Genomic DNA, 141,714 nt, shown 5'->3' on the forward strand with positions numbered 1-141,714 from the left:
TTACAGGGTCTACCCATGAACAGACTACAAACACTTCTAAGATCGTTGAGCAAAACCTCAACATTGATTTGGAGCACACGGGGGAACTGCTAAACTTCCCAACTATTTCTGTCATCGGTTCTAGGTAGAAGTGAGATGCAAAACAAGAAATATAAATCACACGCTCTTCAGAATGAGGCCGATCCTCAGTCACTGCACGATCTTCCGCTCTTACCGCAAGTTTAGAATACTAATAAATTAAGATCCCAAGGGCAATTTTCAAAAACCCGCTCTATTAAAGCATTTATAATCCTTACTTTTAAGAAAAAGCAGACATGGCATGGGACACGTGAAATCAGTTGCCTTGGCCTTGTAAGTCGTGAATGAGCTGGTGCGAGCGCGAAGCGCTTGAGCGTAGCGTGAGCCCTCGCGCGCTCTTGCGCGCCCTTAGTCTAGCTCTTCTATCACTCCCAGGTTCACTTTTTAACCTTAGCTTGAAAAGACTAATCTCGCTACACAATACCTTCAACAGCTCGGGAGAAATAAACACCACACATAACCGAATTAAAATTTCTTTTGACTTTATTAAAAACCAGTAACAGAGTTGGAAGCCGCTAATTGGGTCTTTATATGTCAAGGAAAAAGAACTACCCAGTGAGATATTTCGAACTCTTTTAGTGAAGCAATCTGATTTCAACAGTCAACACTGTAGATGTATTTATTGTTGGTAGAATGAGCTTCATCCCTAACTTAGTCAAAGAAAGAACGAGATCAAATAGAAGAGAAAAGAAGAGAATAGAAGTCAGAACCTGACTGAGAATAAAACAGGAATCCCATTTAGACCGCCATCCAAATATGGAATTCGACGCCATATTAGGAAGCGAGGTTTCTTGTGCATGTTCCGGGAAGCGTGGTAACCTCGAGGAGTGTGATTTATTTTCTCCGCTTTTCTGTTGTTTTCTTCGCGTTTTAAAAGTCGGGCGACGTTCAGCAGTTACGAAAACCAAGCATCAACGTAACTCGTCCGACTTTAAAGTCTCTCACGGCGAAAACTCCGACGTTTCGAGTGGTAAACGTGGCGTGTACCTGCATTGAAACCGGACGATCATGGAAACCGCAGATAGTGACCTAACCGGAGAAAAACAAAGCGAAGGACGGTAAGTTGTTCCCTGTTACGAGCCATTTTGTCCCGCTAATGAATGATAAAATTCTAAAAATGGACTTAATCGTTGACAGTGAATTGCTACTTTTGAAATTTTGTTGTAAATGGTAGCTTATATCGGATCATGTCTCATTTAATACGAACGGACAGTCGGTCTCATTACTATTTCATAGCCAGTAACAAAATCCTACCGCGCAAAACTGGAATGAAATATTAATCTTTTTAATTTTATAGTCTACAGACTTTTCAGCACTGCAGTTCTTTAAGGGGCTCATGCTTCCTAGGTTTATAGGAAAAAAAATTATATTGTGATGTTTAGTCAAAAAATCAAATATTCGCGTATCGGAATTCGTTTAATTTTTGAACATTTTGTTAACTCACTGTACGTAGTGAACTTCTGACTCATGAGAATTACTGTAATACTGCAAAGAAATTTATTCTTTTAACTTCAAAAGATGATTCCATATTTTTACTATTTTTAAACCAGGTGTAATCAGTTGATAGACATCTATACGATCAGCAAAATCGATATTAATCGATATCTTCACCCCAAACATAAATCAAACTATGCCCTAATGTTAAAATCACTTTCAAATAGTCATGTATCACTATTTGCAGGTGGAATTCCTGTTTTATGACAACAAAAAACACCGAAAACTTCTTCTTTTGCATGCATTTTCCCTTGTCGCAATTTTATAGGTAGCCAAAGTGATTACTACTTGACAGTAGTAATTTTAAAAGTACAGTGGAAGCTCTCTAACAGAAACTCCTGTAAGCGGACAGCTCCACGTACGGCCGCTTTCACAAAATTCTGTTTTAACTCCCACTCCTATACAAACTCCGTATTTATTCATTTCCGTAAATGGCCGCGGATACTTTGAGGGCTTATGATTTGGACTTTTCCTTTGTTTGCTCAGGTAAGCAGACACCAGATAAAAAATCCCATGTAAATAGCATACTATTGATGTTACTACTGCAATTAGAATCTGTTTACGGCATATTACAGCAGTTATCTGTGTGCAGTTTTCGTCATTATCAAAAACAAAAAAAAATATTTGAAACAGTGGTAGTTTTTCACCCCCAATGTAAATTGCTAGCTGGAAAGCTCCCGTAAGTAGCCATATACATGCACACCTTACAACTCTAGTGGCTGCTTACCAGAACCATTCTCGCAAGTGGCCAGCTCCAGTTACGGACACCTTTTTCATGTCCCGAAGGCGTCTGCTTACGAGAGCTTCTGCTTTATTGTAAAATAACGAATTGTTTCCGATACCAGTTGATAACAACCGCTAACAATCGATAACACTGCAGTTGTGCAGAATGTTCTGTTCTTTTTGCTGATGATGATCTACTAGTTTGAGCTTGTAGTCAAACCTACACTGACAGCCATCTCTTTACAATAACTAGGATTTCTTTACTTAGTTGGGGTTGATCCATAGTTGAAGGGGTACATTTAAAGAGACTCTAAGTGACATCTGATAGACTTCAAGATTCTCCCAGCAAATTGTTTTTCAATTCCCTCCATGGAAGAAAAGGAGAATTTGACATGAGATCAAGTGTAACTGAAGGTTCCACACTCCCATACTTTTTATTGAAATCTCTTTAGAGATGCCACTTCTCTACAACAGCCAGCTAATTCTGCCCCTCAGCAGCTTGCAAAGAAAGTCTTGCCCAATAACCAGAGGCTGATGGATTTTAGAAGTCAGACTAGTGGAATCTGTTCTCAGGAAACTGTTTAACGAAATTCAAATTATAGAAATACTGATAAGAGATGAAATTTCTTGGGGCTAGTGAGAATGATTGTTGAGCTAGTATGTCATAGTTACAGTTTGCCCAAAGGGTAAGCAGGAAAATTGCTTTGTTTTGCACCCTGCTTAGTGGTCATTGTATAGTCGGACTAAGCTTTATTTTGTTTGCGGAAAACATGCTTCCAGTAGACAGTTAGTTTTAAAAAGGCTTAGATTTGGATCCTCTGTGGTCCTGTTTTAATTTAATTTTTTTTGTCACTTTTTTGGTTTGAATACAGACTAAGGTCTTGTTTACCAGAACTGATAAGTTCAAGTATTGTTCGTTGTATGTGTTATTGTTACGTAACTAATATGCTGACCATTTCTATGGCAGGTCATCAGTTCAAGAGAGATCATCAGGTAATTATTCCTTCCACTTTATCAGTGTTTAATGACACAATTTATAATAAGAACTAAATACATGTATATCTTGTGGGAGGCGTGGTGGCCTCATGGTTAGTGCGCTCGTCTCCGGATCGAGCGGTCCGGGTTCGAGCCCTGGCTGGGGACATTGTGTTGTGTTCTTGGGAAAGACACTTTACTCTCACAGTGCCTCTCTCCACCCAGGTGTATAAATGGGTACCGGCGAACTTAATGCTGGGGGGTAACCCTGCGATGGAGTAGCATCCCATCCAGGGGGGAGTAGAAATACTCCTAGTCGCTTCATGCTACAGAAACCAGGATAAGCTCCGGCCTGATTGGCCACTTGGCTCGCATGCCAGACTTTACCTTTACCTTACTTGTACATCTTAGCAAATTGTTTTGCCTACCTGTATGAACATGATTTTACATAAACGTAGCCTCTTGTTACCAATTTGAATAAAACAACTTCTTATTTATTATAAAGGTCAGTTGTACTACTTTTGTTTCTTCTGTATTGTGAATTGGAATGGTTGAGAAAAAGGTGTTTAGAGTTTACCCTAGAAGTGGGTTGCAAACTAAGGTGAACTAGCTTCTAGCAGGCAGTAAAATTAGTCAGTCTCTTATCTCTTATTGAAAACCACAGAGTGAAATTTCTTTGGTTATTCATAGCGGTACAAGAACAGGCATAAATCTCCCCACAGTTCAGATAATTGATAAGGGCATGGATGTACATACAGTGATTAAAGGGATAGATGATTAAATGATTATCTCTTGCAGCTGAGAACAGTCCATCTGCTAGTCCAAATAAACCTGACCCGAGGCCTGAGCAGAGAAAGGTAAAAGAGAATCACATAAGTTGAGTACAATCAATCAATTGAGCCTCTTGTAAGCATAGGTGTGGTACAGCCATGAGCACTGCTCAGCCGGATGAAGGCATACATCCATGAGGCCAGAAAAGGTGTCCTGTTCAGAGTTTTCTGCTAATTGGAGGTTAAAATTTTATGTAATGTTGAGGAGGACATGTATGTGGCTGGGACCATAACAAGACATGATGCTGAAAATGACCTCTTATGAGAAGTGCCCCTCTGTATGGAGCCCTCAAGTATCCTTTCTTATTTATTAGACTAAAGATGCAAAATTCTATGAGCTGATAAATGTAGTTTGCAAGGGACAAAACACTTGTTGTTAGCATGTTGATTTTTTATTTCTTTGATTGCTTTTCTTTTGAAGACGTTATTTACAAAAGGAAAGAAACGGAAAAAGCCTGACAAGGATTTGAATGCACCTAAAGCCCCTCTCACGGGATATGTGAGATTTCTGAATGAACACCGCGAAAAAGTGCGAGCTGAAAATCAAGATCTTCCATTTCATGAGGTCACCAAAATCCTTGGAAATATGTGGAGCCAGCTACCATCTCAGCAAAAGCAGGTACTGATAGCAGCTATAGCCAACAGTTTTTAATAATTTTTAATATTATCAAAAGGACTCTACTACATTATACTTGCTAACTTGTTCTGACACTGTAAAATAGGGTCAATTTTTGTCTTCATAGTACCCAAATTTCCAAGTACAGTCTATGTACAGTATTAATTCAAAATTGTCTCTAAGATTGATAGAAGTCAGAATTTTGATCCTGACTATGCTTGTTATAAATGTACACAATGTACACTGTATGTATTTTTTTTATTGCAAAATGAGTTCAGGTATGGATAGCCCATTCAAAGCTGTATTATTGAATTGAAGTACATGGTAACAGATTATTATTAATATCTATATTGCTTTGAGGTCCTTTTATCTTATAAACAAAAACTCTCCTACTTTTTATCGATGCAGGGTTATCTTGAAGAAGCAGAAAAAGATAAAGAACGATACATGAAAGAGCTGGAACAGTATCAACAGACTGATGCTTACAAGAACTTTGTGGCCAGACAAAAGGCAATGAAAAAAGGTGAAGCTAATAATACAGTGGTGAATTGTTCTATCATAATAGACTGCAGTGGTAGATCAGAGGGTGTCCTAGCTCTGTTATAAGTAAGTTTGTTTTAGCAAGAAACTGATTTTTTTGTTATGTGTTTGAGGACCTACACCCTGAATAGCTGTCTCTGGTGGCTTTGCATCAGTGTAAAATGTGAATTGATTTTCTGTTGAACCATAGATTTTACCATACGCTTTAAAATTTAATTTGTGTATTTGAATTTTAGCGATTGCATTTTGGATTGTTGGTCGCTGACATTGTTTTGGTTTGTTCTAGGTGATGGAGAGGGTGTCAATGGTACAGAGGTAAATACATGTAAATATATTTTACACAGCAACGACAACAACATTAATTTAGGCCCAGTTCAGGCGCCGAACTTTTCATGAGCCGAACTTAATTCGAATTTGGACCAACCCAAATTATCAAAAGTACACCTGTTGATTCAGACGTCGAACTTAATTTGCCGAACTTTATTTAGTTTAAACCAAAACACATCGAAATGTCAGCGATTTTCAGGCAAAGTAAAAACTGCTTGTAAAATACGTTATAATAAGTTATGCATTAGGTTCGGCTCATGAAAAGTTCGACGTCTGAATCAAAGCCGTTCCAAAGCCGAAATTCCTGGCTGAGCTAGGCGGGAAGAACGGCTGGGCCATTCCAAATTCAAATAGCCGTTCTTAACTGATTCAGACGCCGAACTTTTCATGTACTTAATTCAATATATTTGGTTCGGCTCATGAAAAGTTCGGCGTCTGAACTGGGCCTTATTTTATTTGTTCCTCTTGACAAAAAGGATAAGAAAAATTGCAGTATCTGTTGACACTATTATTATGCACTTATTATAGGATTAAGATGAAAAGTTCATTGCTGTTATTTTAATTGGTTAATCAGCCTTGCTTTAATCAAACTGAGAAGAATTCACTTGGAGTCCATGACAAGCAATAATATTGTCTACATGTATATGTAGGCCTGAGTCAACTTGGTGTCATTGTATTGTTTTCCATTAGGGTGGAAATGATGACTTGTTTTGCAGTGCATGTAACTTGTACTTTAACTCGCCTCACAACAAACGTGAACACATGTCTGGGAAGAAGCACTTCGCAGTCATTTCCTCACAGATGGACAGATCGGAGAAACACATTGAAAAAACAAATGGTAAAGATGTACCAGAACCGAAAAAAGTGGAAGAGTCTTCTGAGTCACAATCACTCCAGGTTCCTTTGGATGGTGATATTCCAATTTTCACAGAAGAGTTCTTAAACTACAATAAAGGTAATTATGTCGTGACTTGCTTAACAAACATGAACTAGAAGAGACTGCAAAACGTTCACTCACGTGATGTTTCTTTTGGCTATTAATTATTTGGGAAAACTGCATGGTTGTTTGTTAATGGCAGGACAATCTGTTGGTAATCGGCTGAAATTTCATAAGCGATCATTGGACCCAACCAAATGTGAACAAAACAAGACCCTTACAAACTAATTGAGAGAATAAGCACAGCATTGTACTGTGTTTTAGAACACAACAAAAACATACACAGTGTATCAGAAAAGGTTCATCAACATCACCATCTTTATTCACTTGTTAATGGATTATAGTTTTTTTTTTGCAATTCAATTTTATTTACAGGATTTACACTCACACTACTTACAGCACCTCTGTTTATACTTACAAATATACTTGCACTATACTTACTTAAAACTTACACTACTTATACTTACACTACTTCCAATACATTTATTACAATACAATAACACTAATTAATATATAGCATGTTTACTTACAATGCTTTTTTTTTATTGTTTCTACATTAATTGTTCAAACCCTTACTAAAAAACAAGGAAAATTACTTTTTTTGTCCCTTACACTGCTTACAACACTATATATTCTACTTACATAGGTACTTACACTATACTTACTTTAATGGATTATAGTTGCATCATGAGTCCAGTAGTGTTATTACTTTTATTTGTCAATTGTTTGAACATTTTCCATAATCGATTATTGCATTGCTTAAGGTTTTCGATCAGTAATCTATTATAATTGATGATTGGCACACCACTATTGTTAACTGTGGTCTAAGGTTAGCCAGGTTTAAAGCTCGAAACACCACTCAAGCAATTTTGTTGAAAAGTGTTGGCTCAGTTAAATAATTTGCAATAATTGCGTGTTGTTCAAAATGAACCAATCATCAGTGTCATAAAGCAGGGCTGTCATTAAGGGCCGTAACCCATAACACTTGTTACAGCTTAGTATGCTTGATTTTCCCTTTATTCTACGGGTGAAATTGCCTGTTGCGAAAAGAATTCATCCACAAAGTAACAAGTTTGCTACAGGTATGGAGAACAAGGGTACAGGCGACTCAAAACTTAATGACAGCCCTGATAAAGTACGTGTAGAAAATGATTTCAGATCCACTTGAGGCAAAGCTAGAGGCTAGAAAATAACAATCAGTGTACCATTGCCACAGTTTGTGTCTTACATTCATGACTATTGAATCAGTATCTTCTTAAACCTTCTTCAGGGTCTTTAACTCTGTATTCCAATTTTATTTCAGCTCGTGAAAATGAACTGAGGAAGCTGAGGAAAGTGAACACAGAGTTTGAGGAACAGAATGCCATTCTTAGCAAGCACATAGAAAATATGAAGAAAGGTATTGACAAACTGGAAGGAGAAAGGAAAGAACAACAGAGTGAAATTAATGCTCTACAAAGACACCTGGCCAAGTTGCGGCAAGTCATCTCCCGTAGCTTTATTGATATTCAAATTCCAGGAGAAACAGATCCAATAACCTTGGAATCAGTAGATTCATTTGTAGCAAAACTGCAGCAATACATTCAAGAAAATAGTAAAGAAAACTTGGAGTTAACATCTAAAATAAAAGACATCATCGCCTCCCTGGACTACCCGAAGTAAGTGAAAAGTTGTTATTATTAGAGAGCATTAGTATGAAGCTTTCTGAGATAGGAAACAGAAGCTGGTAGAGTGTAACCACAGCTTTTAGTGAACCTATTATATCATTGAATGATCCTTGTAGATTTAGAGATATTGACAGAAGTTTCTAAAGTGCATAATAAAACCAACATTCATGTACATTGTACCTGGTTTTAAAGGAGACAATTTTTTCTCTGTCAGTTGTTTTGAACATCCTCTCAGATACCATGCCTGTGACTGGTTATTAAGGATTGATTATTTCCTCTTCTACCACAGCGTCCATTGTCAATTGCAGCAATGGAATTGGATCTGAAAGGGTTAAACTTGTAATGGACATGTGGGGAAAAGTCCCTGCACTCCCAGAATAACTTTCACAACTTCTTTTAGTAATTTTTGTAAGGTGAAAAAAAATCAGATTGATCAAAATGTTTGTTCTCCATACTGATTGCATTACTTTTCTATAGAATGATGTTAGCTGTGAGAATTAGTTGCTTTATCAGGATTACCTCAAGAGTAATCAATATTGACACCCTCGAGGTCGAAAGGCTTTGAATAAAGCTAGCAAGTGTATAATGCCTCCTTGCTTTTGTGTTTTTGTCATTCATGAGTAAAAGGTCTATAAGAAGCAGTATGACCAATGCCAATATTTTGTTTATTTTCAGTTGCTTAAAAGAGCTGAACAGCTGATGGTGCTGTGCTGTGTACATACCACACTTACATTATCTGCAGTTACTTGCTTGGTTCACTTTTTTCCAATAATATTGTTGTGCAAGTGAAGAGTAGCTTCAGTATGCTAAGAAATGTTATACATATCGTCTTGCGATGTGGGATGGGAGTTCTACTATTTACAAATCATCTCACTCGTGAAACTTGTGAAACAGAAACCAAGAGCCAGTTACAAAGCTTACTTCTCAGTTGTTTTTTGTGTAGGAAGTTTTGTTTGGAGAGTTTTTTCCCGGGAGATGAATTTAGCTGGAGAGAATGAACATTGTCAACTATTTTTATCATTAGTGTACATGTTCTAGGTCACACAGTTTTATTTTGTTGAACAATACACAAGTGACGAGAAGTCAACTGAATGGAAGCCATCATCACCACTCAGATAATGTGCAGTAAAGGCATCCACGGTTGAATCTCAATTGATACACTTGATTGACCCTCAATTAAGACTCGATTGACATCGTGATCAACATTTGATCAAAATCTCGATCTCGGTAGTGGTTGAGGGTGTTGATCGACACTCAACCATGGATGCCTTTAGTATACCTGATTCTAGTGTCCTTACAAAAAAGTGGTTATTGTTCTAGTTAGAGTTGGTAATGATTTATTATGTCGTTTACTCAAAGGATAATCTCCTGTGCATGTTGACAGAGCTCTTTAGAAACTGAATTAGTTTTTCACTGCAAATGTACATTTTCACAAATAAAAATGTTAGGAAAAATTTGTATGAGAATTTATTGCAAGTGAAAAAGAAATGTTTGTAAAAATGTCAAAGCTAATTGGTTTTGTATGATGAAAGTTCTTGTCAAAATATTTGCATTGTATTGAGTTTGTAAATACTTAGTTATTGAGGAATTACCTGTACTATCTTTAGAGACATTCTATTAATTTTCATAATGGTAACAATAATTGTGCTATTTGAAACATTGTATCTATTTATTGGTTGTGGTCTCCAGTTTTCTAGAAAAGAATGCAGAATTTGCAGTATTGATAGTTGCAGAGTTTCATATATTTTTTTCTCCTTGCTCTTTATCTAGTAGAAAAGCAGTTGAGACACTTGAAAAATTATACTTAGCGATATTTTATCCCCATATTCTATTTCAAATGCCTCTCATGGTAAATCTCTACTACCCTCAGCCTCCCAATTCAATGGTGTTCGGGGGAGAGGAAAAATGATTTTTCCGAAGACGCATGAAAAAATAATTTTACGTTGAAGTGTCTCAACATCTCTGCCGCCCATGGTAGGACCGAAATCTCTGGCTCAGATCGAGATCGCTCGCTGTCACTCCTTGAAAATCCGGCATTCTGGAGTTATATTTTGCAATTGGTTTGTTGCCATGACTGGCACCCAGCCACTGTCTGTCCCAGCAGTCGTTTCCCTGTCCAAGAACGAGGCTTGTCTCGAGCCCCAAACTTTACGTACACGGGCATTCTTTGAAAATCAATCGCTCTATTGCTATTGGCTCCATTTTGAGACACTGAATACATTTTGTTGTCACTTCCAAGTCATATTGAAGCAGTTCCTTTTTATGGCGCTAAGATGTCCATTCTATGTAAATGTTTTGAATGTCACTTTCCCTATGGTTGCAATATTTGGAAGGGGGCGCTTTCTGAAATAAAGGCACTTCTTAAATGAAATTGCACTCATTGGAAGGAGTGTATTAAAACGAATCATTGCAATAATACTCAGTACGGTCGCGGCTCAAACTTAAGGTCGGCACACACGAAGAGACTAATCCCTTCGATGCGATTACTCCCTGCAACTAGTCCCCTGAAGAGTTTACACGAAGGGTCCGAAGGGACTGGACGCGGGAACTTGTCCCACGAACAGTTCACACGAAGCGTTTTGAGGAACAAGTCGCAGGGACTTGTCCCAAAAATTCAAACTAGTTTGAATTCGTGGGGTCGTCCGGGTTCGAGCCCTGGCCGGGGACATTGTGTTGTGTTCTTGGGCAAGACACTTTACTCTCACAGTGCCTCTCGCCACCCAGGTGTATAAATGGGTACCGGCGAACTTAATGCTGGGGGTAACCCTGCGATGGAGTAGCATCCCTTCACGATACCACTCCACAGCATTATCTGTCAAGAAGTATATCTGCCGAAGAGGTTTACGACAGCAAGGTACCCTCCTAAGTAGAGAAATAAATGATGATCAATCCAAGGGGTGCAGATGTGCTTTGACTATCCTAAGCCCTTTTAAGTTATTTCTAGATCACTTCCGGTTTCGGAAATCCCAGAAGGGCCCAGGAATAGAAACCCTCACGGCACTGTCCAGACTGGGTACCACGTCTGAAAATATCTCGAGAAAGATGTAACCATGGGAATAAGGCCTATATGGGGTATTAACTCTCTTCCCCTTTATCCTCGGGTTATTAATAATGGTAATAGGACTGAGTGGAGTCCAATTCGGTCTGTAATCATACGAGTGATTAACAAAATCGGACGACCGCGGAGCGGGAGTCCGATTTGTTAATCACGAGTATGATTACAGACTGAATTGAACCACACGATGTCCTGATACCAATTAATCAAAACTATGACAAAATTCGAGAAACGAACAAACCATCGATTGATCGCTGAAAGATTAAACGTCGCTATAAATGCTGAAAAACACAACAGTTTACTCAACAAAGTGCACCACAACAGCACGCGCAAAATGACAGCTACTGTCCAATTACAAGAATGACACGTACACTGTCCAATTGATGCTCAAATCGGGCTGCTGATAGCCAATCACGTTCGAGAATTTTGCTATACTTTTGATTAAGATAATAATAAACTAAACAATAGCCTCCATTGGGCGCGAAAAACTAGTGCTAGGATTATCTGTTCAGACAAGCGAACAGTTTTCAAGCTCGAGGAAAACTGTGAACAGATAATGTCGTAACATATTTTTAAAGTCAAATGGGGGCTATTATTTTTATTATCCTTCAAATAATTTTTCGCAGCAGGCGGGAAATATCCAGTCACGTTTGGACAAATCGCGTGCAAGCGAATTTACCCCGGGTCCCTGGCGAGAGTCTGGCACCGTAGAAGCGAGGCTGTTGGCAGAAAAATGGCCGCCAAGACGTCCCGGGAACGTCTTTTCTGACCTGATGGCAAATTCAACTTGCTTATTAACGTGCAGTGGCAAGCAGTTAAGTATAGTAAAAAGAGCAAGTTGACATGAATGCTCTGAGCTCAGAGGACGGCGATGCCAGCGAAAGAGAGCTTCTTGTAGACGACATTCAACGGATTCGTGAGGTTCTTCATATTTCAGCTGGACGTTCCAATAAACTTTCCTCTGACGAAGAAGACGGAGAAGGCTCCGAAGAAGAGGACGAGGAAGATGATGAACAAGGGGAAAATGAAGAGAGCAGCCTGATAGGTGTGTTATGGATGGTTCTTTGAAAAGCGAACAACACTAATGGGCTGTACATGTGACAGCTGTGGACAAAAACATGACACCTCGGAGAATTCCTCCCTCCACCATGCAGACCAAGCCCAAGAACTTAACTTCTATTTGGAACGTTTATTGTGGTCTTAAAACCCGAAAACTGGTGAAATGTTTCAATTTAAGTCCTTTTTACCCTTGTGCCTGTCAGATATCAATTTATAGATTGGCAGACCGGGCCAAATAAATAAACGATAGTCTCCATTTGGCGCGAAAACAGAGAAGCGAGAAGTTCTGAGAAGCGAACAGTTCTCTCCGATAGTGAAGCTTGAGAAAAGATGTAAGCTTCAAGGAACAGATAACGTCCAAGGAAAAATATGGGAGTGTATTTTTAAAGTCAAATGGAGGGCTACATGTATTTTGTTTATTATCTCTCAAATGTTTTTGCAAGGCGAAAATTGTGAAATATCACTCAGGTATTCCTCAGTTTAGGCTGGGGCATATTCAGTCATGTCACGCATTAAGATTTATCAGATGCAAGTGAAAGTATTTGATGGATTATAACCAACAATGTATCAGTGTTAACAAGAAGTCCGTATTAGCGGGAGTTGTTTCCATACAAGGGTGTACAGGGGTATACAAGGGTTTGCAGGCCTTCATTGGTTAGCATTATTATGGGATGTCTGGATGACTATATGGCTGGAAGACTATATGGTAGCCTATCATGAATTATTTAACAATTAGACCCGTAGCCCTTGCGGGCTACGGGTCAATAGCCCATGAGGCGAAGCCGAATGGGCAATTGACCCGTGGCCCTTGAGGGCGAAGGGTCTAATTGTTTTAGTATCACCCAACTAGTCGGACAGAAAAGGTAATAATAAAGTTAGCAAATGCAAGTTGAAGAAATATTTATTTGGGAATAAAACGAAAGAAAGCGTCACGCTCGATGGCACCAATTTCGCTACTCGATGACTATTACTAATAGTCCCCTAGTAGCGTAGCCAATCAAAATGCAGGATTTGCATTAGTCCACTAGTTGGGTGATGCTAAATACCAATAGTGGGGTGTCCACAAGGAGAGAGTTGACTCTATACTGATCTATGCAACTTGACCCTGTGTATGGATAATATATTTTAACTTTTATTTCCTTCATATTTCTTTCCATAGGTGTGATTTCCAAAAACTTACAAGACCAGAATGTAGATTATGTTTCACCTCTTGTAAGTATTAGAAATACAAATATGCTAGTAACAATGTGCTTTTACTGATGGGCACCTATAGAACCATGTTTAAAGTGGCTTACTACAGTTTTGATGGATTATTACAGCCCAACTTCTAACTCTTTTAAAAAATGTTCCAAGATGTTTTTCCTTTCTAAATTTACTGTTTACTTAAGTCTTTTACCATTCTATAAGCAACTTGAACAATTAAATGTCAACAAATGGCCAAAATGAACGACCGAGTACCTGAGGAGAGACTGGGCACTAGTAGGTTAAATCATGTTTTTCTCAGAATCTACCTGTATGACTCCACCTCAAAATTTCAGGAATAAGAAATTGGTTCTGATTTAACTTTCATGCAAAGTAAGATAAAAATCTGCAAGACAGATTTTTTCGCAAACTCAGAAAATATGAAATAAAAAATAGCTCAAAATCTGTCGTACAGATTTTTTTAAAAATTTGGCTCGAAACGCGATTCAACCCTACAAATTGATTGTGAAAATTTCATCATGAGTTGTACAGTAGCTTTTCGAGCAATCCTCAATCAAAAACTGGCTTTTACAACCTTGGACGAGAATTGAATTGCGCATGCCCTTTATTTAAGCGCACGCTCATCTGGCGCAATGTACCGCGTGCGAGAAAGCAAGAGTAATTTAGAGCTCTTTTACCGGTTGTTTATCGAGTTTTTTTTGTCATATTTTTTTGGCGCTAGTCTTAAACATGTCTTTGAACAAAGTTTGAAGCTATTGCCACGTATACTCAAGTGATTTAACACCTTTCAAGTGCTGAAGTGGTTTTCGTTTCTTCTTGGGGTTGCTTGTGTCATTTGTGCACTAGCATTTAATACTGACATTTGGCAAGCAATCATAGCGCGTGCTATTAGTGTCCAAAAAAACTGTAGTAAGCCGCCTTAAATTAAATGTCTATTCATGGATCAACGTTCATTTGCTGGAGATTTTTCTATATGAGATAGGGAAAGCCTGCTTTCACAAGAATATTTTACAACATTATATATTAGTGGAGTTAGCCTAAGGGGGCTGGCTATCTGAAATAACTAGAGAGTTGAGAAGGGCAGGCAGCTACAGGTAGGTCTACAGATGTATTTTAATACATCTGTATTAAATCTGTATTATTTCATCTGCATCTTTCATCTTTCCATTCCTTTGACGAACCATGATCCGAGAGATCTTGGATTGACCTGTTGGGTAAAGAAACGCAAAATCCGTTTTCGGATTCTTTCGGATTTAAGAATCCAATCTTGGATAATTTTCTTAAAGAAACGCACCTTAAGTGTTTACCTACTTACTTACTTTCTAAATAAGTACTTTACTAGAACATTTGGTAATGCTATAGAGTAGGAGGAATGTAGAGCAAATAAAAGCTAATGTAAGTGCTCCTAGAATCTTTTGCACAAAATATGCTGGCAAAAGCACTCAACAGGCACGAATGACACTCAAAGGCAAACTGCATGTTCTCACACAGCTGGCATGCAAAACATGTGAGCCCTGCAAAACCAGTGTTTCCACCAGAGCGTGCCATTGTGGGAGTCCCACGCTGCAATCGGAGATGGCCTCCAGAAAAACGAGAAAAGGGCAAATTTATCCCTTTCCTTTTACAAGACTTCGGGCTTAACACAGGCATAGTATTTTAAAAGCCATTATGCAGGGCTCGAAATTGCAACCGCCAATGCAACTAACATTTCATCCTTGGCGACTACATTTCTCTGTGTTGACGATCAATAACGACTATTTTGTCACACATTATGTCGTTCTAGAAAATCATATTGGAAGATCTTTGCTTCTAAAGCACTCAACATAAGAAAAGAAGTCAATCCATCCTTTTGCTTTGCTGCAGTAATGATTATTGGAAAACTTCCAAATGGCTGACCGTGTATGAAATTACCCTATAATGGATTGTAAACCCTATGTCATGTATGCCTAATGATTGTTCTCTCAGTATGCACGGATCCTTCATACCAGTATCTGATTCAAAAGAAACTTTATTGAGTAGAAACACTTCAAAAAGAACTTATTAAATTTTATCATAGATCCTAGATAAACTGCTTTATTTTCCCTGGTACCCTGATGCATTTTTCCCTTCTGTAGCTTTCAATTTACTGGCCCCTTTCCTAAAAAATTGGCCCCTAAAAAAGGTCTTCGGGGGTCACTTTGGCCCTCAACTAAAATTATCTGGCTGAAACACTGAAAACCCTGTATGAGATCCCACCAACTATGATCTCCCTGAGAGACCGCTGGCCAGCATTGGCTCGACTCAAACTTTGCCTAAATTACATTTAGGCCCATGAAATTCATATCAAATTTATAGTTAATCTCTAATACAATGTGGACTTAATTTAATTTCATCTGTTTGTTTCCTAAAACAGCCAAGCAAAATAACAAGCCCAGAGCACGTATTTAAAAATGAAAATGTCAGGGAGCAATCATCAATAAGTGGAGGACAAGAAACTCTCTCTATTCCTGATGACAACCGTGTACCAGTTTCTGCTAGCCTTTTCCAAGGTCAGCTATTAATCGAAAATAATTTATCACCATCACAAAGCACTGGAAATGTTTCATCTGATGAGTACATCTTGACTGAATTACAACCACGGAATTTTCAACCTCCCACATGTGTTCCCTCTTTAAGCCAAGGGAAGTACCCACAAAATGGAAGTTGGTTTGTGGAGTTGAATGAATTGAATGGTCAGAATGACATTGATCAGCAAGAAGGGGAAGACAGCATTTTTCACGATGGTGAGGAAGAGATTGACAGTGTCTTGGAGATGCACAGTGAAATTCAACAATGCTTGAGTTTGAATAGAGATTACCAGGTAATCATATTTTTTTGCATGTTGTCAACAGGTACCTTTGCCCGATTTATGCTGAAATTGTTTTCTGATCATAGAAATAATTACGTTTTTGCTTGGAATAAAACTAAGTGGCAAAGCTAGGGAGTTATAAACATATGAACCTAAAAAGGAAAATAATGTTGTAATTTATTGCCCAAGTGATACTTTTGCAAAAGATTGCAAATTGTTCTGACATTGCTCAGGAAATCCCTTACCATTTTGCTCTTAACAATGGACCTTGCAAATCACAGAAGACATCACAGACACATAATGTAGTGTAGATGGTCAGCCTTTCACAGTATTGAAGCATGTGGACACTCTCTATTAAGTGGACACCAGGGAAGGTTCAAAGGGTGTCCAGTTAATATAGGTTTCATGGTATTTGTTATCCACTTCCATGTAAAATGGCAATCCTAACTAAAGAAAATCACCCTTAAGGGGAACTTTTGTTATGTCTACTTTTATTCTTGAAGACTTTCAAATCACCTTAATATTAAACATGACATTCTTTTACAGTTGGCAATACTAGATGAGCTTGAGAGAATTGAAATTGCTTTGGCAAAGAACAGGGAAAAACAGGTATTTTACTTTGGGAAATGTCTGCTCTCCTATACTGTGAGTTGAAGTCTGCATTATTTTGTCACTAATAGCCCATCAGTCCAGAACTTATCTCTGTTTTCTGTACCATGAAGCGACTAGGAGTATTTCTACTCCCCCGTGGATTGGAGGCTTGTCTAGTAACAGTTACCCCCCACATTAACTTTGTGGGCACCCATTTACATGTATGCACCTGGTTTGTGAAGCCACTGTAAGAGTAAAGCATCTCTCCCAAGAACGCAACACAGTCCACAGTCTGGGCTCGACCCAGATCGTTTGATCCTGAATTCAGTGCACTAACCATCAGGCTGCCTACCCTGTCCTTCATGATAGTCAACATCAGATATTGCTAAAATAGAACGCTTGTTGGAAATGGTAAAAACAAAACAACACAAAACAAAAACAAAAACAAATAAAAGAGTAATAAATTGTATTATCGTTTGTCTCACGATGTAGTCACTTGAGATGTAGATCGCGACATTTTGACTGCTTACTGCTAGTCTTCTTCAGGCAATAAGGTCGACTGATTGCACGGTATCATTTATATCACAAAGGTCGGCTGTGATTGGTGCATTTCGATCCTCCTATTGTTCCATTGTTCTGGTGAGTAGCTGTTCCCTCAATGGTCCACTGTTTTACTGTTCTGCCCAATCAAGAAACATAACACCAGGAGAACAGTGGAACAATAGGAGGATCAAAATGCACCAATCACAGCTGACCTTTGTGATATAAATGATACCGTGCGATCAGTTGACCTTATCGCCTGAAGAAGACTAGCAGTAGGCAGTCGAAACGTCGCGATCTACATCTCAAGTGACTACATCGTGAGACAAAAAATAATACACTTTATTATTGCATCTACCATGATGAATAACAACAACCTTTTCCTCGAAATAAAAGAGTTATCAAATAATGTTTTTTCTGAATTAAAATTTAGTATGGATTACATCAGATGAGGGCAAACAAAGATGAAGGAAAACCTGAACCTCACACATTAGCCAAGTTTGCCAATCCATATTTCAAAGACACAAGTTCAGTGGTAAGCTATGCAATCTATTTGTAGATGCATCTTATTGAAGGTGTATGCTATTTCCTTGCTGTCAATCTAAATTTGATTGAGAAAACTTGGGGATTTCTTTTTGGCCATACAGTGGAATCCCAATGTCTTCAAGCTCAATAACCTCTGGATAACTTGAACCAAAAATCATTTTCCTCCCCTCAGTTGAATACCGTAATTTTACCCCCTGATTTTTCGAACTACCTGATTTTTCAAAGCAATTTTCACTTCCGTTGGAGATTCAAGAATCTGTATATTCCACTGTAGTGAGCACAGGAGAACAAAATAAATTATTATAGTAGAAATTCTCAAGGGGTGGTAGAAGGGAAACATTTTTATCGAGCAACACAAAATGGCACACAAACTGCAAACATCTTTGCTTGTCAATCAAAAATGCACATTTTAAAGAGTTCTGGAGTCTGATTTCACTATATAATAACTCACTGAAGGCACCTTGGGAAAGGTATGCAAAAAATCGAACCAAAATCAAAACTTGGAATCAAAGAATTGTGAATCAAACTGAACAGTTGTAGTCGTAATTAATCAAGAATTCAATTAATCATTACACTGCTAGAAATCACCTCAGAGATGGTGTTCATATGATATGGTAGAAATTGAAGTGAAGACTGCATTTGTTGCTCAAGTTGTTTGATGAAGAACCTTGGTCTTATTGATGACATTTACAGGGACCTCCAGATAATGAGGACACCAAAATCAAGAGGCAGAGCTGTCATTTTGAAGGTTACCAAACTTCATCAAAATTCTGTAAGTGAACTTGGGACCCACTGGAGAAAAATATAAACTACAATCCTGTATTTAATATTCGTGTTCTGTATTTTAATAATAATTTGTGAAGTCCTTAATACCCCAACTCCCCTCCATCCCTGTCGGCCTAAATTTTGACAGCCATATCTTTCATCTATCTTTCCATTTTTTCTAACTTTTCAGTTCATGTCAATTTTGAGATAAAAGTTCTTCCTCTGGGATATCAAATTTGCTTTTAGAGGTCTTTCTCCCCAACAATGTTACAAGTAACATGTTCAATGCCTAGAGTATCTGTTTAACTTGCAGCATCTTACAGGAGTCTAGTCTTCAGTTTTTCAGCTGAACACAATTTTCACTAACAGAGTTTATCAGTGGCATGACAAAATGTAATCCAAGTTGCTGTCCCTCCCCTTGCTTTGTACAGGCCAGTATTGTATTGTATGCTATGGTATCATAGGGTATCTCAGTCAGGGGTAAAATCATTACTGCAGATGAACCCTGTTTTATGGTCAATATGGATGCTTTCTGGGGTTTCTTCACCCCCTATATAAACAGAATTCCATTATAACTAGTTCAGAGTTTGGCTTGTTCATGAATCAAGTCAATTGTATGTATTCTCTCAATTGGCAGGGAATCAAAAAGAAAGAAACAGCTTAGCCGAGGGAGTCAGGATGCAAAATTTGGAAAACAAACTGTCTCCAGTTCTGCAGAGGTATGTTGACCAAATTTTGTTCTGTACCACCTCATTACCACCAGTCAAAAGGCCAGTCAAAATATTTTCATGGCCAAAGTGGATCTCTCAATTAACAGGATTTTACTTTACTTATAACTTAATGATCACTGTACTTAACTTAACAAGGACTCCTTATACAAAATTGGATACGAAAACTTAATATAAAGCCTATTTTGGTATTTGTTATGAATTTTTTGTGGCCTTTGTTGTCGCGAAGAGGTGGGAACTGGCCAATGCAGAGGTGAAAGATAATAAAGGACCTGTAGTCATTATAAAGGCTAGTTGGGACTTGGGTAGATTACAGCTAGGACTGCAATTAATTTCAGTGATTAAAAATATGGCAAGCTGTGTGATGATTTTCAATACATTAATTATGGTGTTTCTCATTGTTCCAAAAGCTTCGTGATCATTACAAGCAGCAGCTGTAGTTCACGCTTTCATTTTAAGGATGCTATGGGGAAAATTTCTGCACTCCTGTCTTGGGTGTAGAAATTTGACAATTGTTTCATGTTGTTTCTTTTTGATGCTCAATGTCTTATTACATCTCTTGCTGTTTTTTTTTTTGGCAGAATTCAAAAACTGGAGCTTAAGAAGGATAAAACTGAGAGTGAATCACAAGAACTTGAAGATCTGAAAGCAGAAAGTCTAAGAATCAAGTATGTTTTAATATTATTTTTTCTAATACGCACAAATGTCATGTTCTTTGATGGCTTACATACAACACAAGTGAAGTAAATACAGCAAGTGCCATCTGTTGAAACATTCATGCTGCCAAAAGTTACTTTTAAAGAGGGCAAGAGGTGACAAGCATTGAAGGATCAGTATACAAAGAAAACCAAGTTTCAGGTTTTCCTTTCTGGCAAGCTGTACCGGTAACAGTGTACTTAACCCCCAAATTCCTTCCCACTTGCCTCCCAAAATACTTCAAAAAACATCTCTTGTTGCGCAAGTGGAGGACAGAATTCACCAGCCAACTGCAAAATCAACCACCTAAAATCCCTGGGTTGGACACAAGTTTTCTGCAGTATGTGAGAATTGATAGAATCTGCTTGTTAAAGAAAACCATTGTTAACACCAATGAAACATTGAGCAAGTTTATAATAGTCAAAGTGTCAGAGTGTCAGATGGTGTGAGAGTCGGTGTTGAAATGGTTGGTGTTGAAGGGGAGCAGGGATGGCACACTGGTGAGAACGCTTGCCTCCCACCAATATGGTCTGGGTTCAAGGCTGGCCCTGTGCCATATGTGGGTTGAGTTTGTTGTTGGCTCTTGCCTTGCTCTGAGGGTTTTTCTTTGGGCTCTCTGGTTTGCCTCCCTCTGCAAAAACCATCATCTCCAAATTCCAATTTGACCAGGATAGAGGACTGACACAAGAAAACCAGCTAAGGCTGATGTGGCTTCCTGTCTAAATGCTGAAATTTATTTTTAATTATTTATTTAAGTGACCGTGATAGTTTGAACTTGTCATCTCTCATGAACTCTATTCATAATCTGTCCAATCCAACATTGAGCATTGCAAGGGATTAATTACTGTAGACACTAGCAAGATACATGTGGAAGGATGCCACAGTTTATAAGCTTCTGTTTTTCTTTTGTGTTCAATATTTTAGAAATTTACCTAAAGAGAAACTGGAACGTGACTTAGAAGCTATTGACTGGGACAGAATAAGCGGTACCTATGTAAGTGAAGCCACTCCTTGTATTAATATGTAGTTGTACCTTTTTTGATTCTCTTTTTGGCAAATAAGGCAAGTTTGGTCAAGCCATGGTTTGTATTTTGGCAAGAGGTGGTCATGCCAAAATACCCATAGCAGGACCAAACTCGCCCTATATGCTGCCAAGGCATACCAAAGAAAAGGTACGATTGTGTATTAGCCATACCCAGACTCGTCCAAACGACTGTGATATTGTATTTGTACCAGGTCAGTGACTTGATATTGCAGAATATCAGGGCAATAGACAAGGCGATTCTGATTGGCTAATTACAAACTTCTGGTGCAGTAAAATTAGAAATGTGTTCAGCTAATGGCTGAAACCTTTGCTACTTAGTAATTGAGGAGTGCATCACTAAGCCAGTAGTTAAAGAGCACTTGTCATGTATGGTATACATATGAGTGGTTTTAGCTAGTCACTCAATAATAATAATAATAATAACAGTAATAATAACAACAACAACAACAACAACAACAACAACAACAATGTCTTAATTGTAGTCTGCTCTTTTTAATTGACTAGCTGCAAAAACGTTCAGGTTTTCAATGCCGCTTGCAATGGTGTAACTTTGGCCACCCTGATGTCAACCGAAAACCATGGACTAAAGAGGAAGACAAGATGTTAATAAAGCTTGCCAAAGAGCCTGGGAATACCTGGGATGTCATCGCACAAAAACTTCAGGTACATGTATGACTCGGTCTACTACTAGTGTCAGTATCACCTGATGACTAGAGAAGTATCAGTGTGTTTGACTCTTAGGTCGTGTTCTGTTGGGATCAAACGCAACCGGTTTGGGTTGAAGTGGACCTACGTTTCTCAATGGCACACTTTTCCAACCGTTTTCAGTTGAAACGCGGTAACTCCTGGGAACATTCCTTACATGAGCCACAATCACGCGAATCTCGCAAATGCTTTTTCAACCGTTTCAACCTGGTTTGAGGCCGGTTGAAAAAGTTGATCAACCAAACCAACCGAAACCGGTTTTTCCCAATAGAACACGACCTTAGATTTAGGGATGTAGCTTTGTTATTGTCAACATCAATATTTTTTGTTGTTAGATATAATCAATGCACTTGCTTTCTTGTTTGTCTCCCCAGACCAAGCGCACTCCCATTCACTGTTATGAACGCTACCAGAGAAGCCTGAATAAAAATCTTTTAAAGAGGTGAAGAGACAGAACCAGTTTATTGTATCATTGTATCAAAGATGAGTTTTGATAATGAAGTAAATGCAGCAGAAGAAGATTAAGGACACGCCCTTGTAAGACACACCCTCACTAGATTTTGGGTGAATTTCCAGCAGAAAGGCAACTGGTTTTTTGACTGAACTTTTTCGTAAGAAAAGCATTTCTCAAGATGGTCAAACCAGGCAGGCAAGATTGTTTTCACAGCACTCTGTTATGAAGCAACCCAGCTGAAGAATGCAATGTCTATGATTATAGAATCTCATACCACTTACGGTAACTTAGTATAACATCAAATTAATTGAGCTCTCTTTGATGTGCTTTCAGCAAGTGGACCCCAGAAGACGATCAACAGCTGCTTCAAGTGGTGCAGATAGTTGGGCTCGGCAATTGGCCAAGAGGTATAAAAGTTTGTGGTATTTGTCACGTGCATTCCCTCTTTTAAACAGTCACATCTGAAGATCCTAGCAATTCATCGTATTGTGCAATGTTCACCCTGTATAAAATTGTAAGATTTGTGTGTTAATTTGCTTGTTGCAGTGAGCCTGTCAAGGGATTTCACAAAGACCCTTTGATCTGGAACCAGATCGTGCCCTCCTAAAAGTGGTGATATAAGGGATACCAATTCTAATACACTAGATAATTCCTTTTTTTGAAAATTCTCAGTGGCTAGTTTCTTGGAAGGCCGGCACGGAGATCAGTGCTTGCATCGCTACACACAGACACTGCAGATGGTGAAGAAAGGCAAATGGTACGAAGATGAGGATAAGGTATGATCTGACTGACCTGGTTTCCACAAAAAATTGACTCAGCCTGTAAATTGGCTGTTTCTCCTTTCCAAAGAATCAATAAGCAGGATATTTTGTGATTCAGCTGCAGATAAACTTGAATAATTGGGAGCTTAAGCAACGACTACGGCGACGCCGAGGACGACGCCTAGTCAAAAATGAATCTATATTTTATCAGCGAAATTTACGATTGTCTAAATCTGTTCAGTACGCCAATGGCTTTAAAACTGTGCTCGGGCTAAATATGCAGTGACGGCGTTCAATACCAAATGGAAATACGGGAATTCGCCGTCGTCGTTCGCGTTCCTCAGACTGCGCAGAACTTGGTCATTTCACGTTCTCATTTTGCAGAGGACGGCAAAGAAATGAAGAAAGATTTACGACGCACGTGCACAAGTGTTGTTTTGCTCATTAAAACTTTGTTTGGTGACGTTCACGTCGCCGTCGTCGTCGTGATTTGCTTAAGCTTCCTAATAACTCAAAATTGAGTCAATCAGTCCATCAGTTCGTCGGTCTGTCGGTCAGTTAGTCTGTCTGTCTGTCTGTCTGTTTGTCTATCTATCTGTCTCTGTCTGTTTCTCTGTCTGCAGCCTTATAAATGTCTCACTTCTTTAACAGTAAATGGATCTAGAACATTATTTCTTTGCACGTTTGGTTTTATCAGCTTCTTAAGAAAGCAGTTGACAAGTATGGAGCATGTAATTGGAACAGGCTGTCTGAGATGGTTCCTGGACGATCAGGACCTCAGTGTCGAGAAAGGTTAGTGACTCAAGTGTTACAGCCACAAAGTAAACAGGGCTGTTTGCAGGTTTGGTATCTAAGCAGCATTTTGTTGTCTCTTATTTTCTAAGCCATGGTGTTGTTAGTCTCCCCCCAGTGAATAACTTTAAAATAGTGTGCCTCCTACGCAGATTTCCTGTGGGCTCATCACACAATCTTCTCTCCCTCCACTAATTCATGAGAACAAAGAGAGCATCATCGTTGGAGTCTGCTTGAAAAAGAGTTCGTCAATTGAAGGACACTGCGTGACTTTAATTTTTTAGCCACCTTTTGGTCATTTACTAAATTCAAATGAAAACAAGAAAGCAGGCCAGACACGGTAAGGCATAATGAAAGACCACTTAAAGGAGGTCAGTCACGGTATTTTGACTTATCTTTGCCACGCACAAAATTACCTTTAAATTGAAGGAAACCTGGAAATAGTGGTTTACTAAGATAGAAGAACACTCTATAATAGAACCATAAACTAAGGAACAAGGATGGTTAAGGATAGAGAAGATAAACACGGATTACGAACGATGAACTTGAATAATTTAGGCTTGACTTTTCAAGATGCGCGAACCTTGACGTAGCTCCCATAACGTCTTGAGTTTGCCACTGATTATACGCCAGGTAGGTTGGAATAAACCACACTTTTTATTTATATTAACCGAATAATTTCGATCAGTTATCTCTTCAGTAGCCCCCCTACCAGTCCCTGCTCCAGCCTACTAAAAATATGACTACAAAGGAGGCAAGAACCCTTCAGGTTAGAATGTGGTTGTCTTGTTTGCTGTCTGAAATGCGATTTTCTTTGTTCTTTGTGTAGATGGGTTAATGCCTTGGATCCCAACATAAACAAAGGACCATGGACTAAAGAAGATGATCGGAAGTTGCTGGAATATGTTGAAAAATTTGGAAAAGGTGAGTTTGTGTATAAAGTTCGTTCAGTTTCTCTTTGCGTGGGAGCGTAAAGCAAATGCACTCTACTTTGTTCTTTAAATTAAGACATCTACGGGTCAACTTCACAACACTGCTTTGAGTCCGCAGGTAACAGGACATCCAAGCTAAGAGATTACTCCTGTATTTCTTTTTAATTTTTTTCTCACAGGAAACTGGTCTAAGATTGCTCGAGCTATGGGCGATCGAACTGATAATCAGTGTTGGCGCCGATGGATTGTACTCTGCAAGGATGACGTCAGTATCTTATTGAGATGATATTTCATGTAATTAGTACAAGCATCTGTTTTTATTTCAATTATTGTATGTGGTGGGGTCTCATTGCTGGCATAAACTGCCAGTGGACGAACTGAATTTCTTTCTTTTTGTGTGGAGTGCAGTGTACACAGATTATTAACTAAACGAAACAGTTGTGGAGTCTACTGTACGTATAAAGCCGATCTTCTCAAAATCTCCAGTTGTAACTCGGGTTTATAGGCACGGAACCTTCTAGATTCTCCCAAACTTGTTATCTATCGTCTCTGTGAGCTTCTACATGTATTTTTGTTCTCTGAAGAATAAAAAAGAGATAAACCGTCGAGCGAAGAAGTGCTTGTGAGAATGTGTGTTATATGGCTTCCACTAGTAATATTGCCGATCCTGAAGGCTATTATGTTTAATTTTTGCAGTTTTTATACTATCGTCAAAATACCCTGCGCAAGAAAAGAGAGCTGGTGGCCAACTTCACTGGAAGAAGGCAGGAAAGACCGTCACTTGAACCCGAGGTAAACCACAGAGTCAAGTCACGCTATTTTCGTTTTACTGCCCTGCAGCACCTTTCCCAAACTGTTCTATTTCATTTTGTAAACAAACCGTCATTGTCATGTTCCTATGATAATTATACTTTTTCCCTCCCTCCCTCCCTCCCTCCCTCCCTCTCTCCCTGCTTCTCTCCATCCCTCCCTCCCTCCCTCCCCAAACTATTCCTCTTTCTCTTATTTTTAAACTGCTCTTTTCTCTCCCCTCAAACTACCCCCTCTTCTCCCTATAAAATACCCCTGTTCCCACTCATGCTCGTTTTTCTCCGTCTCTTTCGCCTTCCCTAAACCAACCTTTTCCTCATAAACTAACCCCTTCCCCTTCTCTTCGTTATACTCCTTTAAACTCGTCTGTGCTAGCTGCCCTGTATACTGTACATTTTCAATCTCCCAACGTCTTCGTCACCTTGTCAGTGGCCCTTCACAATATACTCATTTTATGTTTACTCTTTGCAACACTTAACTATTCAATTCCAGGTTGTTCTGTAATAACACTCAAGTAAGCCCTTGTTAAGGTGGTTAGCAGTGTAGATCTAGCTCACACTTCCTCTCTCTTTTCAGGATCTGGACATTCCAGATATTCCAGTTGTGGTAAGCAAGAGTAATCATTTTATTCTCCCTAAACGGTGCGCGCATTTTTTTTTTTAGGGGTGTGGGGGCGGGGGGGGGGGGGGAGGTGGTCTCTTTTCCGGACATGACAGTGCGACGTGTAATATAAAGAGAACTCATTAGCATTGCATCTGTCACATCCATTTTCATAGTTGCGATGCAGTGCTTTTTCCTTTTCTTAATGTGGATAAGTGTTGCGTGACCAACTCTTTATTGACTGTGGCTTGTTTGTTTTCTTCTGTTTGTAGAGGAAACGCAAAGGCCCTGTTCCGCTTCCTATTGAAGAGTCCCGGGCGAGGCGACGAGCAACCAGGGCCAAATTCAGGGAGAAGAAACGAGCGGAGAAACGAGAGGCACAGAGGAGAGAAGCTGAAAAAAGACAGGCTGAGGAACAGTCCAACGAAACGGCTCCAAGTGAACAGCAAAGTACGGCGGGTGCTGAGGGTGAGGCTAAAGATGACGCGAATGATGGAGAGGAAGGCTCCTCCGAATCCAAGAAGAGCCCGCGCATCAGAAAAGCGGTTTGTTTCATTTGTTGTCTTTACTTTTAGTGTTGTTTAGGCCACGGAAGTGTGTTTTCGTGCTGCCTCTTGGCCAAACATTTTTGCGACTTTAGTTTTTGAAGTAAAGTTTCACCTGCTAATTCCTTTGTCTACTCTTCCTTTCGTCCTTCTATGTTAGTCTGTCGGTCTGTTCCCCCCTTTCCTCCTTCCCTCCCTCACCGTTTCGTTCGTTTCTTATAGTCATCCCTCTTTATCTATATTTCTTCATGTACCTAAGATTTCCTATAGTAAGCAAATACAAATGTTTCGTTGTATTCATACTTTGTGACGCTTGCCAACTCAGTAAAGATTATTGTTTTCTTGAACCTTTATGAAATTGTAATGTAGAGGATATTTAGAAAGAAAATAACGAGCATGGTGTAAAAAACAAGAAAACAATATACTCTTGGTACATAAAAACATGCAAAAGTAAGTGACTGGTTGGCTTGAGGGTGTAGTGAGTGATTAGAGATTTTCCTTGAACCACCCAATCTGCGAAATTAACATTTTAACAATTCCGTTCATGACCAAACGTAACAAGCATATACGAGGCCCTACGCGCAAATTTGGCAAAATAAACGGTTTCCTTCCTCTGAATTTGTCATTAGCGGGCCTCCCATTCTTCTACCGGTTATAACTCTCTACTCTCTGTGTTCTGACTCCTTGCAGGGCGGAAACAGGAACAGAATTCAGCAGCCTCATCACCGTGTTCTTATGAAAAACAAACAGCTCTCCAAACGGAAACGAGTCGCAGAAAAACGAGAAAAACGTCACACCGGAAGTTCGAGCGAAGAAAAGCAGGTCACAGTGACTGGCTCATTAGGGCCCTTCTCGCTTCTTCTACAGGTAAACAGAATGGGCATAAGTGATCACATGAGAGGATGGGATGACCGAGTAGAATTAACGATAAAAGTCAGGCATATGAAGACATTACTGACTTAAGCAGCTGTGAAATTAAAGCTCCCAGTTGGCTTGAGAGCTCAGTTGGTAGATCACTGCACCGGGTTCAAATCTCATACAAGCCTGAAAAACAGGCTTCAATTTCATAGCTTCTTAAGTTGTGTGTAAAACTGCGATGATCAATGTCTTCATATCTTTCTCCGCCGTTCGAATACATGATCTTTCAGATATTCCCTGGAAAAGTCAGGCTTGTTTTGAGAAATTTCAAGACTATGAGGAAAATTTGTTGTCCTCCCGATAGCGTTCAATGATGCTGGGAAGTTCCCGGTTGTGTACACGCGCAGGTGACTTCGGGTCTTTGAACATCTTGGGTCCCACTTTGAAATGTGTCATCTTGGAAAACTTGAGTTTTATTTTACCCTGACCAAATGAAAAACATTCAACCAACTGACCAACCAACCTTCCATGTAAACCAAAGTGACATTTTACGCTCGAGGACAATTTTCCTTCGTAACATAGTGTAACAGTTCGTTTTTTTTTCTTTTCACAGGCGTTCAGTATCGATATCCCCACGGTTCTTCAAGCCATTCAAACTACTTCCACAGCATCATCCACGTTCACTCCTTCCTCAGATGCAAATGGCGCTAGTAACGCTGGGAGCAGTCGAGGAGGAGAAGAGATTAGTTCAGGCGATCACAGCTCTCAGAGGAACCAGAGTGTCTGTTGTAATCCCGAGGCCCCCACGGAAACCGAGGCTGAAGTTCATGACGTCACTTGTAGTAGACAAACAGAACCACAGAACTGCGAGAAAGAGCAGTTAACTAGCGAGAATGAACTTGTTAAAGGAAAGGACGGTCATAGTGATAGACATCAAGCAGCTAAAAATATTGATGCGGAGCCAGCTGTTGACTCACAAGTCTTGAACGATGCGAGTAAGGGTGCCCCATCTAATGCGCACGCTCTTGTAAGCACGGACCGAGTTGAAGCTGGAAACGAATCAACAGCACAGACCCCAACAACAAGCCAGGCCATACGCAGGCGCGCACCAGCAATTCCTCCTCTTCCACCTTGCCTTACCACCCTAAAAACATTCAAATCTCTTCTTCAACTCCGTCCACATTTGCAGCGAATAGCCGCCATGTTGAACACATCACCTGCACACAGTACAGCGAACACTGTAGCTTATCAGCTGTCTTCTACAGCGGGCACAGCTGGTAGTCATAGAAACCAGATGTCACCAAATGTCACGTTTATTAATGAAAACGACGTTCACGTTAGTTTAAATGAGTCACGTCGTGGCGTTGTTGAATCGTCTAAGAACATTGATGCAGCATCCGGGAAAGACGCTGTAAACGAACCACATAATGAAACCTGTTTAGATGAGATAGTAGCCAACGATCACGTGGTTTCACGTGGACATGCACGTGATACAAAAGGAGGCGGTGAATCAGACGAACAGCTGCCTACATCTACAGGTGCTGTCACGGAGGGTAAGCTATCGACTGGTCACTCTCGATTGACTACAGAAGGTCCCCGCACACCAGCAGTTGATAAGATAGGTTCACAACAGATCCAAATTTCTGAACAAGCAGGCCAAGCAATATCGTCATGTAGAGCTTCTGATAGTGTACAAACTGATACTGTTCCTGTATCTACCATAGTAAGCAACGAACAAATTGACCGTTCACTTGTTCAGAACAGCACTCAAAAATCTCCTGCAACGGTTGCGCCAGGGAGTCTTTTAAACAACACTTCGTATCGAAATTCGTACGAGTACAAAATGCTCTCTTCGCGATTCAGCAGCCTATTCTTGTGGCCGGCTCTACTTTCTAAAATTCGGGTCAAGGGTTCTTCCCAAATTGGGCCTGTCTTTGCTGAAAGACATCCCCCGCCTAGTGGAGGCGGTGGCGATGGCACTGAAAACGCTACCACTCACAAGCGAAAACCTGCAGCATTACGTCAAACGGATGTCATTAGACGTAAGCGACCTGGTCTAGCTGCAGTGAGAATGGCTTCCTCAGCATCGCTTTCGACCCCAGGCCAGCAGATGTGCATAGTCGGGCAGGGTTCCGCTATAAGGAAGGAGACCCCAGCAAGGCAGCCTGATGACCCGTCGGTTGCTTTTGCAGCCTCTCAGTTGCTGTCATTACAAGAGACGTCAAGATCGTTGTCCATTCCTGCTGCGAGTACTAGTTCATGTAACACGCGTAGGAGCAAGAGAAAAGGAACTCCCGTGAAGCGAAGTCCCAATGAAACGCACAGCACTTGTGCATCTAAAAGAAGCAAGTTTATTAAAATTTCGGATTCTTCGCCTTCTTCCGAAGAGTCTTCGTATTCTGAGGATGATTCTCTTGATACTGAGTATTTACCTGTGAAATCAAAGTACAATACAGTGACAACAGGCGCTGCAATGAAAACTCGCCAATCTTTACAGAAAATTCAAAATTTAGATGTAAGGGATGCCAAGTTGCCTCCAGATATCCCAGCGACGCCTTCTACCTCAACAGACCAAGTTAGCAACGCCGATGAAATCCCGCTCACTCGAGTTGTGAACAGGGGCGATTCTACCGATGTATCCCAGCCTTCTTTGTTAGTTGTGCAAGAGGGTACTGATGTCAGACCAGCTCAAGACGAGGAAACCGCTGGCCAACAGTCAGGCGCAGCTGCTAATCAGGACTTATCAAAGAAAAGTCTACTTCACGAGAACAACTCGCCATCATGTTCATCCAAACGGAAAATTTGCAAACCCGACAAAAATCGCGGAGCTCGCTGGAGAGCCATGCTCCCGAACGTCGATTCTGAAGAAAGCGATGCGTAGTAAAACACGTAATCAGCTTGTTATTATTTAACGCTGACCATTAATTATTTAAATACCTTTTTTGGAGAAAAAGTTTGTCTCCGGAGGTCGATTTAGCTCGTGGGTTTCTCTACAGAGGATTTCACCTCCATGATACCATACTTGCCTGACAACTGTTGAAATCATTGCCCTTCCTTTTTGGTGTCCATATCATGTTTAATTAAGTTGGGGTCAGTGAAGATCTGCTTTGACAGTGATCGTAGTCGTATGTGCAATAGTAGAAGCTGTCTTGAATGTTGTAAGAGGCTGTACGCACTGTAAACTCATTACTGCGGATAAACGGTGCAGTCATTATAGGGTTCCAGATAAGTTTTAAAGGTTGGGTGCCAATAAGGAATTCCAACGGGTCAATTCCCAATGCACCCACCAAATCGCTATAATTTTTTTACTAATGTATCGGGTCATGTAGCTGATCTTGTCAGGTTCTTGACCTGAGATTCCTCACCTACCTGGAACACTGCAATGACTTGGGCTGTTGGTAAATTACGTTTTCTAAACCATTTCCTGCCTTTGTCTCGATTTTCCCTTCATTCCACTTGGTTTAAGTGCCAGTTAAGGCCGCGCCCACACCACGCCGGAGGAATTTAAAAACGGACTGAGGTTTCACGCTGAAAACGTGTCAAATGTTTTCTGTCCACACTACATCGGGGAAATTTGAAAACGCAACAATCAGCGGTCATTTTGGATTTGTGTTTGAGTAAAACCCGGGTAGGGAAGTATCGTGATTATCGTAACCTGCCGGAGGAATTTGAAAAGGGAGCTTTATTTCTCCGGTTAGGCCTACTGTCCACGCTCATCCGTCACGAAAACGGAGCTTTTCGAAAACGCTCTGGTTTAGCGCTCGAAGACAGGTGGAACGAACACTGGAGATATTTTTGTAAATCCAGCTGCAAGAATTTTTGCCATCGGTTTTGCCGTTTGTTTTGTTGGTAAAATGGGTTTGCTCAATTTGGTTTAGTTTTTGAAACTTGGTCATCAAGAGAAAGTTTCATCACGATTATGCGATGAACATGAAAATAATTTTTCCGGCAACCGTCCCAAAAGAGCATTCCCTTAATCTCTGGTCCACCTGTTAGAGTAAAATGTCATTTAAAACACGTGCAAAACACGTGGGCACGCGATAAACCGTTTAACTGACTAATTGACTGCAATTGACGTCACCCACAAAGCCAACCGTATAATCAAGGCAATTTTAAGTTTTATTTTTCTAAAGCTGGGTGTGCTTTTGTCCTCTTTCCAAAAGAAAACCACCAGTAATTCAGTTCATTGAGTGGCGCTCCCATTAGCTATATTACCTGCAAAGGTTGCGGTTTCCGCCACATTGATCTTTGAAGTTGCGTCAGGTAAAAAAAAAAAAAATCGTTCGTGTCGTTCTCTGTTCGCAAACGTTTCGTGCTTTCCTCCCAATTAGCATTAACTCTACGCTACACACCTGTCTAACAAGGAATTAATTACTAGCGAGACTCGATAAAAAGTTTTCTTGATTTCCCACCTGTCTCGTTTATTAGCTTGTTTTACAAATTGCGGCTATGCAAAAGAAATCGTCAAATTACGGCCTACGCAGATTATTCACTGAGGACTTTATATTTTCAACAAGAAACCTATTGCGTGAATTCAGCCGTTTAATTTTGGCACGTGCCCGATTATTGATACCTAACAAAGAGTATATATTGTTTAAAAGATGTATTTTCTAGACCGTAAAGAATGATGGTAGCACAACTTTACAAGATTAATTTTTTTTCTCTGTCGTAGTTGATCTTAAAAAAATAATTTCAACTTTTAACATTTATAATAAACTACCATTAATTTTTTGCTTGTTACATCTTCAATCTGCTGGGAGCTAGCATCGAATGTTAATAAAACTTTCAAACACTTCTGAGATCCGCAATAAAATTAAAATACTGGTGTGGAATTCAGCCAAAAATATAGTTTTTAATTTCCAAAGAAAAACGCCTACTTTTTAGCCCATATGATCGAAGAAGTCAAATCATAAAATGTAATCAAGGTTCCCATTTTGTTAAGTTGATTTATTTTTATTTTCTGTTTTAATGTTATCCATTGTGAGTATTGCGACATTATGTCTGGAGTTTTAATAAAGCGTTCGCTCGTTAAACACAATTCAGATAGGAAAATTACACATGTTGCACTTAGAATATTGTAAAATTGATAATTAATTGCACGTGTAGGAGTTTTTCATTAAGATCTAATTTAGGTCGAGGGAAATGTTTATCAAATATCAAAGAATACGAACACTAAACGACATACAATTAACTAGGAAGTCGTGTCATGTGTGGCACATTAAACCTGCAGGTCTGTAAAATCGTCAAGACATAAGAACACTGAAGATACGTGAATTTAATAAACAGTTGGTTTCGAGTTTGCTCTAAATCCATGGTTATTTCCATTCTTAGTTGAAACAGAAACGGTATTTTTTACGTTTCCCCCCCAAAAAGAAACCATCTTTAAGAACCTAGGGATTAAGAATTTTAAACAATATATTTGTCTTATTTTGTGCGCAAATCTGTCATCCCTTGATCGATTGAAGCCTTTTTGCACTTTTCGAATGTACTTCAGAAACCTTTAGTCTTCGGTAGAGAAATTTTAAACTTATGTCAGACTTTTTACAAATTTTGCTTCAGATCCTTTTCCGCCATCGCTGAATTTTACCGTCGATAAGATAAATGATCAACTATCAGTTGGGAAAAAGAACACTGAACAAAATATTTTCAACAGTGGTTATTTTCGCGTTTACCACAATGACCGGAGATCATTGACTTTTGTAATATCTGAACAGATCACTAGCACCAGACTTTCGCTTTGATCAATTCGGCCAAGACAGACTCTTTGGTGGCTTGCTTAAAAAAGAGAAGCACATTTAGGGCAACGTATATCCTGATTCTGGAAGTGCAGGAAAATAATTTCCTTCCAACGGAAAGCCTCGAGAAAGTTTTGACAGTTATGTAAAATCTCAGTACATTTTGATGGCTAACAAGGGATCTGGGAATGAGTTTATGTTCGCGCCACCGCTTTCTAATGCTGGTTGCGTCGCCGACCCATTTATTGCCTCGAAGGAAGCTGCCCTCAAGACCAAAACTTTTTCTGTCGACCAACATTTCAGTTATTTCACCCTTTGAAATGGAAGGCTGTATTTGCTTTAGAATTGACCTAGAAGACCACACGGGCGTTTCAGTAGTATCAGAAGTGTTAATTCTCTCAAGAAACTCGAAGATGACATTGGCGAAAGAGCGCGTTCTCAAACTTTCATTGTTTTTCAAGGCTGGCAAAGGTGAGCAAGCTGAATTAAGCTTAAGCTTAAAAAGCTTCAGGTTTTAAACTTCTTAAGCTCAAATGAAAGATTAAGCTAAGCTTATCTTGTTTATTGCACAGAAGATGAGGGGAATACAGTCTCATGTACGCTTATTTGGCTTTGTTCGATTATTTTAAACGAGGATTTAAGCTTATTTCATTCAGGATAGTCTCCTGTAGCGGTTAAGACGCTGTCCGTCAAGCGTATAAAGCTTATAACAGGATGAGTTTTGTTGACTCAGTTCTAACGGAAACTGATTAAAATTAAAACCAGGACAGTGAAGTAAGCACCAACTTGTTTGCCAACTTGATGACTGTAAGTAGATTAACTGCTTTACAGCTATGGGATAAACGACTTCTAAATTTCATTTAACGTCATTTCTAGCCATATTGTAAATTAGTAGTAGTAGTAGTAGTAGCAGTAGCAGTAGCAGTAGCAGTAGCAGTAGCAGTAGCAGTAGCAGTAGCAGTAGCAGTAGCAGTAGCAGTAGCAGTAGCAGCAGCAGCAGTAGCAGCAGCAGTAGCAGCAGCAGTAGCAGCAGCAGTAGCAGTAGCAGTAGTAGTAGCAGTAGCAGTAACAGTAGTAGCAGTAGCAGCAGCAGTAGCAGTAGCAGTAGTAGTAGTAGTAGCAGTAGCAGCAGCAGTAGCAGTAGCAGTAGCAGTAGTAGTAGCAGTAGCAGTAGCAGCAGCAGCAGCAGTAGCAGCAGCAGTAGCAGTAGCAGCAGCAGTAGCAGCAGTAGCAGTAGCAGTAGTAGTAGCAGTAGCAGTAACAGTAGTAGCAGTAGCAGCAGCAGTAGCAGTAGCAGTAGTAGTAGTAGTAGTAGTAGTAGTAGCAGCAGCAGTAGCAGTAGCAGTAGTAGTAGTAGTAGCAGTAGCAGGAGCAGTAGCAGCAGCAGTAGCAGTAGCAGCAGCAGTATCAGCAACAACAGCAGCAGTAGCAGCAGTAGCAGTAGCAGCAGTAGCAGCAGCAGCAGTAGCAGTAGCAGTAGCAGTAGCAGTAGCAGTAGCAGTAGCGGTAGCAGAAAGAGGAGGAGGAGGAGGAGGAGGAGGAGGAGGAGGAGGAGGAGGACTAAAGAAAATATAGGAAAATTACATGATGAGCGACATCTCGCCCTTATGTTAAAACAAACAGGCAAAAACTGATATGTTTCAAACTAAATTGATCCATGCAAAATGTTTTTGGTGAAATTGTAAAATGAGTTGGAGAATTCAGCCATGTCATTTCGCAACCCCTCACTGAAACTGGGGTTATGCTAACGAAATCTTATTTTTCTGCCCTATATTCCTCTTGGTTTCATATTCAGATTGAATTATTACCGTATTCCAGCTCTTCGTTAATGGGGGACAAGAGGAACTCGAGCTGATTACTCCCAATCTCACCTCTCACCAAAAAATATCTGGAAATAAGAAAGTACAACGGAAAGTTACTGTCGTCAGGACTTGTTTTCACCGACTACCCTGCTTTGCCCCTTCCGAACATTCCTCAAGTAAGACTGACCTTGGGGGCGTTGGGCGGGGGGGAAGAGGGTCCGAAGAAAAATATTTAAGATACGGAAAAGAGCAACATTTTTAAGATCGTAAAAGGAGAAAAGGCAAGGTGTTCAAAGAGAGAAAGAGAGAAATCAGCGGAATCAATGAATTAAGAACGAACGAATGAATGAAAAAGTGGAAAGACCTTTGCCTCCAGCACTTAACATGATAGCAATAAAGAATGTTGTGCGTTATATTAGGTAAATCTCGGAATTGATAACGTTTAGTTCGATAACGGCGAAAGAATGCCATTCCTGACGGGCTTGAATTTTGCTGACCGAGAGCAAGCGACAGACGAGAGGGCTGAAACTTCGGCTGAATGGCTGAATAGATCTGCAAGTCTGAAAACCTCGGAAACATTTTGAATTATAAAGATCGGAGTTATGGCAAGCCCGCGTGGCTTCCGGAGCAAGTGGTTCGGGTTAATAATCCCTAGCTGGGGTTTGGCAATGTGTTGTGCTGTTGGAATAGACGCTTTACTCTCACAGTGCTTCTCTCCACCTGGGAGTATATTTGGGTGTCACCGAATTGCTTGGGGAAATCTCATAAAAACACTGAGGGTGTACTTGTGATCGATGGACTAGCATGCCATCCATGGTCAGGAATGGCAATACTTCAAGTCGCCTCCTGTGGCAGAAACCTTAAAGCGCCGCTTAGGTTTTAAAAATAGACTTTTGAAACACTTTGTTATGCACTGCGAAATGCAGTTATTTTTAATTGCTTCTAGTCTACCGTCATAAATAAAACTCGAGTAAGAATGAAACCTAACTATGAGAAGATGAAGGGTAATCCCCCATATAGGTCTTATTCTAAAAGTAATCCATCTCAAGATATTTTTAGATATGGTATCCAGTCTTCCCGCAGATAATGTTTCCGCGCGCGTTAAGCGAATGTTTTCGTGGAGGATGAAAATGCGAGTGAAGCCGCTTGGATTGTTCACGTGAGTAAGATTCGCGTCACAGGATTGCCTATTTTCAGACCATCTCTGGATTTCTGAAGCCAGGACGAGGAGTGATCTAAAAATAGCTTGAGAGGAATTACCGTGGAAATAACGCCTATATGGGGGATTCACTCTCTTACAACTCATTCTATCTTGGCTGGACAGGAGTGTGTCCTCGTGCCGTAACTTGCTCAACTTGGGTGCTAACAATAAGTAACTGACAACTGCAGACCTGAAACAAACAACCAAAAAAAACAAAAAAAGCTGTTAGCTGCTCGGGCATTTTTCCTAACAATTTTCATATTGATATTCGTTTTAAATGAGCATTTAAATCATAGGCTGAAAGAATAACCGGAAAAAGGCTAAAAAAGTTAAATTATTTAAGTTACACAGGTGATAATGATAGGTCCTTAAATTTCTGTTGGTAGAAGGTTTCATAGCTGTATAACCACGGTAATAGAGTATTTGTATATCTTTTCTTTACGAGCTTGCGAGGACAGATTTTGTCAAACACTACTATGAAATATTCCCTTCAGGTCTGATGAAACAATACAACGATCCGATTGGCTGTGTATGTGCCATGTCACAATATCCTGCCAACAAATACTAACGTTGTGCTTTATCCTTGGAAGAAACGGGTAATACAACACAAGATTTATTTGAGCTGGGAACTGAACAATTCACAAATTGACAATGCAATACAATATAGGTTTATTCAGGGTGTAAATGGGATTGAATAGATATGACAAGATTAAAAAGTGAAAACACAGCAGCGATGAACGAACAGCGACAACAAAAGTAAAATAAATAGGCACCCTGAATGAAGTTATGAGGTCAGCCCTATGTTAAAACTCCCTTGAAATTACAAAACACGAATGAACGATCAGAGAAGTGAACGCAGTATAATAATCGTCTAGAGGCATTTGCAAAATTAAAGCTATCTAATTACCTAGGTGAACTGCGAGTTCAGAGTTCGAAGCGGGCAAACTGCCTGTTTCAACACCCGCAAGTGGTATGACTTAATCATCCTGGTAAAAAATGAGTAACTACATGTGTTACTCTTACCTTTATCATGAGCTTCTAAGAACGATTTGCTCTTGCTGACTTGAGTTTCGTAAATTCAAAAAAGACGTTAAACTTGAGATGATTTCAAATGAGTTATTTTATTTTATAATATTCAATTAGCGATAGGTACTCTCTACGGGTAGATAACTTTGCGAATTGCCCGTGCTAGTTGTTTATATCTCTAGTCAAAGGACATTCCACCCCCTTTTTGTCAAAGGGCTTATCTCTGCTCTACGTTCGATGGCGTGAATGTCCTTGACAATAATACGCGGCACCAGTCGCGGCACCACACTGGTGCCGCGTATTCTAAATGGACTCCTCTATTTGTTGTCCACTCCGCTTTCAGCGGCTTGTTTCCATATATGACCATTGTGGATCGCCAAGCTGCTTAATCAGGGGCATTTTCTATTCTCTTGAAATGGAATGCAAGTTTTTCACGCGTCAAATAATATTCAAACTGATGCAGTTTTCCAGAATCCTTGCGATGAAGCAATTGTCTGGCAGTCAGTATACGCCAGCGACCATGTTGTTAACTTACTCCTTAACCAGTCAGTTAAACGACGACTAAATTGTGAACCGTGATGAGCTAACACACAATGTTATCGTTTATCACTTTACACGGGTCCAGAAGCGCTCAGAGCCCAATAGAACCCTTTCATTAAAAAGCCTCGAGTCATGATTCGTGCTTTTTCACTGCCACGCACGATCCTAGTATACAGTACGCAGTATGCACATTTTCTTTTCGTCTAATGTTTGCGTTTTAATGCATGTACGTGTTTCAACCATTTCCACAGAGCTCTCCCACAACTGTGGGAAGTCAAAACTCAGCGCGTTACAAATTTTTGCCTCGCATTACACGCGTTGTGATACAGATCAAAATGGCAAAACATGAAATTTTAATCTTAATCGGTCTCCCAAACTCTGTTTCTTAACTAAGCCAATGTAGAACAAGTTATTAATGCGTACGTTTAGCGATAAAATAAGTACCAATTTCATTTTAGTGAACGCCAACGCCGAGTTTGCAAATTATCAGTTTATTCGGTGGTAAAATCTTCCAGAAAAGGAATTGTTCCAGTTCGGTTATTTTGAGCCTACGCGTAGCCAATCGAACTACGTTTATTGCATTTAAAATTTAATAAACGAGACTCTTTACAATTATGTAACTTCCCGAAAAAAACTGTCCGTAGGGTGACTGTGAAATAGAAGATTGAAAAAAACAAGAAGAACAATTTTTTTTAAGAAAAGGATTTCTAGTCGAATGAAAAAGGAAACAACATTTTTTGTATAGAAATTTTGGCGGTTGGATGATAGCAAGCCAAGCTGAGATTTTCCTAGTCTGTGCGCCGTTTATGAACCGCGGATAAACGAACGTTTTTGTCCTTGATAGTTTCAATTCCGGCGTCAGCGGCATGCAGCGAGGCTTAAGGCTTATAATCTGAAATCGCTCTACTTGCGATTTGCCACTGATTTAAACAAACATACGATATGTTGATATTTTTTGGGCTTAAGGAATAGTTAGTAAGTGGCTCGGATCAAAAGCTACTTGTATTCACAAAGAAGTGATGCCTTGACAAAACATTGTTATGATGTCACGTAATTGAGTAGAAGTTTACGCATAAAATGCCATGGAGACGAGTTTGAAGGCTAAAGTAAGTATTAGGCTTAAGGTATTATGTAAGGAAATTTTCGAGCAAGGAAAACTAGAAAGTAGACTTCGACGATCTTTAAATTTAGATCATGTTTTTCTCGCGTTTCTCTTACGGTGTCAACATTATGCAAATTTTAAGCCAAGTTTACCGTGGATATGCAAATTTTCATCAACATGGACACATCTATTATGTGAATGACTGAAAAATGAGGTTACCAAAAGAGTATTTTTTCTTGAAAACTAAGATTAAAAGATCGAACATTAATCCTACTTGGCTAAGCGTAAACGGATCTCAACAATGGGATTACATGTGACACTTAGGTGGAAATCATTGGTAAAGACTAAGTCGCGATTGTCTTGAGTAACTGAAGGACGACGACAGAACAATTTTCCTACAGAATCATTGTTTGGAGCCTGCGACAAAAGCGTTGTTATACAAATTTTTACCGCTAACGAGAACCGGAAATAAGATAGTTTTATATTTCCTGTATTCGAGCCACAACTCATGAAACAAAGAACCCCGAATTATGGGAACAACCTCGCTGGAACCAAAATTGTTGATTATGCTGCAAAAAAAGGCTAATGGATAGTTTTGATAAAAATGTTATCCCAGGGAGAAATAGACGGGAATTTTATTTAGCTTGGAAGGAATACTCCCCTTCCTTGATATTTTGCATCCTAAACAGAGAGAAAGTTTGGCTCAATAACGTCACAAATTGGCCAACCACAATCGAGGATGGCTTTGTTTGGGTTTAGTTATCACGTGTAGTTGTCACGTGGACACAGTTGATTTTCTTAGAAGGCGTATGATTGGTTGAAACATAATTGGATCTGTCAAGACTAATAATTGCCATGATGAAAGCAACAATAAGCTGTCAATTATTATTTTTAGTCCCCTCCCTGGAGAGTTGGGCCGGTTAAACTTGGGAATATGGAGAAAACGAAGCCACGCGAATTAGAGGAAATTTGTAAAGCAAGTTGTTGAGTTGTGTTCGCGGAAATTCCCCCCGCGCTGAACGCGCATGGAAAACCGTTAAAAAGCCCAGAATTGTTTTGGCTAAGTGCAGTCTGCCAGTTTGGTGAAACGATCGACGGAAAGTTCGGTGCGTTGCCTTTGTTACCGATTGACCTGAAGTTTTGGGGATTTTTTGTGTGGTTGAGCTTATTATTCAAAATCGATTCGTCTCAAGCCTGCGTGCATTCATAGAAGGTCGTCGCGATTTCTTCTTCGGACGGAGCTCTCAATTCTGGAACATTTTGACGAATGAATCCGCACGCGGGAGATAAGGAATTGAGCGATCTACTAGACTTCAGCGCGGTTAGTATAAGTTGGAAAATATCTGACACACTGCATTCGCAACTTGTCTTGATGTTGCGATTAGCGAGCGCTGTTGTGTGCAGTTTATTAACGATCGTGTTTGCTTTGTGTGTTGGCAATTTTTTTGCTCAGATGTTTTCGCCGCCGGGATCCATGGTCGGCAGTAAATCTAGTGGCTCTCTGACGGAAGCTGGGTTATCGAGTTCCATGCACGCATCTCGAACAGGTGCCGTTCGCGTTTTGTTTGTCTGTCGTTCGCCATGAATTAAACTTGCTGTATGGAGCTGATAGAACCTGCTACTCGCACTGTAGTACCTCGAGCTGGTTCTTGATTCAAACGCATGTGCTTCTCAACTTCCAGAACGTAAAAATCTTCAGTTTGATGGCTCTGTTTTATTTTTTCTTTTGTAGGTTCTTTGGATGAGACACCCACGTGGCAAGCCAGTTCAGTGTCGGCCTACGAAGCTCGGGTAAGCTGTGAATACAGCTAAATTTGCGATGTTTTATGCGCTTGAAAATTAAAACAAATCTTCAAAACAAAAGTCGTGTAAAACTCGCTTTACATGTCAACAGGAACATTTGTTCAAAATTAGAACCACTAATGCCGCACGTGCCCAAACGGAAACTCTATATTTTTGAGCGATAATTTGTTACTTTATAAAGATGCAAAATATTTTACTAACAAGTGGCTCTTATAGCCGTGCAGGTTAGCGAAGCCGTGCTCGATGAATGTTGTTTCGTTGTAACGCAGAATGTTTAACACTTCACTGATCAAAACCTGAACGACTGAATAAATATAACTACATATGACCGATCGCCTTTTAATTTCACTTATTTTTATATTCGCTTTTTTGTTCTTTTCAGGGATATCACACAGATAGTCACGGTGTATACAGCACAATCGACGATGTTGAGGGCGACTTTATTTCCCGCAAAGGATCTGGCTTTGCCAATTCGTATCTCGGTTCAAATTCTCTAGGAACTTTAGGTAAGAGATCGGTTAAAACTGGCAAGAGTTTCGGGCGAGAATTTAAATGTAAAATTATTCTTTGGCACTTTAATGGTTTGGAGATAAGGTTCTACTTGTCTTTGCTTTGTTGTTGTTTTGTCGTAGGTATCACAGCCATACCTCGTTGCCTTCTTGATATTGCTCGCATGATCAGGCCTCTTCTGATCTAAACATCGGCTCGTGCTAGCTTTAGAATCTATTGAAATTATGCGTAAAAACCTTCGATCGACATGAAAGGCGAGACAGCGCCAAAAGCAATCGCAAATTTGCATGGATTCTTTTTTAGAAAATGATCGGTTTGTTTTTTCTTGTTTATAATAGTTTTCGATGCATGACGAGATCCCTTTCCGACACCAAAATTCTTTTTCGCATGATCGATTTTAACGAGTCGAAGACTATCAGACAGTCGCGAAATTAACGCAAAACAGTTTCTTAGAGATTTAGATTTCCCCCCTTGAATTTGTGATAATTTTAATATTTTAACGCGCCATGCTTGGTAAATAGAATAACCATATTTTATTTTCGTTCACTTCAAGTATTGAGCTGGTGGAATAATTTGTTTAGATGGACGTTTGGTCCGTTGAGGAACGTTTTCTCGTCGAGTCAAACCTTTGTGTAGGACTTAATAAAATGAGCGATTAAAGCATATTTTCATTTTATTTCATGGAAAAATGTTGCCATTCATCCTTTGTTCATGCCAAATAGAAGATATGATAATGTGAGTGAGCATGCTTACTGGCGTTAGCCCCACCCTCCCCGAGAGTTTTACGGCTGTGAAACCTTTAACTTCGTAGCATGGCCGGCAACTAAACTAAGTCGTTGATACATACCCACTGTAAAATTATGGCCAATTCATGGGTCTACTTGTAAGTCGGGTGCCCACAAGCGCGTGTTTCAAACACATCTACGTTACATGGTTGATTTCATTCAATGAACAAGTGCAGTGTATGTCTAGTTAACTTTATAGACAATTTCACTTATTCAGCATCGCTCGGTTCATCGACAGCGCAGATTTACTCATCGCATCAAAAGGTTTTCACACATTTTATTGCCATTTTCATGGCAGATGATGTTTTGCCAGGTGAAATTTGACTTTATTAACTGTGCATATGTTTAGACCATAAAAATACAATTTTTTTGAGTGGTAATTGTGTTACAGTTAGTTGCTTTGCAGCTTTTTTGACTTCCTGCAGGCTGTTCCGACTTGAAAAATAAATCAGTTATTGACATTTTTGGTATTTTACCTGCATCAGGATCTTGGAAAAGTTAAACAAGAAGTGTCTTGGTGTATACTTTGCATTGAGCCAGTTTTCTCAAGAGTGACATTAGTTAAATACAGGCTTTCCAGCTTTCATAACTTCATAATTTCATTTGAATTTGTAAAATTTACATATACTGGCAAGAAATAAAGATAAAATAAGTTACTGTCACTTCAACTTGTGTTTACCATCTCAAGAAAAAAAAGGGAAAAAAAAAAGAACATGAATTACTGGTATGTGGTAATATCGACGTGCAGTTTTTGTGATGTACAGGGAAGCAAGAGATAACTCTATGTAGAGATGAATTACCTGACTTACAATAAACAATATTACAGGGTTAATCTTTGGCACAGATCATGACCTATAAACTGAGTATAGTGCCATCATTACAGGGTGATGGAGGGCCCATGATTGGTCCATACATACATACATACATACATACATACATTTGATTTGTTATCAAATTAAAATTACAATTATAACATGCCCGCAGATAGCTGAGCTAATCTAGGCTGGTCATGTTTGGGTGAGTCTAGCTAGGTGGGACTAACGCCATTAAGTGCTTTATCATGAGTAGTCCACTAAAGAAGCATAATTTTTAGCTACAGGTGCATAGATAACTTTTACCAAGCCATTTTGACGTAAAAGCATTTTAGCAATTTACTGATATGTCATTATGTAATATTCTATGATCTCGATTGACTTTTCATGCCCAGTAAAGCTTTATATATCACTTTTCTGTCATCATATTTTTCTTGCATGAAGAGTATTGTTTTGTTTTAGTGCAGTTCCTTGTGCGATGTTTTTAATTTGTTATTTGATATTGTATATGCATATGCCAATGTACACAAACTTAGTGTTACAATTTCTGAAATGCACAAAATAACCATTTAAATAATATTATTACAAGTTGCTCTCGATTTGTGCAAAATTATTGTAAATTGGTACTTGTCTCTGATGCAGTTTTAACATACCCTGCGTTAAACATAGTTTCCAATAGGTCCATAAGCAGTAAACAGATAAGTCAATCTCATCAAAACATCTGAATGTTGTTGCAAATCAGTGTAGTTGTCTGAACAGCACCTGTGCATCTCTACATGAATGCCTCTCTGGTCTCCATATCTGTAGGACAAAGTGTGAAATTATAAAAAAAAAATGAGGTCTACTTTATTTTACATTATTTACAAAAAGAGATAAATGGTATTATTCCTTCAAAAGATTTCTTGTTTCTGCTTCATAATGAACTCAACTTGACCAATATTTGGAAGATTTATGTCATTTGTTCAATAATTGTTTATCATTATTTGATGACTGGCATTGATCCTCTGGTGATAACATGCCAATCGTCCAATAAGGAAAAAAAATATCAGATGATTGACATCACACAACAGAAAGCAGTGGCTTTGGCAGGGCAGGGCAAAAAGAGTGTGAAAGTGGTTGGTAGATTTCAAACGAGTAGGAAGATAAAACACCAGAGCACCATTAAACACCATTAAATGATGTGGACTGCTGTTAGAAGTCTACAGAAAAATTCACAAAATTTATTGTATCTTGTGAATGTAGCAAGCTGTTACTGAACGTAGTAAAGTTCATTTTGTCCACTGTGAAAAAAGATGTTGAATGACTAATAAAAATAATTATTGAATCCAGCTTCTGTATGAAGAATTCTTCAGACATTGGACTTGTGAGGTCTGCATAATTTTTCATATCATACTCAGCCTTGGCTTGCAGTTCTCTCCTAAAAATACAATTAGAAATACTCTTCAAGTGCAGGGTTAGCCTTGCATGGGCGTAGTAATGATTTCAGTCCCATTGTTCTCATTGGTGCAGTGGAATTTAGAGTACACATGAAACCAGCTTGGGCTTGATCAGTGCCACATGTCCTGGTACTACATCAACCTAAAATCATACTTCACATGCCAATGGCAACTACGTTACAGATTAAAAAAAAATACAAAAAGAGAAAAAAGCGTTTGGATACCCCCTGAATATGAGGCTTAAACTGCAGTTTGAAAAATATATTATCATGTTCTTAGGGAAGGTTTAAATTTATTTAATAATAGTTAAGCTAGAGTTAAAATCTTTGTAAACAGTGATCAAAGTAGCAGAAATTTTGGAGTTGTATATGAAAAAAATGTAATTAATTTGCCCATGAAACACATTGCTCTGATAAAACATGTGTGCACTGATGTTGAATTAGAATTTGACAATGGTTGGCCACAATGGTGGCTACTGTTGACATACACTATTTCTACTCCACTCTGGGTGGGATGCTAGTCTATCACAGGGTTACCTCCCCCCCCAATAGTAAATTTATTATTAGCCATTTAATATACACCTGGGTGGAGAGAGGCACTGTGAGAGTAAAGTGTCTCACCCAAGGACAGAACGCAGCGCTGGCCAGGGCCCGAACGCAGCCTGCTGTATCTGGGTTCAGCGTGTTAACCATTAGCCGAGCATGATTTTAAGAAGAAATTGCTCATAAGTTAGTTCAATCCCTGACTGTTGTCCAGCTGTAGCTAACAATGGACAAAAAGATCTAATAATAGGAACTTTATTTGTTTTCCAGGTTACAGAGACTCGGGACTGTCAGGAAGCCAGGTGGGGTTTATTTTGACTTGCATAAGATTACAGACTGTTGTACAGCATTATTATAGTATGTATGTTCAAGTAAAGCCAAACTCAACCTGATGTCACTTGCCAAGTGCCCTTGCCTAGTACTCTGTCTACTAACACAGCACTTTTTTCACTCAATATAGTTTGACTTTTAGTACTTGATCTGATAAGGGCAAAGGGAATTTTACTTTCCTCAAATTTAGGCAGCCAGAAGATCAACAAATTGAAGCCAACCCCTGTTGGGGAAATCCAAAATTACAAATGCAAGTGCCTGGTACTGGTATATATAATGATAATAATTTATTATTTGCCTATATACTGCCTATGCGTGATACTATCAAGCGATAGAAATTCTGAGCTCATAATCTAATTGTTAAATAGAAACACGATTTTTAACCAGTCAGCGCACATATTTTCTTAGGACTGTTTTCTAAATATAAATGTATACTAGTGGTAATCGTAGATTAGAGAGTGCATTCGAGCATTTGTAGGTAGGTAAAGCAAAAATTCTCGGAACAGCATTTTGTGCCTGAGCTGTTAGGTAGACATGAAATTGGTCTCCCTCCAGTAGGTGGGAAAACAAATGAATTGATTGCAAAGCATGTACATATGAGATGGTTTGTTCTCATTTGTACATGTATTACATAATATTAGTTACAACCAGTCAGAGTAAAACACAGACTGTAGTTGGTAGGCCGCACTTAGTCCGCAGTCTGCATTTTATACATGAGTCCATGTTACTGAATTGAATGAAACTGGACTTGAAAATGTATCCTTGGTAAAAGAAAAAACAGCAACAATAAACCAAGCTGTTATCGTTATTTTACTTTTCTGCTTCAGTGTAATGACTGCTGTCATCAGTCATGATCAGTCTTACCAATATCTTGTTGATTTTGCTTAAACAACACATCCTAAGTTCACTGAGATAGGCTATCGGTGGCCTGCCAGCTGACAGCTGCAAAATGCTGTCAAGCATTTTGAAGGGCTGCACAGCATTTCTGCAGCCAGCTGCAACTTTACTTTGACTATGAAAAGGCTTGTGAAATGCTGAAAATCAGCTGCATATCAGCTGTACAGCTATTTTGAAGTGCTTTCGGGGCACTGCACAACGCTGCCCGTTTTATATGGGTTTCATGAAGACATGTCTGCAAGGTTTTTAAATGCCATTAACACTAACTTCAAACTTTAAATAAACAACTTTTCTGCTACAGTCCACAATAAGCGGTCTCAACACTCGAAACTCCACAATATTGCACAACACTCGAAAGAAAGCACATGGATGAAAATGGAGACGATGTCAATTGCCCCTGAAGAATTTTCTTGAGGGGGAAGGGGGGCAAATTGGTATCTATAGAGAGATACATACAGGAAAACTCAATTTTCCTCCATTTCCCGATTAGAACTGGGTTCTGTCGAACACAATCACAATTCATGGTAGATTCTTTATTCATACTGTTGTGATCTTTTAGTTTTCTACCTCTTAACTTTTGCTTAGATGTAACAGAAAAACTACACATGTATACATTGCAGGGAGAAGAGGCATTTCTATTCTCAAAAATTTCATCATTTTCAGCCCTGAATTATTGCAGAATTGCTGTTTATTAAATAGTTTGGAAACTCTTAATTTTTTGTATGAGGCATTTATTGTGATGGACCAAGAGAATCTATGAAAATTTTGATTTGTCGAGGTTCAAATATATGCAAAAGAAGTATTGACAGTTTTGCTCTTTGTGTAAAGACATATAATCACCCATGCATCTAAATCTGGTTGTTTTGTACTTCTCTGCCAATAATTTAGAGGTGATGGTTTGCTTCAAGTTCTTTTTAACATTCATTTACACCAGAAGTCTTTTAGTATCAAAGAGAGAGATTTGACAAACTTTCATAAAGAAGCTTTACTTGTGCTGGGGCAGGGTAAAATGGAGACTTTGAACTTATTTGCAAATGCGACCACTCACTGCATCACACTGACACGCTTTCTCTTATGCCCTAAAATAAAACTGACTAGGCATAAGATACAGAGAAGCATAAGTTTTAAAGAAGTTCCCTCCTTAGTTACTGGCATGTTTAGTTGTTGCTCTTGTCAGGAGTAACACATAATTTTGTAGATTATATTACTGGAAGATATACCAAGTCTGATGTCTGTATGCTTACGTAATGCAGCCTTAGTGGCAAAACGGAAAGAACATTGATAGCATCTGGTCCCAAGTGTCCTTCTGTGCATCAGTTTTGCAAGAAAGCAAGCAAACCTAAGAACTGAATAGGCTATTCCCGAATGCATCATTGAACTGCCTGAGGGAAGCCAAATGTCACTCAGTGGTATAAACTATAAGAATTTTAAAGGCCCAAACCTTCCTGGTCAACTGAAGGCCATAGCTCATTAGGCCGGATGCTAGTTTTGCAGCGAAGTTGATTCTTGCAAAAGTTCTCCATGATATTTTTAAAAGGTTTCTTCCTGGAGAATTTATGTCCATTTTACCATTAGTTTAGGATGTAGAACACGAATCAGCCACATTCACTAGCATTTCAATTTTCACTGTAAACCTTGGTCAGATTGGAATTTGAAGCCCCGTGAAGAACTGTGTACACTGCACTTGATGGAAGAAATATGCTGGAAATATCCAATTAAATAGGAAAAAAGGCCATAGAGCTGGGTCTTGTGGCAAATCATATACAGTCGAACCTCTATTAAGTGGCCACTTATTAAATGGCCACCCCAGTCTTGTTTCCAGAGTCTTCGTTCCCCTTGACCAGTGGTCGGAAAACGAGAGCTCCAGAGCAACCATTTCAGGCATACGCCATAGATGCAGACTGCGCAGTGAAATGGGATGGGCAGAATCACCAGAATTCGGTTATTTCAAAATGGTTGCTCCCAGAGCTCTCGTTCTCTGACGGCTGGTCAAGGGGAACAAATACTCTGGGAACGAGATTGTGGCCACCCCTATTAGGCGGCCAGCAATCAAAGTCCCAATGATGGTTTTTTGATTGTTTCTATTAAGCAGCCAAACCCTTTTAAGCAGCCCGAGTCCATTTCCCCGAGAGTGGCCATTTAATAGAGGTTCGACTGTACAAGGCTTTTGACTAACTTGGAGCTCTAAGATATCCTAATAATGAGATTCATGGCCATGCACCACTAGTCTCTTCTCCCATGTTTACTCTTAATTCCCAGCACACAATGAAAGTAATACAACTAGTGACAACCCCACAAGGCTGTTTTGGTTGCACCAAGATGGCTACCAATTTTGGGCTTAACATGTGGACTTTCAACAGCTAAAAAAACAGTTTCCATGTACCGTCCACGAAGAAAAAAGTTGGCAGCATCTTAAAAGTAATATTGCTAAAAGCTCAGCTACCAAAATTTCATTTCAGTAGCACTAAAGCTTGATCTGTAAATAATAATGTCACATGGAAACACTTGAGACACTGTAAAGATTAAAATAAGCCTTGATAAGCCAGCTGCTGGGTCCTTTCATCCACAGTGTTGTCTACAGAATATTGAGATAAAGCAGCTCCTGTTTATCAGAGGGTAGCATCCTCTAAATGTTATGAAAAATTTAGTTAACAGGTTTGCACCTGCCTACTTATCCTAAGGCAATGCATACTGAACAGTGTATGTAAGGTTACATAAGGTTGTTTGGGATAACAGTGCAAATTCACATGTGAGAGGATGGACGTAAGGAGAAAGGTTGTTATTGAATGTTCTCTGTAATGTTGCATGTCCACATCTACAGTACATATATAACCTACATGTACATTTTAACTTAGTTTTGGACTTCAGACTTTTATTAAGAACACTGGTTTTTTTGGACAACAGGTCACGATACTTAAAATGGTACTGCCAGATAATGTTATAAAATGTAATTGAAAGGAAACTAAGGGAGTTCTATTTCCTTCTTGATGCAGAATAGGTGTTTCCTTAAAACCCCAGTGATTGTCTCTCTTGTGTACATAATATGAGAGTTCTGACATACATTGGTCTGTTTTGTTAATGAACGTTGTTGTTAATCAACAGGCTGGTCTTCCTCCACCACTGCAGACCTCTCATGATGTATCTTTGTCAAGTCCAGACTGTAAGTTTACTAAGTGAAATGATTATCTGGGAAGGAATCTTAAATCTTTAGGAGCACTAGCATACTTTCAAGGAACAACCTGAAGAATCCAGAATGCCCAAAATGCTTACCCAAGAGGACATTGCTAACAATTTACTGCTAACTGTCAACCAGTTATGAACTGCAACAACCCTAATCCTAACCATTAACCCAGTCCTAGCCCTTAGCTAATCTGGTGTCAAGGATGTCTGTTACAGGGTTTTTTTGATTAGGTACATACCCTGAAGTATGTTTCTCCAGGAACTTGAAACTTCTGTTACTAACTGTAGGTTTTCTTGTTCAAAAAGGAACAAAGAGATTGAGCAGTCCAGTTTAGGTGCTACATGTACTACGCATGTACATGTACCTCAAACCTATATGCATGTCTAATTTATGGAGAACAAATCCTATTTATGTTCATAAGTGTTGTTCAAATTGATGCAACCAAACTGTTTATGGGAAATAGTTATGTAATCACTCAAATAAATCTGAGGTGATTGCTCTTTAAGGAGATGCAAGTACTTTAAAAGTCATAATATACCACCAGATAAGCTTTTAGTATCTACATGTACATGCCAGGAGAATATTCAAATTTTGGATAACAGTGATAGAAATTGGTGTTATAGAAGGTTAAAAACATGTTATCAAAAAAAACAAACAAACAAACAAACAAACAAACAAAAAAAATCATCCTGTGACATGACATAAATGAATGCAACTATTGGACCTTTTTGAAGTGTCTATTGTCCATCAGGCAGGCTATTTAACTGGGAAGTCTGGGGCCAAACGTATGGTTGACTCATTAATTTACTTTTGTAATTTGTCAGTGAGTGCACCCTTGATCCCACTCAGCCAACTCTTCTGAGAGGAGAGGGGTTGGTACTTTGAAAGCTAAGGTTCAGAAATATCTAACTGTGGTCAATATAATGATATTCTTGATTACTGAGTGGTAACAGTTGCCCAGTGAAGAAATAAGGTCATGACATTGGGACAAAATCACTTGAGTTGTAAATAAAAAAAAAAACAAACAAAAGACACCTGTACAGTGGGAAAAGCTACTAAGGGCGTATCTTTGATTATTTCTCCATGGCTTATGGCATTCATGCTGCTTTGTTTTTTGTCATTTTTCAGTAACGGAACTTTTTAACACTAGTCAGTTTCAGGCTGAGACTGAACGCTCAATATTTTTTTGAACAAAATAGCAGTCAACCTCAAAAAGTGTGGTACTGTTGACAACTGGACAGTGAGAAAGGGCTGACACAAAATTGATATAAATGAAAGTCAAAGAGATATCTTACACACAGATGGCAACTGACCTGTTATAGCCAATATTTCTGATTGACAGAATTAAAATTGCAGCACCTATCATGTGACAAATGTCATACTGTGAAACAGGCATTGTTTTGAGCAAACACTCATTTTTTTTCAGAAAGAAGTTAATCTTGAACCACCTGGTTTTGAGGTTCTCCAGTTCATTAGTGTCTTGTTTTTCTTTTGTGTGTGTGTGTGTGTGTGCACCATGTATCAAAGTTAATGCGTGTAACTTACTGCCATGCAATTCCAAAAATTTGACTTATTTATTACATAATTATTTATTAATATTGATCCTAGAATGTTCCATTGGCATAGATGAAAATGCTTTCCCCAAAATTTTCTCTGAAAAATGTTTAAACTTTGTTGACAGAAAATGAGTGAAGTAAAAAATAAACCTCAAGACCATTTATTGCAAAATTATTAGTGTTTCTAGTATTTTAATTATGTGAGAATTTATTTCATAAAGGCTTGTTTTGTGTTACTAGGAATGCTTCCTAACAATAGATATATTTATTTGGCTGATATTTCTTTTTACAGCTTTCAATCAAGTATATTTCCTTATTTGTCTTATTTTTCAGTGCATGAAATAAAGCAAGGTAAAGTTAATCAGGCGTAACTGTTCATAAGCATTGATAATAATCAAGGTTATACAACATCATAGAAATGTTATTAGTCTAAACCATTTTAAGTTGAATAAGCATTTAAATTCATAGAGAAAATTTAATTGGAGTTTTCAAGCTGATGATTGTAATAATAATGGTGTTGCAGCAGTGGCTTTAATATCAATTGATTGTTAATATTGTTCAAACTTGAGATTTTAATTATGTTTACACTGTCAAAACTTTGTACATATTACATGTAAGATGGATGACAATGTTCAAAACAATATTGTGATGTGTTTATAGTTGCATACAGTATAACTTAAGATGGCCTTTTGTTCTTAAATATTCAGCCTGGCTATTTTATGATAATTTGAATAGCTTCTCAGTTAATTAATTCCCTTCTGTTTTATCTTGACTATTTTTACTGTGATTCCTGTTACAGCTAAGGTATTCAATTTCACATTCCATATCTGGCTGAAAATATTCCCATATAAACCCTCAAAAAAATGCTATGGTACCAAGTTTAATGATTCCTTCACCAGGATTTCAGTGAAGCCCATTGAACTAGCATTTTTCATCTCTTAGAACTGAAAAGGGACTTAATTTTGCATACAAATATACCTGGTGCATGACTGATTAAAAGACACCCTGTTGCTACAAGCATAAATTCCTCTATATCTAAACTTTTGGTTAAGATAATTAAGTCTAAGTTTTCACTATAAAACAACTGCCATACAGAATAAAAAGATTTTGATCTAACTTTCAAAATGACTTTCTTGGCCTCATTCATTTCCTTGCCAAATATTATTTGTTTTCTGTAAAAGCAGTGAAAGTGTATTGACAACTTGGAATAATTAACAAAGGGAGAGTACTTTAAAATTTTACTTTGCACATGACCAGCATTTTCTAGATGGGTTTAACTTTGTGATACAAAACGGTCACACAGTTTTTGTTGCCAAAAACATGGTTTAGCACTGAGCAAGTATGCTGATGTATTCTAGAACTATTAGAAATATTTGCTTGCTCTTTAAAATTAGTGGTCTCCTGCAGGGAGTTCCACTCCGCATGGTTTCATGATTTCTTTGTTTAGCAATTTTGAAATATACATTCCCATGAAACAATGCAGAGTTTACAACTTGGTTAATGAGAACATGGATATACAACCATAGAACAGAAAGAGACTTGCTATTTATCTTTGCTTCCAAGGGTTTAATTTTAAGATATATGTTTTGTTTATGTACTGAGTGAACACTTATGAAAAGGAAATAAAATGAGCCTAGAAAAAGTTTGGTATAAGGGTATTACCAATTAAGATATTTATTGTATAATGTGGCTGTAAGTCTAATTAACTTTGTTTGGGGTGCAGCTAAAATAATCAAAATTCCTTGAGTGGCATGAAATGTAAACTTGTGATAAGTAATATCATTCTCCTGCCTGCATGGTAACTTTGCAGTTATAAACTTTCTAGATTGTTGATCATGAACTTAAAAGTGCAGTGTACATTCTGTCTTCTGTGAATGTGGTGCTCTGAAACTCTTTATGTTACTTTTGAGTATTTAACAATCACTTTGACTGCCCTAAGTTTGTGTGGAAACTCAAGTTCTTTGAATTGATAGTTACCAAAATGCAGAACAACCCAAACCCACCCAAAGTACCCCCAAACCACTCACACCCACTCAAAATGAACCACAAGCACCTGATGGACCTACAAGGGCAGAGTCAGGGAATTTTCTAGTTGCCATCTGCTCACATTCTTTTTTACAACCATCATTAATTTGCAAGTCTGGAATACAACCAGCTGACTCTTTGCACCCGGGTAATTTTGTGTCCAGACTGACCATGTGCAGTGAGTGGCAGATGTATTTGCAGGCTACAGTCATTGATTATCCACCTTAGCTACATATATTAATATTAATTGTAAAAGTTTATTTAATGTTGTGACACGGAGTGGTTGCTCATTCTCCCAAGCCAGGGGCTCATGATGTAAAGGCTCAACAACAACAACAACAACAAAAACAGGGCCATGTTGTTTGAAAGCCGGTTAACGTAAACCCAGGATTAAACGTTAACTGAAGTATTGTATTTTTGTGTTTATAATGTTCTTCACCTCTTATATTTGGTGTAGTTTGAGATTACTACAGCTCAAAACTGAAGGGTAAACAACATAAACAGAACTCCTCAACAAAAAATGACAAAACTGAAATCAAAATTCTTGCTAATCCTGGGTTAGCTTAATTGGGCTTTGAACAACCCGACCCAAAATGAAATCAAAATCCTTGCTAATCCTGGGTTAGCTTAATTGGGCTTTGAACAACCCGGCCCAGGGCAACAAGTGAATTTCTTTATATACTGAGAGCTGATTTTCACACCAATGTCTACCATTTCTATAATTGTTTTTTATATAAAGGCAAGTATGCTATAATGAGGATTATAAAATAACTGAGCTACTACACACACTCTCATTGGTCAATAATAGGTGTGTTAAGATGAGAGTATGTAAACATGGTTGTGACGTTTTAGATTCTCAGGTTTTTTTTTTTTGAGAAATATTTTATAAAAGCAATAGAGCACTTTTAATTTCTGGTGATTACATAAACACTCGGGTGGCTGAGAGAATTCTTGAAAATTATGGATACCTGAGACATGTTGAGAGTTTGCACAACTGTCTTGAATTCTCCCAACCCTCCTTGTGTAACTTACACGAGGCTATGTAAACATGGAAAAAGTGCTCTTTTGCTTAATTAAGTGATATTATCATTTTCAAATATTATCAAGTATTTTGCCTCCTTGAGCAGAATGCTTGGAAAACATTCCTGTGTATTCCAAAATTGAAATTGAGCAACTAAATCAAAATAATTACATGCTGGGTGATATTTCCAGTTATTCTGGAATAAGGTTACCATAATTTTTTTTTTACAAAACAATGCATTTTTAAAAGACTCCATTTTTGAAAGTCTCCATTTGCATCAGCATTTTCAGGCATTTTAGTGTGGACGAAAGGTGAAAAATATGCATCAAAAAGTATAAGATTTCTTATGAAAATGCAATAGTGTGGTCTGGGCATGAGCTGGTCAAATTTAATGAAGAGGCAGCTAGGTAAAGATGAAACTATTTAATCTTTAATCATATCACCCATTATGCCTTGGCTGCTGGTGCTCAATGAAGTTTTCCCTAATAATTTAACTCTGCTGTTTTGGTAATGTTTTCAGGGAGAGGAAGGAAGTACAAGTCAAGCAAAACTAATAGCTCTCTGTCGGTAAGTTTGCTTTAAAGTCACAGTATTTATTAAAACCAATGATAAGAATTTAAAATGCAGAGATTCCTGTTAGGAGAAAACAAGGTGTCTAAATAACTTGGGTAAAATCAAGGCTTCCTTAATCAGTGTTTCTTGTTTACATGCATTAAATGGACTTACCTTGGTCAAGAAGAGTTGTAATGGTTGATGTAGCCATCTTGTAACCACAAGATAATTCAGGTTACATGAAAATGTGCAATTCGACCTTGGTATGTCACTGATCTCTATCCAAAAATTGTCAATGAATAACAGGGAATATCTGTTATATGAGAAGTGACCAAAAGGCACCCATAAGGGAGGAGAGGTAAGGAATTCATTGTCACAGCAGGCTATTCACTAACAGTAAAAAGCCTGACTAGGCTGTGGTTTTTTAATGCTAGATCTTTGAGAAGAGCTGGTGTTTGGAATGATTTTATAAAGAGATTTTAACGACATCTAAAAATTTACAAAAATGCTTTTCCAGACTGGCAGACTAAAGAAGAAACACTGAGTAGTTATTGTCATTCCTTGCAGTGCTGATGGATTTAAAACATGCAGCTGAGAATGTTTAATCCCTTGCATCACCAGAATTTCTGCCAAAGGCACAGCTATGAAATGTTTTGCTTTTGTAGAAATCCCTACTTTTTAAAGCCAATGAACAGCTGTGAAGTTTAAAATATTAAACATCTGTTTAAATAGGAAGGAAAAGCTGCCAAATTCTTTCCCTGACTGTGGAAACTGTGGTTTCTTCTTCTGGGATAATATTACAAGCAAACAGTGATGGCTCTGTTAAAGATCACTGTCATTCCTTGTCACATGATAGCCTAATCAGAACTTGAGTGCTTGTGATTGGTAAAAAACATGACCAAGATCATTGTTTAGCTGCAGGGATCATCTTACAATAATTAGATTATGGTCCTAATGTTGCCTGCATGAGGCACTGTTAGGAAGCAGATAAAATAAGCCAGACAATACTTGGCCTGTTATTTAGTGCAGTGATTTTTCTAAAAGGTTTTTCCATGTGGAGACATCCATATCCTCATCAAAGGCCTTTACTTCCCTACCATGCCAGGGGAAAGGTATTATTGATATCTCTGAGTACATTTGAGGCATTTCTATTGAGCAGTGTTGTTTGAATATTGGGTTTATTTACACGGATGTCACATCACTTTGACTTCAAGTTGTGTCCTCAGAGATGAAACAGAAGGTCTTAAATATTACCTGCGTCATTTCTCTCAGCTAAGATTGTGAGCCTAAATAAGTCATAACAGGATGTAGATAAGCCTTGTGGAGATTTCAGAACTTCCAAGAGCCTCTAAAAGCGGTTTCTTGATCCCATATGCTGAGTAACTTGAAACAACTGTTACTCCACTGTGACCCCCTGCGAAAAGACAATTTACATGTGCTTTTCCTCTGCAATTATTGTTTAGAATAAGAGTGAATATATAAAAGGATGGTCCACAGTGAAATGACAAGCCAGTGCTTTTATAAGTGACTGCTGTTGTCATTTGCCTCTTGATCTTGGTTTATCTTTCTTGTGTGCTTTGGCATCTAATATACATCCTTTTCATTCTTTGGAATGCTAAAATTAAACATTGTTGGTTCTTTTATAGGTCTATTCGCCTGGCGCTGATGACATGATGCCTCATCCTGGGGATGCCCTAACTCAATCCCATTATTCTCCAAAAGGAGGAATCTATGCAGACACTTACTACATGGGTAAGAAGGATTATCACTATGCATGTAGCACAGCACATCTTGTCTACTCGAATGTGCTCTTTGACCACCATTTGGAAGAATTGGTTCTCTTGTTACAGTCTTCCGTCTACATGTATTCAAACCTTTCTCTTTTCCTCCTTTGTCCGAGCTGAGCTCTCTATTTCTTGTTTCATACTGGACTAGTTATATTGTACTGTGTGGTATGACGTTAAAAACACTAAGGTACTAAATAAATGAATTTAATATTCTGGTTTACTGTTCTTTAATCTTACCTGACATTCCTTTGAGGTTTCTCTGTGCTTGATAAAAATGAAGCCATGAAGATCAACAGTAAAATTTCATCCGGCTATGACTGCTCTCGTTCAGATCTTGATGTGAGTTAAGATCAGTGGCCTCTACAATTTTTGCACAACTATTTAAGAAGTATGATGAATTTTCAACATTGTTTTATCTGCAAAATAGCAAAACAACTGCACAGCGATACAACTTGTCGTTGCTGTTGCAGACACATGTGTTAAAGATGAATATTCTCACCAGACTATTAATGATTACAAGTCTGTTAAAGACCTGCAGTGGCTTAAATCCACACATGATGACTTTTTCATTGCAGGCCATTTCAGATACAAGATAGTGTGGTGTGGTAAAGGCTGTTATATGCATTTGTGCTCATAAACACTTGATTTGTGGTTTCCAGCTGAAGTAACATTTATTCTGTCATCAACCAAACATCGAATTTGTATTAGTGATTTTCCTCGTGTCAGAGATTTTTTCCCTTTGGTTAACTTTTCCTATATCAATGAAGGTCTTTTGACTTTTCCTTACAACCCTCTGCCTGTAAAAATACTGTTGATAGCTATATAGTGGCGAACCAGGTGCAGTTTATTAGTTTTATATCCAAGAATGTAGACTGGATTTAAGTGAGGGAACTTTTATGCTTCATGCAAAACCAAGTACAATCCATGAAGATAACCCTCCTTTCTGTGTTGTTTTCTGTGCTTATGCAGTAGCATCTGGCTAAAAGATTATCCATGCACCAGATGAACATGAGAAAGATACACCACCATTTCATCACTGCATCAGGCTTTGTTTAATCTGCTATTCAAATTAATTCCTCTTAACTGCTGAAATGCAAAGATGTTATAGATCTGTTTAACTTGCAGTTATGACTACAGTAGTTAGTGAGTACACCAAGTAAAAAAGTTGATTGCTTTTCTCCTGATCATGGAATCTTAACTTGCATATTTGATCTGACTTCCTGTATTTGATGTAAACCTAAGATTGTTGCTGATTCCAAGAATTCCTAGCAGTGTTTTAATTTTCCTACACCACCCTAACTGCACTAAACTCCCTGCAACAGTTACACATGTACAACGAATTGACTCTCTTAACATATATTTAGTTTAGTTTGGTTGGAATATTTCTTCCCATAGCAATTTTGTTGCTGTGAAGAGAACTTCTTAGGTTTTGCTATTTTGGTCATTGTTGCTGATCTTCTTTAAACTTTAAGAGAAATTGAAATTTGGTTTTGAAAAAATCTCAACCTCATTATTATGAAAAGCAAAGAGGATTTGATAGTTCATGTAGGGTTTCCTTCTAGGTCAATACATTTAACCTTCACTGGTTCATCAATTCAGGAACAATAATTGTACTTCATATCACATTGCTCATTTCCTGATTCAAATAAAAGTGATCTTACTATCAGTGTCTGCTTTCACATTGTTTTCCTTGCAAACTGTAGACATTAACTTATGCTCTTATTCCGCCATCCAGTATAGCTCCTGAGCATCTGTTTTGACCTTTCCAGTTTCATTTAAATGTTACTTGTTCAATTCTGGTTACTCATTTTTCTGTGCCTTTGTAGCAGTTGTGTTTTGTCTCTCTCTGTTATGTTGAAACTGTTATTTGCAGAAGAAGTTGCCTAACCTTCTTGAACCACAATAGTGTACTATAAGTCATTACAAAAATTTTTGAATGAAGTTGAAAAAGGAATGATGTTTTGTTGTTGTTGTTAGCTTTATTAACTTGATTGTGCCAGCTATCCAGTCCATCAGTTGTCAGTGAGATGATTTTTATATGCAAATCATTGTGCTGTAGCAAGCCAAGCGTCAAAGTTTTCCAAAATTGTTTTACTCTTATGGTGTTACTCTGTCACCTATAGCTGGTCTTTAATTTAATTACTGGATTCCTACATGTAGATTTTTTGTGAAGGGTTGTGACAAGTCTTTTTGTCTGGTTTATTTATAGATCATGGCTCACCTGATCCATGGGGCCACAGTAGTCAGCTTGGCCCAGGATCATATTCAAGTTCGGCAGGGTCATATAGCAACAGTTACGGCATGCATCCAAGAGACAGCATGGTAAGTCATACATGTAGAGCAGTTTTCAGTCACATCTTTGCTTTGGTGTTTTCTAGCTGGGAAGTTTTGTTTTTTCTTTTATGTTTATGATGAGGGGTTTTGTTTATTTGTTTGTTTTTAGAGCGACGTTCGTGGTATTCCTGTTTCAGCATTAGCAAAGGGTCCAGCTATTCACCAGTCTAGGGTGGGCACTGTTTATGGTGTTAGATGCACTTACGTTGTACGGTCAGCAATGTGCTGATCACTTGAATCTTTTAACCACTCCAAAATAAGCTCAGCTAAGCCTCTAATCATTGCATGGGGTAGATGCTAAAGGTGCTGGTGGCTTTAAGGGTTTTGGTGCTGTTATACAGCATTAAACACAGTAAGCTGGACATCCTGTGTTTTCTTACATTGTTTGGTCTTCCTCTAAAGTTTTCATATTTATATTGCCTTATACTCAGACAGCTACAACAGTAGATTGTAGATTGCAATGTCTCAGCAGAAAGAGAAGCTGTTCTTCAAAAATTCTGAGGGTTTTGTTTTTCACTGAAGTTGGATTTTTATGGTTTGTCATAACACCAAAAATACAGAAGCCAGTAAGAAACAATTCCAAAATATTTTTTTTCAAATCCCTCAAAAAGGTAAATTGCACATCAGTGCACATCAGTGTCAAAGAGTTTGATAAAGTTGGAAAACCCCTGACACTGGCTGATGCTGGCGCAGGCACCACACCACTTTTTTTTGTCAGTTGCAAAATATTTTTCTGGATTTGATGACAATTCTTGGATTCATAGCTGTATTTACTGTGTCTACAATATTACTCACCATACGCTTGCTGCTTTCTCCTCAATCTAAAAAGTGTGTCCTCATCTCTCAGCTTTCATCTTAACAGCTTATAATGTTGTAAAATTCTAAATCAAGTCAACTTAAAAATAACATATAAAACTTTACTTACTATAAAGGTTGCATACATACTTGTTAAATATGTTAACTTTATGATGAATTACGAGTGTTGGATTTTGTCTTTATGACTGAAATGTCATGCTGGTAGTGGTTGGTGTGATCAAATGTGTTGATTTTGAAGATACACCTCCACTCTCACTCAGTTAGTAAATCTCAACTGAAAACTAAAACAATGTAATGTTTATAAGCCTGTATTTTACTTAGTTTACGTACGTGTAATAAATTGTGAACATTATTTTGCTAACTTGAAGGTAAGGACCCAGTGTTTAATAGAAATCTTGCCGATTGGCCCAGGTTAAATTTTATTTCTCTACCTTGGTTACACTGTGTCAACTTACCAGTTTTTGTACACTACACTTGTTTCCATAGGGATACCATCACCTGCCCCACGGTGAGCCAATGGATAGAATTTCATCATTGCCACCTATGACATCCTTTAGGCAGTCTGGAATACACCATGGGCAATCATCTCCCTACCTTCATTCTTCTGTCTCACCTCCTCTCAATGGAAGTGACCAAATGGGTATGACATTTACCTTAAAGAGGCCTTTCCAGGGCTCGAAAAAAACTGAAATTCCAGCTTGCCCTCAGAACAAGCATTACTCTCAGATGGTCTGAATTTGCTTGCTTTAACTTCTTCAGAGGAGTAAGAGCTAGTGACCTTGAACTGTCTGAGATTCAGGCTACTGTTCTATTGGCATCCAAACAAGAGGATTAAAAACCTCTGAAAAATAAAATTTACACTGTTTCAATTGAAAATGAAATTCTCGAGCTAATGGGTTTATCAGGGATCCAGGCATAATTTTATTTGTGATGTTACAAAGTGGGAAGATTTTGTAGACTGCCCTCTGATGGATGTTGTCACTAATAAACTGGGATGATCTCGTGATATGTTTACATTTGATTGTCCATTAGAGACCACATTACTAATCAGCAGCAGATAAATAATTGATCCAGTAACAAATGCTGTAAAGAGATTGTTTCATTATGATTTCCAAGATCAAGTAGAGGGGTTAAAAAATAATCTGGAGCATATTAAATGCTTTTTATTGTTGTGGTCTTTGTTTGTTTGTTTATCCCTCTTTCTTGCACTATTGTTGCTGGTATATTTTTTTGCTTGTTGTTGATTGCATGCTTTTTCTCCTTTTCCATGTAGCCACTCACAGTTCAAGGGTCCCAACATCTGGCTCACAGACTGGAGACACACTTGGCAAAGCCCTGGCATCAGTAAGTGTCAAATGTGTTGTTGTGAGCAACCCAACACAAGTGTTATCGGTTCAAGTTTTAAAAAGTCAAACCTTAACCAATTTTAAATCAGTGCAGATGTTATGAAACAACTTGCACATCATTGAAGCATTGAAGCAGAATAGCAGGTATTGGCCATCACTGGTTTCCACCCCCAATTAACAGAACAAGTTATTTTTCAGATTTACCCCACAGACAATGGTGGCTCATACTCTTCAAACCCATCAACACCAGTTGCTTCTCCTCCTCCCTTAGCAAGTGTGAATGAAAGGCCCTTGTCAGGTAGGACATAACTTATTATTGTCCAACTGTCTAACATTCCTTGTGTTCATTCTAAGGGCAAGTAGGTGACAGTGGGAGATTGACAAACACTGTCTCTCCATGATGCAAACTGTGCAGCCCTGGTTCGATGCCTGCCCAGTGCCATCTTTGGGTTGAATTTTTTGGGGGTTTTCGCCTTGCACCAACGGTTTTTCTCCTGGTTCTCTGGTTTTCCTCCCTCGCAACATCTACAATTTCCTATTCGACCAGGATAGAGGACTTGCATGAAAACCATCAAAGGCTGATGTGGCTTCCTCTCTAAATACTGTGATTAAATTCATCTGTGTTCTTGTGATACTTGTCAGAAATGCCTTTGAATATTACTTTAAAGTGGTTTTAATGCAGACTGAAATTAGATTGTTGTAATTTATGATGATTATCCACGATAGTTATAGATGAATAACAACATTGGTATGTATCATTATTACAGCTGGCTCTGGAGCTTCAGGACATTCTGCAAGCTGGGGAAGAGCTAATCAACCAACATCACCTCCATATGAGAGCCACTTGCACTCTCTTGTAAGCAATACAAATATCTTGTGCACTCTATCTTATGATACTAACTCAGCAAGGTTATCACTAGAAAGTCAACTCTATTCCATACAGGTTTTACTGATAGTTCTTGTACCATAGCTCTGACTGAACCTTTAATCCTGATCATCTGTTTTTCTATCAACACAGCAAAGCAGAATGGAGGAAAGGCTTGATGATGCTATCCATGTTCTACGTACCCATGCTGAAGGTAGTCTCCCTCCTGGAATGTCACCTGTTGTAGCTGGAAGCCTGCTGAGTGCAGCTGCTGCAGCTGCTGCGGCAGGTGTAAATGGTGGTGTTCAGCCTGTAGGTTATTCATCATCTGTGGGAAGTAGTGGACCTTCAGTCGTGCAACCCATGGATCAAATGGTGAGCCAAGTGTATTGCAATATCAAGCCTCCTTAATTGCAAATTTCGCATTCACCTTAGCTGTGTTCTACTACTGAAGAGATGCACAGCAACATGGAATCTCTCTCTTTTATTTACTGAAGGGACCAAAATATGTCAATGTCATCATCTGTTTATCTGTCCTCCAATTGATTATGAGTGAGAACCAATCAAAATGCGGGAATAATTTGACTTATTACATGGACATATATATCTTTATTAGAATTGTCATTGTTGTTTTACAACTTCAGAGTGGTGGACATAGTGGAATGGAAGACGACCCTGGTATGGCGTCCCCCAGTAACTTATCAAGTAGAGGGGCAGGCTCACAGATGTCTCCAAGTAACTCTGAGACCAGCGAGTCAAGATGTAAGTTCACTGATCATTTCTACCTTGATTTCCCTTCACACCATGATGTCATTTGTTCATCTCACTCGGCAAAAAGGTGTGGTTTATGATAAGCATAAAGCTTTTTGTGAACTGTTTTTCATATTCAATTTGTAGATGGCTCTAAAATGGACACTGGGAGTGACGGTCCAAAAAGCGGCAAAGACTCGTCTTCAAAACAAGATATGAAGAGTAACGGGGATCTAGGAGACGACAGGGTCAGTAGGGACTTAATTGTAGATGGTGAAGACGACGATGATAAATTAACAGATGATGGTGGTGATGAACCTGGCACTGGTAGAGTCAGAGTCGTGAGAGAACAAGAAAGAAGATACGCCAATAATGCTAGGGAAAGGTAGGATGCTTAAACTGCACGGTCAGCCAGTGTGGTGCTTTGTGTCATTTGGCTAGTTGCATGTATCTTGGTTAGGGATCTTGTGTGGCTCATTTGTGCCCTTAACAGTAAAGTACAAACGCACGCATCTTAATGAATTAGTTATCCAACATCAGGTGACTGTGTGTTTCTACGTGTGTGGCAGGAGAGGGGATGGTGGGGTTAGGGTGTTGCTAGGATACTTATAAAGTGGCGTAGTGTGAGATTACCGGTACGTTCCCGTTAATAATACCTAACGTTTGATCTTAAATCGACCATAAAAAGGCTCAAGGTAATTTGATTTTTCCAGAGGCCCCTCAAAAGAAAGAAAGCCCTGATCAAACTGATATTGAACCGTACAAATTTGTGCTCTGCACCTTGCCTTAACAGGTTGAGAGTTCGAGACATAAATGGAGCCTTCAAAGAATTGGGAAGAATGTGTATGATGCATTTACAGGGTGACAAATCCAACTCTAATTCTAAACAGACTAAGGTGAGAGACTAAGTTAGCTACAACTCAAAAAATCATAACTCTTTATTACAGGATGAGAGTTCGAGACATCAACGGTGCCTTCAAAGAATTGGGCCGAATGTGTCAATTGCATTTAGAGAGCGACAAACCCCAAACCAAGGTAACAAAAAAAAACAACAGGTCTTAGTAGATAGATTCCTCCAGGCTGGCCGTTCTTCTGGGTGTGGCTGGCACTGTTGCTTGACACTGTTGCTTCTGTGTACACTGCTTCACTTTTGTCCTTCTCAGTGGGTCAGGTTAAACCGATCTGGGTTATACTGTTCAGTTTAAATGTGGAATTGAAAATTATCCCATACTTCACATCCCTTCTTCTATTCGTCATTCCTTTTCATAATCCTTTTGTTGTCATGTGTCGTCAGTTCATCGTATAAGATTGCTTTCTTTTGTCGTGCAACCTCTTCCAACCTTCACTGTGGTCTTACTGTACATTTATGAAATGAATGCTGGTGGTAATAACATCAATTTATACACAGCTTGACAGTGTCTTACTTGTGTGATCTATTATATGTAGCATATCATGATTTTGACTGGTTGTCTGAAAGCGTTTTCTTTGCTCCACAGCTTGTCATCCTTCACCAGGCAGTGTCGGTTATCACAAGTTTAGAATCACAAGTACGAGGTAAGCCGGCGTGTTATAGGGAAAAATTCCTTTTGTTGCATAATAACGTCGGTCTTATGCGCCACTCTGGCACAAGGCGTTAGGTGGAGGAAGCATAATAACATAGGCTGACGGTGTGCGAAAAAAAAAAAACCTATAAATCTTCACTAACCTTCTCCACCCATGTTCCATGTTCCATTATGAGTTTATAATCTTCTATCTCTTTTCCTCAACAAAACTGTTTTTTTGGCCCTTTTTAGAACGAAACTTAAACCCAAAGGCAGCATGTCTCAAAAGGCGCGAAGAAGAGAAGGTCGAAGAGGAGGCACCTGAGAAAAGAGCTGTGCCTGGAGTGGACAAACCTTTTGACACCACAGGCGCGGCGGCTGCTGGCCGCGGCAGAGGTAGACGAGGAAGAAGGTCGTCAAGAGGTGGGTGGGTGTTCACTTTAGTTGCCAGTCTTTTTAATCTGTATTCTTTGGAGTATTTTAGATATCGAATGCTGGATCTTGGACTGGCTTTCGCTCTCTTACTCTTCATCGCGTTTAGTTGGATCGTCACCCAACGTTTCTCTCCAGTAAACGTTGCGTGACCCAGAGTAACGGTTACAATGAAGTAGTTAACGACACAAGTTGTAGTGAACCGGGTGAACTCATTATTCCATGAAAACTGAGGGAACTTATTATTGGTTTCGATAGGGGCCTTTAACGGAGGGGGTCGAGGCATGCCTTGTGGACCACTTGACGGATATGAACCAACGGACCATGGAGAGCCACCCTCCTTAAATGCGTGACAAAAGTAACAAGGAACAAAGTTTTTAATGGAAAAAAAGCTATCAGAGTTTTATGTAATTTACAGATAAAGTACTAAATGCCGCAAAATAAGTTTAGTGAAGAGGAAGAGAGAGAAAAAAGAAATTCAAAGAAAGGACGATCTCGTCCATATTGGCCACATCTATCACTCCTCTCTCATGACGCGGCTCGAACAAGGCCAACACGAGGTTGATAGCCTTCTTGGCGTGACTTCGCAACCAACGTAACGCAACGGAGGATTGAATGACGGTCACGAAGAGAAGGCTGAACCTCCCTTGTCAATAAACAGTTTACATGTACACCCAAACCTGTTTAGCTGTACTTGGTATCTACGAGACTACTTTGGGTGTCAAGTCGGGGTCGACTTTTTTCTCATGGTGATGTTTTAAATCACCTGCACTTTAGGAGCCAACCTTGCTTTTTATACCCAAAGGTTGATTTGATATACACGCTGTTTTGTCAACCTGAAGTTCGTGCTGAGTCATAAAAAATTCTGCTATAAAGTTGTAAATAAAAGAATCATGTATTGTCTGACTTTCATCTTAGTTCGATGTAAACTACTTTTATTTGACGACGTTTATAGGACATGTCGATTTTCCTGCTGTAGAACCGATTCTGCGTCAAGTGTACATTTCTAAGGTGCTTTCTGTGTTCAGGATAACCTCACGGATTTGTTCAGTATCTTCTACTGAAGAATTTCAGCTCCGTTTTCATAGCGCTACGAGATGTGTTTTTCTTGGTCTTGCTCGGTAGCAAAACTGTTGTAAGGCGTTTACTGATAATTAATCCATTATACATTTCACTAGACAACTTAACATTTTAGATGATATTTTTATGAATAACAGTTACTATTTAGAATAGCAATAGCCGCAACTTAGATCTTTTCATTGTTGACTCCATCACCCAGACACAGCCTATTACATTACAATGACCTCTATCAACCGCTCATAGATATTCAACAGAGACTACCTCTCCTTAAATCCGAGTTCTTCTTGAAGTTAGCTACCATTCATCCTGATCTTAACTCGTAAATGCCGTGGCTCAAGAGCAATCGAGTTCAGGCTCTACCCTATTTATCCATATTTTGTACACAATGGTATACGGTTCATAGATAAAGCGCTTCATAGCTGTGTTTGGGTGATACTATCACACAAGAGCGCCTTTCAAACTACATTGTTAAGGCATTCTCCCAAAATCGTAGCGAATAGTCGTTGATGTACATAGAAATAAATACTGATCATTCAAATAAAAGCTTAACTTACATAGGCTGTTTGTTTTCGTCAGTTTCATACAGTAGAGTGTTTTCACATGACGTCACGCCGTACAAAAAACAATGAAACGCCGGCCAGGTTAGGGTCCCAAACCAATCCTGTGGGAAATGAACTCTCTTCGTGTGTAAAAACTTTCTTTTGTTTAGCCTGCGTAGTTAGCGCTTTCGGTGGGATTTTTTCGGTGGGCTTTCGTGGCGCGGGACGAGCGACGGACCGGCGGGAAGAAGGGTTTCTGTCCGTCTCGTCACCAATCTTCTCACGGCCTCGCTAGCCGCGAAAACCAACCGAAACCGCCAGCTACGCAACCTAACTTTTGTTCCAATAAATTTGTATGGCTGCTGGCTAAAAATGTCACCCAATTTACTGTACCTTCACACCTCCTGGAGTGAGATGCAGGAGTAATTAAACTGGAACCGCGCCTTACGACAAGTGGCCTATTTGGCTGGATGGGTAACTTGCGGTCATACCCTCCCTTCATCTCGTCCCTTTCAAAACCGAAAAAAAAAAAACCACCTGATTACAGGTTATCTCAATTGCAGAGAGTGGTAGGTACGCGCCGCTGGCACCCTGGAACCCTCAGCCTAAACCAGAGCTAGTTCAGCTGAATTTTGCTACCCTATACTAGAGTAAACACCCTGAATCTCCCCATCTATCGACACTGTGGAGGCTTATTTGCGTAAATTTAAACTTACCGATTTGACTTCTTTTATATTTTTGAGTGGCAATTCCTGGTTTCGTTAGTCTAGATAAAATCTTCAACCAACTGGTCAGTTTCGCGAAAAATGATACCCTATTCTAGACCCAAACGCTATTATTTATATACCCTATCCTAGAGTAAACTGCTTGAAAACCATACCCTTCACAGCGGCACATACCTATATAGCAATATATGACAGTACCCCCCCCCCCCCCCCCGCCCCGTCCCGGATCTTGACCTCACGCTTGGTCAATAAAGTCTGGAGAATATAACAGACCAGAAACCAGGCTGTGCAATCCTTTCTACCTTACAGTATATTAAATAGACTCTTTATTAGACGTATTATTTTCAATCAAGCAAAAATTGCACATGTTCACATTCTGTAATTCGTCCATTTTCTCCAACCCCCACCCCGTACGATTCGAAGGGCTTCTCTTGTATTCAACTGGTTTACGTGACGTAACGGTGTGCATTCAAGTTTAAGAGTTGCGTTATCTGACCCAATATTAGCAAGCCACTATACGGGATTACATGTAATATTGCACAACTACACGAGCTTTGTCTGCTGAATTGAAATGGCGAGTGGAGGTGAGTTTTGAATCCTCTTTCTTTAGCTAGCTAAGTAATCGATGCTTTATCCATAGCTTTACAACTAGCACGTGGTGTCAATTTTGCCCCGTTCGTGACGATAACATTAACTAATTTCTGAGCTAGGAAAACTTGACCAGCTTATTCGTCGGAGAGTGGGTTTTGTTGTCCGCGAAAAATACTTGAACAAATCATATAGCAAATTTTGTAGTTATTTAAAGCCATTGCAATTTGCCGCGGGCTAAATAAGTTACGGGTCACCGTGTTGGAGTTAGAGTGCAGTATTTCGGCTTTTATTGGTTACTCTTTTCCTCAAGTCAATTGGCCCCTGGCCGGTTAGCTCCCAATGAGAAGTCGTTTAGCTTCTATTAGTCCATATTCAAGCTTAAAGAACGAGAAATAGACAGTGTTTTAGACTCTGGTTGGGGGCTAGTCGACTTCTGGTTGGGGGTTAAACGGGGTTGGGGGCTAATCGACCTGGGGGCTAAAGGCCTCTTTTAGTTTATGAAATACGTCCTGCATCACGCCGAAATCGTACGGCCGATCACATAAGGCGCGTGTGAATGACGAAAAGCTTTTTAAAACAAGTCAAGTTCAAACAAGTCAAAGACATCGGCCATTTTGTTTCTCTGCACGCCGTTTCTGTCGTTATTTCCTCTGTTGTGACCTGTTGTTGCACTGTAGAGTCCTGTTGTGACCTATAATTTACTAATATCAACAAGTCAGACCTTAAAAACTAATATCACATTTATTTACCATTAAATAACCGAGGGCTACAGTAACGTAAACGGAGTGAGCGCTATTCAGGCTAACCTGCGCGAAATTTATAGCTTATATGACTTTGTCATTTGCAGTCTGCAAATGTCATGCATGACTCAGCTCTTATGTTGCACGATCTCTTCACCTTATATGGTAAAATGGCGTAATAGGGGAATAATAGCTTGTCTTACTTTAGCTTTTTAATAATTCACAACTCTACTTTTGTGTTGAGCAACATCAAATGTCACAGTAATTCAGGTCAAAGTCCCCAATTTGATAAACTGACCAATTAAACTGCCAACAGGGATGGCAAAGCGTATTTTGAATTGGAGGCAGGGGGGAGGGGGGGGGGGGTTAGGGAGACTTACAAGCGATTGTCAGAGGCACTAACTTGTAGGGGGTCTTGAGATATTTGTAAAATTATTATTTTCTGTATTTTTTGCTTGAAATTGCAGCGAAATTTTGGCAATCTGCAAAATTTGGCAAGTTTTTGAAACTGGGGGTCGCACTTATTTTATGCTACTTGTTGACAGATTTATTACTTATACAAACAAAATTGCTCTGGTGCGACCTGGGCCTAAAGACGCATTATCCATCTGGATGAACTTGGGCAAACATTTGTAGTTTGTCTGGTTGTGCATCTCTAGTATAAAGACGGGCACAAGATGTATTATGTGTCTCTAGAGACAAACTATCTCTTGAAGTGCGTCGTTCAAGACACATTTTGAAGAATAATTCATCTAGACGTATAATGCATTTTATGCCCGTCTTTATACTAAAGACACATAACCAGGTGATAACTACAAATGTTTGCCCAAGTTCAAATTCCTCCAGACGAATAATGCGTCTTTAGTATAAAAAGGGCGAGGACGCAATATCCTTCTGGATGGATAATACGTCTTCCAGTGTAAAAACGGCCAGAGATTTATTCCTGTTTTCTAGTTATTTATCAACATTTCATAAAATAGAGGATGTTACATTTTCTCTTCTCTCTGATGAATTAAGCAATTTACTATATGTTCTCTGAAAGCCCTAAAATTTGGCATTATCTACCAGTATCAGTTCAACAAGCTTCTCTAGAACTGATGTATTTTTAATGCAAAAATAAATTTGAATTGTAGAGTCATGCCACATGAGTAAATATTTTTCATTTACATTCAAAGAGAAATTTAGTATCTTCATTAGTGGCTATGTAATGTTCTATTTACTTTAGAAACACCTATGAAATACCAAACCTGTGCAGAATACAGCTGCCCTGGAGCAATCATGTGGAGTGATTTAAACAATGGCACTAAGATCAACTTTTAATCTTGGTATTATTGTTTTCAGCTTGATTTGTTTAATTAAAACAAATTATTTGAGCTCCTGTCACTTAACATTGCTCGGCAGGTCACTGTGCTTGTGGTCCTGGATATGCCACACCCCTGGATGCCATGAAAGGTCCCAGGGAGACTCTAGTCTACCTTCCATGTATCCGTACAAACACTGGGATTGACAAACCAGACTACCTTGCCACTGTTGATGTGAATCCTCGCTCTAGGACCTACTCAAAGGTAAACTGGCCAATTGATGTACATACTACTGACTTGTTAGCCGTTGTTAAGTTAGCTGTGCTGTGAAAAAGAGCTTTAAAATAAGGGGTTCTGAGGATGAGAAGTGATGGATAGAAACTGGATTGAAAAGGAAACCAGAAAATAATTGTGAAAGGTTTCTGGAAGCAAGCTAATATATGATTGTAACATACAAAAAATTAAAATGATAATTTAACGTAAGTTTTCTTCACTGTTGTCTGTGTAGGTCATTCATCGTCTGCCAGTACCTTACAAGGGAGATGAATTGCATCACAGTGGCTGGAACGCTTGCAGTAGGTAATTTCAATGATAATTGTTTCATTTAACCATTGCTTATGAATGAAGTAGAATTTTTTTTCTATTTCTTAATCATAATAATTATTAAACTAAAAACAACATGACTGCATATGCAGCTCAGTTTTTAACACAGTCTTCTTATTTTTCAGTTGTTTTGGTAACCCCAACAAGAGAAGAAATCGCCTCATTATGCCCTCTTTAATTTCTGGTCGGATTTACATATTTGATGTTGAAAGTGATCCTAGAGCTCCACAGATACACAAGGTAACTCGTTTTAAAAAGTGTTCCCAACAGAAGATGAAGGGTAAAAGAATTTACTGCGGTATAGGTCTTTAATTCTCAAGGTGATCCTTCTCAAGTTATTTTAAGATGTGGCATACAGTTTTCTTGAGTGTGAGATTTTGTTACCATGCACATACATTGGAGGATGAAAAGCTGTGTAAAGCTGCTTGGGCTGTACACATGTTGAGTACAATTCTCACCACCTAGACTCCCCTATGGATTTCAGAAGCTGGGAGAAATCTAAAAATAACTTGAGAGAAAGGTCCTAGGGAATAACGCCTATATGGGGAAATAACTTTCTTAGCCTTTATCCTGGGAAGGGAGCCAGGAAGGGATGTCCTGTTTAACAGAATAGTGACAATGGTTTGGATTTTTTCCAAGTTGCTAATGTAGATTGATCTTCATTCTTTCATTATACCTCAATTTTTGTGAAGTCAGTGACGTGGTTGAATCCTAAGCTGGTCTTGCATTGCTTTGCTAAAATAAAAATATTTTCATGTCACATCTTTCTTCTATCTTGTGCACAAGTGTGACATCTGCAAATATGTCACAAAGCTGTGGTCACTGGGAATTTGTTTTAATTAATAGTCAGTGCCTTTGGATAGACTGAGAGGATAGAAGTAAACACAGTGCATAAACATCTGAGTATTGTGTATCTGCCACTTTACAAACTTTTTTTCATTGATTTGCCTATTATGCGAGAATATTATCCCCAGATCTTTTCACTTTCACTTGCTCAGCAGTATTGAATTTTTCCATTTTTTGTGTGCTTGTTTTCTTTGTTTCAGATAATTCAGCCAGAAGAGGTTGCTAAAAAGACTGGACTTGGCTATCTTCATACAACACATTGCCTGGCCAATGGGGAGGTCATGATAAGCTCTCTAGGAAAACCCAATGGAGAGGGAGAAGGTACTATGCAACACCTGTGGTGGATCTAGGGAGGTTTGGGGGTTTAGTTGTGTTTGGTTCTGGCCCTAAATTTAAAAAAATGAGACATTATAACATGCTCTGACTTGGCCTAAAATGCCACAAATCCCATTTCAAGGACCTTGATTTTAAAGATTTTACGGGGGAGGATGCCCTTGGACCCCCTACAGGGAAATAGCCTTCGGCAGTTGGCATCTCAAACCCCTTTCTCTAAAAACCTCTTTCTGTCCCAGAATACTGCACGCCTGGTGTGGTATTTGTGGTTTTGTTCTGTTGGTGCCTGATGTTCATTAACAACTCATGGAAAATTGTCACTTGTCTTGATTCAACTTTAATGCAGCAATCGAAGTAAATCCCTCCCCCCCCCCCCAAAAAAAAAAAAAAAAACCCGGGAAAGGCGGGGACATAAGCGGGACAAAAACCGATCGTTGACTCTCAAAACTGCCCCGGTTCGCGGCGTCTTGGATGAGAATTGCTTCTTCGGTATCCCAACGTATCCGAACCGGGGAATTTCTCTGCTGGACAGGAGGCTTGGAGTCTAGCAGTGCTCACCATTAAGCAAAAAAATCCGCAAATTTCGGTTGAAAGTCAAATGGAACAGTAATTTTCCGGAAAATCCGTTTGGAAATTGTGGACTACCTTCAGAGGTAGTCCTCCTTTCCCCTACGGAACGGAACAGCGGAAATTTCCTTACCATTTGGTAAATTTTCCAGTTTCCAGTCTCTCATCAGCCGAAAACAATTACGAGAAGTCGAATTGCAAATGGTAAGCGCCATCTCGTTCGGTTAGTTTGCTGATTTTGGCAAAACCCTTACCATTATACAACGGTCATCCCAACCGGTTTATTCTGACAAATGGTAAGCACCATAGAACTGTGTGTTGCAAAGAGACTGGGACCACACCAGGAGCCAACCAAAATGGCGGAGAGAAACGTGAGTGGCTAACTTGTTTGAAACCAGCTTGATTTATATTTCCCTTTGTTTCAGATTATGATGATTGATATAAGACAACAAAAAAAAATTGTAAATCAAGCCGGTTTGAAACATTGGGCGCGATCCATTCGACCAAAATTTAGGAAATTTCGGTCTAAAACTGACTGGATCGGTTCGGTCCAACTGGAAAAGTTCCGAAAAAATCGGTCCACCTTTCGAGGACCGGTCCGATCGAAATGGACCGTTCCATTTGACCATTCCTACACATTCTCAATCCCAGTACCTCGCTGTTCAGTACTTTCCATGTGCATTATGGAGGAAGACACTTACCATTGCAGTTTTTATGGATTGTTAACAGCGGATCTATCGGTGTCACTCGTACATCCATGTGCAGTTACGACAGGTCTGTAGCTACTTCTCAAGCCAATTGTATGTTTTGGCTGTGAACAGCTCTTTTAAGGTGATTCCTTAGTATTGCATTGCGCATTCCTGCTGCGCACGATTTTCGCGTCATTAGCGCGCGCAAATGGGTGCGTGCGCGTACAAAGCGTAAGAGATTTCCCTCAAACTAAGCTCGATAGCGAAATAAATTAATGCTCCATTTCTATTAAATGAGCGCGGTGACCCCCACTTTTTATTTCATAATTTCAATGAGAACAATATCCTCAATAAGTGAGAAAAAAATTAGCAGAAATCTATTGCTACTTATTTGGCAAATGAAATAAATACTACAGAGGGAAACATAACGGGCCCAACAGCGCCTGTTCAAATTATGTTTCCTTTAAAGGATAAAAAAATGCAGGGTATTTGAAGACATTTTTTCTCGGACGTAGGTGAATAGACAATCAAAGAAAGTCAAGCTCTGTTTGATATAACACGCTACATTGAAAGTAGTCGAGGTTATTTGTTGTGCACGGAGATTACCAAAAGTCACCTTAATAACCGTATTTGTCAGCATTGTGGCGTGAAAACAAGTACGGTGACCCCCTCTTTTTACTACGTTGTTAATATCTCCTTGTCCTGTAACAACAGCATACCGAGTTTTATCGGAAATCTATGGCGGGTTCTTTTACTAGGGAATCACCTTAAAGACGAATTATTTCCCGAGAGAATTTGGAATGTTCTTTTCGTCATTCGAAAGTGGTGTTTGAACTCATACGGGAAATATCTTGGAACGGTCTGCTCAAAACAACCCGTTATACTGTTTAAATTACCAAGCATGAAACAGCTCACACATTATCATTGATATCACCTTCGAAATCGCCATTTAGCTCTAATGCGAGCAACAGTGATCCAACATCCTCCATTTAAATGAGCGCGAAACTCGTTTTGCGAGTGGAATGGAACGAGACCGTTCGGACCCGTTGCGATCCATTCGACACCAAGAAATTTTCGAACCTCAACTCGGAAATTTTAGCTGAATGGATCGCGCCCATTTTGAACCGAATAAAATTGGAGCCTCAGCATATACCTTCAGTAGTAGGCGGGGACAATCGAGGACATTGGAATAAAAGTATTTTCCTGGGGGTGGGGACATTGGCTCATTTTTTCGAGTCCTTTTGTCCAAGTCCCCGCCTATTCCCGGGTTGGGGGGGGGGGGGCGGGGATTTACTTTGACTGGTGCATTACTACATTGAGGCTAGGAAATCAGACCGGAAGCAGTCTAATCATGCTTGAAGTTAGAGACATTTCTTACAACTACTATTACGAGAAATACCGCATGACAACCTGTAATAAGATCTAAATTGAAGCTGAATCTTCTGTCCCCTCCCCACACTCTCACACACTTTACTCCAACATTTCGTCGGGGTGATCATTCAACTGCTTGTCGTTTTCAGGAGGTTTCGTCATCCTGGATGGAAAGACGTTTGATGTTAAAGGACGCTGGGAGTCTGGGCCTGCTGCTCCCATGGGATATGACTTTTGGTACCAGCCCCTTCACAATGTCATGATTAGCACTGAGTGGGGAGTACCTAAGGCTCTTACTAAAGGATTTAAGCTGGAGGATGTCCAGACAGGTAAGGAGCCCTTGCGCAAATGGCAGGTTCAAAAACAGAACTCCCAAGATAAGGTACTAGACACAGTTTTTCATGTGCCAGCTTCTTGTGAATGCAAGTGCATACTTGCGTCCTGGGGTATCAGATATTCAAATGTTAATTAACCATAAAGTGGCAGTTCTCCATTTCAATTATAAGACTGAGGTTGGCAACAAATTTATTATTTATTACATAACTAACAAAGCTGCGTTATCACGGTCAGTGCACGCCAGGTATAGACCTTTTCTCGGTTTCTGACGCCTTTTTAACGGAAAAACGTACAGTAAATATATGGGAAAAGATAAAAGTTGGATGCTCAATAATTTGAGAGTGATTGACATTCTGAAGATTTATGAGTTAGGAGGAAACGATACTTAGCAGACGGTTTTTTCTGATCAAATTTGAAGAACATAGACTTGCTGTAAGAGCAGAAATTTCGCGTGCAAATGTCTCTTAATTTTTCCACGAATTGCAAATAGGTTTTACAGACAAAAGTGTGGAAAAATTAAAACCTTAATGGCCAAAATTCAACAATGTTTGCTACACAAATTGTACGTATAGTGTGAGAATATTTTTAAATTTCTTTAGGGAAATACGGATCTCACTTGCACGTGTGGGACTGGACCTCGCGAACCATTCAACAGACAATCGACTTAGGAGTGGGTACCATTCCTCTGGAGATAAGATTCCTGCACAACCCTGAAGAGCCGCAAGGATTCACGGGATGCGCGCTGAGCAGTACTATCGTCAGGTTCTTCAAAAACCAGGTAACCTCTAGCAGATTGGCTTGCATAAGGTTGGGATGGTGCTGGTGGTAGAGTGGTTAAACTACGGGGGGTAGGTAAGTTGAAAAAGGGGGAGAGGGGTGGAAAGGGCAAGGTGTAGCACAGTAGGTTCGCGCGCATCAGTCATCACTTTGTCTAGGTTTTGGAACCATTTGTCTCTCAACTGGAAGTGCAATACACCAGTGACATTTTGAGGCCTTTTTGCTCCTGCAATTAGATTGTAAGTTAAATTAACGAGTTGGGAATAGTACGCTCTTCGTTTGAGTAATGCAACAAGTTTCTTCCTTGATTACTTTTCTGTTGACAAGTTTTTCTGATTCTTTGGGTTATGTTGCAGATGAGCTCCTGGGGTTCTGAAACTGTCATCAAAGTCCCAAACAAGAAGGTTGAAGGCTGGGCACTACCGGAAATGCCAGGTCAGGAGTTCTCTCGTCTTCCTTCGCAGCCTTTATTTGGGTCGTCACGCAACACATCATCGGAGGAGGTCTTAGAGAGACGAGTTGCGTGACGACACAAATAGCAGCTACAAAGCGTAAAACGTGTTAAAAGGAGGCTATAGTATGTGCAGATTAATTTGATTTGTCTCCAGAGGGAGACACATCAGGAGCTTTAGGGTTTCCTGAAACGTTAGAATAATTACTGTTGTTATCCGGTGTCTAGGTCTGATTACCGATATCCTGATTTCATTGGATGACAAGTTCCTGTACTTCAGCAATTGGATTCATGGAGACATCAGACAATATGACATCACAGACCCTAAACGCCCGAAGCTTGTCGGACAGGTGAATATTTGCATATTATATTTGAACCCCATTACTTAGAACTCTTAAAAGAAAACGAAAAACAGCTCGACATAGACGATAGAAAGTGACTGAAATAGTATATACAACGGAAAATGATTTGAATTCAAGATACCGTGTTTGTACTGTATCTACTAACGATTTCCGGGCTTTTTTAAAACTTTTTTAAATGATGAACTAATGTGCAGCGTTGCACGAACTGAAATTATAAAAGCTTGGTTTAATCTCCTACGCGTTTCGTCTGACAATAGCCGACTTCATCGGGAAGTTTTTACAAGTGAGATTTACAAGCTTGCTTGTATACACAACGTCAATAGTAGACCTGTTTTTGATATTTACTCACAGTAGAAGGCGTGCGCAAAGTAATCGAAAGGCGTGACTAAGGTGTTGTACATGTGTGAATTAACCTTTTTACTTATCTAAGCGTATCTTTAACGAGAAAATATTCTGTTTTTGAATGTGATCCGAAGCAAAGTAATCTTTTTACAATAACTGCAAATATTCTCGCGCGCTCATTGGCTAATTTTCATTGTCAATAAGTGGACAGACGCACGAATTTATAATCTATGTGATGTTTACGCGACAAGCGAGAGCGCATTATGGCGAAATTCATGATCAATAACATGACAGATGCATGAAAAACTGACGTCAATTTGTTAAATTGCCAACCATAAAAAACGCAAAAAAAAAATCAGAAAATCAGAATTCGAAGCCAAAATTTTAGCTGCGTGGCTTCCAAGCGCGAAAAGGAACGTTAGGTTTAGCCAGAAGCATAGTTTTAAGTTCTGCCCTTGTGTGGTTGAAGATTACACCATTTTAATGACCAATCACGGTGTAACGTCATAGCCTTAAATTAAAGGCTATGAAGTTACATATTTTTTTAACCAATCCTAGTTCTTTGTAAACGTACAATAAAAACTAGCTTATACCCTACGTTAAACAGAACGTATTTTTTTTAAACAATCCCTTTTAGTTGTTTATTGGCGGCAGTATTGTCAACGACGGCCCAGTGAAGGTGATACAAGACTCCGAACTGAGCGGACAGCCTGAGCCGTGTTACGTGAAGGGAAAGCGAGTGGAAGGAGGACCGCAGATGATTCAGCTCAGTTTGGATGGCAAACGGCTTTACGTCACGACATCGCTGTACAGTGTGTGGGACAATCAGTTCTACCCTGATCTCTCCAAGTAAGAATCACTGAAATGCCCCTCGTAACCAATTAATCTTACCAATGAAGATCTCGCTTTAGTTAGCTCAAGTAAGCCATTTAAATTTTCATCCGAATTCTCATTTCTCCGACAAACTCGGGAAGAAGGTTTGAGAAAAATTTATCTTGGAAGTTAAGTTTTGTATTATAAGGAATACTGAATGTAGAAATCTGAGGGGAAAAAATTCCATTCTTGCATTCTTGTATTGTCTTACCCATAACTGATTGTCATCGTCCAACTGGAAAATAGCACTTCCAAAATACTTGCCAGCTTGTTGCTATGACGACTGTTCTGTTGCTTAGTAATTCACCTTATTACAGCAGTGGCTTAAGTCAGTTGCCTGTTAAGTGTATTTTAAAATAATTGCAAGCCTGAAAATGATCGAAAAAGAGCATCCATCAAGAGTTTGACTGTGTTGTTGTATTCTTTTCCTAGGAAAGGCGCTATGTTGCTGCAAGTTGACGTTGATTCAGTGAATGGCGGGCTCAAGTTGAATCCTGATTTCTGTGTGGACTTTGGAGAAGAGCCTGACGGACCAGCTCTCGCTCATGAAGTGCGTTATCCGGGGGGTGACTGCTCCTCTGACATATGGCTGGTGGATACCAAACCGGCAAAGTTGTAACCTGGTCTCTGGACTGTGTCGATAACTTGGATTGTGACAGGGAAACAGCGTGATTTAATGATGAACCATTACGTATTATGGTGTGAGCGCGCGGTGTGAGTGAAAAACCTAGGCTGTTTTGTGATTTCAATAACAATAAAGGCTCTCAGAAGAAGGTGAATTCTTTTCTGTGGACATTTAGTGTGGAAATGGCCGTTCAGCATTGCCAACCGAGTTGCCGTCCCGCAGAGTTCTTTGCGTGAGGGCCGGGGGTAAAATCTCTTCCGACGCCCAGCTAAGCTGTGCATGATTTGACCGAGCGGACAGAAAATAAAGCCTTTTTTTCAGTGACTGTGTTTCTCGCGCGCAGTTAACATTCACGCGCTGATAATAAGTACAGGTATTTCACATGGTGCAGCACGCCATTTTTATTTCCAACGTCTTTTTTTCGCGCGCTTTCCGACTGCGTGTACGTATAGTTTTTGTATGGCTGTAACCCTAAAGAAGGACGAAGCCCGAAACGTCTGTTGTGCTCACACTACTTTGGACTTCAAAGAACTTTTCCAGCCTTATTTTAACATCAGCGCATAGCAATTTGGCATATGACGTCGAAACGCGACGGCACAATCAGTTACCGAGTGTGCTGTCAAACATTCTAACCACATTTGGACTTGGTCGTGAGTGTAGCACAGGAAAACGGCATCTGACTCATACCCAGAAGTGCGAAGCGTCCGAGTAGGAGTCTGGCAAAACACAGTTACTTTGATGGTTAACACACCCTAGAACTGCTGGCTGCTGCTCTTGTTACTTTTTGACAAACACTTTGCAATCTACAATAACTCCGAAGGTCTTTGTAATCAAGTCAGTCTGCATTACGGATCTTCTCACAGGCTCTTTTAAGGATAAATATGAGCACAGACTAAACATTTAGGTCAGCGTTTCATTTGTTTTTCTCTTTTTATACATTTTTAGTAACTGAAACTAAGTTTGCTATAATCAGAATCACTGCTCATCCTGCTAATGGCGCAAGGTGCTTAGCGAGAGTTATGCACTCATTACACTGAACTTGCTTTCGAGGTGAACGCGAGAGCAGCAATGTATTGAAGTCCGGTTGAATTGCGCATACTTAAGATCGTGGCGATTGCTTTGACTTCTTAAGCGATAAGAGAAACTAACACGAGCTATTATTATTGGTCGAGTTTGCTTTCATCTCCAAGAAAAAATCGAAGGAGCGCAGCCAGGATGGAGCAGAGTAACGTGAAAACATTCTCTGGCTTAGAATAGTCTTCACCTGGTGAAATAACGAAATCTAACGAAATATCATCATTCCACCCGCCAACCTAAATTTTTAGTCTGTGCTCATATTTATCTTCAAAGAGAGCCGTAATCCAGATTGACTTGATTACAAAGACCTTCGGATTTTGTGTGGATTGTAATGTGTTTGTCAAATAGTAACAAGAGAAGCAGCTGATAGGGTTATACAGTTATACAACAACAACAAAACTTTATTCCTTACAGCAGTTATACCATCAATGTAACCATTTGTTTTTCTTTCAAACATTCTACGGCTAAAAATAGTCTTCATCTGGTGTTTCATCATTTCACCCGCTGAAGACTGCAGTTTAGACAGTCGAAAGCTTGTGTTTTATTAATATTTTTAGCTAGAGAACGTTTTAAGTTTATCTATCAGTTGCAGAAGGATTTCCAACCGCACGTTCACGAGCTCAATGACGTTTATTTGCCAAAAAGGCAGAAACCTTGTAAAAATGAACATAGTGCACAGTAGCAAACAATATAACAGGTGTTTTATTTACAATAAAATACAGTGTCAATAAATAACTATAACAAAAAATGTTCTTTACACATCAGTTGAAGTGATGACTATTCAACGCACATTGAAATAGAATCAAATTATCTTCGACTTCAATACTAATTGTTCTGACCTAACGGAAAGTCTTCCTCACCACCCGCTAAATCTAACAGAAATATCTAAGAATGAATTGTGTGTTGTTTTGCCAAGATATACATCTCTCTCAGACATCAATAGCTTTCTTTCAACAGTACAAATCAAGCTTCGTCCTGGAGAAAATAAACACAGAAGTGAAGCATTAATTTAATCTCCAAGGATGGTCTGCAAATAATTACCCATTGCATAAACATTAATTAAAGAACTTGTGATAAAGCTTTAAAGAAATGTAGGCTCGAACGGGATTGGAACCCACGAGTCTGCGATATCGGTACAGTGCTCTACCAACTGAGCCATCAAGCCAACTGGAAGCTGATCATTATGTGGATTTTTAATATACCCGTGGAAAAAGACTGCATGGAAAAGAATATATCAAATCATATATTTAAACTGTGGAAAAAAAGTACCAATTAGGAGAAGAATCAATGCAGTTAAATACACAAGTTAAGTAGCTGTGATAAAGCCTAAAAAACAACAAGATAAAACAAAGAAAAAAAAAACCATTCAGGGAACTTAGCAAGCAGGCAGGCTTCAGGAATATAGGATACAATCGACTGAGGACATGTATGGTCTTCATGTATTTTCCGGTGTCATGTCTTGCCGCAGGGTTCAACTCTCTAGTTGAACATAATGTATAGAATGATGCGGTTTTTATCCTCAATTTCGGACGAAAGCAGGGCATGGCAATGGCTTTTATTTCTTAAATGAAAACCCCTAAGATTTAATAGAACCAGTACCCATCTCTTAAGCTTTCTCCTTTAGGCTCTAATGAACAAAATGGCCACATTGAACCGACTTGGTTCAAGTTGTTCATTTCGTCTATCAGGGTCCATTTCAATCACAAGTCGTGTGGATGATTAGCCTGGTTCGGGACCATGGTAGTGGTAATGGTAATGGCAAAGGCAAATAGCAATTATGGCAATGGCAATTATGGCAATTGCAATTATGACAATGGCAATTATGGCAATGGTAATGGCAATGGCAATGATAATGGTAGTGGTAATGGTAGTGGTAATGGCAATGGCAATGGCAATGGCAATGGCAATGGTAATGGTAATGGCAATGGAAATGGTAATAATAGTAATAATTATTCTAACTTCGTGACACGGGAGTGGTTGCCCATTTTCCCGAGCTGGGGGCTCACTAAACTAAAAAAAACTACCCAAGTACAAAAATAACTTGAATATATATATAATAGTTCTAACGACTACAATTGATTTATTCGTTATTCTTTAACTGGCCCTCAGTCACTTCTTGTATAGATTTCGCTGTGCTCGATACTTGTACTACTCGGTCAGGACTTCTGGCCGATATTCTCTCAGTATTGCTGCGCGCAGGTAATAAGATAAATATACGCATTGCAACAGAGTAAAGACCTTCAAAAGGAGCAGAGAAGCCATACAGACGGTGCGATTACAGAAAAGAACGAAAAACACAAAGACAACGGCGACATCACAACCTGTTAATGAAATAACGCTGAACGTAGTCAACGTACCTTGGTCGACGCTCCAGTTTCGTCAACAGGGCTTGGTTGTGGAGGTTTGTAAAATGGATCCCGTGTTTGCATTAGTTCCATAAGGCGTTGATAAGAGCCGTTTTCGGGTGGAAAACGGTTTCTCTGCGACGTAAGCCATGATAAGTGGTTAATTGTGTTTTATTTTATTACAAATTCGTGCAAAGTGCCGTGTTAACGAATTAGAGCAAGCCTCTTTTCCAACTAATAAGAGCATATTTTCCCGCGCTTGGCGCTGGTCGCAGGTTTTCCCGCGCTTGACACTGGATGTTGCTACCACAAGCCCTTAGTTTTTTTGTCTGTTATTTGCGTTATTTGTTTTACGACAGTCATCAACGCTGAACGGTAATCGCGATGTTCAGTGATGAAGATGAGAGTACAGGGATCCGATAACTACAAACGATTTGTAAAGTTTCCCGTTCAGCATTGTCATCTTTGTAGTGTATGTCTGAAGCTGAATGGCGGCTGTTCATTCAGATAAAATTAAAAGCGCCTGGAGTACAGCTTATTTTTACAGATAAAGATTTATACACACGCTGTGTTCTGCTGAATCACTTACACTCATTGAAAGCCTCATGAGTCCTGTTGGTTTACCAGATGACGAAACCTCTGCCTGTCTTTGTATAGAAATAAGAAAAGCCTCCACTCCTATTTCACCAATTTTATTCCCTGCAATGTGAAATAAAGTTAACATGAGCTACTTCTTCAAGGCTGCATTTAACAAAATACCCGAAAGAATGACATTTTCAAATAACGAATCCTTGAAATTTGCTGCTTTAGGCCCGGCCATTAGGGTGTGTCGTCAAAAATAAGTTGGGGGAGGCGTGGTGGCCTCATGGTTAGTGCGCAGGTCTTCGGATTGAGCGGTCCGGGTTCGAGCCCTGGCCTGGGACATTGTGTTGCGTTCTTGGGCAAGACACTTTACTCTCACAGTGCCTCTCTCCACCCCGATGTATAAATGGGTACCGGCGAATTTAATGCTGGGGGGTAACCCTGCGATGGACTAGCATCCCATCAAGGGCAAGTAGAAATACTCCTAGTCGCTTTATGCTACAGAAACCGGGATAAGCTTCAGCCTCATGAGCCACTTGGCTCATATGCATACTTTACCTCAAAAGTAAGTAAGGATGCAACTCTAAGGAAAGTATCTAGCGTGTACCACAAAGAACTTGTGGCTAACACGATTATCGACGAGAAAAACTTACGTGACAAGTTGAGGTTAATAAGCGCTCTGTTTCCAGGGATAATAATTTCACCATTCTCTTCCTTGATAGGATGTTCAAGGAGTGGATTAGGAAACTCCACGACTTCTGGTTGCTACAAAAAAAATATATAACACATGCTTAGAATAACAACACAGGTAAATCATGGATGATGCTACAAAAATTTGTTAGGTGTATGAAAGAGATAACACATTTACTGAATAAAATGCGCACACTCTTAAATTTGAAAGACAAGTTTCGGATACTCGATACTCTGTATCCATCGGCCGGGAAACGGAGTATCCAAAACGTGTCTTTCAAATTTAAGAGTGTGTGCATTTTCCTTAAATGTGTTACTAACAGGTAAATCAGTAACTAAACTCTCTCAATATATAAATGGTTAATAAGGGAGATTTATGATTGTATCAAGGTCTTACGTCATGAACCGTAGGTTTCACCCGTAGCGTTCACACCCGTAGCAAACTTGTTTCTTTTTGGGTGGGTTGTATCAAGGGCCCATTAAACGTACTTTTTCAGCTGTTACGGGTTGCGGCCCTTATTGACAGCCCTGCAGTTTATTGAGGAAATTTCTTTCCCGTGTACTTGCGCTTGAGATACAAGAGAAGCAATAACAATCGATTGATCACCTCCTGTTCAGGTTGTTGCACTTTCTTGTCTCCCTTCGTATTCGTTACTTTCTTTCCTTTACCAACGCTCTTGTTGATAGTTTCCGTGGAGCCAACTGCGTGTCAAAACACATTCATCAACGTATTGCATTTTCGCACTGGAACTTAATTCGTTTATTCCTCAGTTACAGCGGTTTTTAATTGAGTGTCGAAAGTGATCAGACAATTACTTTGGTTTTGGCTTTACTACGGTTTGAGATTGGCTGAGTAGTCTAATTGGTAAGTAATTGGTTTGATTCACTAAGTTGAAAACCACTCTAAACGAGGTGACGAAAACATAAACAAACAATTTGTGTGTGGCGCGGCATGAGTGGAGGTAGGCGGGACTGAAGATCTCGGAAGCCTCCTTCTGTCGCCGCGCGAGGATTCGCGCCTCTCGTGCGCTTGAATTAGGACCGCACAACACAACATGCTCAAGTGGGAAAGAGTGTTTATTGCCGTTTCAAATATGAGGGCCGTCTTTGGGTAACCATTTGAAGGACGAGTGGAGACTTAAATACTTTGAGAAATTCCAAGCTATGGCCTTTCCCTTTGAGCTATGCCCTATTATAAACTTTTAATAGAAATGTCAAATCCTTCTGAACAAGGACAGACGGTTGTTTCACGAATTAAACGCAATTCGCAATTCGAATTAAAATTCTGTTTCTGTCTGTTGTCCTACTTACTTTTCTTCGCTTTTTCTGTTTCTTGCTTTTTTGTGTCCTGGAAAACAAACATTCCAATGAAATGTAATTGTTAGCACTGAACATACATGTGCACAGCTATTTCAGATTAGCTCGACTAGTGATTTTGCTACAAAGTGAAAATCCTTGACAAAGAAGCAATAATTACATTGCCACCGTGCTCCCTACAGAAACTCGTTTAGAAAAAATGCGATCCAGTTACACTTAAATTTAGAGTTGGGCCTGAGCGTCGGTTGCAGGTTTTCCCGCGCTTGGCGCTGGTCGCCTATTTCCTCGCGTTAAGTGCCGGTTGCAAGTCATGGGCCGAAGTGTTGGAACCCCGTGGGGGAGGGAGGGGGGTACTCCCAGAAAAATTGGGTGGGGGTGTGCGGCCTGCTTCCCAAAACCCTTACCCTATTTATGACCAAAATCTGCGATTTTCCCAGCCCTATTTTTGACCTGACCAAAAATTTGATACACTATTTACGACCTTTGCGGCATGTACACGGTTGCTACAAACCTACTTTAAGAAGGGCTTTTGTTGATGGTCTAGTCATCGATAATGAAAAAATATCTTCTTCTAAAAAATCTTCTTCTAAAAAACATACCCAATACAATACTAGCAATACAATACAACCATACCCTATTTATGACCAAAATGACCAAACTCGATACCCCATTTATGACAAAAACGTCCGCAGATACCTAAAACCCTAGATACCCTTTCCCAATCCGTTATAACAAAAATATGTTTGTCTACACTGAAACGATTTCACATGTGTCTAAATTCATGGAATTGCCGCAATCTAAAGCTATAACACGAATAATTAAAGAACTCATCACGACGCACAGTGAAATTCTCAGAACTATCACTGAAATAAAGATAACAACCTGTTAGGAGAATTAATATCCTGAGCTACTATATAATAGGAATTAACATCCTGATGCTTGATCTCACAGCTGTAAGATACTTGAATTACCAGACATGACATTTGGTTGAGAACATGCATTTAGAGATTGACACAGAAACCTTTTTCTTTGCATAACTGTTTTGCTATTTGTGCAAAATGGTTAGTTGTTACACTATGGTACTAACAAAAACTCTGGTTATTGCTGCAAATGTTACTGTTGATCGTGTCAAGGGACGAGACGGCTACAAAGGAAATGGCCAATGCCGTCAGTTGATAAGCATGTGTTGCAGCCGGGAAACGAGTTGAATTAGTGATCATTTGAAATGTTTAATATATGAGGTTTACGGTTATTAATTGATTAATAAATCAATTAATTAAAATCAGACGCCCCATTGCAGCAAAGCTTTGTTGGTTTGTTTCATTGTAAAACAAATTAAAACAAACCGAGAAAGCCTTGCTGCTATTTAAAAGTTCAAAATTTTCCTCAAAATTATATTATCTTCCAAGAAACAAATTCACTTTTCAAGGTTGTGGTCTAAGAAAAATGACAAGGATCCCAAAGGTTCCTAACCATGAAATCCTGGGTGCCCAGCACTTAGGCTTATATGAAAAAGTAAGTTTTTCCAGTCGCCCAAAGGCAAAAGTCAGTTCCCTGTGGCACCGGGGCGCTTCAAGAGCACAGCCCTGCTTTTAACTATAGTGGCTGAACACGATGCTTTGTACAGTGTGGGCTGGCTGGCAAGTAAACAGTAAAAAACAAACAAACCCGTTGAAAAAAAGAACTAGATGTACATGTATCTAGGCCTCAAAGTTCAGTTTCATAGAAAACAGGAACACCAATTTAGGCAAGTAAGCTCGATGGCAGACTTTCACTGAAATCTATGGCACCAACTTGCCCAGTATTTAAGTTAATTTGACCTCATCGTCATAGAGCAATTAAATATAAACTTTGATGTCAGCATTTAAGGGAAGTTAAAGGCCAGAGTGATATATTTGACCAAGAAACACCTGAATGATTCATGTTACAAAGGTAACCAACGTGATGTACTCTTATTTATTAAACAACTGAATTTTGATTATTGCTATGATGTACTGTACAAAAATGCTGAGAGTTTAGTTGCTCACTGTTTATACCTTCTTTTTCTGTGCATCTCTTTTCTCTCTGCTTTTCTTATCTTCCTTAGAAACATGTGTTCTGCAGGATGGAAATGAAATATTTTGTACTGAGTCTTGCAGTCTAAATGGGGTTATTTCAAAGGGTCCAAACAATTTAGCCTGCAAGCTAGCTCTCAGGCAAAAACAAAAAAAAAATTCAGTACAGTGTACAAGAAACCCAGTTGTAAAAAATACATTCAGTTTCAAAATGTTGTATACTGTCATGGTAACCTGTGCAAAGGACTGAGTAGATATAGTTTCTGTACGCATTACGTGCCTATCAATTAATAGTCTGTAACATGTACCGGTAACGTAACTGTATCTTACCCACTGCGAACACTGGCTGGCCTGTCCTTTGATCCTCCAGTCGGTGCATTCAAATTTCTGGAAGGACTTCCTGTCTGTTGACAGCAAAAGATAGCAAATTACAATAATTTTATTTTTCAAAGAGAAAAATGGCAGAAAAGTTGAAAAGCAAATAACTACTGTACATGTAACTTACATCTTCTGGAGTTTTCTTGGAAATGAGAAGCCTTCTTGCTACCACTTCTTCATGGGAAAGAGCAAAGCTTGAAAGCACCTAAAAGATCATTTCAAAGAAAAAAATTGATGAAGGTTTCCCGCTTTTACAGTCAAACAGGAGGTTCTTTTGATGCAAACTGTGCTATTTTGTAGTTTATTTACTGTAATGTTTTTTTTTTCTTTTGATGCAAACTGTGCTGTTTTGTAGTTTATGTATTTACTGTAATGTGTTTTTTTTGTAGTGTTCATAAGTAATGTGAATTATCACTAGCTAATAAGACTTCATTGCAATGCATATATCACCAGAAAAAAAATTCAATAATTCAAATTGCCTGGATATGCAGAGCATAATGCATTTCAAAACTTTCAAGCTTTTCATAGTGTGAACAGTGCATGAAAGACAGGAAGTTATATGTAATACATGCTTGATGGTGCAGCACACTGCCAGTAGACACAGTTACTCATGGCTGGCTGGTAGAAAGAGTTTTACTCACCTCTGCTAACTTGGAAGCCCCATTATCACCAATTAGATTGCTTCCAAGGTTAAGAGATAACAGGGTTCTGTTCATTCTTAATCCCTGCAAGAAATAATATCATTATCGTTTGAATTAAAGCTATTTCGTTTTTGTCATTCATATGGCAAATTATGCTAAATCAAAAAACTTCTTTTGACAAGCAACTATAGAAATTTGTGTATGTGTATTTATTGATTTTGCAAATTAAGTTAACTGGTTTTAATTTACATATTAAATTTTTAATGAAGACAATCAAACAATTTTTGAGTGTTACAGTTCAATTTGATTTTGGTCACATATAGTAAGTTATGCTATCTGTGTTTAAACTCTTACCCCTCTGGCCTTTCCTTACCTTTGCTATACAAGCAGCACCTTCACATGTGATCTTGTTGTAACACAGATTCAATGTTGTGAGCGACTTGTTGGGTGTCAGTGCTCTACCAATCATCTTCGCCCCCATGTCATTAATATAACAGTTCCTCAAGGATAGGTTTTGTATTCTAGAATATTGAAATAAGAAACAATAAATTTAAAGAAGAACTATTGCTTCACTACATTTACATCAGCTTACTATTTACTTATCTGAACAGGTAGTTTAGAGTCCTGTGATAACACAGAAGGAATTTACTTTCGTGATCCTATCAGAGCTGGGTGAAGAATGCGGCCCACAAGTTAACAGTAGATGCATATGTAGTAGAAATTTGTGCAACATATTAAAGTACAGAGGCCAATATAACGTAACATTTACATCAATTTAATCTTATCAATCTGCCACAGACAGAACAGTCATAGAGGGCAGATTCCAAGTCCAAGGTAATGGGATAAATGACTTTGGAGAGCAGATTAACAAATTAAAGCCAGTCGGACATTATATACCCAGAGAGCATGTCCAAAAATACGCAAATAATTAAACAATTCAGTTTTAGTACAAAACAGTTACCTAAATCACATGATATTACAGACTAAATGAACCTTTCAAAGGATACAAAATTAAAGATTTATTCAGTTTAAAAAGTTGTCATAAACACTCTTAATTGGCGTAAGTAAAAATGTATAAATACTGGCCATAATTTATGTAGCTGGTTTTGGACTGGAACTAGCTTGGAGGCTCACACGGGGGAATATCATTAGAAAGAGATTACTGTCATATGCATTTGGACAGCCTCCCACATTAGCCTGATCAGTTGCAAGCTAGTTCCAGTCCAATACAAAGAATATGAAAATGGTCTAGTTATTACATGTATTCAAAATAGCTGTACAAAGTAAACTGTTGCATGCTTGATACTTACGTGCTTTCTTCACCAAGAAAGGCTCCATATCTTTGAAGGGTCACAGGGTTGTTATCAAGACACAAAGTTCTGTAAAACAGATACAACAATCAATAAATGCCTCTTTCCCTCTGATTAGTCATGAGTATGTTTTACCTTTAAGAACCACAAGCCTGCATATAAGGTACAGAAGCCTAATAGCTAGACATTAGAACATGAGTCAAGTGGCCAGGGTTTAAGTCCTGCTGAAGTCACTATGTAGTGGGCAAGCTAGGACACATAAACCTCTTGGTCAGTGCCTTAGTCTCAGAATTATAAATAGGTATCAACAAATTGTTGGGACCACTATAATGGAGTAAAATCTGTGTCATGTTTTAGTAGAATCCTACTGGTACACTAATGCATTTAATGCTGCAATCTGATTGGGGAAACTGTACCATCAGCTCTTATCTAAATAATTGTATATTTTGAATAGAGTCAGAGAATTAATAATTAAATAAAAATAACTGAATGAACATTCTAAAACATGGAAATCCAAATTTACCTGAGATTAGGGAGAAGAGTAACAACATGAGTGGCTAGAGTGTTTAAACTGTTGTCCTGAAGCCCAGTGTTCCAGAAACTAGTCAAAGCAAAATATAAAATACACTGTTAGCATGAAGAAAGTGAAGCCTTTTCTCTGATGCAAATTTTTATGTTGGTTAAAAATATATTTATAAAATTAGAATGTTGGTCGATGGCCCCTAAAAAAATGACTTGTAGCAGGGCTGGGCAAATTTAATACTTATTATAGTAGGTAGCCCACAAAAATTGTAAACCATAATCTACAATCCTATTTTATTAATATTTGTCACCAATTGTCAGTGATGCAAACATGTAGTTGAATTAAAATACATGTGCTTTATAAAACAAAGACAGTACACATATCATTTGTCATTTTTCCTGTGACCTGACATTACATTAATAAAGATCCTTCAATACAAGTTTTCGATGTTGCTTAGACCTGATTTGAAGTTTTGAAAACTTCTGACTAAAAGTTTTAAGTAGTTATTGTTGTGAGCGTGGCCATGTTCTTTGGTGGATTAAAACATCAGAGATCGACAGCAACTGGAACTCGAGTTTTATTCGTACATGACAAAAACTTCTACATCACAACATGGACTCATGTAACAACTCAATATGGTGAAATACATAGCCTCAACCTGGTGTTGAGCTTACAACTACTTCCCGTCTACATAAAACACTTCCGGTTTACCTAAGTTGAGTTTGTATCTTAACAGTTACCCCAAAAACTGTAGTATTAATGTGACATAAATTTCTAGTAATACTCACTCAATTGTAGTTAACTTCTCCAGTGGCGGTAATGTTATGGTTAAGATATTTAAAATTCTATCATCTATTTTCCATCCTAGATTTAAACAATGAAAATATCTCAAGATTAAAATTATGCTATAAAAAAATTAATAACTAAATAAAATAACTCAATTAGGAATTGCATATTTAAAAAGAAATGTTATTAATAATTGCAAGCACATGCACCCAGTGAAATGTGAAATGACTACATAGATCTGAAAAAAGCCACAGTATTTAAAGGTTATGACCAAATACCATCATGCCAGGAAAACTTAAAACCAAATTAATAATTCACCTCACCTCGAATATAAATCTCCTTGATATGAGACTTATTTCCGTCCTCTTCAGTTTCAACCTCCACTCTGGGTTTAAAGTAATGATATTTTTCTTTGATGTTATATGTTGTGGGTGGTTCTTCAGTTTCATTTCCAGGGATGGTTGCTGTTTCATCAACTTTACTACTGTCGTCTTTCTTGTCAGCTGTAAAAGAACCAGATGCAGATTAGTAATGAAGCTTGTTAGCCAGGCATCTCAAAAGCGAAGACCTAAGACCCGTCTGAAGCTCAAAAACTAAGACCTAAGACCCCATTCTGAATTTCAATTGGGAGGGAGAGGAGATTCAGGGGGTCTTAGATCATAGACATCCCTTGTTGGCCAGTGCTGCACAGCGCATATCCTTAACTTATTTAGTGCATGCAGTGATCAATATCATGATAATCTTAGAACTTTACATTAATTAGAATGTTTACCAACGTACTTGAAATTGAAATTTAATTTACAAGTTCCTAAAAACTCTTGTTTCTGGAGATATTACGTATTTACAATTAACAACAAGCTAAAATCTCTAGTCCAATTTTAAAGAAGATTCCTCACAATAAAGCACTAGTTACTAATAACTGGGCCAAAACAGAGTTATAATTGCATACTGTCTTTCTTGTCCTGCTTTCCTACAGGGGTGTTATCTTGGGGTATGACATTTGGTGTCAGTGGGCGATGAGGTCGTGGAACGACTTGCATGTTTGGGAAACCTGCTCTTGTACATAATTCACAAAAATCCACTTCGAAGTTCCCTGTTGGAGTGTAAGGTTCTGGAAATAAAGCAAAAACCTGATTAAAACTACAGGTTTCTATCTGCCCAGTATTAGTCCAAAGCACAATTTCCAAACTTCTTACAACACACATGTAACATCATTCAAAACATTTTCCACTTTTAGAGAATGGAGCCTGTAATACACAGATCTGCATGCAGACTGTTCTAAGCTGTCATAATTTTATTTGTCCCTTTCCGCTGGAAAAATCCATTGTGTTAATTTTAATCTTGCTCTTAACAGTAACTCACAAATAATAATCCATGACAGCCAATACAAAATGTTCTAGGTAGTACCTGTCAAACTAACACGTACTCTTACAGCACTAGACCGTGAGGATTTCATTACGATCAGTAACTAGTCAAAAGCTGTTGAGACTCATTGACCACAAACTAGACTCTTACTTAATAAATACTGCATGTGTGCTGCAACTTGATAAGTGCCGGCTTAACAGTAATCTAGTTCATATTCCAAGCAAATCCTTTTTAATAAATGCAGTCACTTAAAGGTAAATATTATGATATGTCCTATGGCCTGCAAAGAAGGCATGATCAAAACATACAGCTCAGTTGAACAGGCTACATCATGTTCTCTACTACAATCATGTTTATGTCAATGCAGCAAACATATTTACAGTGCTTGTTCCTTCCACAATGAATACCACTAGATTTAATAAACATTTTAATATGTAAGAGCATGACTCATTAACACACTCAAGCAGCAAATTAAATCATGATTGTGCAATATTTTCTTGACTTCCTGTTCATATCAGTCAGATTAATAATACTGAGATGTTTCAGTATTAAAGGCTTACTTGTAAGCCATACAATAACAAAATAAAAAAACAACTGCATACATGTACAATGAATTGCACCCTTAATTGATGTCCTTGGCATAAACTATATTCTAAAAATGTTAATGGTCATACCATAAATGATTTCAAGGTAGTAGTGCCGTTGTATAATATTATTGAACAAACACACCACACATATGCTACACTTTTTCTATTTACAAAGTCACCATTTTCAGATACGTGGTTTTCTTGTTCAGGAATTTCTGTTATGGACTCCATAAAGAAAACATTAGCCCTGAGACAGGTATATAAAATCTTCATTACATTGTGTTGCTGAACATATTCACTGCCTTCAGATATACTCTGGTTGACAATCAATACATTAAGTGCCGATATGCACTCATAATCTCTTTGTTGCCAACAAACAAACAACTAAACAATTTAGTATGACCACTAATTTTGCTCCACTCACTACGCTGTTTGAGTTTTTTTTTTTTTTGCAAAAAAATCTCACATGACTATAGAGATACAGTTTGGCAAACTTAATTGTAGCGCGGTACAAAAATGCATGTAGAAATTATCTTACATTAATGTGCTTACACCATAATGACAAGATACTAATCATCTGCTATCTAATCATTAATCTATAAAAATGTCCCAGCATGAATATTCATTATATACAATACAATGATCTAAGGTGTCGCTCATTCAATTTGTCTTTGAGCTACAAAACAAAAGAAAACAATTAAACGTTACATAAGACATATTTTCTTTGTCATAATTTGTCCAGAAACTTATAAAATATATAACTTGTTTTCTGAAACATGCAAAAACTGTACTGGCAATGAGTGTTAGAAGAGGATTATGAGAATTAGGTTAGAAAATCTCTGTCACTTTGCAAGTAAACAAAAGGTACTAACTATAGTGAGTTTAATCAGAGAATACCTCATCTTAATTAGCATTGAAGCAAGCCCCAATTAACTGCTGGTCGATTTATAGGTCATGCCATGTGAATGAAAGATTGAAAAAATGTTATCAAATTTCATTTAAGTGTAATTTAAGGTGGTTATATACGACAACTATGACTGCAGTGGAAGCAGTAGGAACCCTGGCCAGATATTAGACTTCAAATTCACACCGCAGCACATATGGAACCCATTTATATATATTGATGAAAACTCATGTCCTGATTCAATCTATTGGTGCCTGGTTAGATAAATTGAGTCAGCATGGTTTCAAGTCTTCAATTTGTATCATGATTACTACCAATGGAGCCAATATACATGTAACAGGAGAACTGCATCTACAGGTATGAGGAGAATATGCATTAGTATGTCTTATTAGACTAATTATTATCAGACATGTTGGTGCATTTCTCCACAAACTGGATCAAGTTAAACTTTGGAATTTTGATGCCAACTAACTGCTTCTGAGGGCAGGACCCTGAGCTTGACAAGCTTAGCTTGCCAGTAAGTTAGTACATGAAGATTTACATAGGTTGTAACAAAGGGAAACTGCCATGATGAATTGATCATGGCCCCTAGCTTATTTAAGTAACTGCAACAAATTTGGCAAATAAGAAAAATGTTTTTAAGGTGAAGAAGCTGGTACATTATTATTCTTCTAATGACAAGAATTGACTTGATATTACTCCTTGATGTTCTTCCATAGCAAGTTGCCATATAAAGGTTGAAGTGGCCTGATTCTTCAATAGTTCACAGATGAGAGCGAATGGAGTCTAAGCTGAAAATACTTAATGAATAAGTTTTATCCTCAACTGCAAATTAAGATCAGAATATACAATATCACCACTGCTGTCAAGTGTTTCCCATGATTTGAGGTCAGTAGTTTTTTTTATTAGTCTACAATTTATTTTTGTCATTTCTTCTACCAGTTAAACCACAGGTAGCCCAAGCTCGATATATAAGAAGCTCAATTTGTTTTGGACCTCTCTACTGTCACATAATTAGCGTGATTTGCATATTTACAAGGGGAGGTTATGGGGAGAGAAATAGAGCCGAAAATTGTGAAAAATTACTGTTGAATTTTAATAAAATTGCTTACCTGAACTCCAGTGGTGGTTCTCTCATGTTCAGTGCAGCTTTCTAGCGGATTTGTTGCATTTCCATAGAGTTAGTTCCACCGTTTGCTCTCTCTTTCAAAATTTTACCAGGGTTGGGTGCTTGAGCCAAAAGCCGAGCAGACCACTTGATGGAAAGCGGCCGTAAAATCCCCTCAAGGCCTCTGATTGAATCCAAATTTCACGTAGAACACAAACAACAGTTCTACTATCCAATTAACTCTTCATCAGAGATCCATCTTCACAGAAAGGGAATTACATATGTAAGGCTTGCCAATTTCTGAAGACTTTTCTGAAGACTTTGGCAGAGACATTATCGCTTTGTCGTGTTAACTAAACTGTTGCAAGAAAGCTAAGTGACCAAGCCTCGGCTCAGATTTCTTACACACATGGAGGGTGACAGTCTGTTGCTCATAATACTTAGTATTATTGTCATTCTCGCCCCATACAAACCCTTATAAACATGCAAATCACACAAATTACATGACAGTACAGAGGTTAACAAAAAAATTGAGCTTCTCATATATCAAGCTCGGGCTACCTGTGGTTAAACCAGAAAAATTGCCAGTCTTTTCTTAATTAACTTACTCATCTCCTTTCTGATTGCTGATTATGATTCTATTCTATAATTTAGTGGTTAAAGGTGGCTTCAAAAGAATTTCAGCCCATAATTTTTTTGGGACTGGTTGGAGTGACACAAGTTGCTGGAACCCTTATAAAACCTGTCCTTTCTTCCACAAATTTGTTCCAGCTACTGATCTCTGTCGTTTCCATAGGTCACCTTGCTCTCTAGAATTCAGATTACATGTCATAGTTTTTCTGTAGTCACAAATCAAGGCGTAATGATTGGTATAATTTTATATTTATTTTCATAGGTTACCTTATTAGCATGCTTCCTGCAGGGACAAGCAGTTATATGGTTATGGCACACAAATAAAGTTGTTGTTGCTGCTGTAGAATCCAAGAAGTCGAGAGCCTTGTTTGAAAATTTGAGACGGAGAATGAGATGATTTTGGACTGTCAGATAAAAAAGAAACATACAAAAATGGGACCCTGCGACTCATCTCAGGCAGGGGGGGGGGGTACTCCCTTATTTGGGCTATATAGGTATGTGCGGCCCCAAAGGGTAGGGTTTTTCAGCTGTTTTAGTCATAAATAGGGTATTGATTTTGGCCATTTTGGTTATAAATAGGGTATGGTTTCAGCACTCTAGTCTTTAACTGGGTATATTTCTTAGAAGAAGCTACTTTTTCTTCGTTTTCAATAAGAACATCAACAAAAGCCCTTGATAACTTAAGTCTAAGGCAACTGCGCCAGCCGCAACGGTCATAAATAGGGTATTGAATTTTTGCCCAGGTCATAAATGGGGTAGGAAAAATCGCAGATTTTGGTCATAAACAGGGTAAGGGTTTTGGGAAGTGGGCTGCACACCCTCACCCAACTTTTCTGGAAGTACCCCGTCCCCCCTGGGGACTCATCATGAAAGATTCCAAGATTCTGAGATTCAAACAAAGTGTCTGAAAGTCACGAATTTCTAGTCACCAACTGCTAACCCTCAGAACCCTTAATTGTGATATAAAATGTATCTGAAATATTTCTAACATAACAGTTTTGTACACTGTACAAAAAACAACTTGCGTCACAGAAATTCATTCTTTACCCTGAAAATTTAGCTGAAGATGGTCACTACTCAAAATTGTGACAAGTTAGGGTCAATGTACTCACTACAGCCTAAGCTGAGCAGTCGCCAAGGGAATATAAATTTATAAAAGAAAGTACAAGTTAAATTGCTTGACTCTATCTAGTCAATTGATCATATCTTGCACATTGATTAGAAAACAGAAGAAGTTGTGGAGCTTTCTGGCTTCAAAAATAAATAATGCACTCTAGATCACCACTTTGTCACCTCACTGTTCGAGCAAATGACTGTATCAGCTATTACAGCACAGCTATCGCATAGCTCATTATAAATACCATTATCTCAGCTTATAATCTGCATGTAAACGGTTGCAGACACCTCCATGTATTACGATCGACAACAAAATTATTTGATGGTCAAGGCAGCGCTCACACCATTCAATTCGCGTGACTCACATTTCTGACAAAATTAAATGACTTGTATACTTGAGCAAAACACGCAGTTACCTCCATACCACATGAAAGTGCTCATGTAATCTTCTTCCTCTTCGATTTCTACCGCAATCGAAAGCCGAGGGCCATTTCCTCGGTCAGATTTCCTCAGCGCGCGCTTCATTCGAGAAACAGAACGTAGCGTTGCAAACATTGTGATCTCATAAGCTACCGATCACATCGGTCAACATAGGTTAAACAGAGTATTCCGTGTCCCTAACAACCTAAATCTTCGTCAGTTTACCATGCAAAGAAAAGATCTTTCTATTCTTGAACAGTAAGTCAACAAAAGTTGACAAGGGACAACAAGTGAACGAATGAAATCAATAACTTGATTAAGACTTTTCATTTACACAGAGGAAATCAATAAGGAAAAAGTAATTGTTCTTGACAGAAAAAGAACGCCGTATTTTCAATAATGACAGTGTCAAAACTGCCATTAGGCTTTATTAACGATTGTTTCAAACGCCGATTGGCCAATATCTCTCAATGACTGGCGGGATCGGACAGTGGAAAAACCGCGGGCAATATCTTTTGGCTGCTTGAACACAACTACTAGATCCACACAGCATTTGAACAAAACATTAAGAAACACAAATTGGACTTTCTTTCTAACTGGAGTGATATATTGTCAAAACTTTTATTCCGATATCCTGGCGCTAAGTGTAATTTCCCAGCCCACGACGTGCAAAGTAAGAATTTCATTCCATTGATTGAGCTCTGACATACGTTCAGACCGACTGGTTTGTTTACCGACAAACAATAACAAAACAAGAGTTCTTAAAAGCCATAAAAAATTCTAGATAATAGTAGTTTATGTTGAGCTAAAGGCGAGTTGAGAAAACAAGTCCAACTAAAAACAGGAACGTTTTACAGGCTACAGAAATTACGTTCACAGCCAACGGAGAAGAAAGCTTACCCAATTGAACAGGCTGTTCTTCACTTTCCTTTGCATTTTCTACAGGCGTTTTATCTCCCGCTCCTTTATCACCAGAATTACTGCCTTTTTCGGTTTTATCAGCTTTATCAGCCTTCTCTGTTGCTGTTTTCTTCGCCATTTCACTTTGCTAAAGACAGCAATAAGTCAGAGAATATCCGCCATGTTGGTTACTGCTACTCAGTCCCCATGGTAACGGAGAAACGGGAATTCATGTCAGCGGTATCTTATTTCGCGCGGTATTCCAAGCGTGGGCTTCCGCGTGGGCTTTCGCGTGTTTGTTCGCGTGGGCTACCAGCCCCAACCTACGTATTCAAGATTTTCTGATTTTCTGATTTTCTTTTTAGACTCATGTTTTTAGTTGAGGTTGTGTTGCTCTTAATGTAAACTGAATTACCGTAATCAAGAATGCCAGTGCAGCTCCTGTGGTGATGGAAGAAAATCAGAGTGACATCGTTTTGTTGACCTGTCGGCTACTGTTTACTATCCGCTCCTTAGAAGGTACAGAAAACTCTAGTTGACCTCACCACTTCCGAACAAGAACATTTTGATCACACCCGCCATGCGAGCCTCACTTTTTTCTAAAAAAAAAAAGTTTGAAATTCAAACAGCACTGAAATATAACCAAACACCTTATTGTTGACAAATCCACGGTCAGTTCAAAGTTTAGTTGTTACCTCGTATGGTCAGCAACAATTACGGCAGAAAACATTTTATTTTAATCTGAATTTCAATTAATCCACTCATAATTGTTATAAACGCTTTCAAGAGTAGCCTCGGTTAAGTTTTATGGCCTATACAATGTAATTTTTGAAGTTTTTTCGGTGATCTTTCTCTCAATAGAAGACCTGCCACGGTGCTGGTACTTCTGCGCTCGTCACCTCAAGTCGTCTTTATGTTTGACTGCCTCGACCAATCACCGTTAAGCACCTTATACAATGATCTACAAAAAGTAGATGAAAGGAAAATGTCTGAGCTTTCCTGATCGACATTCAAAACTTCAAACGATAGCAACTGATGGGGGAAGTGTTTTGCTATAAAAAGCTGCCGCTCTCGAGGAAATTGATCTAATCATTTTCCCGTGTGAACGACGTTGCGTCACCCACCAGCCGAGCTAGTTGTTTTCTGAACGATAAGTTTGCTTGGTCATCGATTCAGGGATTAAGTCTGGAGGGCTAATTGAACTACGAAAAAAGTTTGGATAACGTTTTGATCTACGCTTTTCATTCTGATCAGTTGAAATCTCCACTATCTTGGCAATAATTAACAAGAACATGGTTTCTACTTGGTCGACTGACATAAGATGGTCTAAGCTTCGCCAATTTGAGTACGGCGAGCCAAACAACCACGCCGGAGAACTGAAAAAAGCTTTGCACACTGCCAGCGACGAAAGCGACGATGAATGGCTTGCTCAGCTCGAAAGAGACTACGCTACAGCGAAGCGAAAACATCGAGCTTATTGGACTTCCCTGGAGCGAGTTCTTGCACTTGCGCTCATAATTTTCATCATTATTACCGTATCTTTAGCTTTTGTTCTGATATATAAACAATATCACATAGCGGTGATATTCGGTAGCAGTGGATACGGTCCAGATATCTGCGAGACCCCAGGATGTGTGGCTGCAACATACAGTATTTTAAATCACGTGGACAAAGCAGTGGACCCCTGCGATGACTTTTACAATTACGCGTGCGGAAACTGGTTCAAGCGCATTTTTATCCCACCGGGTCATTCAAAATGGACCGCTTTTCATCAGGTTTCCGACAACAACCTGATTATTCTGAAGAAGATTCTTCAAAAGGCACACTTTGGTGTTAATGAAACTGCTACGATCTTCAGTAAAGTAAAGGATTATTTCTCAGCTTGCATGAATAAAACCGTGGTCGAAAATCGTGGTGCAGGGCCTCTCAATAAACTTATTCACTTTGTGGGATCTTGGACAATAACCAACGCTTCCGACGTCGGGCCCTGGTCTCCAGAGTCATGGAATTTTGAACAAGCCCTCAGTAGAATTCACAAACTGAAGAGCATGCCTTTGTTTTATATGTTTGTATCGGCGGATGATCGGAACTCGAGTCACAATATCATACAGGTGGGTGTGGTGTACTGCTGGGAATAGAGTATGCGTGTTCTCTAGCAATAGCTTTGCTTTTTCCTTAAATCGCAATCTTTAATTAAATTAGAGGAGGAAAAATGAGAAGTTTTTTTTTACACAGCGGCTAGCTCTCCTTTGAGCGATATGTGGGGGACTCCGTTATCCCTCAAGCTTACATGATAGAGAGTAAAAAGCTTTGAAAAAAAGAGCAATTTTGCTCTTCGCTACTGAAGCGAATGTTGAAAAAGTACAGACGTGGGCCCTAGTGGACCATCGACGGCAGGTTAACATCAAATACTGTATGAAGATAGGTTGAGAAGAATGCAGTCAATAAGGCTGCTTGTAGAGGTCAGCATCAACAATGACGATAAAACAAGAATTTCAGAACTGCTTAGATGTCACGCAGATAACTCCCAAGTTCACTCCTGACAAGGGTTTAGCCCCGACCAAACGATCGCAACATTTCAACGCAACATATCACAACATTGTTGGGTGCAACATGTTGCGCGCGTTTGGCCACCCTGTTGCGACGTGTTGTGACAATTGTATGTTGCTGGCTCAAATTTGACCATTTTCAAACTTGAACCAACAACACACAGCATATCATGACACGTCGCACCAGGGTGGCCAAACGCGCGCTAGCTGCGCCCAACAATGTTGCGTTGAAACGTTGCGATCGTTTGGTCGGGAGTTACCTACACGTCATGTCCGCTCCGCCTCAGCCAACTCATTGAACCACACCGGGGGTTGTACAGCCCCTGAAATGATCCCGACCCCGAAATGATCCCCGTTTTTCTTGTTATCGACCCCGAAACGATCTCCAGTGAAACTTAGGAATGGCAACGAAACATTGGATTATGGATCGCTCCACGATAAAGAAAACTAAAGTCATTTTGGTCTATGTATCGATATGAACAACTAGAAGAGAATAAAAAAATTAAAAAATAAAAGTCGGTAGCGATTTTATGGTAGTATAATTTGTAAAAGTATTTTTGAATACCCCTCCCTTTTTAGGTCCAGCAAGCGGGTATCACATTGTCAGACAGAGATTATTACTTTAGAAACGAATCAGACAAGGTAAATATCATCTTAATATAAGTGGTTTATCCACTCTCTTCTTTTTTGCATTTATGTAACATAAAATAACCCGACACGTGCTTATTCTGACACTCGACGCGTTCGCGGTAGATGACTTCAGTAAATTCTTTAATCACTCTTGCTACTTACTAGGTTTACTAGGTTTACTAGGTTGAAAACTTTTTAGCTCAAAAAATGGCAATTACTTGGATGTATGGCAACGCTTTTGGTTGGCATTTGTGAGAACCAGGTTCCATTGAACTCGTGCAACACATTTGGAGATAGAAAACAAACCCTAATGCCACTATAATTACATGTAAAGGAGTTTGGCCGCTTGGCCCCTGTTGTATTATTTTAGTTCAAACTCTAGATAACAAAAAAAAAAAAAAAAAAAAAACATTGTAACGACTTCAGTCCATAAAGAAAGCATTGATACAATAGTTCAGTAACTGTATTAGGAAAGAATGACCGAAACTCGAGTTCACAGTCTAGTTGAAAAACTGGGATTCATTGATCATTTAGTTGAATGAGTAAACAATTGTCCTACCCAGTCTTGAGCAATAACGTGTGATTTTAGTCAACTCGGCTTACGGTCTCGTTGTCAAGGTATCCATCGTTTATTGCAAACGCTTTTGGCCATAAACTCTCGGGTGTATTTTGTAGGTCCTGCAAGCGTACAAAGAGTTCATGGTAAAGGTAGGTACACTCTTAGGTGGTGAGGCGAATAGCACACGACATCAGATGGAGGAAGTGTTTCAACTTGAGAAGAAACTTGCAGAGATCTATGAACCGAAAGAACGGCTGAGAGACATGGAGAAGATTTATCACAAGATGACGGTCGCCGAACTTCAACAACTGGCGCCTGCGGTAAGAAGTGTTTTTTGTCAACTGCCCAAAGGTTAGAAAGTCTCCTAACTGCTCTTAGTTGGTTCCAGGCGTTCATTTAGTTGAGATTAAAGAGGAAAGGTCGAAAGGCGGTGAGAGAAAGTGGGGTAGGGGTGTGGGGCGTTTTTCCGCCCTGCTATCCTATCCTGTATGTTCTCTCGCTTTTTATTGCGCTGCTCCTCCACTCACTGAATGGCTGGAACAGGGAAAACCTCTCTGGATACATTTCTCTACGTACTCTTGGGAGATCTTTGCTTAAATTAAGATATTTTTGTCACCAATCTGATTAAGTCATTTATTTTTTTTCCAAGGTGTAAAGCTAGAAACAAGGCTCTGGATAAATCGTAGATCATATGGGCACACCCATCGCTGCTATTGGATAGGCATTCTCAGCTAGCCTTTGTGTAATTTTTTTCACTTCTTAGTTAAGCGGAAAAACACTGGGCATTTATTTGGGTGTATTTGACCTCATTTTACTGTTTTATTTTCTGCTTTATAGATTTCATGGTTGGATTACATGAATGCGATGTTTAGCAGCCCAGTCACACATCAGGAGTCTTTGGTGGTTTATACACCGGAGTACTTGAAAAACATGTCCAACCTCGTCATCAGAACAGATCGAAGGTAACTATCATGGTAGATAGCCTAATCGTGTTGCTAACAATATGAAAACAAACAAGTGAACGAACGAGCAAACATTCGATTGGCTCAACAAAGAACAAAGTACAAAGTACTTTCCTGGTCGAGAAGAAGGTAGTTTTATAGGCATACAACTGAACTGAAAAGAACTGGATGTAAACTTGTTAAGAGCGCTGACCAGGCACTCTTGGCAGTGTGTGTTAGGTCAGCTCAATGCCACTTACTGTGGCTCAAAGTATGAACCCCTGTTTTTCCTATTTTACTCGGTCCTACCCACAGACGAAAGAGAGGGGCTATTTTTCTTCGTCTCCGAAACTACGATATTACTGATGTAACATGTTGGAAAAAAACTAGCAGCTTTTCCTTTTCTTTAACCGGTGTGAGGCACTGTTTTCAAATGATTAGTGCGCTGTACTTTGGGTCAATGAGTCTGGATCAAAGCCCTGGTCGTAGTTACTGTGTTGTGTTCTTGGGCAACACAATTCACTCTCACATTGCCACTCTCAACCCACGTGTACAAATGAGTACCGGCGACTTCAATGCGAGCGCTAACCCTACAATGGACTAGCATCCAGTCTAGGGAGGAGAAGAAATACTTCTACTCGGTTAATGCGACGGAAATCGGAGATAAACGTCTGCCTGATGCCTCACTGCGCCCGAACGCAGACTTTACCTTTGAGTGATTTTCATTTTACAGAATCCTGGCCAATTACATGGTGTGGCATCTTATCAAGCCGCTGATAGGAGAGCTGTCCAAACCGTACCGTGATGCATCATTGGAACTGCTGAAAGTGGAGAAGGGGGTGGAAGCTGGAGCCCCGCCCTGGAAAAGCTGTGTCACTAAAACTAACTCAGTCATGGGATTTGCCACAGGTTACCTGTACATAAAGGAACAAGCTGGGAAAAACGCCAAGCAACAGGTCAGAACGTGGGAGAAATTTCTCAACACATTTAGTCGTAAGCTAGAAGTGAGTTTCTTTCCTCCCGAGAAAGATTTTCAACACCCTTCCACGTGAAAAATGTATAGGGAATCCAGAGGTTAATTAGTGCGGTACGCTTGGCCGTACGCCGATGATTGCCCAAGTGTATGCATGACTGACAATATTGTGCATTTTGTTCTTTTACCAGGCAGAGGAAATGATAGCCGAGATCAAGGACGCATTTAAAACAAACCTACCCCAAGTGAAGTGGATGGATGAGGAAACGAAAACCAAAGCATTGAACAAGGTACAACTCTCTCTTTTTTTCTCCATGGAGTCCACAAATAATGCACGAATTACGAATTCTAAACATACGCGCAACATCTTATCGAATAGATTTATTCTAGCTGCATGATGTTTCTGATGACGTTGTGGCCCCTTTTCACCGTTTTTCTTTAGATTACGGCAACCTTTGACATGATCGGTTATCCAAAGTGGATAGAAGATCCAGAAAAGCTGGATAAATATTATGAAAATGTAAGTAGGGGAAATGGGGCGTGAGTACAGCTTACGTAGGATGTATGCATAATACAATATTCTGTCCAGAAATTTAAACAAAGAAAGGTTTTAACCCATAATTTTACGCTTACTTTAAAGAAACTAGTTAGACAGTTAAGCTATGCACTGATTAAACAATACCCAATTTATACTCATGTTAAATTCGTGAACTTTTAGTGAGGTGACAATGTCATTTGACAACAAGGAACATATTAGTTTGATATGAAATAGAAATTTCATAGAACATGTCAGTTTGATACGATCTCGCATCTAGATCCCGGGGGAGGATACATATTCAGAGCATTTAGTTGGAAGCAGATCTTTCTAAATGCGATGAGAGAATGGCGAGATCATCATAATTGCAAATTCATGACAACCAAACAGGCAATGTGAAAATGAATGGAATTTATAGTTTCAAACAGCCTGTTTAACAATTTTTGCCTCATGCTTGCTTACATTTTGATTACGTTTCGTTCTGTTGTTTCTTTGACAGCTTACAATCGGTCCTGATAATAGTTTTGAGAATTACCTGGAAGCCAGAAGATTTTTCCACAACAAGTCTATGAACAGGCGCGGAAAGCCAGTCGACAGACAAGAGTTAGTGTATAATTTATCATCACCATTATCAATTCTTGCTGGTCTCTTTCTTGTGGCCTGGCTAATATGCAAAGGCAATGAGATGAAAAACCCAGGTTCCTCTGGAAGTCATCTTTAATTTATAAAATTTACCTAAATAGGTAAATCTAGGCACTTGACAATTAGGGGAAATTTTATCATCTAAAGAGGTAAATCGCAGTAGGATCACAACTCATGCAGTAAGGCGCACTCTCATTGTCAGTGTTTTTAAATTAACACACGTTCTAATAGTCGATCAAACACCTTTGCTTTTGTTGGCTCGAGAAGAGATGCTCGTATTCCACCACAACTTCAACTGTGGCTACAAGTTCTGCTAGTTCAGACCTGTTCCCAATGCGTTTTTTCTCACCTTGCTGTTGTTTCTTTTATCAGATGGCACATGACTCCAGCCGATGTTAACGCGTACTACAACTCTCCTAACAACTACATAGGTTCGTTACTCTCAAATTCATCTTCACTTGAACTTTAATTTTTAGTTTAGCGACTTCTAAGGTAAAGTCATTTCCTGATTTTACTTTTTCAATTGTCTGTCCAAACAGCTTTCCCGTCGGGAATTCTACAGCGACCGTTCTTTGATCCAGAATTTCCACAGTAAGTCAATTAAACACATATTCACTTAAAGGTGTAACATTATCTTAGTATCTCATTTCTACATCCTGGAATAGATATACTACATGCAGGCAGTTTTTCTTTGAACACGATCTAAACCAAGAAAGCTCTGAAGCCTTTTTTGCATGCGTGATAGGTCGACAATGTAGCCAAGGCATTCATAGCTTTCTTCAAGGGCGTCAAAATACAAGAGTGGTAACAATAAAACAATAAGCCAAGCAAGGAAAAGAAGATGGCGACTGGTACATTTATCCATAGTAATTCGTGACGCACAAACGCTTAACAAAACGCAATAATAAAAACGTAGAGAAATTTTTTAAAAGCTTCAAACCTGGCATACAAAATGCCGTTAATAAAGTGACAAATATTGCCAAAATATGGCTTTCTTTGTGCGTAATATAAGGGCTGTGTTAGGTTCGCAAGGTATTGTGGTAAAATGTACAGCCACCAAAATTTTTTTCCTACGGAGGACTGGGAAAGGTTTCTTCTTGCCAGCCAGCACTTTCCTGTCAGTCGATAGATTCCATAATCTTTGAAACTCAGTTTTCCATGCATCGGGAAAAAAGTTTAAATTATGAATTGCTTTCTCAGGTCGGTCAACTATGGAGCAGTCGGCGTGGTAATGGGACATGAATTAACTCATGGATTCGACGATCGAGGTAAATTTTTAGGCATAGAAAGCAACAGTCAATTGGTGGAAAATACCGTTTATCTTAGGTTGGTTGTTTTGATTGTGTGGTCTTGTATGGCATCTTAGAGGGACCTTTCGAGTACGTAAGACATGAACCACAACATCACAAGCAGTGAAAAGCGCTACATGATACCTGAAATGATAGCCAACTACACTTGGTAGGAAGATGTTTGTAAGAATTTATCCAAGTTTCTGCACAACACGAGAAAACGTAACATGCAGATTCCATCAAACATTCTTTACTTAATTTGACAATCAGTTATAGGGCGGTTTTCAATTGAGTGTCGTAAAACCAAAACCAAGGCAATCACAAAGGACACAGACAATCCAGTGAACCAATCAAAACTCGAAGTAATTACATGTAGCAGACACGGAGCGCGGGAAAATGTGTGCGAACGAGTCACGATTGGTTTTGGCTTTACTTCTGATTGGCTGAAAAATTGGCGCGAGTTTTTTCAGCCAATCATGTAGCGTAGTAAGTGCAAAACTAATTACTTTTCGACACTCAAATGAAAACCGCTCTATAACATAAACTTTCCTCACATGTGGAATTTTTTCGCAGGTCGCTTGTTTGACGAGCATGGTAACCTGGCCAGTTGGTGGAACAACCAATCAGTGAGAGCGTTTCAAGAACACGCTTCATGTATGGTGAATCAATATGCCAACTTCAGTGTGGCCGGAATGAACGTAAGTGCTCGACCACAAATTGAACAAACACTTTTAAATAAAACCCTAAGATTGCAGATTTCCGAGACACTACTTTGTTTCTCCCCATTTTAGGTCAATGGAAAACAAACACTTGGGGAGAATATAGCAGATAACGGAGGACTTAAGCTCGCCTACGCCGTAAGTTCACACCTAAATTCGCTTTTGATAGTTTACAAACAAGCCGGGTATTATAAGATAAATTCAATTGCCAAAACAAGATAAAAAAAATTCTTCTTTGTAGTGACTTTCCGTTTTCTGATTAAAATGATCGCCAATATGAACCAACATTCTCAGTCAGTCAATATTTTCCTTCTTTCGCCAACCAATCACGAGGTTTTACAACAAATTGCAATCGTGTCATTGCCTTTTGTGATTGGCTAAATGAGATGATTTTATGCCAATCTTAGATAAAGATAAGAACTTTATTAACGTGCCAAAGTCGCTAGTGTACAATGTATACTAATTGGGGACACCTAACTACGATTACTTATCTAATAATTAATTAGAGAATACTTAATTAATTAGAGAATACTAGCCTCCATAGATATTGATAGGTTGCCTTCTTGTTGACACTCAACAGGCGTACCAGACCTGGGTCGCAAAGAACAACAGAGAATTAAAACTACCGGGCTTGGATTTCACACCAGAACAACTGTTCTTTCTTGGATTTGCGCAGGTGAAGTAATTTTCAATTTCTTCAACTTTGCACGTATCTCTTACAATCATCGCTTTTCGGTGTAGTCAGTGATGACCGACCCACTTTCACCGAAAGCAAGGATTTAATTTTTATATAACCCTGGTATATATCAGACACACATATCGCTCAGGGGTTAGTGATGATCTCAAATTGGGATAAACTTATCCCAAGGAATTCAGAATGAATATATCGTAGGATATAAGAAGAGAGTGCAGCCGTCAGCAGACGCTAATTAAGAAAAAAATGGACTCTTACATTTCTCGTCTCATTTCTTACATTTAGCATTTGCTTTTTGAACCTTTCAAATATATGAATGAGTCGCAGATCTAGAGAAAGTCACATTAGCCTCTCTGCTTTTCATTTGGGTAGTCTATCCTGGTAGAATTGGAATTTGGAGATGTTGGTTTTTTTCTACCTTAATTTGTTGGAATATTTGCTTCACTTCAGTTTGTTATGGTTTTTTTTTATGACCTTGACCTTCTTTATTCTAGGTTTGGTGTTCAGCAACGTCTGACGAACGTGCCCAGCATGCTTTGCTAACCGATGTTCACAGCCCTGAGAAAGTTAGGTTAGTAGCTCAGTTGACTGAAGTCAAGTCAAATTTGGGAAGAGACTATTACAGTCAAACCAAGTGAAGCGTACCTCTCAAGATCACATTAATGAATTAATTATTTGAATAGTGAACCCGCTAGTCGTTTCAAGAATGCAATAATGAATTGACTATTTGAATATTGAACTTGCTAGTCATTTCAAAAATCAACAGTAAATTGATTTTTTTTTTAACATTAAACCCATTAGCCGTATTCTTGGAACCACTAGTGGATCCAATTTTCCAATGATAAACTCATCATTGCATTTTTGAACCGACTAGCGGGTTCAATATTCAACTGAATGATCAATTCATTAATGTAATCTTGAGGGGTACGCTTCACTTGGTTTAACTGTAAACTTGAGGAGAAAACACGTTTCCTCATCTTATATATACATAATAATTCAAATTTTTAATTTTTGTATTCCATCATACCACCTCCCAACAAAAGTGATAAAACTGCAAACAGTTTCTGAATATATCTTTAAAAAGTGAAAGTTGAGCTTTAGATAGACACATCTGTATTTATTAACTAAACGCTTCAGATCAAAATATGTAAAATAATTGATTCTAAGAAGTAAATGTGTTTCATCTGATTCAGTTTAACGTTATTTTGTAGAGTTCTGGCAGCACTCGCCAATTCAAAGGAATTTGCCGAGGCTTTCCAATGTCCAGTGAACAGTTCTATGAACCCTGTCCACAAGTGTCACGTCTGGTGATGGATTAAGACAACAAACAAAACAAACAAAATAGTATCTTTAAGCTATGTTGAGCTATATTTAGAAACGGCAGGAAATTTTTCTTATTCTGCGTTGCTTATTTAAGAACAGCTAGGACATTGATTTTTAACAAAAGCCACAAACGATTCTAGTGACGAAGTCGGAGTCGGAGTCGGGGTCGGAATCGTAGTCGGAGTCGCAAGAAATAGCTTACGAATTAGTGAAAATCGAAAATCGGAGTCATAAGCGGAGTCATAAGCCCGACGGAATCGGAGCCGGAAGAATCTGAACGCATCCATTTCGTCAGATTCCGTTTACGACTCTGTCAATTACGATCTCGGAAAACTAGTAGATTGTCGGAGTCGGAAGCAAAAGCGGAGAACCAACCAATCACAAGGTGCTGAATCGAGCATTGTAATTGATTTATTTTTCTGCTTCTGCTTCCGACTCCGACGATCTAGTTTTCACGAGATCATAAGCGACGGAGCCGTAAGTAGAATCGGTGTTCTGCGTCCGACTCGGTTTAATTTCCATTAGGTCGTATTCTGTCGTATTGCTCTACGCTTCTGATCACGACTTCGTCGCGAGCGAAAACCAGCCTTTAGCAAATGACTAAAACTGTATACTGAATAATGGGGTTTTAAAAAATTCAGAATTACAAAGACAGTGCAGAGAAAACGTGAATCAAAATCATGATAGCGGAATATGATAATAACCTCCAGCTCGTATTTTGTAACTGTAATCTATCACTGAATAATGCAATCTGAGAAATCTATTCTCTACTCTTGCGCACTATGAAAACGCACCGTTCTGTTGGTTTCCACTCTCTGATAATGGGTCTTCATTTCTGTTTTTGTATGTTTTAAGACCTACGTTTGCCATACTGGCTGACTTGGTTTCTGATTGGCCAAACAATTGAAATGTCCGACGACAGAGTTACTTTAGGCTCGATTTCCGTCGCTTACTCGAGTCCAGTCTACGCTCCTCCCAGAGAGAGTTTGGGGGAGGAGCGCGGACTCCTTTCTCAAACAGCGGCTGGTAATCGAGCCTAGAGTCACTTACTTACATGGATTCATAACTTTGATTCGAACGATGGTGGATTTAGCTTTTAAGCCAATAAGTTTTATTCGTATTCCCGGACCGCTATTATGGACACTGAAAAACTGTATTTATATCTGAGCTAAAAAACGTGTCTTATCCACTCCAGAACAGAAATCTGATTAATCGTAATACACTACGGCGAGTGAGCTTTGCTGTAACGGGCTTGCCTACGAGTAGAGTAGAGTGACAAACATTTTGTTATTATAAACATTAAGAAAATCTCTAACATTCTTAAGTGCAGTGGGTTAATATAGCAACGAAGGATTAATATTTAAAATGTCATCGTGATAAGTTTTTTTCGTCAAAAAGAACGCCAATTGGAGATGTTAAAGACACTGGTTCAAAAGGTATTTTTCTTAAAATAGCTTTAATATAATAAAAGTAATTGTATTTAACTGATACAGGTATTTTTTAGACTAGGGGGTAAGTTCAGTAGTGTCTTAATTCAAATGAACATGAGGGCTTTTTGTGAGTTTTAAGATATCAAAGTTGGTTCACTCTAAAATCAGCTTCAAGAGGACTAGTTATAATTGTGGTCGAAGTATGTCGCATAGAAAAGAAAAATATGACAAACGGGTTCACTGTTGAAATCAAATGCATTAAAAAAAATATACTAATTATATTACGTCTAATATTATATTATAAAAATAAGCAATGCCCGTGCTATCACGTCTTTTAAAAATAGGGAAAAGTTTATAAATAGATATTAGATAGTGGTTTCAAAGAAGGCTTTTTCTGGTACAATAAATGTTAACCTTTAAGATCCTAGGTTTTACCTGGTTAGCCCCGAAATGTTCTTATATGTGCGGTATCTACCTTCAATTAAGGTAATTTATTTTCTAACTAAGAACCTGTTTCAGTTTTCAGGCTCGACAGGTTCTTTTAAGTTAGTGGTTAAAATCATACGACATTAGTCGCCAACAAAACAAAATTTCGTCCATAATCGATCCATAACCATTTTTCGAACCTAGTCCTTGAGACTTTCTTTAACAGCTACAAATATTAAAGCTTATAAAATACTTATTAAAGCTTATAAAATACATACAAAACTTGTATTTAATCTACGTATTTAATCTTAAAACTGACAAAGAATTGCAGAATAAAACTTATCATCAGATTGCTTTCACGTTTTCTGTTTACTCTGAGGCATGATCATGTAAAATGGGTTACATTTTGGAACACATTTTATTAGTATCTCCGATTCAAAGTTTTAACTTACGGTATGTTATGTTAATCATCTCAAAGCTATGAATTCAGAAATTCACTGATTACAAATTGTTAATTTGTGATCTCGACATTAAATAGCTAAATCATTTGCCATAAGGTTCATTTGAAGAGAGCTACACTAGTCAAGTTCAATTAACGAGTCAAATTTTGTATTACACTTTTCCTTTTTCATGATAGCGTGTGACTACAATTGTTGAAAAAAATATTATCAGTTAGGTTTTAAACGAAACAATAGGGAGTTTACGAAACCACGACGGCGACGCCGAGGACAACATCAATTAAAAAATGAAGTTATACTTTACCTACGAATCTCGCAATACTGTAAAGTCATTTACTTTGTTGATCACTCTCAAAAGTAAATCCTGAACACAGCGATAAATTTGAAATAAAATTTAAAAAAAGCCGTCGTGGTTCACGTTCTCCAGACAACGCAGAATTTGATCATTTCACGATGATGTCTTGCAGAGGACGGCAAAGAAATGTACCAAGAATTATAACGCACGTGCACAGCCATTGTACTGTTCATTAATTCTTTTGTTCAGTGACGTTTCCGTTTCCGTTTCCGTTGTGGTTTCGTAAACTCTCTAAATTTCCACTGCAGACGCGTCACAAAGCCAATATTTGCATTTTGAAACAATGAGGAAGGCAAAAACTACCGGTATTCCTTGTTGGGCGTCGCCATCTAGCGTGTTCTCCATAAAACCCGTAAACGGAAAAGGGAAAAACTAAGGAAAAAAAGTCTGGATATGATTATTCTAATCAGTGAAATAAAACAATGTCCTTCACTAATTTGACTGCGGATAGAATGGGTTGGAATCTATATTTTTCTTGTGTTGGCGACCTCTGGATGCAACAAGATGGGGCTCAATTGGCCGCGAAATGGTAATATTTTCATTCTTCACATTCCTTTTCACAGTGTTACGTCGAAATGGAGCTTCTGCTTCAGTTGTGTGTAGTTAATAGAGGTCGGAATTTGTGAGGAAACGTAATGGATGCTGAGTAATATGTACTTATTGAATGAGTGAGAGGGCCGGACGGAAAAATATTCAGCTCGAGGACAGGACGTGCGGACTGAGCGCTGCGAGGTCTGCACGTCCTGACCGAGAGCCAAATATCTTCCCGTCCTGCCCGACCTAACTCAGTCAATAAGCATTTTATCATATGACCACTTAATGTTGAAACTCTGTTAGAACCTAGGCTCGATTTCCAGCCGTTTTGTGAGTCCTTACCAAGTAATTCGTGCCATTACGAATTCCCGCGGTGACACGTAAACAGACATTTGGATAGCTGAGTGAAACGCCTCATTTGAAATTTTCAATTTTGTTTGCTCTGAAAGAACTGGTAGAGGAAGGAGATTCACGCTTATCGATCCGCCATTTTGGAAAATTGCTGCTCTAGTGCAGTTTAGTGATATGAAATAAATTTCTCAAGGGGAAACCGTTTAGATGGATTTTTTCTGGAACAGAACTGAGTGTTCAATGTCGAGGAAAAGGTTGTTGTTTGAGTGTTGTTTCAAGAAAATAGCGAAGAGAGCACAGGGCTCAGCAAAAAGAGCTAGAATTATTTCCAAATATCCCAAAATTTTCTAAATATCTTAATACTTTCTAAATATCCCATAAAATATTCGGATATTTGTGGAAAGAGAGTATTTATGTGGGAGATCTGTTTACACTTGTCAAAACAAACTTTGACAGTTTCTGAACGCATTACATTACTAGTTACTAAAGTGCAGTTTTCAACATATCAATTTGCAATGAATTAATAATTCATATATTTTTCGTGCAATCGATGGAAAACAGATGTTGTGGAATGAAGATCAGATAAGACCTCATTGCTATGATGTAACGTCACTGACCCGTGCCAAGAGTAACGAGGGCTCAGTTTAGTTGGACTCTGAAGAAAGATTTTCCCTTCAAACAACAGAAAAGCATATTGTTCTTTCGAAGCAACGACTGGTTTTATGCCCTCCTTGATTTCATTCTAATCTGAGCAATGTTTGTTTTGACTCAGTCTTTCGATAGTCATACAGGAAAACGCCGCATCGCCGGCATTATCGAAATCTAGATCAATTTTGGCCAAATAACTTTGATTTCTATTGAGATTGGTTTTCGATAATTTGCCATGTGAAATGTTCTTCTAGTCAGTATAATCTACGAGCTCCAATGCAATGTTATTTTCCTTTTGCCTTTCTAAGATAAGGTGACACAACACATTTTTTTCAATTTTTGTATGTTTTAGCACTTCGTAATTAGGCTCTTCTTAGTGCTTTACTTCAAGCTTTTGCTTTAATTCCTTTATATTGTAAATAATTCTGAACACACTCAACGCGTCACTTATACCAGTTTGGTTTTAGCCGCAGTTTTTTTTTCTGATTTGACTTTCTGCCGTAACTTTTTTATCATGCGTTTTCTTTTCGCAATTGGTCTCAAAATTTGTTTTTAACTTCATTTTCACAAGCAAAAAATCCGAGATCTAAGGTAAACCGCCAATTTTAATTATATAACCTCGAGCGAAATGTAATATCGTCAAAAATAAAAATAATCAATGTGGTGAAATATCTAGAGAGATTTTTCTGACTTTCCGTCATGTTCAATAATTGTTACTAATTTTACGTTGTCTCTGCCCCTTTTAAGGCATGTAAAATCGAAATAACATGGTCACCGCCGCCGAATTCGAAGTCAAGCCAACATTGACAGGCTAAATCTTAAAGATTCAAGTAATAGGCACTTAAAATAATGCTTTTACCAACCAGATGTTTGCAGCGTGTTCACCAACCAATGATGAAACAATCGTGGATTTTGACGGGTTTCCAAGTTTATAATGAAATGAGTGCGATCATCGGCTGCGATTTCGTAATTCTAAAATATTCGTGAACTGGTTTTCTCAGACTGAGTTTGGTATTGTAGATCGAGGTTTCCTCCTGTATGCGTGGAAAAAAGAATAAATGATATTTTTGTCGCGCGACCGAGTGCTTACCCCGAATACATTTATTTCAGATCCGGAAGCGACAATCACACCCTCAAATTGTCTTCACTTATCAATTTTAATTTGACAGCTTTAAATTGCTGTTGGTTCGGAACGTTTCAAAGTCCGCAATGTATAAACATTGTGTCAATGTGTTTTTTCGGGAATTATAATTTTTTCTCTCAAGCTGTCAACTCGAAACTCTGCTGAACAATCAATCAATAGGAAAGATTCCTTCCTGACGCGATCCTCGTCACAGTTATGGCCTTCGCGTGCAAATTTATGCCCGTGGTAAGTCAAAACAATTTTTGCTGCAATTTCAAAGACGTAAACGTGCGCAATATTCTTGGCCGGAATATTGTAGCTTTGGCATAGAACAATAAGTATAAGTCCATTTAAAGCAATGTTAAACCACACCAGACGAACGAATACTTTTTTTAATTTTTAGTGTAGCGAGGTGACGAATTGGCTGACATGACTGGACAAATTTACTGACTTCAGTCTCAAAGTTTGTATTGTAAATTTTAACTGGACTTGGTTTGTTTGGATTTGGGAATAATTTTCCTCTAAATTAATTGTAAAGTAAAGGAAAGCCTAGTCTAGTCACTACCCTTTCGAAGATTTTTCTTGCTATAAAATTGGCATTTTTGCGAAGAACAACGTTTTCATTTCAAATATTCCGCAGTTCTTTATTTCTGGCTGTGGGAGATTTATTTGATCCAAAAAAAGACGACTCGGGAATCTATCAAATACTTAAAAATTCATCTAAGAGTGTTATTCACAAGAAAATTGAAATTAAATGCCTCGACTTGTCGGTTAGGCGACAAGAAATCAAAATAAGTTGTGGGTTTTTCTTACTCTAGATTAAAGAATATTTGTTTTTCAATTTTCCATTTCTGTTATTAGCTCAGGCGTTTCAAAGAACACCTAAAAAACGACGGCATCGATCAAGGTTTTCAGCCTGTTTTTGTATTTCCCTAATTGAAATGATGAGCTTTTTCTTTTAGAAAAATTTATACTTAAAGCTCTTACACAAGTGACAGCTGTAATAGCCGATAATTAAAGTCAGTGACACGTCCTATTGTTAAACATGACGTAGTTACACGGCTATTGGTCGAACTGAAGTTGCATTATTTTTGTATCATTTGTGTTTTAATGCTACCATAGTTGGTAGAGAATGCGAACTCATCTTCCGATCAGTTTTAATTTAACGAGCATTTTGGAAGTAATCTTAAGGCGCCTGTTGGGAAAAGAGGAGATTATTCCGATCCAGCGGTTCAAAAATTGCATTAAATGTGTTTTTTCTATGATATACGATTTTGCCCATAATGTAAGAGATGGCCGGTAATTGTTTCCCTTCTTTTGATAAGTTACGACCCGTAAGGGCCATAACGTGAATGAAAATGAATCAAACTCAGCATTGATAGACCGCCAGAAAAAGAGCGGAGGAAAATGCCAATAAAAAAATGATCCTAAATTGTGACAAAGTGCGTGCCAATCAGTCGTTGCGATTTCCTAGCATGCTCAGGAAATTACTTGCACTTCACCAAAAGAAGTGAAAAATTCAAATTGTTACTATGTTTTTTCTTTTAATTTATCGGAGCTCATAATATAATTTATTACAACACTATTAAGCACTATGTTCTTGGTCTGGTTTTCTTTCCCTGTGCTCTCTTTTAATTTTTAATAAAAATAACTTTAAATAGCTAGTAGGGGCTAATTAAAAAACTTAATAGGTCTTTCAGCCTCAAGGTTCTTTTCTTTTATAATAATAACTTTCCATCTATCCTATTAATCGACTTCTAATGTACTAAATATCTTCCATGCAAATGTTTCTTTCGAGCCAATAAAAATTATTGTTATTGTAATAAAGACATTGTAACGAAATTTTAGTGTTGTTAATATGTCCTGAGACAACCTCTCTGGTATATCGTAGTATTTCAAAATCCTCCGAGTCTCATATCTCTTGGAGTTTCGCTTTCCCTGTCACAAATAAGCTATCTGTTGGTGTTCACGTGTTTTTCTTTTTGTAGCAATGTTTTGGCACCAATCGTGGCACGAGAGCTAAAAACGAATCCACGCAATGTTCGGTCAGCGGAGAGGGCTTAACCTTAGCAGTGGTTGGCGAACCAGCAAAGTTCATCCTGCGTACTTCAGGTCCAGACCTCCTCTTCTTAGAGCTCCAAATTACTCGAATCGTCAAGAAAGGAAATGAGACTCTAATTCATCTCACGGAGCCAATCCCTGTCGAGTACGAATGCTTGGGAGAGAATCTACATAGCGTGTGCTATTATCCTAAAGAAGAAGGCGAATATCACGTGGCTGTCACGTGGAAGGGTACCCACGTCTCTGGAAGTCCGTTTGTTGCAAAGGTAGTTAAACGTGAAGCAGTAAAAATCAGTGTTGAGCTGGAACAGAAGGAAAACAAGGAAGAGGTGTGGCAATTGAGAGATGACGTCAAGTCGTCAAGGCGACAGAGGGGTAACAGAGTTTGACCACGCATGCGCGTTTGGTATCCAGTGTGTTAGTGAGAAGCTGTTGATGAGAAGGAACACAATGAACTCATGTTGGTTAAAACGTTTGTAATCGGCAATGGAACCGCTGTTTTCGGCGACCAAGGGAAGGAAACGTGGATGAACTTTGCAAAAGTGGTATTATACCCTGTTAGCTCCCGTTTATTCCAACGTGGACAAGCCTATTAACCAAGCTCAAACTGAAAATCATCTTCTTATTGGCTGTTTTTTTTTTTAATTTTAAATGCATTGAAATTTAAAGGGAAATAAGTATTTAACCCTATGTTATCCAACTTCGAGAACAAGTCACGTTTCTGATTCATAGAAGTTTCCTTGGCTGGAACATTTTGGTTGCGTATTTCATCAAAGAACTACTTTTCTGTCAAAACCCCCCAATTATGAACATTAAACTGGTACCTTCACCACACTTTACTTGAATATTGGAATTATGTGTCTTTATTTTAACATCAAAATCTGAAAGAATGGACTGGGGCTCCGGACTAGGGACTGGGAACAGGAGACCGGGGAAGTCGGGAAACCGCGGAACTCAAGAGAAAAAAAAAACCAAAGAAGGTAGAGAAGCTTCCAGTGTAATTCCTCAAGAGCATGTATTGTGGTTATATTGCAGAATTCTTTTTACAGGAAAGGCGCGGAAAAGGTGTGTTAGCTTTCGAAATGAAAAAGTGAAGAGTTTCCAAACGTTTTCTCTCTTGCACCTGTAAAGCTGGTGAGAATTTTCCTGACATAAAAAAGAACCAAGAATGGAACAAATGAAATAAAACCTAACTAAAAAAGCCGCAGAATTTAATACTTTCACATTTTCTTTTACGTAAAAAGATATTTTGCTCGTTCTTAGTGTTTCTTAGTACAGCGATCGTTAACGTCCGATTGTCAAATAATTCAGAGCGAAAATGCTTTTGAGTTTCCTCGGATTTAAAGCAATAAACATTCCCTTTCAGCTTAACTATTCATTTATTTGTTCAGTCAACAACAAAAAGTAACTATATGTCATCAGTTGCAAACTTTAATTACGACACATGCATTCTATATATCCCTCTAATTTGGTGTATAAAATTGAATGCTCAAGGTCGTATATACCACTTCACGCGTGTTGGACATGAGGCTTTTACTTCTTGTTGCCCTTTTGGCAGGGCTCACCAACAAGATCGACGGTAAGACCCGAAACAATAACAAGTACTTCTCGTATAACTGTGAATCTATCTCTTAACACAACAACACTGACTCGCGACTCCTCACCATATCCTATGCAACATACATACCGAAGTTAGGTACAACTAATAGTTGAACGTATTTTCGAAAATTGATGGGACTCTGAAAAAGACAACTATCACCACTTTACGTTAAAGTGTAGACGAGCTAAGTTACCATCGTAGATCGTTCTTTTGTTTGAGCTCTAGGACATGAACTTTATTTTTAGATCTTGTGCTTGTTACTAGCTACATAAAATGCTAACTACAGTTGACTTTTTCATTTCGGCATGGACAAACATTTCTTAGGATTCTACTGCAATTTTGACCGTGGCCAATGTGATTTTGTTCAGCGACAAGATGATAACTTCAATTGGATAAGGAAAAAAGGTGCAACATCTTCCGGCGGTACAGGACCACATTCAGACGTGAAGGGAAGAGGTAAGGTAGCCTGAAAAAAAGCAAACTGAATTCCTGTGGATATTCCTTCCTTGATTGCTATGGTACATAAATAAAACACGAAGGCAAATTAGTTCTGAACATTGAGAAGTGTGTAGCACTCAGTTTGGAGTATTCCTAGATTTATTTCCCGTGGTGAGGGACAGCAGTTAGAAACTCTTAATAGTTTATAAATTAATTTATTTAAGTGTCCCCAGTTAGCTCTAAAAGCTAAATATTTTAGACACTCAAACAAAGTTCAGTGTATGTATGTTCCACCTTCTTCAGTTTGAGGAAAATGATAGGAATCCTCGCCTTCATTTTCCCGGCCATCCCGAAAAACACGAAGGGGGGATGATGGGAGGGGGGGGGGGGTGAGGGTGGGGGGTGCTAAATGGGGGTTGCTGAAATCTCAGTTAAAAGTTAAAGAAGTTAAAGTTGTGGTGATTCCTCAGCTATTTTTCACATTTCAACCCATTTTTCAGCTATCAGTAAAACTTGTGGACCCAAGATCACAGCTATAATTTTTCAAAACGCGTCGCTTCTCATTCGACAGTTAAAACCCGACCCACTAATACATTCGGTGTGTTTTGAATAACTCCCTCAGTGAGCACGTTATCGTGGTCATTCGAGCATTATCATGATATATGTCCGTTAAAATATTTGTTTAGGTTATTACATGTATATAGAAGCCTCCAGAAAAAGGAAAGGTGATAATGCAAAGCTAGAAATAAATACTGGATTGCCTTCTGGGAAGACGTGCATGACCTTTTTCTACCACATGAGAGGGGGATACGGCCAAATGGGAAGACTTCGCGTGCTGATAAATGGAAAACAAGTTTTTGAGAAAAGTGGAAATCAAGGAAGCAGCTGGCTTGAAGCTAAAATCACTTATGATGGTCGTGTGTCGTCGGTAATAGTATTCATACGAATAACTCCGATTCGAAATTCAAGACGACTTATCTCTAAACAAACATTTTAAATAGTTTGACTGTGAGTAGTGTTGAATTTCGAATCGAATCTGTTCCTAGTTATCTCCACGAACGCCTTCAAGAGAGAAAGAATGGTAAGAAAGTTAATCCCCCATATACATTCGTTATTTTTAAGGGAAATCTTCTCAAGTTATTTCTAGATCACTCTGGATACCATATTTCATCACGATTCGAAAGTTAAGGCGACTCATATCTAAACGTACAGTTTAACTAGTTTGACTATGAGACGAGTTGAATTCGATTTGAATCTGTGCCTAGTTACCTCCATGAGTACCTTGAAGAGAAGACGAAGGTTGAGAGAGTTCAATCCCTGCAGGTCCTACTCCTGAGGAAATCCTTTTCAAGTTATTAATTGTAAGATCACTCCCGACTTCAGAAATCCCCGGAGATCTAGAAATAACCAATCCTGCGACGCGAAGTTTCAGTCATGCGGACAGTAGCTTTACACGCGCGCAATTTCTTGCTCCGCGAATTTATCCTCGAATTCAAAACTCGCGTGGCAACGTTATTTACGAGAGGACTGGATACCATGTCTAAATATAACATGAGAGGGAATTCCTTGAGAAAAAAAAGTATGTGGGTATATGGAGGATTTATTTCTCACTGGTACCTTAACTGAAAGTAAAATTGTCTTTCTTGAGCTTGTATATGAACGTTTTGCACATGGCCTTTCTCGGCTACATACAGCTTCCCTGACTCATATACATATAAATACACTAGTTACAGAAGTAGTTTTTTAAAGTACAAACCCAACTGATAGAGAAAACACCTAGTTATAATTATGGCAAAATTCTAAACGAATTTGCCATGGCCATTTGATTTTCAGCGTTCCCCCAACCATGAGGCGATTGAAAATGTACCACTTAAGCCGTGTTAATTTGAGGAGCTTTCATATTTACAGGTTATCTTTGAAGGAACTGTGGGTAGAGGCCATCAGTCGGACATAGCAATCGATGAAGTCAAGATGGAGAAGTGTGGACCGGGCGGCGGTGATGGATGTAGGTTTTTATATTTTTATTTAGTTCTCAAGGTAATGCTGTGTTGTAAGCTTTCACACAAGATTTTAATATGGCCTATTTCTACCAAATGTAATAGAGTTACACCCACTGAGACATCAGGGACGAATATGTTAACCATAATCGACGTTATGTAAAAAAGAAATGGCGGAAACAGCTGCTAATACGGCCAGGGGACGCGAATTAAGACTCTTAGCTTACGTTTTGCTGTATAGTACCTAAAGAAGAATGTTTGAAGACGAGTCCAGTTTCTCAGTTGCTACTGTTCTACTGCAGACGGTATATTTGAGTGACATCATTCTCCTGATTCCAACGGGCACTTTTCCCGCAGCTCCAAAAGCTTACCATAAAAGAAAAATAGCTGTGTGACAACTTTAGATCAAAAAGACTAGCCAGGGATTAGAAGCTAACAAAACAGCTCACGGAGCAGGTAATGAAATTTTATTTTGCGAATCTGACTAATTTCATACTCATTTTCACTTTAGCAACAGAAGGACCCCCTCCTCCTCAGCCAGGAACTGCCGCACCACCACCCCCACAAACACCAGCTCCGCCAGCCGGTACGAAATAGCGCTCATTTCTTTATAAGGAATTCAACCCCATCACGCTTTAACACTATTTAGTTCTCTTCCGTCAGACGGATGCGGCTTTCGTCCATCTACTCGAATTGTCGGTGGTGAAGATGCTCCACGGGGGACCTGGCCCTGGCAGGCGATGTTGAGGTGGTCTCCTACTGGAGGTGTGTTCTGTGGTGGTACTTTGGTTGCTCCTAGATGGGTTGTAACAGCCAGTCACTGCGTCAAAGGAAGCGAAGCAGGCTCCATATATGTTAGGTAGGAATTCAAAATACTACTCTTATTGACTAATGACTAATTCATACTGATTTGGCCATTTATGAACTTGTTTTCAGTTCAAGTTTTAGTTGACATATTTTTTGGGGATGCTCTCATCTTTCACACTGGCACGATCATGCATAGCTTTCATATACGAGGTTGTTACAAATACAACGTTAAAAGAAAATTTAGTGTTTAAAATTGACCTTTTATCGAATGAAATGTTTCCTATCTTTTCTCCGCATGGAGGCTCGGTGCTCACAAGCAGTCAGAAATGACAGGAACAGAACAGGACTTCACTGCATCCAAGGTGATCATGCACCCAGCATATCACAAACCAATCGGCATGAGCCATGACATTGCTCTACTTAAGCTGGACAGACCGGCCGTGCTCACAAGGTAAGTTCATCCCTGATTTAGTCAACACCCACAGTGATGTTGATCGTCTTTTTGCCAAGCGGACTTTCTGCTTCTGAAGAAACATGGAATTTGGTCATTGAAAACGTCCACAGACCATCTGTTTTGTTTTTACTCAACCCCACCCCCTTGTGTCCGTGCTCGTTTCATTTTTTTCGCTTTGCTTGAATTGGCATCAATCTTAGAGAACATAGATCTGTGACAAGATTATGGCTTGTGTACTTCTAATATTCACAGATTTTCTTACTATAAAGGAAGTCACTTTTTACAAGCGCCTCTCAAACTAAAAGTTTGGGTTTCTGATCTTAATTAGCATAGAATTTACGATTTTATTTCTCCGTTTTCTCCGTGATTTTAGTTTCGATCAAGAAAATATATCAAATACTCAAGACAGTGTTTGACGACATTACCAAACACCTCGAAGCTAGTGAAAAATACCCCGCGGCGCGTCATATTTTCAACTCTCTTCTCGTTGTTTGGAAATGTGGTCATTTACGGTCTTGAGTGGTTGATATATTACTAGAAACTGTTTAAATGTTTATAGAATGAACACATGGACCCTTTTTTATTCTAACGTGAAGCGCATTTCAAACTTGTTAGGTTCGTGAACCTTGCTTGCCTGCCTCAAGCTGTTGCAGCTCCAGTTGAGGGCAAGAAGTGCTGGATTACAGGCTGGGGTAGAACATCTTCAGTCGGAGGTTCTAGCGGAAAGGTTCTACAGCAAGCTTCAGTACCGATTGTAGGAAGAAACCGATGTGAGTTTGCTTACCTGGGACAGATCCACGACTCCATGATTTGCGCCGGTTTGGACCGAGGCGGCATTGATTCCTGTCAAGGGGATAGTGGGGGACCTTTGGTGTGTGAGAGTGGCGGAAGGTTCTACCTCCAGGGTGTAACGAGCTGGGGACGGGGGTGCGGTCGGCCTAACAAATATGGCGTCTATGCTAAAGTAACATACCTGTTGGACTGGTTGAATAAGGAGATGGCCAAGAGTTGATTTTCATTATTATATTGTTCGGCTCCTCTGTGTAGCAAATGCTAACTTTCATTACTACTGATGTGTGGCGAATAAAAACGCTAAGACGCATTTGTTTGAGAATGTTTTACTCATTATAATAATTTAAAATTTTCTTTAAAATTTCACATCTTCCTTTCAAGTTTGGTATGTTATGTTAAAAGCTAGCAAAGTTCGCATCGTAAGCAGATACACTCGTCACAGGTCTAAGATTATTTTGCAATGGCGGTGGGTTCCACTATCGTTGGGAACGGATATATGTTTATTGTCTTCTCTTCAACTGCTTAACTTCAATATAACTGCTTAACTGCTTAACTTCAATTTTCCCATCAGTTCACTTAATTATATAATTTATTTCTTATGTAACAAACACTCACCCATAAGAACCAGGCCCCAGTTGTTCAAAGGCTGGGTAACGCTCTCCGCCGGAAAAATCGCTATCCAGTGGATAGCGTGGTTTGTTTTGTTAACACTTATCCGCTGGATAGCAAAATGTCGAGTGAATAGCGTTATCCACCTTTCGAACAACCCGGGCCTGATGATTAAGAACCCCCAGGTATAAATTTTGGTTTTCAAGTTTCCATTATATATAAGAAGCCGTTTAACCTAGAAATTGAAATTGGTTGTTATTTGATAATTAAGAGACCACTGCGTTCACACGGGCATAGTCGACTAAAACAGTCGATTACGAAAACAGAAAAAAGTTCCACGAAAGCTCGAAACAGTGTGGGGAAAGTCACATGAAGCACACGCCAAAGGTTAAAATGAAACTAAAACTTATTTCGTGTATTAAATGGACTGAAAATCTCCTGGATATGTATCTTGACAGTAAAACGTAGCGAAAGTAACTGTACCGGGTACACTCGAGGAACGTGCATGCAATGTTTGATAAGTGTAGCTAAACTTGTTCGAACAATCTTGAACGTTGAAAATGACAAGTTCCTTCTCCGAGAAGCGACATTAGGGAATCATGGCAGCTGTGTTTAACACTGCTAAGTCCTAAACTGTTTTGTTAAATAGAGCGCTCTCACGTGAGGTCTGTAGAAATCGTTGAACTTTGCTTTTATACGAATTCATCAGTGCAATTGGACACTGCGTTTTGCTCGTATATCATTCTTGTTTGAACTAGTTTGACCACGTGGATTTTGTAATAGGATAAGTTTAGGTCGTTTAGTGCTATTCTTACACCTAAGCACCTAATCTAGGGTAACAAGCCCGAAAATATCGCTATTTACTGGTTTCACAAAGGCCACCTTGGGGACAGAGGAAAGCGGCCGTTGAAGAGAGCTGGCCGTTGCAGGTTAAATGCTCATGGAAGCATATAAGTATGTAACAATCAAAATGTATGTCAATAAAACAGAAACCAAACAGAAACAGAGAACAACGACGCGCGGTAAGGATCAAGTGTCGTGCCTTTTTATAATAAGAAATGGGGTTTGTACACACCATTCGTCAGTTGTTGATTAACTGGCCGTTTTCGAGAGGTTATTTCGGTAGTTGGGGCGTGCTTTAGTGGCCTTTGCCGTTGTGGAGAGGTGGCAGTTGTATAGAGAGGTTAAAATAAGAGTAAATGTATGGGCCGTCCGTTGGGACAAAAAAGTGGCCGATATAGAGAGGAGGCCGTTGTAGAGAGGTGGCCTTTAGTAGCATTCGGCGTGCGTTCTGTGACGACATGAGGCATTTTGTGTAAATTGGTCATATCAGTTACTCGATCAAAATATTCATCGCTAGCAAAAAGTACATTTGGAAATGAAAAATCCGATCGGAATAAGCATGCTGTGCACCCTAGAGTTATAATGGAAAATGACAGCAAAACGACTGAATAAATAAAATTAACATCATGGCTTTATGAAACGAAGGATAACACATATTAAAAAGAGACTTATTACACTCCAAAGTTCTGACAAACGAAGCAAGATGTCTGGTTAATCGTTGTAGGGAGTTTGGTTAGATGCCAGATGTCAGATATGTCGTGGGAAGATCATCAAGCAAAAAAAAAAAAAAAAAAAGAAGCAATTGCAGCACAAATCACATATGCCCAACTTTTATTGACGATTCCTTCAACTTAGAATATCTAGTGTGTCATTCACTTCTTATCCTACAGGACACTTATATCTTTAGGACATGAATCAATTGTTCGACATTACAGAGGTGAGCCAAGGCAGAAGATATTTCACTTTGGCGTACACACCAAACTTCCCAGCTTCGGCGCAGCCATAGCCCCAGCTAGTGGCGCCTTGCAGATAAAATTTCCCGTCCTTTTCGCACACCATTGGTCCACCACTATCCCCCTGACAAGAATCGATGCCGCCTTGGTCCAGGCCGGCGCAGATCATGGAATCGTGGATTTTATTTGGATATGCCCTGTCGCAGCGCCCGCGACTCACTACTGGCACGGATACCTGTTGAAGATACTCTGGAGACGAGCCTCCTGCAGCCAGTCTGCCCCAGCCGGTGATCCAGCATGTTTCTCCGTCTACAGGCGCCTCCACGTTGTGTGGAAGACAAGCGAGGTTCACATACCTAAGATCAGTTGAGGAAAAAATAAAGTAATAAATGAATTGCAAAATGAATTCCATTTCGGCAATTTCTGTCTTGGAAAATCTCTATAAAGCGGACGCTGAACTGAATTTTCCATGCAGTTGAAAGGAAAGCCAACAACTTGAAAGTTGGTTAGGAGCCTGGAGGGTCACAAGGGTGTCCTTGTAATTACTGAAAAATAGGCAATAGAAGTTTAAGTGTAACCTTTTTGTTTCGAGCGATCCAAACATACAAGCACTAAAGGCGCTTGAGGCATCACACCCCCCTCTACCCCCTTGAGATCTTAGAAAGATGGTGATGAAAGGCACTTTCCATTCAACCAAAACTTCCGGAAAGTTTCCAAATGGAGGTAAAGAGTACGGAAATTTCCTTAGAAAGTTTCCGAAATTCGAAAATTGACGAATTTGGGAAATGCAAACCATTCGACCGAAAATACCTTAAACTTCAGAGAAAAATAAAATGGAACAGAAATTTCAGGAAGAGATTTCCGCAAATTTGGAAAATTCTGGAAAACGCTGCATGTTCAATTCGCCACTGCAAGTTGCGGAACTTCTTACGCGAGTTTTTGGCCGAATGGCCGGAAATGCGCAGCTTGTGTAAAACCTAAATATTAGAAACTTTTTAAATTAACGTCATGGCTTGTGCTATGTTATTCAAGTCAAGATTGGCTTGCCTCAATACCTGGTCTGCGACACCAAACCCGCGGGGCTGAAGAATATGACAACTGTTTGCGAACAAAACACACACCTGATGATAGATGCGAATGCAGCCATAACACTACTGGAAAAAAGAGCTGAAAAAATTTTGAGACTTTGAACGGGATTCAAAAATGTACACCTGTTAAAAAGAGCGGGTTTTTCCAGTTTTAAGAGAGCGATGTCGTGACTGTAACCTTTAGGTCTGTGATATGACGGGTGAGTGAAGACTTTGGTTGCAACGAAATCCTGTTCACTACCAACATCTTCTGAACGCATATGGGCTCCAAGCCTTGAAACGAAACAAAAAAATGAATAAATTGATAGTTACTCCTTTCCAGTAGACAATAAAGGTGACAAGTATATTTCAAATATTCATGTCGCACCTTGAGACACATTCACCCATTTTCTGTTAAATAAACCCCAGAGCGTAAAATAAAACTGCTTGTATTACCTAACAAACACTGAACCGCCTGACTTTCCTTGGACACAGTGAGTGGCAGTAACGACCCACTGAGGAGCTACCAGTGTTCCACCACAGTATGGGAACCCGGAACTGGTCCGCAACATGGCCTGCCAAGGCCAGTCTCCATGCCTAGCAGACGAGCCGCCGACGATTCTAGTGCCGGAAGGACGAATACCACAGCCACCTACAAAAATGCAAGATTGAAATGGCCATTTAAACTGGTCAAAGATCAAGTTTTCGGTCTCCGACAAGGCTGAATAAAGATAACAACAGCATCTGATCGAAACAACAGAACAAGAACACGAAGTCGAACTAGAGCGTTTTGATATGGCATGATGTAGTTTTATATATATCTTGAGAAGCGCAAAAAACTCCGCTATGGCCATGTGAGTCAGGAGTCATTGTTTAGAAAAGGGTTTGAAAGTTAATGTTTTATGGAATAAATTGTAAAACTTTAGACTTCCGAACGCTCGTCAATGCAGTCATAAAACCGCCTTATGATGCAACAGTCCTTTCTTGAAACTCCCGTTATAGTTCCGAGTCCGTCATGTGACAAGATTTACCACAGCTACTTTGTTTGTCCTCTCACCTCAAATTGATACTTTGAAAAATTTAACGAATAGATGTACCGTGCGTCTGTTCAGTACTAGATCACAAACGACGTCAAAATGAGGTAAGAAAAAATGGCGCACACGAGCCGTTAGGCGAGTGTGTCGCTGATGTTCTTACCACATTTTGGGTCCTCCGTGATCAAATACTGAACAGACCCACGGCAACATGAAATCTACTTGTTTTATATGATAATGAAACAAAAATAAAATGTTGATGACGTCATTGATACGTCTGTCCTTCAATAGATCATCAGTAAGAACCAATCAAAATAAAACCAACAATCAGGGATATTTACCCTTTTAGTCAACACGAAGTAGACTAGACCCGGTACAGTATTGGTCAAGATATATTTTTCTCGCTCCTTCTCACTCTACACAGACGAATTGATTGGCGTAATACTTCATTTACTGCCCACCCGAAGTCACTAAAAGAGAAATTATCTGATCTCAAGCGTAATACGGATGGAACAGCCTGACTGCGCGCGGGACTGAACAACTTGAAGGGTTATTTGTGATTTCGAACTTAATTGGATGTTCCTTGATACTATGATTTATAAGCTGTATTTGTCTGGTACCAGTGTCAAATGGTACAGTGCAATCAGTTGTCTCACGATATAATGCGACCTTGACACTTTCGCCGTACAGCACCAACTTTAGGGCCTTTTTGGTTTATACAGTCTGCTTTGTTTATGTGGGTAGTTAGTAACATATTTAAACGGAGCATCAGAAAGTAACGGCTACCCGAAAGTAGCGGCCCCTTTTGCCTGCTACATCTCAAATTGACTTACTTTCGGAGTTCTACGGTGACACATTAAACTCAGTGGAGTCGTGTGACATTCAACCTAGCTATGATATTTATTGTGGATGTCATTCAGCAGCTTACCACTTCCACCACCACCACCTCCTCCACCACCTCCTCCTCCTCCTCCTCCTCCTTCTCCACCTCCCCCACAGTTGACTATTTTGATCTCGTCGATGGCAATGTCGCCTTGCCAACCCTTCCCGCGGACACCTTCAAAACCAACCTGTAAAAATAATGGAGAAGTAACTGAAATAGCGATATATGGCATAATGAGAGGCTTAGAAGCAAAGCGGGCTCGATACACTCATAAAGCTAAGTAACGTAGTTGGTTACAAAAAGCACTGTCAAAGCGTGTTTTCTTTGATTGTGCAGCAGACGCAATTTTAGTTGCAAATAAGTAATTTGCAGTTATTAACTTTGGAATAGCCCTGTTTTCTTCTGAACCCTCAAGTGTGGTCTGTAGATATATAGGTTATTGACCAAGCGTGAGGTCAAGATGGCTGGATATTGGCCAAGTTCTTTTTTGCGTGTGCATGGACCGAGAGAGAGTCGAGGTCCATAAAGGCGCAAAAAAAAAAAAAAAAGAACGAGGTCAATATCCAGCCATCTTAACCGAACAAGCTTGGTCAATAAGAGTTAATTTTATGGATAAATAACACTATTTTCTTGTTGGACGAAGCAAGTAATCTCGAGCAGGCAAGAAAGCGCCATCTTGCCCGCTCGGGTAGCCAATCACAGCGCAGGACTCAGTTCATCTTGCCCTCTCACGGATTTAGCCATGTAATAAATCATAACCGTATACAACCTACAAATGCAGTACATTATAAAACCACACGCTTGCTTACGACGTTAGCTCTTTCTTGAACTTTTAAGTCAGCCTTTCTCCACGTGTCACCTTGCCTACCAGTTTTTCTGAACCGTTCTTGCCCGTTCACATATACTATCAGTTCACCAATGTCATTCCCATTCATGTGATAATAGAACGAGATACATGTCGGACCATTTCCCAGAGGAGGCCTGATCTCTAGTTTGGCTTTATCACCCGGCCTACGAGGGCTTGATGCCTCGATGTAGGCGTAAGAACCTGTAAATGAACAAATCAAAGCCTTTTGTTTCGTACAGTTAGTGGTCTTCTCATAAACTTCCCAGTCTTCTAACTCCTGCCGCCTGCTGGGGTGTGACGATAAGGCGCCAGATTCTGTTTGGTCAAGAATTTCATAACTTAGACCAGTACAATTTTTAACAAGAGTTTTATCGGGCACATTTAGTTGTGGTTTGCATTTCTCCTGGGCTTTTTACGACAGATGACTACAGGCCCCGTATAGGGCGGCACGCAGGAGAGGGAGGTATTTCAAAATGCTACTGAGGTGTAATGCTACCCGTGCGTTGGCGTCGTCCGCCCATATTTATTGGCAAAGGTTAGTGCCGTTTTCTGTTGAGTGATAAAATTCAAGTAATCCAGAATTGCTCTGCCGGTTTTGCGACTCGTTTAAAATCTTGCTACCCGGTCCTCTGCTCTCCCTTGTAAATATTCATACAGGTCTACCGCACATATTGAGACTATCACTTACTGACTTAAATAATTCTGGAACAGAGGGAAGATTTTCCTGTCAGTTATTTCAACAATATGCACGAATCCTTACGGGTTTTTGTGGCGTCTTAGAAGGGATGGGGTCTGATTGGGATTCCCGTAGTTATTTAAATACAAACACCAGCACAAGCAGCTCCTTTAACAGAAGCAGAAGACACTTCTTTCTGACGCGGACTTAACCTTTTTCCGGCCCGACGCCTCTAGATGGTCCTGTTCCACTCGAAGGGGTAGCAGAACGTCTTATGGTCCAATCAAAATTGTCATCAGTTCTTTGTGAGCCACATGGTTTGTCAAAGTTGCAGTAATAGCCTTGAAGAAGCAAATGCTACGTTAATGATGCAATTCTGTTTCAAGATTCGAAGCAACTATTTTACTGTATGTTTTTAGTAATATTTGTAAACAATCAAGGAAACAAGGTTCAGAGTTCAAAGTACATATCATAATTTGTAGCAATTTACAGAAGGCAATTCTGAATTCTGAATTAGGACCGGATCGGTGATCTCGCAGGTTTGCAGATGCACCCTGCGAACTGAACAAGCTTAAAGCACACTGCTGCGATGTGCTTTAAGCTTGTACAGTTCACAGCTTTCACTGCAAAACTGAAATATTGGCCGTTAGGCGATAAAACTGATATCATGATACATGGCTTTTTCATAATCATGGTGAAGTATACTAGCTCTTTAAAAAATGTTATTCAGTGCAAAATTAAGAATTTTTGCCAGAAAATGGAAAGAGAAGATGAAAAGAGCGCGTTTCAATACTTCGTGTGTCAGTTATTCTTTTCATTTTTGTCTCATTTTTTTTATATCGGTGGTACTTTAGCATGTTCTGTTTTTGAGTAAAATACACTTTGAGATATCGACAGAGGATAATCTTAGAAATACTTAACTTACCAGCTCCAAAAGCCAGGTTCGCAAGTAGTACAGTAAACAGCAACATCTTGAAGACCAGCTTATTGGTGAACATGCAGTGAATTATATGAGTTTTTAACGATTTTATTGTAAGTTGATATGCTCAGTTATCGATCAACTTATTTGTGGCCTAATGGAACACGCACTTCCTTTAAATACAACCTTTTTGCGCTTTTCAATAGCTGCATTAGCCCTTAACAAAAGAACAAAAATGGAACAATTAAAACATACTGAAATATTTAAACACATGGAGCTGCTGATGAGTTTTCACAATAAAACATTATAGTTATATTTGTCTTGGCCCAACCTGAACAAGTAAAATATACGTTCAGTGTTAAGCGTTTGTTTACATATCGTAGGATTTTTCATGAATTGACAAACAAATACAGTAACTTCTGAACAGGGTAATAACTGGTGTTAAGTAGACTAATAATTATACCTGTTAGTAAGTAAACATTTTTTTCCATTAACCTTGGTCACCAAGTTTTGCCATAAAGGCAGCGAACTTAAAAAAAAACAAAAAACATTCAATTTTACTGAAAAGTATCAGGGTTTTGTACCGGCAATTGTCTTGATGTCCATACATTCTATGAGTTTGTAACGTCCAATGAAATAAATTATTTCGGACAAAAACAAATATCCGAAAATATAACCGTCCGAGATTTTTAGGCGTCCGAAAATTTAAGCGTCCGAAATATTTACAGTACAGTATAAATCTTTTTAAACAAATAAAATCAGCAAGATTCTACATGGGAGGTTTGTATGATAATTTCGCCAGTGGAGAATATTTTTTCGGACAAAAGTTTTGCACAAACTTTTCGTTTTGTAGATAAAAACCGCAAAAATCGCAAAAATTAGAACCAGGAAAATTTTGTGCTACACGGTACTTTAATAGGCGCCTTTTAAGTGGTTATTTGCTTAAAACTAATGCAAGGATCATTAGCTCTAACAGGTTAATTTGAGTCACTCAAAATCTAAGCATTTTTATCTTGTACCTTTGAATTCCAGTTAATAGAAGCAACAAAAGAAAGCTAATGAAACATATTACAAATATTTAAACAGATTTATATGCTCATTTGTCTTTACAATACGAAACGTTTTCGTTGCGCAAAGGTAGCAACCTTCTGCTTTTTTATTTATAGAAATTAAAACAAGTGAATATCGATAATGCTTTCAGTAGATATTGGTTAGAAAATTGTGCAATTAAAAAACACATTATATCAGAATGAAAATGTCGTGATTTTGAAAACGAATAGGGCGACTGTCAAAGTTGATAAATTGTGCGAGTTAAAATGTTTCCTAGGTAAATTAGAAGATTTCGACCTTATAATGAAGATTATTTATCCTCACCAATCGCAACAGCAAAAAAAAAAACCGTTTGGGCTTGAGGAATGCAATCAGTCTTTCAGAAATTGTCAGCTTGCATTTGGAAGGGATATTGCGTCTAAAAATCATAGGGTGAACGTAGGAAAAGCTCATGGTAAAAACGTTTTAAACATACCCAGCACGAAAAAGCGAACAAGCTATACAGTTTTCAAATATAAATAAACATGGAAGCTTAAAGCACACTGTAACAAAAATCGCCAAACAACTTCATAGTGGGAAATTTGTGATCGGAAGAGTTTTTTATAACAAAGAAATTTCGTTGTTAATTACGAATTCTGCAGCTGGTAGCTAAAGGAGTAGAGCTTATTTTCATAATTTTCGACATTTACTTTGAGCGCCCACAGTTTTTACTTTTTATCTGCGACTATGACAAAGTTTTCTTTCCATTCAGTTGAGTTATTCCTGTGACTCCTGTGTGTTGGGTTTAAGTTATTATTAAAATATTATTATAACATTATACTAAGTTATAAGCCACCATACAACAGCCTTGTCATGCACAACTCCTTTCTGTATACGATTGCCCACATGTGGAACCGGTTACCAGCTATCACCAAATCCTCGACCACTTTGGCACAATTTCGTTCTCGTTTGAATGGTGTGGAGTTTGCAAGGTGCCAGAGTTTGAAATGTATTTTCTAACTCATATTTTTAATATTAGGACTAGTTGGCCTTAGAAATATTTCATATTTCAATTCTGAATTCATCTTAGCAAATATAGTAATTGTAAGTTGTAATGTTATTGTAAATAGTCGTGCGTTTTTATCATGAGCCCCTGGCTCGGGAGATTAGGCAACCACTCCCTACGTTTACGACTTAAAATAAAGTTACCTAACCTTACCTCAACTTAAGTTGCTACTGCGCACGTATTTCATGTTCGGCTACCCTCTGTTAGCGCAAGCAAAATTTCCCACAACTGATAAACATTGATTTTCTTGAAATTAACATGTGTGGGTAGCCCTACAACAAATTTTACTAGAAAAGTATACGATTTTGAAAACGACAAAACAAGCAAATAGGAGATAAAGCTCAGTTCAAATACATGTATTTTATCTTTACCCACAACATGACAAGAGCTCTAAGGTTTATTTACAACGCTGGCCATTATTTTTGAGCGACAGATCTAGATTCTCTATTTCAGTTGTTGCTTGTATCCTTATAGTGTTAAGATAAGGCGGCGAATTTCATGGATGGATTGAAAACTGTCCCACAAAATCACAGTCTTATTAAAAAATTATTGGAATTATTATTACAAGGCGTAGTGGCCTCATGGTTAGCGCACTCGACTCCGAATCGAGCGCTCCGGGTGCGAACCCTGGCCGGGGACATTGCGTTCTGTTCTTGGGTAGGACACTTTACTCTCACAGTGCCTCTCTCCACCCCGGTGTATAAATGAGTACCGGCGAAATTAATGCTGGGGGTAACCCTGTGATGGACTAGCATTCCATCCAGGGGGGAATAGATCTAGAAATACTACTAGTCGCTTTATGCTACAGAAACCGGAGATAAACGCCGGCTTGATGGGTCACTGCACTTGGCTTGTATGTAGAATATTAAAGAATTGCCTAACATGTATACAGCGACAGTTATTAAGTGGCTGCCTACTAAACACGGAGCGATCCTATACAACGAGGTTGAGGTGTTCAGCCTGCAAATCACAAATCCCAACGGACGACCAATACTCCCATTTGACTGGCTTATTCACTCAGGTCTAATTTTAGCGCGTTGTGCGTTGCCACAAAATTCTAGAGAGCGACGGGTGTAATTTTCTGTTTTATTTTACACGTAAGCAATGCCTTTTGAACTAAATGAACGGTAGCTTCAGGAGAAGAGTTAAAAAAGAAAATTGACATTTTTTAATTTCAACTTCATAATTTTGTTCCTCTACTCGCGAAAGCCTATCGTGCGAATTCGAGCTGTTCACTCAAATTTATAAAATGCCGTGTTTAGTTCGTTTGGTGCCAGAGTGTCTTTGCTCCTTCAAGGATTAACGCGGTTGAGAAATAAGGAGTTGAAAACTAAAACTAAAACAAGCAGATTGCGAAAGTAATATATTACATCTACGGTAATATGGTTATTCTTCAGCCGGTTATCTAAAAGAGATTCCATAAGGTGAACATTGGCTGCTAATGTACTCTTGCTGCTAATATTCAGTCGGCCCTTTACGAACTCAATTTTTGTTTTTATTGCATTCAGTCATGAGTCTTCCTTTTCCTTTCTAACGTCGATATTCAGCCGAAATCTCACTTTGCCATTTTTCAAGTTCTCTTGTTTCTTCGTAGTACTTTTTGTTTCCAATTTCTTTGCTCTGAATATAGAACAGTTTGAGGAATAATTCAGCGTTGTTCAATTTGCCTTTTGTCTGCACCATCATAACGCTCATAAATCTGAATAAGTAACAATTATTCACCGAAGTGGAGGTGAATAGTACTTGCTAATCACCTCCGAGTTAACCAATCAGAGCGCGCGAAAAGCACTGTTTACTTGTGTGCTATATACTAATTTTAAATATCCCACCAAAATCCGTCTGTGTTCACAGACTAACCAAAATCACCTCTTACGAGATTTGTTTTCGTTCTCGGCATGCTGAGATAAATGGAAACAGATAGCTCGTTGATCGCAGGACTCAGCTTTGTTATTTTAGTTAGTGGCGAAATCTGAATGTTCCTTCTCAAACTCATCAATGATTCATCAAGTTTAAAGAAAGGAAATAATGATCGTGACAGTGTTTGGATATGTGATGTTAATTAGCATAGATTTTTACGATTCCAATTCTCCGTTTTCTCGTTAGTTAGTTTTAGTTTCGATTGAGAACACATATCATCAAGACAGTGTTTGACCACATTTCCAAACACCTCAAACTTTCGTCAAAAATACTCCGCTACGCGTCGTATTTTCAACTCTCTCTCGGTGTTTGGAAATGTGGTTAAACACTGTTTTTCCTGTTTGATATATTACGTGAAGTGACGAAGATAATTCATCGTTTTTGTTCTTCCAAAGGCATCTTCTAAAGGTTAATATAAATTCTATTTTCACTGTATTTTTATTATTTACCTTATATTATTCTACGTAAATGACTCCGTTGTTTTAACGAAAAAAACGATATTTCTCCACGACTTCTATGTTATACGACCGCTATTTCGGCTTTCCACCATTGTACAAAAAAGCCAACAAAGTGCTTCAAAGGTGGCGTGTCCTTACCTTTTATAGGATCGCTCCGTGTTTAAGGGTGTTTCACCAAAGGTCCAAACATGCTAAAATACCACGAACTAATCAGGCAAGAAAAACTTTGCTGAAGATTTTCTACTGAATCACTTGAGTACAGCTTGTGACAAAAACACGCTGCTGCTAATACGACCTTAACGTACTTAATACTGAACAAGTTACCACTACACGGTTACGCATAATTGGTTTCTAAGTACTCAGTTACGCTTTTCAGCCTGTAAAACGGCTTCACAGTGTTAACGAAGAAAAGCTACAAGGGCGCATGCCGAGAGCATGATGGCGCTGACCAAATCGCTGCTGCAGCAGTTGATCTCGCACTTCTTCACGTCGGCTAAAGGTGAGAGGGCAAGCGACTCACACGCGCACCATGCACTAAGATCATCGTAACTGGATGAATGGATGCAACCTTTGGCGTATAACGTGGTTGACTCATTATTGGATGTTGTTGCCTCCATCACGAGTTTGCCGCAGCGATTCATACCTGAAGCACAGGTCTCCTCTTTTCTGAAAATAGCACACTTGACGCAACTTGTGGTTGGATCGCACGTGTACCACTTCAGGCCATATCCTTCAAAAAATAAGCAAAAAGACATAAAAATAAGTTATAGGAATAAAACCGACATCCGATTCACGTACAGATGGTAGGCAATCCGTGCGAAGATAGCTATATCATAATTCCTTGGAGAAAAGTCAGTGGGGAGAAGCATGACTCGAACAAAACTGAAAATGTCGGAAGAATTGGGATAAATACCGATCATCGTGTGAAACTGTTTAATTTTCCCCTAAACGGAGTGCGTAAGATAAGCAAGATCAGGACTATCAGAGTTGTTCGATTCAGCTTCAGTATGGCGGCCAGGGCAAGGGTGGAGTTCAACCAACATTATCTTCCCAGGCCGCTTGTCTAGACGAACAACCAAGATTTAACTCTGACAACTCAATTATCAGAATCAAAACTCAGGCTACGAAAAATTTGAAGCCCAGAAACCGGGAAGATTTCGAGCCATCGAAATGATCCAAGTAGCTGAATTAACTGTTTCAGTTGCTTTGAACTGGGGCGCTGGCTATGGGTCGCTAAGGCTGTATCTGAAGTATTCTGTCGTTCCTTTCTTTGGCATCTCAATTCTAACTGATTCATTCTCTCACCTCAAGGTGGCCGAACACAGCTTTCGCGCGCGCGCACGGATTGCAAAAAACAAACATGCCGTCAATAGAGCGATCATGTTATTTACTCAACACCCGCACTAACTGTGTTATTAGGGAGTTTAAGCAAATCACTAAGGCTGGTGCTACTACGGCTGCCGTGACTGAAAAGGTCTGGGGAGAGTACGTCTCGGTGGTCTGCCAAATTTTAAGTTTAGCGAGTAAAGCGAAATACAAAGATGAAAGAAACATCGGCTAAGGAGTTTAAAATCTCTTTTACTTGGTTTCTCACAGCGAAATTGCTTCGCTCAAAGGACGATGGCCGTTATTGGGTAGGACGAACAGATTATTTCTGAGCGAAAGCGAATGCCATACACTTTGTACCATAACAATTTGATGGATGAAATATATAATTTCAGAGACAAATATCTCAAAGAATATCGAGTGAAGAACACAAATATATCAATACCGGCTCAAAGAAGCAAAATAGCATTGTATAGTTACCCAGATATAAAACATCTTCACTAAACCCTCAAAGCAAACTTAACCGAAGAAAAACAACCTCGTGCTCAACACGAATATTTCACTTGACTCGCTTCTCCATTCCAACACCTTTGCCAAAACTTATCGTAAATTCAGGATACGGATTTACAAGCTTATGAAAGGCAACCTTGACACAATCTTTGACTTAAATTGAGTTTAAAGGATATAGTATCCAATGGAATTCTTAAAATGCCGAGATGTCCGTTGAAAAGGGCCAGAGAAGCGAAATAAACCCGACGTAGTTACTAGTAGCCACTACGGCAAAACGTCCCGACTCACGTAGTCAGGTTTCACGCTACGGCTGAATGCAACCGACGTACATGCGCAGTGTCCCATTTTGGGGGAAATTTACTTCCGGCAGCCGTATCAGAGCCAGCCGTAGTGATTTACTTAAACTCCCTATTTTTCTCTATAATTGAACGCAGTGTATCGAGGGTTTTAATCGTTTATTACAAAGACATGTTGGAAAAGGTAACGATGCAAAGAACTCAGCAATTCTCAGCGTTATCGTTGTTACGGAAAGAACCCAGTTAAATGCAGCGCATGCGTAGTAAGTCAAAAAATTGCGATTGAATGAAAAATTGCTCTCTCGGAAGTGCGCCTTTTTCTCAAGAACCACTCATTAGAATTTCACGAAATTTGGCACGAAAATACTTTAGGAAATAAGTAACTGGAATATAAAAAAATGGAACTTTAACAAAGGAAATTCTGGATATTCCGGTAAACCCTCAACAAGGGATAATTAAGGATCTCTCTGTTAAATTATTATCAAAATGTTGTTAACTTGTGAGTATCGTTACAAGCTTGCTGCATGCAAATTATAAAGAAAATCTAATGACTAGATTTTCTACAAATAAACTATTCCGATTTTAAAGGCCTGTTTATATTTATTCATGTTGCCATAGCAACGGTACATACGTCAGCTTAACTATCAAAAAAAACAAAGTTTGTGTTGTTAACTTGCTTGCCGCCGTTTTTGGCGACCGAGGGATCAAGGGTTTTAGAGAAAAAGGTGAATGAAACACAGGTATCAAAAACTGTGTTCAGCCTCCTTAAAACGACTTTGGAAAGGAAAACGTAACCCACAAACCTGCAATTGAAGAAGAGCATCTCCAACAGCTCAAAGCCAGTGGGTTTTTTTTTCGCTTTCTTCCCCACTCTCGCTGTTGAGAAATGTGTGGTTTCATATTGTTCTTTTCTTTTGCCGAAGAGGCCTTGAAGGACAAAGCTCGGACCACTAAAAGCTTCAACTTCGCTGTTGATGCAGCCGGGCGAAAGTTTGCAACCATGGCCCATGATGAAGTTTCAAAAAACCATCGAGGTGGTGTCAATGAAAAACCCAGTGACGAGAAAGAAACAAGAATCTACGACGGGCGGAAACGGAAGACCAAAACGATGGCTACAAGGCTCTGAAGCTCTACCTTGAAAAGATCAACTCGAATTGCAATGCTTTTTTTCAGTATCCGAAGGCAAATTTCAGTCCTGAAGATGACGTGTGGTTCGAGCAAAGGCCACTTGACTTCAACACCCTCGCAAACATGATGATAAAAATCTGCAAAGGGGCCGGCCTGTCCAGAATATACACAAACCACAGCATCAGAGCGACGCCCTAACACTGTGGTCCAACGCTGGCGTTCTTAATCGACATATCATGTCCATTTCAGGCCATCGAAAAGAACAGTCCCTTGCCCATTATAACTCTCGACCATTCGTTTCACAGCTTCAAAATTGCAGTGATGTGTTGTCAAGGGCGCTTTCGGCTCCAAGTTCTGGTTGTGTATCTACGGCTTCCTCAGCGGTGCAATCCACAGTTCGAGCGAGCAGTGGTTCACGTCAAGAAATAAATCTTCCACAAGTTGCAAGAGAAGACGCACCATTTTTGCAACATTGCACTATTGAAAATGTGCAGTTTGTCTTTAAGTCTTAATTCTTTGGAAAACCGATCATATTTAACTTACTTCAGTTGAAAAACGCTTCTACCGACAGTCATTTCTGATTGTCGTCAGTTCGATATTTAGGTTAACTGAGCAGTTAATGTTGTTTGTTTGTCAGAGATCGGGAAAACGTAAAGTAACTCATCGCAGTCCAAGAAAGATGTTGATGTGTCGCTTTTTGATGTTTTTGAATGAACATTTCCGCGCGGTTTATCGTGCTTTTGACTTCATGTAAGCAGGGCGAGATTCAATAAAAAAAGTTTTTGAAAAGTCTCAATGTTGTGAAAGAAATGGTGCATGAGCGTGCAGCGTGCAACTATCGAGTTATATATGCACTTGGAATGTTTGCTAAGCACTCAAGAAGCCAGAGTCGTACTCGGCTATCGCCTCGTGCGACTCTTACGCCTCTTTAGTGCTTAGCAACCTCCCGCGTGCATATATAACTCGATAGTTGCACGCTGCACGCTCATCATTTCTCAAATATATAGCACATTCGCTGCCTAAGTTTAACTTCAAACTGGAAGTAAACGGACGTTACAGAAAACGCCTTAATACCTATGTTGTTGCGCGTTGTCATATTTATTAGAGTTGATATCCCGCTAATCCCTCCTTATGAAATTGAGTCATTACGAAATGTGGTAGCCACTAAATAAACAATTCATCTGAATTTTCTTCAAGTGAAACGTTACAAGTAATTTTTTTCTCTCATTGAGGTTTACTATTTTTCAGTTCTGGAGGGCTACAACGAGCTCGTTCTTTTTGGTGCTTAAAGGACTAAAAGTTGACTATTAAACTCACAAGTCATTACTAAACGTGGTAGCCACTAAATAAACAATCACCCGAATTTTCTTCCAGTGAAACGTTACAAGTAATTTAGCTGCTTCATTGGAGTTTACTATTTCTCAGTTCGGGCGGGCTACAACGAACTCGTTCTTTTCGGTCCTTAAAGGACTAGAAATTGACAATTAAACTCACAAGTCATTACGAAATGTGGTAACCACTAAATAAAAAAATACCCAAGTAAATATTCTTCAAATGAATCTTTTAATGGCCGTTGTCAATGAAAAAGCCAACCTAGACGTAAGATAAGTTTGGTGATGTTTCTGACAGGGTTGTTAAAAGAAGGGAAATTTAAATCATTGAACACAAAGAAAGTCCAAATGCATATGTCGCATTTCGGTGTTGGCCAATATCTTTTCAATGGCATGGTACAAGAAAAAGATGAGAGTTTATACGAAGGAAATACAAATGCCAAGTGAGATATTCATGGTATATCACCCGAAAGGGTTATAGAACTTGCATAACTGGACAGACATTTTTAACTGCTTTGGTACCGTGCTGAATATTTTTGAATCGATGATATATCAAATCCCCACCTACATCAACTCCATCATATCCTACGCCTGTCCCAATTTGCAATCACTTATTCCCACTTTAAAGTAGCTCAGTCACGGTTTACGCATATTGAAAAGTTTAGCCTCAATTTTTCAAATTCGTCTTTTGTAATCCGTGTCAATCTTCTCCATCCTTAGCCATCCTTGTTACTTTATGGTTTATAATTATCTCTTTTGTGTTTTTCTATCTCATTAAGCTGTTATTTTCAGGTTTCCTACTATTTAAAGATAATTTTGTTTGTGGCCAAAATAACTCAAAATACCGTGATTGAGCTCCTTTAATGGAGAAAAAAAAAAAAACTGCTTCAAACACGATCAGTATCAGATGACCTAACCAATTAGCTTTATTCTAGATATTCTTTACTACGAATATATCTTGCGTTACAACGCGAATAGGAGTAGTACTTACGAAACAACGCAGACATTCTGCTTTTTGATTTATTTAAGACAAATTGAGATGTATCAAGAGGCGCTGCTAATTGCGTGTCCGTATGTTGAAAAAAGTTTCCCTAAAAGCTAATGCCGGTGGTAAACAAGACATAAACTATAAGGTACATAGAATGGTTGTTAAATGGTCTACCATTTACATAGCTGCCCACACAAATGATATTACATTTTATGCGTTTTAACACTAAAAATGTTTTTCAGGTCTGTTGTGTGTCACTCCACTAAATTGTTAAGTGCTTACTTATTTCTTTTATGTGCCATTTAAACTTGTGAGGATTGTACAATTAATAATTAAGCATATATCTTAAAACGCATGCAGAAATATATGAAAGAAATGAGTTTTAAATTCTGGCAAAAAAAAAAAAGATGGATAACTTAAAATTTACAACGTTTCGGCAGTGAAAACGTAATTTATTTTTAGCCCAGTTAAATTGACATATTCCCACAAAAGGTGAATACACAAGCTAAAAACAGATAAAATACACTGTACATAAACTACACAGTAAAATGTTAAATGTACTACGATTTAAATAGCTGATTACTGCCTACTGTAAATGTTGTGAAATTGCTTCATGAATTAAAGTCCCAACTGATAAGCTCGCGTTTGCCAAACTGAAATTGCGCTTTTACCTATTTAAACATTTTATCTTTCTTGACAAACATCTAGTAACATTTCGGGCACTGAAATGCCATCAAAGAAATGCTGAATTCAGATTGAAAATTTCTCGGTAATTGTCCCCTTATATAATTATTGTTACATTTTCAAGAAGCGAACTTTTCTAGCTGAATTTAAATGCTTTGGCCAAATAGATCTTAGAGCTTTGGAGGAAACACAATTTAAAACCTTAGCCAGTATCAATATTCTCTCATTGAAAGGGAAAAAAAACTGACGTACTTCTTCTCTGTAGATTATTTACCAATGTTTTGAATGCTTTTTTTCTGCCAACGTGCTGCGCAGATAGTCTATAAGCATACTATTCTCCAAAAGAAGCTGTACTGTTCGTTCCACCTGTAAAATTACAAACTACATGTAAAGTCTGTGTTCAAGCCTATAGTGGCCCATCAGGCTGGTGCGGTGCTTATCTTCAGTTTGAAGTTAAAGTGCACCAAACCCCAAATTTTTTTTTTCGCTAAAACGAACCTATTTGTTATTTGAAATACTTCTGCAAAAAAAAATGGATTCGGTTAAATCCTCGATTTTCTGTGCCCCGACGAAATCTCGAAAATAGCTCTAAAACACCGCCATTTTGTTTCGCGACCGAGTTTGAGGAGAATGGGTCCAGTGGCTGTTGTGACGGCTATCCAGGAAGGTTGAGTATCTCACGTCCTCTCATTTCCTTCAGGATGGTGTAGTACACATTTGAAAAGTGCTCAGAAACGCTTACCAGAAGTGCTATTGGCTGTTGCAGCAATATCCCAGATACAAAGAGAGATATATTGTACAATTTACTGGCGATGAGCGGTCAATGCTACAATAGAGACGTAAACGGTGGTTGATTTAATCGAACCGAAACAAGCGAACTGAGTCCGTGAGAACCATTGAAGAACTCTCACTGGAATTTGTTCTTAAAGCCAACTAGCAATTCGTAGAAGTACTACCGACAACCTATATTTTCCAGTCCCGCGGTATTTAGTACCGTAGTACATAGCCGGTAAAGTTGTGTGATCAATCAAGAAGCGTTACGACCGATGTACTAATACGTAAATGTAGAACGCAACTGTACGCTGCCAACCAACCCTTATTTCTCTTTCGATTTAGATAAAAATCGAAGATTAATCCTTAAGAAATACATGATAACAAAACTGTTAGACGCAAGAGTTTTTCGAAGGTTTGGAAATCAGCAGTGCGACAAACATTCTATGCAATAGTTCGTATTCGTAATCTGTGCAATAGCGTCGAAAATATGACCGCGTAACATTATCTGCGAACCGCTCAGGGAACAAATCGTCTTGAGTTTTCTTTACTGCTTTTCGTTTGCCTGCTCCTCCACTTCGTATCTAGCTTTCCATTTCTAATATACAAGCAGCTCGTCCGCAAAGAAATCTTCCCCGTCGTCGCTTGAAATATTGCAAATTGCTCTCAAAGCTCTCAGCAGGTGAGTTCACAGTTCTCGAACGTGCTCGATCGAAGTTTATTTCGGATTCTTCCGAATCGAAACTTAACACTGATTCCAGTGACGAAAAAGAAATGATTCTGGAACAAAACTTGGCCGTTTTAGTCCCAAAATATATTGAAAGGATTAGTTTTGTTTTCCATTTTCTCGAGCAAATACAGAGAGCTGATTGAGGTGCCATTGTGTTTGGTTCCTGGATAGACTTTATCAGCAACCGCCGCCCCAGATTCCCTAAAACGCGGTCGTCCAACACTTCAAGCGCGACTTTGAACGGGGATAGAAAATCGAAGATTCAACCAAATTCAACATTTTTTTCGCCCAAATGCTTCGAATGACAAGTGGATTTGTTTTAGCGAAAAAAAAAATTGGGGGGTTAGGTGCACTTTAAACAAACCTAAAGATGTGAACTTGAAGTGTATAAAAATATATATATATATATTCAACGACTCTTACCTTGGAACTTTTTCTGATAATTAATGCAAGTTAGGAGTTCGATCTATCCTATGTTGTGTATGACATGTACACATGCAGAACAGAAATGATATTACTCGCCAGTTTAAATATTACTTGCAACATTGCTAGGAAAAGTCAGCATGTTTATTGTTAGGAGCCTCAGAGCCTTAATATTTTGGAGTCTCTACACTCCATCTGGATTGCCGATGGTTTGTTATCAACTCCCCACTCTCATCAACTCCTTCATTACCCTGGCCTGTTCCAATTTGCAATCACCTATTTCCTACCTAGAAAAAAGAAAGTATGCATGGAACACTCTGCTTATGATCAGGGTTAGATAACCTAGCCAATTAGTTTTATTCTAAATATTCTACGAATGAATGTTGCTTAAGGACGCGTATCAGGGAAGTAATTTAGGAAACAACGCAAAAACTCAACCATCTAATTTACTGAAGAAAACTTGAGATGTATCAATAAGAACAAAGTTTCCTTAAAGCTAATGCGGGAGTAAACAAGCCAACTAAAGTACATAGGATAATATTTAGATGGAACTCCATTTAAATTGCTGCCTAAGTAAACGATTTT

The 141,714-nt window shown here is 39.0% G+C and overlaps 10 protein-coding genes and 1 long non-coding RNA gene across 21 annotated transcripts in view; 8 read left to right on the top strand and 3 right to left on the bottom strand.

The window, feature by feature from the left end:
* Window positions 1-847: 847 nt before the first annotated feature.
* Window positions 848-11,498, top strand: LOC145479354 (high mobility group protein 20A-like). The gene is made up of 9 exons (XM_081457691.1): window positions 848-1,136; window positions 3,263-3,288; window positions 4,069-4,127; window positions 4,522-4,719; window positions 5,125-5,239; window positions 5,543-5,571; window positions 6,274-6,538; window positions 7,824-8,178; window positions 8,863-11,498. The coding sequence occupies exons 1-9, from the start codon at window positions 1,087-1,089 to the stop codon at window positions 8,885-8,887; spliced, it is 1,122 nt and encodes a 373-aa protein (XP_081313817.1). The 5' UTR covers window positions 848-1,086; the 3' UTR covers window positions 8,888-11,498.
* A 192-nt stretch (window positions 11,499-11,690) lies between these two features.
* LOC145479350 (uncharacterized) lies at window positions 11,691-31,454 on the top strand. Its single transcript, XM_081457688.1, has 21 exons — window positions 11,691-12,287; window positions 13,461-13,513; window positions 15,897-16,343; window positions 16,878-16,940; window positions 17,896-17,997; window positions 18,702-18,780; window positions 19,411-19,492; window positions 20,083-20,169; window positions 21,122-21,191; window positions 21,747-21,905; window positions 22,322-22,389; window positions 22,735-22,808; window positions 23,074-23,177; window positions 23,860-23,954; window positions 24,784-24,878; window positions 25,066-25,151; window positions 25,583-25,678; window positions 26,273-26,302; window positions 26,569-26,841; window positions 27,532-27,708; window positions 28,313-31,454. Exons 1-21 carry the CDS (start codon window positions 12,086-12,088, stop codon window positions 30,578-30,580), a joined length of 4,710 nt encoding a protein of 1,569 aa, XP_081313814.1. The 5' UTR covers window positions 11,691-12,085; the 3' UTR covers window positions 30,581-31,454.
* An 8,070-nt stretch (window positions 31,455-39,524) lies between these two features.
* Window positions 39,525-66,066, top strand: LOC145479360 (transcription factor 12-like). Of its 5 annotated transcripts, none has more exons than XM_081457702.1 (21): window positions 39,525-40,426; window positions 40,559-40,652; window positions 40,838-40,896; window positions 41,291-41,414; window positions 45,264-45,295; window positions 49,323-49,380; window positions 54,524-54,570; window positions 56,202-56,307; window positions 58,552-58,664; window positions 58,786-58,848; window positions 59,979-60,132; window positions 60,766-60,836; window positions 61,037-61,136; window positions 61,606-61,694; window positions 61,857-62,078; window positions 62,348-62,465; window positions 62,601-62,838; window positions 63,247-63,349; window positions 63,950-64,007; window positions 64,247-64,421; window positions 64,685-66,066. In XM_081457702.1, the coding sequence occupies exons 1-21, from the start codon at window positions 40,373-40,375 to the stop codon at window positions 64,692-64,694; spliced, it is 2,088 nt and encodes a 695-aa protein (XP_081313828.1). In that variant the 5' UTR covers window positions 39,525-40,372; the 3' UTR covers window positions 64,695-66,066. The 5 variants fall into 5 exon arrangements, with proteins under 5 accessions (XP_081313828.1, XP_081313824.1, XP_081313827.1 ...); XM_081457698.1 differs by having other exon boundaries at window positions 39,613-40,426; window positions 64,247-64,417; XM_081457700.1 differs by lacking the exon at window positions 63,247-63,349 and adding an exon at window positions 63,401-63,488 and having other exon boundaries at window positions 39,621-40,426; window positions 64,247-64,417.
* Window positions 41,606-54,819, bottom strand: LOC145479363 (uncharacterized). Its single transcript, XR_014048415.1, has 3 exons — window positions 54,730-54,819; window positions 43,669-43,816; window positions 41,606-42,885 (listed from the first exon to the last, which is right to left on the bottom strand). It is a non-coding gene; the product is annotated as an uncharacterized LOC145479363 (long non-coding RNA).
* Window positions 66,067-66,997: 931 nt separating the features above from the next.
* Window positions 66,998-79,217, top strand: LOC145479362 (methanethiol oxidase-like). The gene is made up of 11 exons (XM_081457707.1): window positions 66,998-67,354; window positions 69,503-69,666; window positions 69,911-69,981; window positions 70,131-70,245; window positions 71,052-71,172; window positions 73,961-74,140; window positions 74,747-74,925; window positions 75,281-75,359; window positions 75,604-75,725; window positions 76,717-76,928; window positions 77,385-79,217. Exons 1-11 carry the CDS (start codon window positions 67,342-67,344, stop codon window positions 77,569-77,571), a joined length of 1,443 nt encoding a protein of 480 aa, XP_081313833.1. The 5' UTR covers window positions 66,998-67,341; the 3' UTR covers window positions 77,572-79,217.
* A 119-nt stretch (window positions 79,218-79,336) lies between these two features.
* On the bottom strand, window positions 79,337-96,853 carry LOC145479361 (leucine-rich repeat-containing protein 71-like). Of its 3 annotated transcripts, none has more exons than XM_081457704.1 (17): window positions 96,314-96,853; window positions 90,230-90,391; window positions 89,604-89,783; window positions 89,283-89,358; window positions 88,495-88,572; window positions 87,972-88,040; window positions 87,035-87,182; window positions 86,662-86,745; window positions 86,148-86,225; window positions 85,973-86,046; window positions 85,625-85,685; window positions 83,583-83,619; window positions 82,879-82,973; window positions 82,235-82,346; window positions 81,589-81,698; window positions 81,012-81,134; window positions 79,337-79,629 (listed from the first exon to the last, which is right to left on the bottom strand). In XM_081457704.1, the coding sequence occupies exons 1-17, from the start codon at window positions 96,450-96,452 to the stop codon at window positions 79,618-79,620; spliced, it is 1,638 nt and encodes a 545-aa protein (XP_081313830.1). In that variant the 5' UTR covers window positions 96,453-96,853; the 3' UTR covers window positions 79,337-79,617. The 3 variants fall into 3 exon arrangements, with proteins under 3 accessions (XP_081313830.1, XP_081313832.1, XP_081313831.1); XM_081457706.1 differs by having other exon boundaries at window positions 90,230-90,410; window positions 96,314-96,437; XM_081457705.1 differs by having other exon boundaries at window positions 95,410-96,380.
* Window positions 96,854-97,208: 355 nt separating this feature from the next.
* Window positions 97,209-109,426, top strand: LOC145479365 (endothelin-converting enzyme homolog). Its single transcript, XM_081457708.1, has 16 exons — window positions 97,209-98,424; window positions 99,442-99,504; window positions 100,168-100,371; window positions 100,889-101,013; window positions 101,726-101,948; window positions 102,157-102,255; window positions 102,408-102,485; window positions 103,000-103,103; window positions 103,515-103,573; window positions 103,682-103,733; window positions 104,343-104,410; window positions 105,005-105,129; window positions 105,223-105,288; window positions 105,731-105,826; window positions 106,339-106,415; window positions 107,056-109,426. The coding sequence occupies exons 1-16, from the start codon at window positions 97,606-97,608 to the stop codon at window positions 107,153-107,155; spliced, it is 2,358 nt and encodes a 785-aa protein (XP_081313834.1). The 5' UTR covers window positions 97,209-97,605; the 3' UTR covers window positions 107,156-109,426.
* Window positions 109,427-112,450: 3,024 nt separating this feature from the next.
* On the top strand, window positions 112,451-114,947 carry LOC145479385 (filamin-B-like). Its single transcript, XM_081457739.1, has 2 exons — window positions 112,451-112,738; window positions 114,481-114,947. The coding sequence occupies exons 1-2, from the start codon at window positions 112,709-112,711 to the stop codon at window positions 114,940-114,942; spliced, it is 492 nt and encodes a 163-aa protein (XP_081313865.1). The 5' UTR covers window positions 112,451-112,708; the 3' UTR covers window positions 114,943-114,947.
* A 484-nt stretch (window positions 114,948-115,431) lies between these two features.
* LOC145479379 (trypsin-like) lies at window positions 115,432-121,056 on the top strand. Of its 3 annotated transcripts, none has more exons than XM_081457730.1 (8): window positions 115,432-115,533; window positions 116,478-116,609; window positions 117,278-117,519; window positions 118,500-118,596; window positions 119,100-119,174; window positions 119,252-119,447; window positions 119,697-119,846; window positions 120,465-121,056. In XM_081457730.1, exons 1-8 carry the CDS (start codon window positions 115,443-115,445, stop codon window positions 120,859-120,861), a joined length of 1,380 nt encoding a protein of 459 aa, XP_081313856.1. In that variant the 5' UTR covers window positions 115,432-115,442; the 3' UTR covers window positions 120,862-121,056. The 3 variants fall into 3 exon arrangements, with proteins under 3 accessions (XP_081313856.1, XP_081313855.1, XP_081313857.1); XM_081457729.1 differs by having other exon boundaries at window positions 115,451-116,132; XM_081457731.1 differs by lacking the exon at window positions 115,432-115,533 and adding an exon at window positions 116,088-116,132 and having other exon boundaries at window positions 116,522-116,609.
* A 1,694-nt stretch (window positions 121,057-122,750) lies between these two features.
* Window positions 122,751-128,603, bottom strand: LOC145479381 (trypsin-3-like). Of its 2 annotated transcripts, none has more exons than XM_081457733.1 (7): window positions 128,479-128,603; window positions 127,766-127,894; window positions 126,840-127,078; window positions 126,091-126,217; window positions 124,570-124,765; window positions 124,258-124,407; window positions 122,751-123,402 (listed from the first exon to the last, which is right to left on the bottom strand). In XM_081457733.1, the coding sequence occupies exons 1-7, from the start codon at window positions 128,549-128,551 to the stop codon at window positions 123,009-123,011; spliced, it is 1,308 nt and encodes a 435-aa protein (XP_081313859.1). In that variant the 5' UTR covers window positions 128,552-128,603; the 3' UTR covers window positions 122,751-123,008. The 2 variants fall into 2 exon arrangements, with proteins under 2 accessions (XP_081313859.1, XP_081313858.1); XM_081457732.1 differs by having other exon boundaries at window positions 126,076-126,217.
* A 13,089-nt stretch (window positions 128,604-141,692) lies between these two features.
* Window positions 141,693-141,714, top strand: part of LOC145479382 (trypsin-1-like) — a 5,188-nt gene continuing 5,166 nt past the window's right edge. The window contains exon 1 of one of the 2 annotated variants that reach the window (XM_081457736.1): window positions 141,693-141,714. This exon is cut by the window's right edge and continues 611 nt beyond it. The gene's annotated coding sequence lies outside the window, so the exon portion shown is untranslated. The other variant, XM_081457734.1, reaches the window with a different exon arrangement.

The sequence above is a fragment of the Orbicella franksi genome, chromosome 2 (assembly GCF_964199315.1).
Source record: "Orbicella franksi chromosome 2, jaOrbFran1.1, whole genome shotgun sequence".
Lineage (NCBI taxonomy): Eukaryota > Metazoa > Cnidaria > Anthozoa > Scleractinia > Merulinidae > Orbicella > Orbicella franksi.

Excerpts from the sequence above, each read along its gene's own strand:
- LOC145479354 (XM_081457691.1), top strand. The coding sequence starts at position 1,087 with ATGGAAACCGCAGATAGTGACCTAACCGGAGAAAAACAAAGCGAAGGA. Across the intron at positions 4,128-4,521 it reads CGAGGCCTGAGCAGAGAAAG|ACGTTATTTACAAAAGGAAA; the intron begins GTAAAAGAGAAT and ends TTTCTTTTGAAG. Across the intron at positions 4,720-5,124 it reads TACCATCTCAGCAAAAGCAG|GGTTATCTTGAAGAAGCAGA; the intron begins GTACTGATAGCA and ends TTATCGATGCAG.
- LOC145479350 (XM_081457688.1), top strand. The coding sequence starts at position 12,086 with ATGAATGCTCTGAGCTCAGAGGACGGCGATGCCAGCGAAAGAGAGCTT. Across the intron at positions 21,906-22,321 it reads TCATCGCACAAAAACTTCAG|ACCAAGCGCACTCCCATTCA; the intron begins GTACATGTATGA and ends TTGTCTCCCCAG. Across the intron at positions 23,955-24,783 it reads GGACCTCAGTGTCGAGAAAG|ATGGGTTAATGCCTTGGATC; the intron begins GTTAGTGACTCA and ends TTCTTTGTGTAG.
- LOC145479360 (XM_081457698.1), top strand. The coding sequence starts at position 40,373 with ATGAATCCGCACGCGGGAGATAAGGAATTGAGCGATCTACTAGACTTC. Across the intron at positions 45,296-49,322 it reads CGGGACTGTCAGGAAGCCAG|GCTGGTCTTCCTCCACCACT; the intron begins GTGGGGTTTATT and ends GTTAATCAACAG. Across the intron at positions 54,571-56,201 it reads AAACTAATAGCTCTCTGTCG|GTCTATTCGCCTGGCGCTGA; the intron begins GTAAGTTTGCTT and ends GTTCTTTTATAG.
- LOC145479362 (XM_081457707.1), top strand. Across the intron at positions 70,246-71,051 it reads GAGCTCCACAGATACACAAG|ATAATTCAGCCAGAAGAGGT; the intron begins GTAACTCGTTTT and ends TCTTTGTTTCAG. Across the intron at positions 76,929-77,384 it reads TTCTACCCTGATCTCTCCAA|GAAAGGCGCTATGTTGCTGC; the intron begins GTAAGAATCACT and ends TTCTTTTCCTAG.
- LOC145479361 (XM_081457704.1), bottom strand. The coding sequence starts at position 96,452 with ATGGCGAAGAAAACAGCAACAGAGAAGGCTGATAAAGCTGATAAAACC. Across the intron at positions 88,573-89,282 it reads GAGAAGTTAACTACAATTGA|TTTCTGGAACACTGGGCTTC; the intron begins GTGAGTATTACT and ends TGCTTTGACTAG. Across the intron at positions 81,699-82,234 it reads TATTAACCTCAACTTGTCAC|GGAATAAAATTGGTGAAATA; the intron begins GTAAGTTTTTCT and ends TTCACATTGCAG.
- LOC145479365 (XM_081457708.1), top strand. The coding sequence starts at position 97,606 with ATGGTTTCTACTTGGTCGACTGACATAAGATGGTCTAAGCTTCGCCAA. Across the intron at positions 98,425-99,441 it reads CGAGTCACAATATCATACAG|GTCCAGCAAGCGGGTATCAC; the intron begins GTGGGTGTGGTG and ends CTCCCTTTTTAG. Across the intron at positions 106,416-107,055 it reads CACAGCCCTGAGAAAGTTAG|AGTTCTGGCAGCACTCGCCA; the intron begins GTTAGTAGCTCA and ends GTTATTTTGTAG.
- LOC145479385 (XM_081457739.1), top strand. The coding sequence starts at position 112,709 with ATGGCCTTCGCGTGCAAATTTATGCCCGTG. Across the intron at positions 112,739-114,480 it reads CGTGCAAATTTATGCCCGTG|CAATGTTTTGGCACCAATCG; the intron begins GTAAGTCAAAAC and ends TTCTTTTTGTAG.
- LOC145479379 (XM_081457729.1), top strand. The coding sequence starts at position 116,039 with ATGCTCAAGGTCGTATATACCACTTCACGCGTGTTGGACATGAGGCTT. Across the intron at positions 118,597-119,099 it reads ACCGGGCGGCGGTGATGGAT|CAACAGAAGGACCCCCTCCT; the intron begins GTAGGTTTTTAT and ends TTTTCACTTTAG. Across the intron at positions 119,847-120,464 it reads AGACCGGCCGTGCTCACAAG|GTTCGTGAACCTTGCTTGCC; the intron begins GTAAGTTCATCC and ends CAAACTTGTTAG.
- LOC145479381 (XM_081457732.1), bottom strand. The coding sequence starts at position 128,551 with ATGTTCACCAATAAGCTGGTCTTCAAGATGTTGCTGTTTACTGTACTA. Across the intron at positions 127,079-127,765 it reads AGGCGTCGGGCCGGAAAAAG|GTTCTTACGCCTACATCGAG; the intron begins GTTAAGTCCGCG and ends GTTCATTTACAG. Across the intron at positions 123,403-124,257 it reads AAACCCGCTCTTTTTAACAG|GTATGTGAACCTCGCTTGTC; the intron begins GTGTACATTTTT and ends AACTGATCTTAG.